Source organism: Rattus rattus, chromosome 3, assembly GCF_011064425.1.
Source record: "Rattus rattus isolate New Zealand chromosome 3, Rrattus_CSIRO_v1, whole genome shotgun sequence".
NCBI classification, from domain to species: Eukaryota; Metazoa; Chordata; class Mammalia; order Rodentia; family Muridae; genus Rattus; species Rattus rattus.
Window position 1 is genome coordinate 197,152,353 of NC_046156.1, and position 144,179 is coordinate 197,296,531.

At 45.6% G+C, this 144,179-nt stretch overlaps 3 protein-coding genes across 4 annotated transcripts in view; 2 read left to right on the top strand and 1 right to left on the bottom strand.

Moving 5' to 3' along the window:
• The window catches only part of LOC116897247 (microtubule-associated protein 1B), a 22,795-nt gene extending 19,274 nt beyond the window's left edge, over window positions 1-3,521 (top strand). Inside the window, exon 5 of the mRNA XM_032898977.1 lies at window positions 970-3,521. Within this exon, the coding sequence (XP_032754868.1) occupies window positions 970-1,125 (156 nt within the window). The 3' untranslated portion in view covers window positions 1,126-3,521. The remainder of the gene's footprint in view (window positions 1-969) is intronic.
• A 7,018-nt stretch (window positions 3,522-10,539) lies between these two features.
• On the bottom strand, window positions 10,540-79,498 carry Mrps27 (mitochondrial ribosomal protein S27). The gene is made up of 11 exons (XM_032898981.1): window positions 79,406-79,498; window positions 75,550-75,627; window positions 63,476-63,546; window positions 61,296-61,354; window positions 26,842-26,956; window positions 23,770-23,848; window positions 22,595-22,710; window positions 18,006-18,108; window positions 15,400-15,542; window positions 13,358-13,528; window positions 10,540-11,396 (listed from the first exon to the last, which is right to left on the bottom strand). Exons 1-11 carry the CDS (start codon window positions 79,476-79,478, stop codon window positions 11,157-11,159), a joined length of 1,248 nt encoding a protein of 415 aa, XP_032754872.1. The 5' UTR covers window positions 79,479-79,498; the 3' UTR covers window positions 10,540-11,156.
• Window positions 79,458-107,127, top strand: Ptcd2 (pentatricopeptide repeat domain 2). 2 transcript variants are annotated; one of them, XM_032898979.1, is made up of 10 exons: window positions 79,458-79,732; window positions 80,917-81,009; window positions 84,575-84,704; window positions 88,865-88,982; window positions 91,635-91,713; window positions 92,096-92,187; window positions 94,570-94,683; window positions 97,801-97,875; window positions 105,119-105,232; window positions 106,417-107,127. In XM_032898979.1, exons 1-10 carry the CDS (start codon window positions 79,465-79,467, stop codon window positions 106,639-106,641), a joined length of 1,308 nt encoding a protein of 435 aa, XP_032754870.1. In that variant the 5' UTR covers window positions 79,458-79,464; the 3' UTR covers window positions 106,642-107,127. The 2 variants fall into 2 exon arrangements, with proteins under 2 accessions (XP_032754870.1, XP_032754871.1); XM_032898980.1 differs by lacking the exons at window positions 79,458-79,732; window positions 80,917-81,009 and adding an exon at window positions 84,304-84,471.
• The last annotated feature ends 37,052 nt before the right edge of the window (window positions 107,128-144,179 follow it).

Genomic DNA, 144,179 nt, shown 5'->3' on the forward strand with positions numbered 1-144,179 from the left:
ACAGCTTCACTGTCAGTGGTAGTGGAGGAGAACCGCCTTACCTGAGACAGAGTCCATGCAGCAGTAAAATGACCTGAAATGAATTGCTGTCCCCCCACCCCCACCCCACCGCATGCTGAGTACTGTACGTGGGAATCGAAGTTGTCCTGAGTCCGAGGGATTCCTGCTAAGGAATTGTCTTTACTCGTTTGTGTTTGTCCGGGAGACTGAGGCTAGGAACGCGGTTACGGGTGAGGTATGTGGGAATCAAGTCTCCAGGTGAAGTTCCAGAGCAGTGCCGTGGTCTCTCAGGCTATTCCTCAGCTCCAGCCCCTCAGGGCTGGCTGTGAGCCATTCGGTGTCCATGTTCCTATTGCTCTCTGACCACTGGTTATCTGATTTGTGGCTTTGCAAACAGTCACCCAGCAGCCCATGCTCATGCCTTCATAAGCTTGCTTTCTAACGCTTCCAGAGCGTTCCGATCGGTCCTCCACTCCTGCAACCCACAGTCTCTGTTTTCAGGCCAGTGGTGGGCTTTTCTGAGGGTTCGAGCTACGATGTAAAACTTCTTGCATTAAGTATAGAGTCTCGTCCGTGTGACATTTGCCCCATGACATTGGAAACATGAGAAACGATCTGTAACCCAAACAGTTCTCAACACTACTGCGTTAAAAAGCCATCAGTGAAATTTACAGGAAAATACAAATTCCCAGGTGATTTAGATTTTAGTCTCCAACTCTTTCCCTCAATGATCCCCCCCAAAAAACCTCAAAATAAATAAAAATAAAAATAAACCTTCTAATATTTACAGCTTGGTTGTGGTTCCTGGAAAACATCCGTTGAAAACTTCATTGGCATTTTTTCGAGGGAAACAACATTCTTCTTTTTGTCCCCTTCTAGTGATCCAACAGACACCTTGTTCTGTTTTTACTCCTGACATCTATCCCTGCCACCCTTTAAACGTCTCCTTTTCTCCCCCCGCCCATGTAGGTGACTCTGATCCCAACACATGACTCTGAGGTGATGAGGGAGTGGTACCAGGAGACCCACGAGAAGCAGCAAGACCTCAACATCATGGTCTTAGCGAGCAGTAGTACAGTGGTCATGCAAGACGAGTCCTTCCCTGCATGCAAGATAGAACTGTAGAAACCGCAGCCGACCACACCGCAGGATTTGAACTGTGTTTCCAGAAATTCCTGAATTTGAAACTACCTTTTCTTAAACGTCCATTCATCTAATTACGTCACTGAACAAGGACCTGCCAGATGCTAGACAGTGTCATGGTGATGCAAATCACTGATATTTCTCAATTTTTGCCGACCGCTAAGGAAAGTAACCATATTCCCACAATAGATTTCAAGTTACTGCAAAATTACCTACCCCCGTTCATCTCTGCTGAAATACGTGGAAGCCAGGCACTCGCACACCCAACTGACTTCTGCTAGGTATTGGCATTTATCTTAGAGAGAGAAAGAGAGAGGGAAAGAGAGTCAGCGGGAGGGGAGGGAGAGCGGCGGGAGAGAGGGACAAAGAGACTGCAGGAGAGAGAGAGAGAGTGAGAGTGAGAGAGGAAGAATCAGAAAGAAAAAGAATGCAAGACGAAAAAGGTAGAGAGTTCTGATGAGATGCCCAGGGAGAAAGAGTGGGCAGGATGGGGTATAGAGAAGACACCAGCAACTGGGTCTGCGTTTTCCCAGACCACAGCGATTCATTCTGTGGTCTACACAGGTGGAGTTTTCCATTTTCACCAGAGTCATCAGAAAGAGTCAATCTCCTAAAGCTTGTTTCTAAAGAACAGGAAGGACGAAGCCTGTCACGAGGGCATGAGATTTTTCACGCCTTAATTAACCGCCTTTGCTATAAAGGCTGCCCACGGCATAATGTAGCAAGTGTAGGCTGGAGAAGCGAGTGGTTGGAGCCCCTTTCAGAACTCTCAGACTTTTCAAACACGTGAGTAGGTTGATCTAAGGCATGCTCCCAGCATTTGTCTACCCAAGTCCACATCGAGTCAACCCGCATGCAGCAACACCCAAGGCCACCCCAGTTAACTGAAGCAAATACCAAAGCAGTTGGGAGAACATATGGGAGACATTTTGCCTTAGGAAGTGACTTGAATGTACAAAGATACCCGATGCACTTATTTTTTAACGTGAGACGGCAAGTTTTTAAAACATCCGTGTAGGATTGTAGATACTCCAGGCGAAGGGGCATGCGGGGGGTGGGAAGGTACTAGAAACTCGTCTGACTGGCCCAACAGTTTAGCGCAGAGTCATGCTTGGTGAACGTCACCACTTCTGATGTACCCGTGGCCTCTCAGCCAGATAAGTTGCACCCTTCGTAGCTTCTTTAACGCTTCAAGTTTAAGACTGAAATGGCTTCTCTGATCAGAACCAGGAAAACAATGAATCTCACGGTGGAAGGGGTCCTCGGCAAGTGTACAGTGTCTGCCTTCCTTTGTCTTGCATTGACTCTTTTAATTTTTCCATTAATTCCAACACGTGGGAACACATGTACAGAAGATTTTTTTTTTAGATACATGAGAACTTTTCATAGATGAACTTTCTAACGAATGTTTTCATTTACAGAAAAATGCAAAGAAAAATTTGAAGCGATGGTCTTTTTTTTTTTTTTTTAATTATTATTTTAAGTGTTTTGTAAGACAAAAAATTGAAGTTTTTTGAGGTTCTGGCAAGATTTGAAGCCTGATATTGAAGTCGTGATGATATTTATTTAAAAACCCGTCACTACTGGAAACGGTGGTACCTCCCACCCTTTGACTCTCATACTATGAAAGTGTGAGTCCGTGCTGTTTGAGAGTGGGTAGGTGGCAGGGTAGGCTACTGTTCAGGGTATCACAGTGCTATTCCCTCCTCCTTTCAAGATTTTTCACCGTGAGGTGGAAGAGCCAAGTTCAGAAGCACCCTAGCGCCAGCTTGCTTGGGCCTTTTCTTTTCTGGAAAACATTCAGTGAAAAAAATAACAGATTGAAAACAAATGAAATCTCAGCTCCTGCGTTCACCATGTAGAGAGTTCAGACACAATGTCCGTCGCTGTCATCTACTGAACCACAAACTCGTAACGCCAGATCATGAGGAAATCTTTCGCCAAGTTTCAAACGGCAGATCCATGTACCAGGGGTTCAGAGTTGGCAAACTTCTCAGTGACAGCCGTGACAGCTCGTTCACGCTGAGTTTCCTGCAGACTCTTTAAGATCTCCGGAGTAGTGAACAATGACCTCATTTTATTTTCTATGTTAGTTATTTATTTCAAAAGTTACATTTTAGTTTACTTTTCGTCTGTGAAGTCTATGTTTCGCACTGCTGTTTACTCTGAGGGTTTAACAATATTTCTCCAGGGTCCCCTCACCGAGGACCCACGCAGTCTACTTAATGCTGTGAATCACATTTTCCAAATGTTTAATTTTTTAAAGAAAATTAATATTCTATTTTTGTTAGGTGTCTCTAGGAATGCAGCTTTTATTTATTTTCCTATTTCTTTCCAACTCGTCAAAGCGACACATTTAAAGGTACAGAAATGTCCTATATGGTGGAAGAGTCATTGAGAACGGAGTTCATTGAGTGTCAGCTCACTTGTTTCTCACTTCAGGCAAGCTGAACACACACAAGATGGCGATCTCATGGTAGCTGTTGGGTTGGTCCACACGATACACTCGAAGAGAAACAGTTTCTAGCCTTCTTGCCAAATCCAGACCTCTGGTTGACTTTTCTTTCCTAGAAGATGGAGTTACTGCCCAGTTCTACAGCTTAAATTTATTTAGCCTTTTATATTATTTTGTTTTAAAGATGCAAAGACCTTAGAAGAACCATAGCCAGCCTTCAGTTATAACCACTCGACCCCATACGTCTTATTTTTCAAAACTGTCACTGATCCACTGGCTGTGATTCCTACACAATCTGGCAGCACCCTCCTGCACCCCTGTCCTCAGTGATGGCCGTGGAGCCGAGGACACCAGGGTGAAGTACATTGGCTTTGCAGGTAGCTCCTGACCTCCCAGGCACCCCTCCTACCTGTGTGGCTGATCTGATCTTGCTTGTTCCATACATACACAATTAGTTTAGAGGTAGCCACCACGATGGACTGTGTACATTTGTGGTGAGAGCTCAAAACCGACACAGACTTCTAGAAGATTTGTGCATACAATCTTTGATCCAATTGTATAGATTGAATATTTGAGTGGAAGGCGTTTCCACCCTGTTTAAATGATGGAATTCTATTGTGCTAGCACTCCCGATCATGACCCTTTTGGTAGTATTTGTAAACAAAATTCTACAGAGACTAAATCTTAGAGATAATCCTCCATTTCAATTTTAATCAATTCTGTCCTCTTTTTTCCAAACCCCGAACCCCATGCATGCTTTCCCAGTCTTGTGATGGGACTGGACACAGTGACCGACCCCCTCGCCTCAAACACCATTTTCCATGGAATTCAAAAGAAAAAAATTTTTTTTCTTAACCTTACATATCATAGTGAATGGTTTCCCCAGTGTATATGAATGTTTTAAGTGTTTCCAATAGCTTATGACATTTAGGAGCTTTCTAATACTCGTTTTATAAATTTAATCATTTGCTAATGGAAATTTTACCACCTCCCATTTCTGTTACAAATCTTAGCTCCTGGAGCGGCACTACAATTCAGGAGTTGTTTTTTCTCACCTCCTCTGTCATTTGTCACAGGAGGTCCCTGCTTGGCAATGACATTTGTGAGTTAGGATAATGACGTCCCTTCTTTCCTTTTTTTTCCTTTCATACTTCAGATTTAGGAGAAAAAGATTCTGTTTCCACGTGAGAGGAACTGTAAGCTTTTATCACGTAACCAGCTGAACAACACACCAAAAGCAGCCTAGGGATGAGCACCGCGCTTTGGTAGCGATTAGGTTTTATTCACCTGGTATTAAAACTATTCACTATTTCAAAAAACCGGAACTTTTAAGAATTCATTTCAAAGGCAGCATCAAAAACTGAAAAGGAAGGAAAAAAAACAACAGCTAATAATCGGCTTCTCCGCACGCGTGGAGCTCCCGAGACTGGAGCCCCGGAGAAGTGGCTCTGCTCAGCCGCCCGCCCACGCCGCGGCGGTCCTTGCTTTCCCCGCATGCGCCCGCAGGCAGCGTGCAGTCCTAAGCCCGGCTGTGGAGAAGCTCACTCTCTCTCTTGTTCTGAATGGTGTTTGTGTCGGTCTGCCTCTGTGTATGGTATTATGTCTTATAATCCTGCATCACTTCCATCCTATCCAGTCATATCTAATGTAGAAAAATTAGTTTCCAGTGAAAGTAATATGTAGTGCTTTTATGATATTTGTGTGCAATATCCCCTCTTCTATTGAGGATATTTGATGTAAAGGAAAAAAAAAAAGAAAAAAGAAACTGAGTTCCACAATAAAATACAAAGTGGCAAAAGTTCACTCGTGTGTTGAGACATCTTTGGCTTCTTGGTCATTTGGACTTTGCCTCCGGGATCAGGGGGTTCATGGTGAGGTCCCCGGCTGTGGGTGATCAGTCAAGAGGGATCCTACTGGTTTTTACAATTTATGTTTGGTGTCTTTTATAGTCGAGCCAGTAGCTCCTCAGGGGAGGGACTTTGTGCCCAAAAGAAAGAGGCTTTAGAAGACGATTTTTGTAATCAAGATGACATTTGATGACTGGTGAACCACATCCTGGGGGGGTACCCACCCCAGCACACTGGAAGAACCTTCATGTGGTAGACGGCCTCTCAGGGTGTTTTTTAAGGATTAATATTTTGAACTCTGGAGATGAAGGGGGGGGGAGCAAATGCTTTTTATACCATTAGGCAATCAAAAGACAGTTTCTTTGATTCATCATTTAAATCTCATAATGGAATTTATTTCCAGATGGGTTTGATAAGAGTAAAATCCCCGTTTTCTGAACATGTCAAGGGCAGATCTGGAATCTGATGTGTGCACTCGCTCTCAACAAGCACATGGCATAAGTAATGATCTTGTTTTAAGTAAATATTTAAACGGATATTTTATTGACATGGCCTGAGAAGCATTGCTACTGTTTAAAAACAACAAAACAAAACCAAACCAAAACAACAACAAAAAAACAAAACAAAACAAACAAAAAAAAAAACAAACAAAAAAACCCTTCCTCTAGATTGCACAGGCAAAAGCATCTTGGGGCATAAGCAAAGGCCAAGTCAGAGTGGGAAAAGGTTATCTTTGAGCACAGAAGTTGCTAGACTACAAGGCAAGCTTCTAGATCTTATTCTCCTCATGGCCCTGGTTTATAAAGTGAGATTCACAATATCGTTCTCAGTGCTGAAAAGTTCACATTCACGTTACATTCTCTGCCGCTCTGATTCACTTCAGACAGGAGCAGCCTCTTCTCAGCCACACCCAGTAAGGATATCAGGTGCCCACAGAATCCCAGTGCCCTGACTCCTGTGGTCATACACCAGCATCCTCGTGGGAACTCCAGACTTGCAGCCCAATTACGCTCACTTGGAACATTCGTAGGTCATCATTGGCCCATTTCCCTGAGGAACCGTGTTCAGAAGGAGTGACATGTTCTTGCCACTGTACATTTCACATGCACATTCAGTCAGAAAAGAAAACCCAGGTTGCTCTCCCGGTTTAACCTCTACGGCTTCAGGAAGTCCCTTGGGTACCCTGTCTTCGCCAGGGGTTCTGAACTATTAATGTTTTGAACTGAGGGGCGCTTGGGGTGTGTGGTAATATACTTTCCTGTGCCCTCTGAGGTGTTTAACAGCATTCCTGGCCTCTACTCACGAGATCCCAGTAGCAGCCCCTCCCTCAGCTGAGTGTCAAAAATACCGACAAACGTTACTAAAAGTGCCCTGGAAGAAAACTATTCCCAGTGGGTCAGCATAGCCATAGGTTACCCCAGCCTTAGGTTTGTCCTATAGACAGCTGCCACCGGTGATGGCTGGGTCTCTCTCTCATAGCCAGGCCTATTTGTTGGTTGTGGTAGTAAGCTACGAGGAGGCTAGCGGTGCCACAGGCCAGTGAAGGAATGGGGTTCACACATGTTCTTGACTACTATGCCCCTTGGTAAAAGCCAAGCGTGCACTAGACTCATGGAGGGTCCCCAGCAGGACTGAGCCTGCCCTGCCCCCACTTAATTGAGCATTTCCAGTTGGTTTTCCCTCTTCCCCTGTTGCATTTCTTCCCCCTTCACCTACCTTCTCGGGGTCACTTCAACCAAGTCCTTGCCTCCCAGCCTGCTTGGGTGCGCGCATGCGCACATCCTTGCATGCATGTCCTGCCAAATCGGATCCGACTTGACTCCGGCCCTCCCTCCAGCCACTGAGGGTGGCCGCAATGTTTCGGCACTTTTCTAAGATCTCCTTTTCTTGTATGTGTGAAACGCAGCTGCAAGAGTACACGCCGCGTTCTTAGGGATCACATACAATGCTTGTAAAGGGTTTTAATACGCCACTTGGCTAGGAATAATTAATAATCATAAGCTTTTGTTGGGCGTGATGGTGCAGGCTTCTATCTTCTTCACCTTCTAGTCGTCTGCTTGGAGACAGATAAGTAGGATGCAAACACCCATCTGACAAATTCCACTCGGTCTGAATTACCTACAGAGGTTTCCTTGTGAGGAGTTCTCTTGGGAGAACGATACTGAAGAAATAAAGTTCCATAGATATGAAAAACAAAACTGTAAAAACAGGGTTTTGAGAAATATATTTGGTGGTCAGGATGCCTATGACAAACTTGTGACCTTTCTGAGAGATTCATCTGACGTCAGGATGCCCAGTGATATGATAAAGTTTTGGTGATCAAGATTCTGACTAAGTTAATTAAGACAAAACAAAAAACCAACTGTTCTCGAAAAGACCCCCTACCCTTCCCTGTGGCAAATTCTGAGAACAAATGCAAGATGTCATCCTGACCCTGCCTGACCACCCTGTTCACCCCACCCTGCCCCAAGAGACGTGCCAACTTAGCCCTTTCCCAGTGATTCTCCAAGACCAGGTACAGGGCTGGATGAGGAAAGTGACCAACTGAGCCAAGAACAGTCCCTTGAGCAGGCCAGCCAATACCTGATCAGATCGTTTGTCCTGTGTACCACCAATGAAAATAGGCCAGCTAACCCTGTTGCTGAAGTCTGCCCTCTGTAACGAATAAGTTGTGTGCTTTTCGGGTTCGGGGTTGCCTCTCCCTGCGTGGATGAGCAACCCCACATACGTGGATTAAAAACCTTATACCCTCACACTATTGCAGCAGTCACTTTGTCAGTCTGTGCTCTGTGGGTTGCACTCCTGAGGTAAGGCCACTATGGGGTCTTACAACAATACAGCCCAGTCCCCAGACTTTCAATCTTAGAGGAAATGTTCCTCGGTAAATAAAGGGCTTTCCTCTTAGTAATGGCTGGTCTCTCGATACAATAATTGAGAAGGTAAGAGGCCCTGTTTTCATGGAGTTTAAAGTCCGGTGCCACTGATGAGTTCAGGGAATTCATTCAGAATAAAATGGGGAGGGGTAAACACTCTAAGGGGTGTGGCAAACTTACCCTGAGGATGGATGGTTCATAAGAACCTAGAGAAACAAGGGTGGGGCCTTGGGCTCAATCCCACGGCAGTGGGAGCAGGGTAAGGAGGAAATCAAATGAATATTGCCTTTTTCTCAGTGGCTTCACTTGGATTATAATGGCATGCATTTCTCTGGAGCCCATAGGTGCTGTCTCAGTATTTAGGAGGTAGAGGATGGATGACCCAAAGGACACAGGCTTCTAAAACTGGTCCTCATACCCAGTAGTCCACAAAGGGCGCCATACTGCTGATAGGCAACAAAACCAACAGCACCCTGGGCTATCAGTTTGAAAGCAAAGCCAGGAGGCAGTCAGGGCTGGAGGTTTTTCAGTCAAGGTGAGAAGGAGCTGAAATCTGTTCATTTCTCAAGGCCACTGGTGATTTCTCCTAAAATCTACAACCTTGGGTTGGCCTAATGGTGCAGTGGGTAGGGTGCCTGCTGTGCAAGCATGGGACCTGAGTCACAATCTAAGACAGTAAGATCTATATCTATAACCCCAGTGGTGAGTGTGTGTGTGTGTGAGAGAGAGAGAGAGAGAAAAGGAGAGAGAGAGAGAAAGAGAGAGGAGGGAAATTCTATCACCTACACACTTGTTCCAAAAACAGAAACAAGAACAATAAACCTTAGAGCTAACAGGAGACCAAGACAGGAATAATATACCTTGCAGGTTAATGGTGCTGTTTGTAGTTAAGAAGTTTCTGCCTTACACGTGTCTGTCCGATCTGCACTGGATGCGCTTGATCACATGTGGGCGGGGTGTGCGTGAGTAGGAAGTATGCCAGGATGTATGTTTGTGCCTGGTGGGAAATGCAGTGGCCTTATGGGTATGCCTTGATCAGCCTCAGCAAGATGTGACTCCCTATTTTCTAGGAACCTGGATGGCTCTGGCCAGAGCCCATCATCTTGGCTAGTATTTAATTAAAGATTACTTCACATTTGACTCAGAAATTGTGGAATTGGTATTTGTTGTGGTAAAAAAGAAAAATGGTGGCATGAGTGCTTCCCGTGCATACCCGGGCGGTCACTCTCTTCCTGGGTCCGGCTCCACCGGGCCATTGGAACTAGCACTAATGTATCTCAGCGGCTCCACGCTGGCCCCATGGTACTCTCTGACCCGGGCGGTCCACTAACCTTTCCAGTGTGACACCTTGTCACGCTGCTTTGCTCTCACTCACAGTTCCCTTGGCCGGTTTACCACACCAGGCACACACATCCCACTTCCATGGCGGGCTCGGTGCGTCCGCCACCACACCCTCTTTACAACTCAATTAAGTTGCCACATTGAACGAACACACCACACGATAACCTCTGATTGAATTGATAGGATATAATTTCCCATCTAGACAACACAAAATCCTGTACACACCCATCCCTTAAAAATATTCATAAAACCTGTATCTGTGCGCAGAGAAGAATCTTAACATCGGCCACCATGTTCTCCCAGCTCCTCTCCTGCTTCTCCCTCTCCTTCCAAAACCTCTATTCCCACCTGTCTTCCCTCTCATCCAATGACAGGCCTCATTTTATCTTGTCTGCCTTCACCTGCACAATGACATCAACCTAGCTGTTTCTCTTGCAATTCTCAGGTTTAACACCAGCCTCTCTTATTTTCCCCTTTAATAGAAATATCTGCTCTAGAGCTGTCAGTGTGCACACGTGCATACCAGAGGCTCATTTACACATTGGACACTGGAAAATCATCTTGATGCTGCAGTCGGGGCATAAGGGTTTCACACCCAGGGCCAGGTTACCCCCAGGCATTTACATTCTGTGTTACTGTGGGTGCCTGAAATCAGAAATCCAGTGAGGCTGTGGTCTGGACACCTTCTGTGCTGGACTTCTCCCAAAGGGGAGAGGGCAGGGCATGATGGGAGTGGGATTGTGTGAGCGTGCAAGGCCAGATCACCAGGATATCTGGTTTGCACTCATGAGGGGCACTATGGACACAAGGTCTCAGGTATAAGGGTTCTTGAGGTGACCGGAGTGCCAAGGAATGCCACAAAATCACACCACACAACAGATTACGTGGGTAAGATTTATTGGGGAGGCAGGTATACAAAAGGCAGCCTCTGAGCAGGGACGGCAAGGTCATGAAGGTGCAGGCTTTACAAAGGCTTTCTATATGGTGCCCATGCACAGGGAGAATATGAAGCCGGTGTTAACAGTGGAAGTGTCACAGTTGACGGCTGGTCACGTTGTGGCCACTGGCGCTGAGTTACCGGACGCAGGCTAAAGGAGCGCCTGGTTCTGGAATTGGGTGGCTCTCGGTTTACCAACATCAGGACATGGAGCTCATTGCTCTCCATGAACATGGGCAAGGGCAGGAAACCATTCAGACACCTGTGCTGCAGACCCAATTCTTCAGCTACGGCTTCCCGTCATGCTCCCCCGATATTTCTAGTCTGTGCCCAGGACTCCACCGCGAGCCTTGACGGTCCCTGTAAGAGATGTAGCTGTGGCTTCAGCCCGACCGTTTGCCACTTTCTTAGTTCCCTGGCCCCTGGCATCTAGATGGGCACACAGTGGCTTGGACACAGCACATCCTGGTTTTCAGGCTATGCACGGCCTCCTGTAAGAGCGAGCTGGAGGCGGAGGCCGAGTCCCATCCTGGCAGAAGGCTGGGGTGGCCTGGGGCACTTCAGGCTGCATTCTCCACTGCACTCAGCGACTGGTACTCCTGCTTGGCCTTCTCCCTCTGCTCCTGTTCCCTCTGGACCAACTGCATCCGCTCCTGGTGCCACTCTTGAAGTTTCTGCTTGTAAGTGGCCAGGTCCTGGGCTTCACAGGCGGAGAGGTTTTCTTTTACAAGCTGCGTGGTCAGAGTCAGAAGACTTTCCGACTCCACTCTGTTCAACTCCTGTAGTTTGGACCGAGAGGCCTGTTGGAAGCAAAGGGAAATGAAAAGGTTAAGGAGACAGGAGGACAGTGAGAAGCAATGGAGTCATCCGCTTTAGCCATGAAATCTGCTTGCAGGAAGAGGTGCCCCTCACCTCTCCTTCAGGTGCAGCTGCCCCTTGCTGGTCTCTCCAGCTCGGCTGTTAAACCACGGATGTGAGCAGTGCACCACACCTCCCGAAATGCCCCCAGCTTGACTGAGAGTGCAAATGCACTCCCCTACTCCTGGCTGCTCCTCATGTCCAGTTCTCATTTAAGCCACAAGGCTTCCACTTAGGCCAGCTCCTAAGCAGTGAGTGAGGATGCAAACAAAATGGAGGTGGGAACTTTGAAACCCTGTCTTCTCTTTAAGTGACCTTCCTTGGTTCCTCCTTTCCACAGATGGAAATCATTTCGAGGATTCCCCACCAATGCTGAACAGCCTTCTGGAGGGCTTGAGCATTGTAGGCCTCCACCTGCTGTGCTCCGCAGGCCAGCCCTTACCTCCTGCCTGCTTACAGCTCCATCTGAGATGGCAGCCTGTTGGGTCAGTGTAGAATTCCGGAATACTAAAAGCATTAATCTATTTAAGTGCTTCAAGATGCAGATCACCAGAGAGCGACTGTTAGGGCCCCAGCTGCAGATGAGCTGTCTACATCCCCGTTCTCAACCCATGGTGACTGAGTGCACAGAAAAGATCTGGCCAGGCACAGGGGCGAGAGGAGGTCAGAGCGATGAGATCCAAGGAGCAGGCAAAGGTCTAATTATAAAAACAGACCCTAACAGATTACCTCAGACTAATGGAAATCAGGAACTGAACATGAGTTTTCTGACATAATTTCCAGGTAGTCTGAGGCCAAAGAGATAGCCATGGAATCTCAACTCTGGGGCGGCTGACTTTTGTCCAAATCCCAACTTCAGGCTCAGTGCTGTGTCATGTAAGCAGGGACTCTCCCACCCACCCAGGCCTCCTGTGAGGATAAAGGAAATGGGGGAGGGGGGGTTTGCAGCTGCTAACATAGCTAAGGTCACTGATCGCAGGCTACAAACATTCCTTTCTGTTCTTTCTTGAATCCTCAGAAAGTGTCCTGTAGAAGTAAGAGGGCTGAAGTTAGTGAAGGCACAGTTTCCATCCTCTGAGATGTAATGGACAAAAGACAGCCAAAAGTCAAAAAACAATCAAAACTGTAAAAATGTACAAAACCTCAGCACCTTAGCAGCGAGTGTGGTGATTTTTTTCTTTAAGTTTTATACACTGACAGGCAAAGTTAAGAGAAAGGGCTGTGCATTCTTAGTTTCAAATTACAGGCGAGAGGCTGAGCGTGGCTTCCTTACAGAAGTCCTGGGGAGAAGCCATGGCCTGAAATGCAATGGGCTCCTGGTCCTGCTATCAGGGAAGGTTGGCATTGCTGGTTCAGCAGGGCAGCGGTGTCATCCGACAGAAAACACTTTCTTCTTTAGTATTAAAGCGACAAGAAGCAAAGCAGAGAGCAGGATCGTGAGCGCCGGTTTGAGTGCTCAGCGCTGCCCTGGAAACCTGTCCACAGGCGGTGTCTCTAAAGGCCCTGCTGGACAGCACAAAGCTGCCAGGCAGGAGCCACAAAGGACCTGAATCCTATCTCTGCTGAAAATGTGGCTAATGTCTCACTGTTCCCATCCAGCACATTAGGTGTAGTGTAGAGACATGGCCGGCCACTTCCCACACTGGGAGGGGGTGAGGCGGGCTATTGTTAAGACAGGGCTTTATCCACCCATCAGGACGATGAGGGACCACTGGGGATGCCAGGCTGCCCCAGTGAACAGCACCGTGACTGATCAGCTCAAGCATGAAATCATAAACATTCCGCTGGTTTCCTGAAAAGCCATGGCTACGGGAAGCAGCGCAACTGCAACTCTTGGTGTGAGCTTTGAATGCCTCTGCACGTGACGGACGCAGAACAAGGCTCAATCTCCACCTCACGTCACCTGAAACCGCTCCAGGTACTGGGGCAGCCTGGACTGCTCTGGTTCCTCAGTGTCCAGCTGCTCCACCAGGTTTGCTGAGCCCAAGCCGTCTTCGCCCTCCTGGGGCTGTGTCTCTGAAGTCTGGCCGTCTGGAGACATCACCACTTTCAGGACTCCGTCCAGCACATCGAGCTATAGGGCACGAGAGTCAGAATGGCATCATCTGTTTCACACTTGACTCTGTGAAGGCCAGAGACAAAGAAACAAGGGGGACCCCCAGGACTGAGGATGACACTGAGGTAATAGCTAGGGGTTACTGAAGTGGCAGTTCATGCATTAGGTGCTAGGTTCAAGTCCTCATGCTGCACACAAAGAAAAAGGAAACAATTACCCGGACTAAGGATCACCTGTATGAGTGAATCAGCACAATGGTAAATTAGGTTTGTTTTTAATTAACCAGGTAGGAACCCAGGAATTACATCTGACAGCATTAAAGGACCACCCCAAACCCCAACACACACACACTTTCATGTCTTTCTTGTCAGTCTGGAATTAGGACAAAGGGAAAGAAAGACCATCACAGGCCACAGACAACAAAAGACTACTCTGGAAGCAAGCACACTAAAGCTGCTGCACATAGGCAGGGCCTCCCCCAGAGGAAGATCCCAGCTCACAGAGTAGCTGTGATTAGGATCAGCCTAATCCACATAAGCGGCTGGCCAGGGCCAGAGATGCACACAAGAAATTCATTTTAATGAGGGGTTTGTGTGACTTCAATAGTAAGTGACTGAAAACACGGGGTTCTTTCTGCTTGGTTCTCTTACTCATCACCTCTAGTGTGTGGTACAGCTCCCTGAACCCATGCAGGGCTGGTCAGCAGAGACGGGAAGGGAACAGTAGCAAGGCCTGCATACGCCCCAACTTGAGTAGGATCAGCCCCACAGGGTCACCACAGAGCAAAGCGCTGACAGTGCTCCAAGGGTTAACTGCTTCTGATGTTCACAGACTGGGGATACAGCACATACTTATTGACATCCCGACCACATTCCCATAAATCAGAACAGAGTGTGAAGTTGGCTGAAATGAGAGGGAAATGCATCCCAGGTGAAGGATTTGTGTATAATGTGTGTTTTCTCAGTTCCCAGCACTGAACACAGCCATCTTCGAAGGGTTCCTTGGTTATAATGACTGGGGAAGAGGCTCCACAGAAGTCAGCACAATGTGCATGGTAGGTGCTGGACTGAGTATCTCATGACTGAAATGAAGGCTGAGGGGTGAGCCACACAAAAGAGCAGCTCCAAGGCAACCTTTCGTTTTGATAAGACAGCATCTGGGCCTCTCTCTGGGTGGAGCAGCGGGAATAGGAGGGAACACGCTGACGCTGTGTCGGCTGGAAGGCCGGCTGTGTTTCCTAGTCTGAGCTCAGCCCGGTGAACTCAATGTCAAGGGGCTTAGGTGACTGAGAAATTAGCGTCTGCACAGGTGGGAGGACCATGTTTGAGACAGGCAAAAGAGACACCTTGGATGTGGACAGAGCCATGTGACACAGACTCAGCATAATGCAGGGACTATAGGACAGTCCAGTGGGAAGAAAGTAAGATGGCGTCTGCTGTGGTACCCGTTCCTGTGTGGCAAGATGAAGAGTGAGGTGTCGTGCACGTCTGCATGTGGACCTCACCTTCCTAGTCTAGGCTAGCTGGCCTCCATCTCTCTGCCTCCCACCCTGACAGTTACTGGTCTGTTACTGCACTCCTAGTGGCCTTTCACGTGGACGGGGGAGGAGATGAAGAGGTTATTTATTGATCTGAGCTTGAATTTCAAGGGAGCAGACAGCTTTCCTCTTACATAATGAGGAACGAATCAACAATAATCTTATTTTCCATTGCCTTTTTGACAGCAACACTGAAAATGTTTGTGGTTTCTTTTCATCCTTTTCAATTGAATAAAGAACAATTCTGTACAAATACAGAAAGCAGGGGAAGGAGAAAGACAATGGAAACAAATTCAAACCACCCGGCTGACCGTGTGCCGCCATTTGACTGAGTGGGGGTGGAAAAACATACCACTTCTCTACACAGCTTGACATCTTCAGGGGAGGAGGCCACCCTCTCCATCACTTGAAGGGCTCTGTCGAGGTAGCCTGGTGTCCAAATCAGAGGCATGCCGTGGTAGACAGCCCGCAGCCCACACTGCAGTTCCACCTTCCCTGTGGTCAAAGAGCAACATAGATTCCTCAGCCATGTCCCCACTGTGTCTGCAGCCTAGACAACAGCCCTCACCACACACCCTTTAAATGGAAGCTCTGTGAACTTGTTTTATGTGTTTCCTCTGGCTGGAGACTCACCAGGGCCCAGGAATCACTGGGCTGAGGAATTTGAGAGTCTGACAGAGCTGTTCCTTCAGAAGGCCGCCCTTAGGACAAAAGAAGATGATTCTACTACTTATGTTTCAAGGCCAAAACCTTGCCCAGAAAAGCAATGTCACCGCTTACCTGCTGTGTGAACCCTGTGACGATGATGACTTTCCCTACTGTGTGAGCCCTGTGACAATGTGATGACTTTCCCTACTGTGTGAGCCCTGTGACGATGATGGCTTTCCTACTGTGTGAGAGCTCTGTGACGATGATGGCTTTCCTACTGTGTGAGCCCCGTGATGATGATGACTCTCCCTACTGTGTGAGCCCTGTGACGATGATGGCTTCCCTACTGTGTGAGAGCCCCAGTGACGATGATGGCTTTCCCATACTGTGTGAACCCCAGTGACAATGTGGATGATTTTCCTACTGTGTAAGACAATGATGACTTTTCCTACTGTGTGAGCCCTGTGGACAATGATGACTTTCCCTACTGTGTGAGCCCCTGTGACGATGATGACTGACCCTTTCCCTGCCAGCCCTGTGGCGATGATGGCTTTCCTGTGTGAACCCTGTGACTTGTTTTTGAAACAATGTGACTTTTCCTGCTGTGATCCGAATGTGTTTTTCTTATGAAAAAGAAAACTGACTTGTTTTTGAAAAGTGTCAAATATCCGGTTTTCTTTATGAAAAAAAGAAAGGAAGAATAGCACCCAATCAATCAAATAAACAAACAAAACCCCCACTTGTTTGAGTGTTATCAATTCTTACATCAGAGTCCTAGCCACCTTCGAGGTCACAGGGCCTCTCAACCTGGATTACCCAAACTGCCATTCGAGCAGTGGTGGGGCAGCAGGGCCCTAGGAAGTAGAGGGGCATCTGCATGAGGGAGCAAAGTCACCTTGAGGGGCTTGGTCTTAAGTCTGCCACCTCTCGTCTTTCCTGGAAAGGAGGATTTGGGAAGCTGTAGGAGGATACCAGCAGACAAAGCTTATCAGGAGATGGCTAATTTTAGGTCTTTAAGGTGCTTGGGCTGGACAGGGTCATTCTGGGCTGCTGGCCTGAGTTGAGTGAGGCTTTGGAGCAGGGCACAGTGAAGGCAGGGCAGAGGTGGGGGGTCTGATGGCATGGCTGCCTATCACAAGGGGCCAGGCCTCCACTCATAAACAACAGGCAAGGACACTTTCTTAGCCTCGCCAGCTTTCTAATGGTCCGTGTAATTCGGCAGTCCTGAACACTGATCTGAACACAAAAGGGGGAAAAGCAAATCAGTGTCTAAAGTAGGCAGCAAATTAGCAAATGTGATTTTAAATAAGAACCACTGGTGGGGTGTGGTGTGATCACAGACCTAGGGAACAGAGAGGAGAAGACTCCAGTTTGAGGCAAGAACTTGTCTCTAAAGGCCAAAGACCACGGCTGAGGCCATAACTCAGGTGGTAAAGGGCTTGCCTAGGATCTTCAATTCAATTCACAGCCTCACACAGAACAGGAAGGCCTACAGTTCTAGTCCTGAAGAGGCGGAGGTTGGAGAATCAGTTCCAACCTCTGTTCCCTGTACAGTGAACTCAAGGTCAGCTATGGATGCCTGATACTTTGTCTCAAGCAACCAACCACCCAGCCAAAAGTCCCAAACAAACTCCCAATAAAAAATGACAACAGGACCTTCAAATCAAATGAAACAACAAAAACAGTGAACGCTCCTGTGTGAGTTTGCTAACCAGTCTGACAAACTGACATACTAGGACAAACTAAAGTCTCTCAGTAGTTTATATTAGAATCAGAATCCAAGAATCCAAACTATATTTTGTTGGCAAAGATTGGTTTCAATAGCAATACCCCTCAGAAGATGGACAGGAGCAGGGAGCAAGGAAAAGCCACTTTCATGGAGGCCTGGCTTCTGATAGAACTGGGAGAGCAGCAAAATAACACACATCTGACAAATCACGGCAGTCAGGCGGGACTGTGCACATAGTAGGGGAGATGCTGTGCACACAGTCAGGGGAGATGTGCTGTGCACAGTCAGGGGAGATGTGCTGTGCACAGTCGGGGGAGATGCTGTGCACACAGTCGGGGGAGATGCTGTGCACACAGTCGGGGGAGATGCTGTGCACACAGTCGGGGGAGATGCTGTGCACACAGTCGGGGGAGATGCTCTCCACCTGACCTGGTTGGTGGTGGCAGTTCTAGTGGGATCCCTTGACTGTCTAACTGGAAGTTCACTAGTAAATTTAAGTGAAGTTCAAATTGTATTATGAGAAAAAGGCTGTGCCACATCTCTCCTCAAAGGACAGTATGAACAAGGCTCCCCTAACTTACCGAGAAGTGCGTAGCCATACAGCTGGGAACTCAAGCCCACTGTGTTCCTTTGTTTTAGGCCTGGAAGCAATAGGGACGCACCGAAGTCTCTTTCTTCTTCCCACTGCAACAGAATACAGCAGATCACTGTCTATTAAAGCCACGGGAATTTCATGCAAAATGTGATGTTTTTAAAATGACACCAAACAGCATGGATTAATAAGCTTATGAAAATAACAAATTGTGTGGAAGTTATCCCAATCCTATAAATAAAAGGTATTCATATTTTTTAAAAAATCAGAACAGAAATGCCCTCTATATAAGTGAAGATTCCTGTGGTGGGGTCGTGAAGTGGTTTTGGTTTTCCCTGCTGTGCTTCCTATGATTTTCCACACTGTGGTAACGAGCCAGAGCCTCTTATAGTCAGAAAGAGAAGAGAATAACAGAACACTTGGACCCACACTGACTTGAGAGCGTCAAAGAGGCCCCGGGCTGCCGGCTTCACATTTATACTGCTCCAGAGGGAGAGAGAGCACTAACAACACACAGAGATAGGACACCTTCCTTCACAGGGTTAAGGTAAGTACCACCATTAAGTTGCTTTTAGATAGATTTGTGCCTCTTGAAAACAAACCAGGCAATCAGAAACACTTAGTCACTGCATCTTTCAACCTAGGGCGTAGAATTTATGTCAATAAAATTGAAGCCTTTTGAGACGTGAAAAGGAAAAAAAAAAAAAAAAGGGCAAAGCCACCACAAGCCTTGCTGGGCCTAGCATACACCAGTAACAAATGTAAATGGGACAATCCCTGGAACGCTGAGCTCAGAGAGGGTCTGAAAAGAACCCAGATAGCAGGAGCTGGAATTCTCCAATGGCAGACACAAGGAAAGAGCTGCAGGCTGTTTCCCCACGGTCTTTGCCCTAAGAAGCTAGGATGGTCTGCGGCTGCAGCTGCTGCCGGGTAGCGAGACTCCGCCTGTACTAAAGGCATAGATCTCCTGGTCTCCCTTCACGCAGCCCAGGCCCCAGTTCTTGGGATTTTCCTACAGCTTGGAAAATAGTGGCTCCCTGGACAGGAAACTCCATGCGGGCTTCCACAGCACAGAAGGAAGAGCTTCTAGTTAAGGACCCGGTCACTTCTCCGATGAAAACCATTCCAGCTTTTGTGCATGTGCTGGAAAGCAAACCTGGGGCTTTATGCCTGCTAATGTGCCCACCAGTAAACTACATCTCAAAAGGCCGACATTCGAATCTAGGAAAGATTGTGTCTCCCACCGATGGCCTGAAAAGTGGGGTCTGGTGCAGAATAAATAAGAAGTCTGGCTTATTTTTCTTACACTTACTTATTTTTCAATTTAATTTTGTTTTTGAGAAAAGTTTTCTTATGTAGTTCTGGCTTGCAACGTGCTGTGTAGACCAAGCCGGCTTCAAATATGTGTTTGTTTCTTGAGTATGGGAGTGCATGTGTGAGCACAGGTGCCTCTGTGTGTGCGAGACAGAGGTGGAGGAGAGGGAGGGAGAGGACAGTCTATGTGAGTCAGTTCCAGGAACCCGCTCAGCTCAATGGTTATGAAGCGGGGCACTCTATCCACTGAGCCTCTCACTGGTCCCCTCCCCTTTCCCCCTGAGAACACATGAGCTGCAGCATAGGTGGTACCAGGACGAAAGCTGAATGAGCGGCCAATACACAAGCAGCAGCCATTGTTCACAGGGTCTGTCTGAGATGACCCAGGTGAAAATCCAAAAACCAAAGTGTCCCAAGCTCTAAAACTGACATGACACTGCTAGCAGAGAGGGAATACCACATTACATGAGGCATTTCAGGTACACATTAGGCACAGTGCATAAGATCCACCCTGAGGGTGTGTCTCAAGTGTACAAAACACATGGGCCACGGTGTGCTTACATTTGACTCTGTCTCCAACAGATCTCACCGTGCACGTATCCCACTGTTTAAAACCCTGAACTCCAAAGCACTTCTGGTCCTAAGACCGAAGGATACTCGACTGGCAGTGTGGGCGAGGTTGGACGCCACTTCACCAAGGCTTGATGCTATGCCTTGGCTATCAACACAAAGCAAGCTTCACCTTCTGCTCCCACCTCCACCCCCACTTCTCTTCACAGGGACACCCTGAGTCACCCATACTTGCTGTCTCTTCTGTATACTTCTAAATCCCTCAGTAATCCATTCCACTCTGGTTTCCCACTGTTTCTTTACAGATATAAAATGGACCATGTGCTGATGTCATTAAATTCAATGACCTTGCCTTACTCCCCATCTTACAGCATCCTTTTTCCTAGGCCACTTTTCTTCATGGTTTGTGCAGTCCAATACATTCCAAAATTTCATTAATTATCTACTGACACAAATTCGTATGTACGGATTGACATGGTATGCTGACACACATACACACACACACACACACACACACACACACACACACACACACACACACACACGATACTGACTTCCGCTCACTTTTCTCTCTGGTTCATTTGTACACATTACTTATGGATACATCAGCTCCAAAACTGATGTATCCCTCAAAGTATCCCAAGTTTACAACACGGTCAGAGCCAAGCTAGCCATTCATTTCCTGACAAAACCCTCTTTCCCAGAGTTCCTTTTGCAAGCACACAATGCTCTCTCTTCCAGGTGAGCTGGAAACTGAGGACCTGGCAGTTGAGCCCCACCTCTCTGACTCTATCTCTTCTTCCTCTGATGGTCGCCTTCCCACTTATCCAGGGGGACGCTAGTTCCACCTCTCCAAGGCTGCTAGGCTATCCATCAGCAGCTCCTCTCAGACTCCGTGACAGTCTCCACTGGTCTGACCACAGCTAACCTGCCCTGCTCTGATCTCTGTCCCACCTTACAGTTGAGGATGGGTTCAAGATACAAATCTGATTATTATCTCCCCCCACCACCCCCTATTTAAAATTTCAGATAATTCCTCACTATTTTTAGGATGAGAGCAAAATGGCCTATGTTCTTCAACTTTACCTCACACCCCAAGGCCCCAGGCATTCTCTATGTTGTAGTGGGATTGGTTATCATGATCATGGTATCTTCCTGTCAGTCAAGTACATGTGACTTGGTCCATCACCCCTCCAGCCCATTCTCCCCTACTCACCTAGGTCTCACTATGTTGCCCCGGTAATAAGTCTCCTGTGCTGGGAACTCAAGCAATCCTGTCTCAGCCTCTCCATGAGCAGGGGTTACAGAAATGCACACTGTGCTCAGTTTGCCTCAGCACCTGTTTGCTTACCACGCTCTTTTCTGCTGGTTGGACATATGCCTTTCCTTTATAACTAGGTAACGACATCTACTGCTTAAACAGTAACTGTGGAAATGTCTCTTTAGGCATTTCCCCTTTGTAGTCATTTTAAGCTTAAAATACAAACAAAACTCTTTAAGGGCTTTTCCTGTTACAGCTGCATGCTTGTTTTGCCTACTTGCGTGCATGTGAACCGTGTGCATACCTGGGGTCTGGAGGTCAAAGCAGGTACCTGATCCCCGGACACTAGTTTTAGACTGTTGAGGCCACCATGTGGGTGCTGGGATGGGAGCCTAGGTCTCCTGCAAGGGCAACAGGCGCCATCTCTCTAGCCCCCTGTTGTGTTTTATAGCGCTAGACTGTTAAGTAGAAAGTATGTTTACTGTTAACTATGTAGTACTTGGCAACAGACTGAGTAAGTAGGCTCAATACATATTAATAGCTTCACTGTGGTGTCACGGTTGAGTGGCTACATATACTTGCTGTATCAGAGGCCACGTCACTCTGTAAGCACATCTCAGGTTTTCGGGATGTGGGCTGGACGGGATGGCATCTCAGCAGGTATCCAGACTGAGGTTTTCAGACCTGGTACTGAATTAAGGGCACATCGCAGGGCCCCGACGCCTGGCATCATGTACTAGTGCCATGGTGGTTCTGTAATGCCCCTATGCTTCCGTCTCCCTGTCTCTGTAGGTACTGTGAAGAGTAAAGGCATTGATATGCTTACAACCCAGGACGCCGGTGCAGTGGAGAGCGAGTGCTAAAGTGCTACTCCAGTATCAGTTACCACTGTTCCTCTCAGCACTGCTCTCTCAGGACAGCAGTAAGCATCAGTCAATGTCTCACCCGGAGCGCAAGCCAAAGCTTGGCAGGCTACACATTCTAGAACACAACTGGTGTGGAACAACTGCAGGAAGACCGACACACACTCAGAATGAAGCATGCTAGCGAACGGTCACAACTGGCTGCCCCCTGCCCCTTTAGCACGCCATCTGGTTCTCAGTGATCATGAATGACTCATCACTGAATTGCTGCGGGTCACCTGACCTGGCTCAAGTCTCACACTGTGTAAAAGAGGCTAGGGTTGTAGGTCAGAGTGGTAAAATGCTGCCTCAGTATGCAGAAGGACCTGGGTTCAACCCCAACATCAAAACAAAAATACCTCCCCGTCCCTAACAAATGCGCCTAAGGGCTTTTACTTGGGAAGTGTCTAGTACCATTGTCAGAAACCATAAAACAAAACACACCGAAGGCTCAGAGACAAGGTTCCCTGCCCGGCAGTCACTGCTCGGTTTTCCTCAAGCTCTCAGGCCTGGTTAGGGCAGATCACTTACCGTGAGGTCTGTCTTCTCTGCTAGGCAATGGTATAAAACATAGAGGGAGAGGAACTGGGTGGACGGCACTTCAAAGGCTTCTTGCTTCATGATCTCAAAAACCACAGACAAAGCATCTGGCAAGGACATGAAGGTGAGAATGAGGGGAAGTAGACGCAGGGAACATCACCAAATCTCCAAATGTAAACTCTTGTTCATAGGGAACATCACCAAATCTCCAAATGTAAACTCTTGTTCATAGGGAACATCACCAAATCTCCAATGTAAACTCTTGTTCATAGGGAACATCACCAAATCTCCAAATGTAAACTCTTGTTCATAGGGAACATCACCAAATCTCCAAATGTAAACTCTTGTTCATAGGGAACATCACCAAATCTCCAAGTGTAAACTCTTGTTCGTAGGGAACATCACCAAATCTCCAATGTAAACTCTTGTTCAAAGTGCAGTGCAGTGGAAACCAAGCAGAATCAGGATGTTGTAAACACGGGCTCTGGTCCTAGTTTTTCTACGAAGCAGGTCCTTGTGGAGCCATTCACACCTTCTGCACACACTGTGTGTGCACACACTGCGTGCACACTGAATCAGGAGCTTTTGCATCCGTGACGTCAAATGAACCAAAGCCCTGCACATCTCTGGCCCACAGTAAGTAGCATCTTCACAATGATCAAACAAAGTCAAACACATGTTTGCTCTGCTTACTTCAACAAGACAATGCCTATGAAAATGCCCCACACAATGTCCGTCAGCATGGGGAGACGAGGAGCACCATGGTCAACAAACAACAAATGTTTTCAACTGACTGCATGGCCTACTATGCTTACTGCATACACTCACAATTACAGAAGAGTTACACGTGAAAACTACATCAGTTTTTACTTTATTCTTTATATTCTACACTTCGGTCAGCTGGGGAAGTGGAACCGGATTGGCCTTTAATGAACTTTTCCCCTATAGTAACTTATGTACGTTGACATTTTCCATCCCAGCAGTAGAAAGGGCGATACTTAAAATTTTTGGCATAAGTGATACTAACGATGCAAACTTCTCTGACTAAAAGAGTAACATAAAGAGATGTAATTAAGAAGCGAAGAAGGAGGAAGCTGTCTGCATTTATACACTTCCACTGGGAGCTGAAAGCCCTATATTAACTGAATCGTGATCAGGCTTCTTACCTTTATAATTTTCTTTCTTTATGAAATAATCCATCAGTAAGTTGAATGTAAAGTTATCTGGAAAAATTCCATACTGAACCTGTAATAAAAGTGCAAACAGAGAAAGAAATCTTCTCTGGCTCGTCTGTAATATAGCTTATGTATTAGTCAGGGCAGCTGGCCCACTGAGTGACACTACGTAACCATCATTTCGCAGCACTGGTGGCAGTGAGACTGAGGCTGGGACTCCTGAGGTTTGGAAACTGGAACAGTTGGTGAGGGAGAGAGTTGAGTGGGGGTCTGACAGAAGACAACTGATGGGTGAAAATTACAGCAGCTCACTGTCATCATAGTTAAAACAACACAAAGAAAGAGACCGATCTGCTACCTTCACAAAGAGCTGGTCCAATGACTCTTTCCACAGGGTCTGAATGGAAATTTGAAACAGACCCTAAGAAAAAAGTATGCTCTATACAGCAAATGGTCTGACTTCTAAACGCCCAAGAAATATACCAACACTTTACGATAAACCAAGTGCCTAAGTTCTGTTTGCCTTCACATTAGGATGTCAGAATTTAAGAATAATATCTTAGAAATCAATAAGGATGCTTCGGTGTCTGCTTCAGAGCTGTGCGGAGCATTTTCATGACTGGATCTCGGAGTCTCAGGCCGCAGCATCAGAACTGGGATGGGATCGTGCAGTTTTAGTGGCTTCTGTGATTTTCATATACACTCGAGCCTGACTCCTTACTGCCTGATCATGGTTACAGTTTCACCTGAAATTCTTACTCCAGTAGGAGTAACTTCCCTCTTCCACAGTATCACCAACTACCAGAAACAACTGGAGAACTTTTGTTTTTCCCTACCTACTCCCTTGGGAAGCTCCTAAGCCTCCGTTGAGGACCCCTAAACTGACTAAGGTAGCACATGGCTCAGGGGTGTGGCCTGTGACTCTCCGAGAGCTCGACCACATCAGCTTGAATCCAAGGCAGGCAAAGCCAAAACATTTTAGAACAGCGATTCATTAGAGCTAGGAAGGGACTTTAAAATTAACTGGTCCAATCCAAGCGTGGTCCCTCGTGTCTATAATCTCTCAGAAGGCTGAAGCAGGACTGAGGTGCGCTCTAGGGATGCATAGGAAAATCCAACCTGGGGTACAGGATAAGGCTTGCAAAACAAAGACAAGAAATGAGCCAGTCCAGGATTTTCAACCTTGGTCAATGGGTCAGTGACGTCTCTAGGAAGGATGAAAAGGCACAGTGACTATTTCTATTAGAGCACATGTTATTTAGCATTCCATCCGTACTCACAGGACGCACAACATCAAGAACGAACCCTGCTATAAACTGTGGGTTCTGGGTACTAATGCTGTGTCTACCACAGATGACCCATTCCAGGAACAGGATGCTGTTCAGGCAAGGCTGTGTGTGCTGGGCAGGGGTGTGTGAGAATCTCTACACTTTCTACTCAGTGATGCTTTGAACCCCAAATGCCTAGGCCCAGAAAAAGACATACTGATTTAGAACAGTAGAGATTAAGACAGGTTGTGTGTGTGTGTGTGTGTGTGTGTGTGTGTGTGTGTGTGTGTGTACACACATCCAAGGATAGGTTGTCCTGCTCAACTTTTTACATGGGTGTTGGGGATCCAGACTCAAAACATGCTCAAGCGTTAAAAAGTCTTGGGTAAGTCTAGTGGGCAGCTCAGGTTGTAAATCACTTACACTCACTCAAGTTGGAATTAAGAAAACCAGGACACAGACAGAGAAAATTATTTGCCTGACATTCCGGGCAACTGACAGAAAGAACCTAAAGGGCTAAAAGCTGTGTTTTTTGACCCCTCATCTGGTAACATCTCTCTTAAAGGCCTGGAAGTGACAGAAAGGAGAGCCTTTGCTCTGCTTGTCTAGAACCTTCTGAATGCATCTCCATAGGGATCTTTATCTCTGCATGTAATTTCTGGAATAAAGACAAGATCTCATGTCTGTCTTCTCCTAGGCCTTCTTCCTTTTTTTCTGGAGATGGGAGCCCTGAGCCTTGACTGTCCTTCCCTGACTCAGTCCCCTTGAATACACGGTCACTGCAGACAGAGGCAGCCCATTCTGCTCCATGTGCACCCTTTTAGAGCTAGCTTAAGTGGCACTTATATCCTCCCCCGTCCTTCCAGCTGGATTCCATCATCTGAATTCCTCGTGTATGGCAGGAATTCTCTACTGTGAAGGTTACCAGTGAGCTCCTGCATTTCTGCACGGTAAGGATGAGATGCCGTTCATTTCTGTCTTCACTCCCAGAATCAGTGTGTCATCTCACACTGGCACTGTGTATGACATATGCTGACCTGATGTGAGACTAAGTTACAGATGAAAACCACTCCTCACAGGGAAGAATCAAAGATAAGTCGGTATTCTGTCTGAATTTTAATTTTAGGATCTGGTGATACTATGAACATACGATATTTTCATAAAAATATCGTTAACGTTCTTTAAAGGCTCATAACGTGTTCAGGTTGACTCTGGCAGTAGTAACACTCTACTTGTGTGCTTAGTTTGAATATACTTCCATGTCATGAAGTCAATGAAGGCTGAGTGCTGGGTGGAGTGTGACGTCGGAAGGCCCTTAACCCTAGGAGCTCACTCTGGGCTTGGGGAGAGAACTGTGGAGCTTAGGAGAAAGGACAAATTATTATCCAGGAACAGAACGACCTGGAGATGATACTCTAGCAAAAATGGCCACCGTTCACCCAAACTTTCTGAAAGGGAAACAGACAAGTAGGGCAGGGCTTGAGGATGAAGACGAAGTGAAGTGACCGCCAGCACAGCATCCCGCCATGCGTCTCGCTCACCTGTCCTCTCTTGATCACTGTGTTTGGGAAAGAAACAGCTATGGAAGTTCTTAGTTCTTATGTTTTATTTGTTGGTTAGTTTATGACTGGCTCCAGTCTACAAGCAGCAGGAGAAGGAATCTGAGGGGACACCTTCATGGGAAAGTGGTTTCTGGTGGTACTGTCACAGGTACAAACAGCAGATCACATACACACACTCAGAAAACACTCCTCGGATGAGCAAAGGTATGCAAGGCTTCGGCAGGAAAGCTCACCTTATTAACAAGTGTATACAAGGCTTTGTCTTGTGCTCCGTATTTCAGACACTGTCTAATCCACGTGTGGATGGTCCAGTCTCTCAAGTACCAGCAGTTGGGACTGTGTCGAAATCTAAATAAGACACAAGAAGAGTAACTTAATGTCTTAAATGTTAAAACTCAAACACCTTCCACCAGCGGGTCCTTCTCTTGCTTCTAGTTACTGGGTATAGTCCATGTGACCAAAAGTCACGAGTGTTGACAATTAATAAAAGTTTGAAGTTGAAACTCTTAACTGTAAGTCTGAAATGGAGAGAGAAGGCAAAATAATAAAAAAGAAAAATATAAACCTACTTACTTATTTGTGTTAAGAGAGGGCCTCTCTGTGTAGTCCTGGCTGGTCTAGACTCACAGATCCGTCCGCCTCTACCTTTCAAGTGCTGTGACTAAGGTGTGTGTCTTCACATCCAGCTTTATTAGCTATTTAACCCCCTTGCCTCAACACCTTGCTTTTGTAAGATTTATATGGAAGTGATCTGGGGAACCATGATCCAGGACATTATGTAAATACATATCTCGTTAGAGGGGATATGTGAAGCTCAAGTTGATATTCTGGGAATGAAGTCAAACAGACAAAGAAAACTAGACCAGCAAAGAAGTCTGCGGGAAGTTACGCCAGTTATTTCTTGTACATTCAGGAGCAACTGGGGTAGTACTGACTCTAGAAAACACACAGAGCTCCACTGTACCTGCTCCGTCTGTTCCCTCTTGTTCCCACAGCACCTCATGGCCTGTGACAGGCAGCCTGAGGAGGGAGCAGTCACTAGGAGGAAGGCTCCTGGGATGCTGCTCTGGCCCTAGTGCTTGCACGCGGCTGGTGCCTGGGCAGGAAGGCTCTTCTGCCTCTCTGCCAGCGTGCAGGAGACTAGACTTTCAGGGCCATGTCTAAACGGTTCCGTTTTTATTAGGACAGAGCTTCGTAATCCTGTTCTATGGGACTTATTCTACAGGACTCCTCAGTGCATGGCACTTCATGGCACATAAACGCAGAGCTCTCTCAAGACATTTGCTAACTGCTGCATACTTCTGTGCACGACTGCATTGTAACGTGTATATATGAGACTGCATTGTTAACACATGTGTATATGAGAATGCATTGTTAACGTGTATATGAGACTGCATTGTTAACACATGTGTGTATATGAGAATGCATTGTTAACACGTGTGTATATGAGACTGCTTTGTTAACGTGTGTATATATGAGATTGCATTGCTAACATGCATATATATGAGACTGCATTATTAACGTGTATATGAGACTGCATTGTTAACACATGTGTGTATATGAGACTGCTTTGTTAACGTGTGTATATATGAGATTGCATTGCTAACATGTATATATATGAGACTGCATTGTTAACGTGTGTATATGAGACTGCATTGTTAATATGTGTGTATATATGAGACTGCATTGTTAACACATGTGTGTATATGAGACTGCATTGTTAACGTGTGTGTATATGAGATCGCATTGTTAATGTGTGTATATGAGACTGCATTGTTAACGTGTGTATATGAGACTGCATTGTTAACACGTGTGTATATATGAGACTGCATTGTTAACACGTGTGTGTATGAGACTGCATTGTTAACACGTGTGTATATATGAGACTGCATTGTTAACACGTGTGTATATGAGACTGCATTGTTAATGTGTGTATGAGACTGCATGAGACTGCATTGTTAACACGTGTGTGTATGAGACTGCATTGTTAACATGTGTGTGTATATATAAAGAATAGTGCCGCTCTGCCTGGAGAATTCACAGCCTCCTTACACACATCTTTTATAACAATGGAAGGAGGTTAGACGCAGGGTTTGAGGATTTGGTGGTTTAGTCTATTTCTCATTTTAAAAGAGATTAAAACTGTCAACTATCCCTTTACCTAAGAGCTCTTTAAACCTAACCTCCCCCTTAAGCTCCTGCCTTGAACGTCTTGGATGGGCAGCTTCTTCGCTGTTGCTGGCAGACTTGATGCACTCTGTGGCTGCATTCATCACCACAGCCGGCAAGCACCTTTCCTCTTACGATCAGGCAAGCAACCGTGAGACGCTGCAGACCGACAGTAGCACCCACGCTACAGACCTTCAGAACCTAAATTAAAATTTTATTTCAAGCACCTCGCTAATAGTCCAAGGCTGAAAAAAAAGGGAAGTCTTTTCTCAAAGTCTCTTTCTTACTCTGCTTTTAGAAACCTAAGGGACACATTAATCATGACTACCTCTCATATCTCATTTAACTGACCTCTCATACATCTCACTTAATCGCAGCTACCCAGCTCTTAGGAGGTCAGTGACTTCTGTCCTGTAAGACCTCACAGTCCATATGCATCACAATTGCCTGGGACACTTTAACTAACAGCCACCAGCCCACTGCTTCACACACACACACACACACACACACACACACACACACACACACACAATGCTGCTCAAAGTGGAATTCCAGTCTTTCCCCTATAGGCAGTAAGTGAACATCTTTCTAGATCCTATCAGTTAAAACTAAAGAGAAAGAAAGAAAAGAGGATTTGTGTATAACTTCTAGACCATGAAGGAATCAACACAGTATGCCAAAAAAAAAAAAAAAAAAAAAGAAGTGTGAACGGTATGAGAGATTCCTCGGCCAATTTCACAAGCAGTTTGGTGTGGACCCTCTTTAGAACTCCAGTAAGGGACAGGGTAGCCTCTGAATGGGCGCAACCTAGATGATTCTGTGGACTGCTGGCCAGCGCGGCAGTCAGGAAAGGCAAAGAGAGAACACAAACCAACACACTGACTTCCAACCTGCCTGCAAGCACTGACTTTTGTTCTCTGCTCCACCCAGCAGACTGGCAGGTTACAGCCAGCCACTACAGGCTGCCCCTCTGCACCGGATGCCATCAGCATGGGCCACATGTCATCGGACACATCACTACCACTGAAGCAGCAGGCTGCCAGGACCCGAGAACTGCTTAAGTATAGAAACGACGAACAAGGCAGCTCAAAGAAGCCCCTGTGGCTGTGTACCTCCTGGAGGAAGGAGTCACACAAGGGATGGAAGAAGTTTGCAGTCAAGCTTTCACTCTGATTCCACAGTTAGCACCCATGGCAGAAGAGATCTCTGTCCCCAGTGCTAACTGAGGCTGCCAGAGCTTTCTAGAAGCCCGAACCATGGGCAAGCCAATAGCAGGAGCTGAGAAGCGTGCTCTCCCCCAGCCAGGTCAGGATGGAACAGCTCAGGACATTCACCTGTTTGATTGCTCACTAAGGCTGTAGCACCAGGAGGTTGGAGAGCAGAGTCACGGTTTGTCAGACAGACACGATCTAAAAGCCTGTCACCTTTGATTTCTTAGAAGGTAAGGGAAGTTACTTAAAAGAGATGGAGGGTAAAAGGAGACCAGAGACTGACTTTATAGTTATTTATGACCAATTGAATCATTTAATCAAAAACAACGAAACAGTGAGCTTTGGCTGTCCTTCCACAGCAGTCAAATGACTCGTTACCTTAGACTGACAAAGTGGTCACGCTCAGCAGTATTTAGGATCACAACCACAATTGCCGCAGGCCTCAAGCATGGTGCTGGGGCCCACAGGCCTGCAGCAGCTATCACTTGGCTACAACACAGGCTCCTGCACACGGATGAGAAAGTTTTCCACATGGTTTCCCTGATTATAGCAGCCACCAGGCAAGCCCAGGCACACACATGCTTTCCCTTTCCCAGTAGATTCTGTATCCTGTGGCAACAGGCTCTCCACATGGGAACCTTACTGAGTAAGGCAGACGGAGGAGGGGTGGTAGAAAAGGCTGCCAAGGAGAAAATTCAGCCGGTTCCATGGGCTGCAGTGTGGAGTGTGAATCAGTTCATGAAATCAAGTTTGCAGTTATCAAAAGGGTCAAGTGCTTCCTCCCACTAAAAAGCTTAGAGTGTTGTGTGACTGACGCTCTCTGATTCAGTTGCTACTGACCACGTTCTCATCCTAAAAAGGTAACTAGAAAGATAATTACTTTCTTTTCCATCCTGCAGGAAATTCTGCTTTCAGAATTGTTAATTTCAGAATTTACAATCTTTAATTCTTTCAATTATCACAAATACAAAATGGAAATATCACTATTACAGATTAAAATTCCTTTGTTGCTCGAGATCCCATATTTTATGCTTAAGGAAGTTTCAGTTAACTTCAACTTCCAATAAACATATGTTGAACCTCTATTAAATAAATGTACCATGTTTTAAAAGATGTCCTCCTACCCCATTACCAAAGGCTAATACAAAGCCTGGATTTGAACACCTACAATTTCTAGCTACCCTGGTGTGGATGAAATGTCTTTGGTTAGATATCTAGGCAGTTTTTCAGTTGGGTTCACAGAGCTGTGATCCTCAAGTTCCACTCTTTCAGTTTTACCACTGTACATTTGACAGAGGGCCCACCACAATGAAGACTCGAGCCAATCCCATGATCCAGGAAGTTCCCTCTGCGGTAAATCTTGCAGGACTTTCCGGTCATCCTAAGGCTTTTATGTAGGTCATGTCCATGGGTCCTCTTTCAAACCAGAGGTATTTATAAAAGTGCAACAGCTGGCATGGTGGCCACACCTTTAATCCCAGCACTGGAGAGGCAGAAGCAGGTGGGTCTCTGTGAGATCGAGGCCAGCCTGGTCTATATAGAGTTCAAGGACAGCCAGAGCTGTATGGAAAGACCATGCCACAAACAAATAACAAGAGCCACAATTTGTATCTGCTGGTTGGCTATCATTTTTATTTTGCCAATTTAAAAACAAAGAAACAAAACTTAAAAAAAATGACAGAGCAGTTTGCAAGCAGCTTTCTGTGTGTTCTGCAATCGTTAGCCTTCCTCCGATGGTCAGCCTGAAAGGAGGCTAAGCCAAGTTACAGAATTTAAAACATGTAGCGTCAAGTCCATGCCTGACAAAGGGACTTCTTAACTATCACGTCTGTGAGAATCGATGAGAGCCCGGCATATCACTGGGAGCAAACTGAGGTAAGACATCCAAGAAATCACTGCACGAGGAAGGCTGCTGTGGCAAGTGGGACCCCGGTCACTGTATCCTATATGGACAGACAGCACACCCATGAAATGATCATCCATCAGTAGTGGCCCTGTGTGAGGTACACGACCCAAATTCCACCCTGCTGGTCTAACGATCCCTCAAACGCTTGTCTGGCGCTCTCTCTCTCTCTCTCTCTCTCTCTCTCTCTCTCTCTCTCTCTCTCTCATGCAGGAGGTACTATGGAGACTGTTCTGTCACTGGCACACTGCTGCTACACAGGCCCACAGGTTAGCTTTATGTACCCTGGAAGCCTCAACGGGTGCTAAAAGGAGAAGGAGGAGAAGGTTTCTGACTAGGTGAGGCAGGAGGCCGAGGAAAGCTAATCCTGGAACTAATCTTTATGAAAACATACAAGTTGTGGGAACTGGCTTGGTTTAGCCAAAGCTAAGAGAATGCTTTTTGGTGTGAGTATAAAACCTACAGTGGGTTTAAAAACATACAAACATGTCCTGATGTCTTATAAAGCAAAGGGCTGCAGACAAAACTACAAAGTCATGACAGATGTGACTAAGGCAGGAAACCCACACACTGATTAGACATGGCTACGCTGGGATAACTGAGGCAGGGGAAGGGAGATAGAAGGGAAAGGAAGTCAGTAGGACGGCGAGTGGTCTGACCGGAGAGAAGTCAGGGTTTGCAGACAGTCTAGCGGGCAGCGTCTGTCTGCCACAGCGGTGGAGATGGAGCACGCTGCTTCAGATCTGATGTGGCTGCTGCGTGGGATAACAGATGTCTTCAGCCATTTCTGAGGGGGAAAAAGCTCAGCACTAATCTGGATTTCTTAAGAATTAGATTTTTTTCTCCCAAATAAAGAAGAGAGCATCCTCAGAGCTCTCAGCATCCTGACTCTTCTAGGGCGTTAACAGAGCCAAATCCCTGAGGATTTTCACTTATCTGACTGGGCTCATTTTCAGTCTCACAATCCAGTCAGAGTCAGACTATTTCTGTAGCTACCAACCTCCCTACCACCCCCTACCACTAAGTTCCCCTCCCCCAACTAAGCTCTTAGGTTCTCTCTCTCTCTTTCTCTCTCTCTCTCTCTCTCTCTCTCTCTCTCTCTCTCTCTCTCTCTCCACACACACACACACACACACACACACACACACACACACACACACACACACACACACACACTCTTAGGTACTTGAGGATGTAGCGATGGCAGTTAGGCCCACTAGAGTTCACCATGCACATACATATGCTGACATCTGTGGGCACTGTACATCTGGAAACAGCTATCTGCTGCCAGTTTTGAGTATTATCCTGCCTATAAACATTCCAAGTTGGAGGAAACACTGCCTTTCCCCTACAAAGCAGGAGGAGGTCCACCTCATGGCAGAGGAAGCATACTAACAGGAAAACCATCCGGTCTTATTTCCTCCCCTACTGTTTCCTTTGCACAATCCACAGAAGGAAGGATGACAGGATTCTGCCGGAGGGAACAGAGTTCCACAGGGATGAACCAAACAGAATGCTGGCAGAAGACATAGTTCAAGGCTTCAAAGAACCCTCTTCACAAACTTTTAATCAAAACCACTCAGATTCTCTGACACCGAACAATGCTTTAAAAGGGAAAGCTCTGGTACAAAAAGTAGAAATCACAACCAAAAGAAGTAAGTGGAAAGAAATAAACTCAGGGCTGAAATCAATAAAGCAGAAATGAACAAAACAAAACCACAAAGAATCGATGAAATAGAGAGTTGGTTTTTTTTTTTTGAGAAAAATCAATGATTGACAATTCTTATTCAAATTAGCTAAGGAGAGAGAATATCCAAATTCAAAAAAAGAAAAAAAGGGGGGGGGCATAACAACAGACACTGAAGAGAACCAGAGAACCATAAGGGTGCACATTAAAAACCTGTACTCTAACAAACTGGTAACAGAAACGGATCATTTTCTCAATATATATACCACCTACCACAATGAAATCAAAATCATATAAACAATTTAAACAGACCTACAACCCCTAGTGAAATTGAAGCAGTAATTAAGCAACAAAGTAATAAATACAAAAGCCCAGGGTCAGAAGGTTTAGTGCAGAATTCTACCAGAGACTCAGGAATGATTCAACATCTGTAAACTGGTCAATGCTATCCACCATATAAACAAACAGAAAGACAAAAACCACAGGACCATCTCATTAGATGCAGAAGTGCCTTTGACAAAATCTAACACTCCTTCATAATAAAATTCCTGGAGAAACCAGAGACATAGGGACATACCTCAACATAAGAAGGAAATTTACAGCAAGTCCACAGTCAGCATCAACTGAACTAGAGAGAAGCTCAAAGCAATTCTACCAGAATCAGGAGCAAGACAAAGTTGTTGGTGTTGGAGAGCTTGTGCATTCTAGGCAAATGCTTGTCTCTGCCCCCAACCCCACCCCAGGAATAGCCCTAATTATGGGGACACCAGAGCCTGCTAGCCGGCATCTAAAATTTAAAATGAAATGATACAGTCATGAAAACAAGTTTCCCCAAGTACATTTTAATTGATGCTCAAGTTTTGTAGGAAATAAAATGTTTCAACACTTGACTCTTCTGTTAGCAAAGCCATTAGTAAGTCCCGTTCTTTTCCAATTCCGTAATTATATAGTGTGTATATTCTGGTAGGTCTTCCCATTGCCCTCTACTGCTCTCCTACCCTCACCAGCTCCCTCCACCTGTATGGACATGTCCTTCTCTCACTTGTAGTCCATGCCCCACATAGTTCAATGAGGACCCTCTGTTTGATCCTGAGTTTAGAACTATCAGAGCTTGGGGAACTCCGCAGTGGGTATGCATCCTGTACGTGTCTCCCCCTCTCAGAATCTGCCATCACATCAGCTGTACGTGGTACGGAACCCGGGGCCCTTCACCCTCTACAGCTGGCTGTCAGGATTCCCTGGCTGCTGGGGACTCACTGCCAGTGTGCACAGTGCTATGAGCCTATGGTTCCCATATCTATGTCCTGATTAGGAAAGGGAATTTCACAACTCCCCTCCCCATCTTGAGGCTATTATACTTTCTCTGTACCCTCTTCTGCAACGTTCCCTGAGCCATGAAGTGGTTGTAGAAAAGTCCTACCTAAGGTCTAGCCTTCAGTTGTCCTTTATTTTTAGCATCTTGTGTAGCCATGGGCTTTTGTCTTTATTTCCATTTACCTCAAAGAGGGTGGTTTTTAAGACTGAGAATAGCCTTTGTCTGCTCTGACTCAGGTCTTAAATCTGTTACTGTTTTTCCTCTGTAGGTGCACTGCCGACAAGCCATCTTAATCACCCTTCTTTACTTACTTTAGTATGAAATTCCTGTTATCTGGCAATTCCCACAGCATAAATGCTTTCTAAAAATGGTCTCAGGACTGCGTGGGCACAAAGAGACTAAGAACTTTCCTGACAGCTAGCCTCTGGAACCGCAGGAAGGACTTAACCATTGTCTTTGGTGAAGCAAGTTTGCACACTGAGACTGCACGTCAGTCCAACTGGTTTCCACAGGTTTTAAGTCGCCACTTTAAAGATTCCTTAGTTCTTTACATAGAAAGGCAGGGAAATAAAGATGACTGCTATAGCTTTTGTCTTTAGCTTTTACATTTTTATTCTGATGTGTCTGTATATACCACATGCATATGTACAGGTGACCACAAAGGCCCAAAGAGCGTCAGATTTCCTGGAGCTGGAGTTACAGGCCACTGTGAGCTGTCTGCCATGTGTGCTGGGAATCAAACTCAGGTCCTCCAGAAAAGCAGCAAACGTTCCTGACAACGGAGCCATCCTTCCAGCCGCACTTTCGATCTTACACGCCTTCCACAGGCCCATCTACTGGAGGCACCTCTGAGAGGTGGTGGCACCTTTAAGGAATGATGCCACTGAAGGGGGGAATGTGAGATCCTGCCCAGCTCCTTGCTTTCGTACAAACCCCAGGCATAGGGTGAATGGCTTCACCCTACTACGTTCCCTGATATCGTCACCAGCAGCCCTGCCAGAGGCTTAAACCCAAAGGGCCCACACACGCAATAAAGACTGGAGCTCTAAAACTGTAAGCCAGAAGTAGCCTTTCTCCTTGGAAGTTTATCCCTCGTGATGGTGAAAAGCTCACTAACCCGTTTCTGGCACTGTAGGATGATGTCATTACGCAGGTGAAGGCAGGTACAAGATAGAACAAGGCCGGTCATTGGACGAGAAGGAAGGATGGGCAGGAGAAAAGTTTTAGAGAGGAGGAGACTGGAACTGAGAAGGGGGGAAGCAGCTGAGGCTGATGTTAAGATTTCTCTCTGCACATTTACAGGTTGTTATGAATATTCTTAAGGGATGGATTATACAGGGCTTTGTGTGTCTAGATGAGCAAATTATATCTTATCAATTGGATCATAGGTTATTGTGTTGTATGTTCTTTCATGTGGTGATTTAAGTTCAAGAGAGTATGTGGTGGCTGGAGACATATCTGGCATGGAAACCTGCCTTGGGAACTGGATGGGTAGAGAGATTGCTGCCAGGCTCAGAAAGAGGCCTTCGGCAGTGTGATATGGGATGGAGCAAAGCGGGTGAGAGGCTTTGCTGACTGAGATGAAGATATCTAACAGATATCTTGGGGCACCAAGGTGCCAGACCTAGTGGGGGGTAAAAGACAGCATTTATTTTTTTATAATTTTACAGCAACATTGTACTGCCAAATGGTTGGGATCTAGATGAGGCCATTTAATAGGCAAGTGTTCTGTTTAACTCTAGCCAGCTTCCATATCAAAATCAAACATTTAAAACACTAAAAACAGTCTTAAGAATGAATGTAAAGGGGCTGGAGAGATGGCTCAGTGGTTAAGAGCACTGACTGCTCTTCCAGAGGTCCTGAGTTCAGCCACATGGTGGCTCACAACCATCTGTAATGGGATCTGGTGCCCTCTTCTGGTGTGTCTGAAGACAGCGACAGTGTACTCACATACACAAAATACATAAATCTTAAGAATGAATGTAAACGTTATGTCATGGGAAGGACAGAGAGCACATACAACTAACTCCTTCTGGCTCTATAACAGCCACAGAAAGACCGACTACAAACTCTGAATACGGATGAGTGGTTTCTTAGTGATGAACCAAGTATAAAAGCCTGAGCTCACCGTCTGCACAGACGCCATGCTTCAGGAGAATAAAAGCTCTGAGCTGGCCCAGGACTAGGGAATGAACAATCTAAAGACATCTTTACTGCCTGGGAAAGCAAGTGTCAGGAGAGCCACTCCCTGTGACTGCAGGCGGCCTTCCAAGGCCTGTGCTGTGCGGGGATGAGTCACCAGGGATGGAGCGGGAACAGCCTGGCAAAATCTACTCCTTCCTCACTGTTCTAAGCCCTCCCCCTCTTTTACTTTGTGTTTAAAGGCTTTGATGGGTAACAGTTAAATAGACTCCAGAAAGGCTTAAGCAGAGCAAGAAGAACAACTTGGGGACAAAATACCATGGCAGGAGAGTCTGTGAACTGCAGACCCTGGGGTATGTCCTACGTCCATCCTGAAGACCACACTTTGCAGGTGAGAACAGGAGAAGGCAAACACCTTTCTTCCTAGTTTCCAGCACCATCAGCTCACACAGACGAGTCACTGAGCAGGGAGGGATGGAGCTTTTCTGCAGAAGTGTGTGAAGTGGCACTTAGGGCATGACTGTAGGAAAGCTGGCCAGGTATATGCATCTGCCAAAGGGAATGCAGTGCTCTGCGAACTGGTACCAACGGGAGGGGCTTATTTGGTTTCCGGCTGGCCTTCTAAAATGTTTAATTAAGTAAAAACTGAGGGCAAAACAGAAGAGAATTCAGGTTCTGGACCTACTTAGAATTACTTGGTGCAGCTTGCTGGAGCATTTGGTGAGGCAAGCTAGCCTTCTCTCTTGTGGACGTGATCACTCAGCAGCCACCATGCTTACACTGGGACTGCGTGAGCCGAGGGGGCTCTGGATTCTATGTGAGTTTACTGTAGGTGTGCACAGTAGTGCCAGGAGCCCTCAGAAGGAAACAAACCCAACCGTTCTCTCCTTTTCCTGAGAATCTTTGACTCTCTGAGGTATTAGAGACGTGACTGAAACACAGCCCACCTTCCTCACGCACGGTTTCACTCTTACGACCCTGAAATGTGTCCTCTGCAGTTACTCTGTCAGACAGAGAAGTAGACCAGGACAGGGTAGGGAACCAGTAAACTGGCTCAGACATATGGGAGGATCGAGACTCTCTCCCAGGGAAAAGCAAACGGCATGGCCCAGGAGCTTGCTAGCAAGATGCTGCTGTGTCTGATGGGAACAGGCCCTGACTCAGTAGCTGGCCCAAGTCATTTCTCCTGAGAATTAGTTTTGTCATCTTAAAGCAGAAGAGACAATGCTATAATCATCGGGTTATATGAAAGTCAAGAGAGAACTAGACATGTGTCTGACAGCTGGAACCAGTGTATGGAGTTCAATATGCACACATCCAAGCCTACATCGACCTGACCAGGTACCTGATGGCTTTATGTCTGGTGCTGCTGATCAAAATCCTTAGCAATGCCAAGTCCACCAGTCAGCCAGCCCCCGCCACTGCAGTGACGAGACATATCTGGCCCAGTCTGCTTATGAGGGGAAGTTTAGTTGGGCTCATGGCTCTGGAGGACCCAGTTCACACTGTGCACTGAGTCTCTGATGAGGCAGCACATTCTGGTGGGACTGCTGTGTGATGGTTCGTGTTTCCTGACAACAGGGTCTGGGCACACCTGAGGGACCGTCTCCATTGTGTTAACTGAGATGGGAAGACCCACCCGCCATGCATGCCGGCTTTCTCTGCCTGGGATCCTGGACTACCCAAGTGGAAAGGGGGAACTGAGCAGCGCAAACACTCGTCATCGTCGTCCTCCTCCTCTTCTTGATTCTCGTTTTATTTTCTGTGTATGATTATTTTGACTGCATGTGTGAATATGTACTATATGCATGCCTAGTGCCCAGGGAGGCCAGAAGGAGGAGCTGGATTCCCTGGAAATGGAATCGTGGACATTTAGAGTCTGGGAACTAAATCCAGGTCCCAGCAAGTGCTTTTAACTCCTGAGCTGCTCCTCTCAGCTTCTTGACTCTCACCTGGGACTGTAACTGTGACAATGAACTCCCTTCCTCCTTGGTGGCTTTAAAAGAGCACTTTTATCACAACAAAAGGGACACCACTCAAATCCAAGTGAGGAAGGAAGAGAACACAGAGTACTGACTAGGACATCTACACTTTTCGCTTTTAATAATGGTGCTGAGCAGTAAACCCAGGACTCACAACACTCACTCTAGTAACCCAGCTCCTGACCCCCTCTGCTGGTGCCTCCTACATGGAAAGGACCTTGCTAGACCCCACCTGTTAAAGGAACGCAGCACCTTCCTAGACCACCCTGAGGACCAAGCTTTTACATAGGAACTTTGCACGACGTTCATCCAAACCACAGCACCAAGGACTATGGCATAACTGCTCACGGTAGTAAAGAAGTTAAGATGTAAGACATGGCATTATCTAGAGTTGGTTCCTACTAGTTCAGGAAATTGACCAAGATTGTTAATCTATAAAACGAGGGTGCAAGTTATAACTACTCAATATAGTAGAGCTCTTGACTGGTAATGAAGATTACGGAGACAATGCCACCTTACAAGGTGGGCACCATGCCTGCTGCAAGCATTTTCAGACACCCCAAGCAGAGCAGCAAACAGTAGCGATGCTCAATAGGTCACTGAATAAAACGTGAGCTCTTCAGAGTATTTCCAGCCACACCTGCGCATGCTCAGTGCACATGTGCAACAAGCACCTGGCTGCCACTAGCCAACGTGAGGGCACAGGGTAAGGAGGACAGCATTGGCAAACCCTCATTCCTCCAAAGGCGCTCAGTCTGAGTGAAGCCAAGGGCAGAAGCTTTTCAGTCGCAAAGGCTCACACACCCAGAACAGGTAGGTGCCATTTAGGCTGATCACTGGTAGCAAGGTTTCTGATTTATTTATGACAGAAGAGTTAAAGAGGAGAAGGGAGTCAGGCTGGGGTGACCCAATAGGGAGCATTCCTTTTCTCTGGACTTATTTCCACAATCTACCTCTTTTAGAGATACAACTGCGATACTTAGAAAGCTATGTAACACTGCAATCATTTACTCACTCATTTACTTTTTGAAAGTGTTGCTATATAACTCAGGCTGGCCCGATGCTCACTATGTAGCCTTGAACTTTACAGATCATCAGCCCAAGTTCTGAGATTTTAGGTTTAAGCCAAAATGCCTAGCACAATTTAAAATGGTAAAATATTAGGAGAAATTCATAGGACTTGTTCCCATACATACACACATATGTACATATTCATCCTAAGTGTTTTATCTATATTGGAAGGTCCAAGAAGAAGGAATGACTCCTACAAGACTAAAAAAACAACAGGAGGAACCTTTACTTAACAAGAAAGCCCAGAACACCCGTGGGCAACTTCTCACGGATGGCTGCACAACCTCAAGATCAGGGGTGCTGTGGCTTTACACGGCAGATATAAACCGCGCATGTGCACTCGTGTGTGTGTGTGTGTGTGTGTGTGTGTGTGTGTGTGTGTGTGTGTGAGAGAGAGAGACAGACAGACAGACAGACACAGTCACAGGTGGGAGAGAAGGAAGGAGCACTAAGAGAGGAAGAGGACACGCACAAGGGCAACCAGCGAGGGAAGGAAAGTTGTCCTTAGGTAATACCTCAAGGCTGACAGAAAGAGAGGCCTTCCCGAGCCTGCAATGATGTGAGCAGACGCCGGGCAGAGGACATGAGAATTTAGAGAATTCAGAAGCAACCAGAACCAGGAGCAAGAATCACGGTCCTTATTCCATGAAACTATGGTGAGTAATAGCATCTGCTTCCTCTAGGAAATCTGACCAAATCAAATTGTTCGTTCCTTGCGAAGCCACATGGGATGTGACATTAGACACAAGCCATGCCATTAGGTACTTTTATTTTGTAACAATTCAAGGAATTAAAATGTCTCCAAGGGTTGGATCACTTCTGCTTTAGTGACTTTAGGTCATTCAAATCTGAGTAAGGACTGCTGTTAGAAACCTCTAAGTCCTGCTTCTGGCTACCACCGTGCTTTTCTTTAGAGAAGAGCCTGCTGCCAAGAAACACACATGTCATTTTCTTTCACTGAACTGAAGTAAAATGCAAAATTTAGTTGCCCCAGTCAAAGCTTACCTGTCACGTCTAAAATGTGACAACAGAAATGACTACAGTCTGAGAGCATACCCAGGGCAGTGCTGGGGAGGCTGACACAGGAGTCACCCCAGCCCAGGGTCCGGGTCAGACTGGGTAACATAGAGATCACCTCGTTAAACAACACAAAGAGATAGTCAGATGAACTAAGAGCCTAGTTTAAGACAGCATTAACCGGCCCTAATGGGGTACTCGTCACATCTGGTCAGTGCTGCACACCCAGGTCACACAGAACCTGTTTTCCATAGGCACTCAAACCAATCACCCACAGATACTACGTTCAGTAACACAACCAACATGTCACCGGCTTTAACTTGTACATCGCTGTACTCACGTCTTCTTAAAGACTACTTATGAAACAGCCTTTTATAAGTAAGCATACTATGCCCATTTTACAGATGAGGAGTCTCAAGACTAAAATGTTCCCAAGGTCATATAGTCAACATGAAACACGGCAGAATTCAAACTCTGAGAGTAGGACTCTGGAGCTCTCAACTGTGAATTTGTCTGGTGCTAAATCAAGTTAGGAGACTGGAGCGGGGTAAGGATGACGACAGTTTCTATCAGCACTCTACTAACCCCTGGGGCTTTGTCATGCCACAGCCAGACCAACGGTTTATCCTACGGTTAGATTCTAATTAAATTCACTCTATACAAAGGGACATTTGGTTAGAGAATGTGAATGGTTATTTCTGAGGTTGAAAATAACATCATGTACATTGAATAATAAAGAATGAAGTCACTGTCTTGTTTTACTCCTGGTTCTAGAATACAGTATCATCAATAGGCTTGTGAGCAAGGCACCTCAGTGCTAAAGTTTCCATTACGATGATTCACTGTAACAATCAAGTATCACAATGAATCTTTACCCTAAGGATGCCACAGGTGTGCTTATTGGCACCGGCCTAACCCTGTATACATTTGCAACAGTAGTGTGCTTCCTGACAGGTTTGTATATACAGTCATACAAAAGAAAATGCTAAGAAATGGAGTAACAGTGCCATAAAATTAAGAACAGGTGCAGCTACTTCACAATGTAAATCCTTACAGGTATTAATAAAAGGATAAACGAAATCCAAGGAAGGGATGACGGGGGAAGAATGCAGGCTGACTCAACTGTAAAACGTCCTGTAGTTGAAAAGAGGAGGCCTGGGGAATACTCTTCACATTACCCACGGAGTGCTTTCTGCAGAAACACATGAGCCAGACAGAGAAGCAGCAGGATGACTCATGGAAACCAGGAAATTACTGTGTGATCTGATTTTAGTCGCTTGCCCAAGTGAGCTTTGAGACAATGGGCCTGCTATTCTCACATTTCATTGGAGCCTCTCTGCTGACTGTTATCAGATTTTCAGAATAAGATGAACCAAGTGCAGGGCTCCCCCAGCCTAACGCACTTCTGTTTGACCACGACCGCCATCTGTGCAGAGCCCTCACTGCTCTTTGTAAGGATGGGATTTAAGAAAGCCCTGGGATGACTTCCTGAACAAAAGGAATGTAAAAGTAAATACAGTGTCCGTGAGGACCACATGAGGCCCCAGCCCTGAGGAGCCATTGGCACCAAATGGCTGCTGGGGGAGGGGGTGACCACATCTAGAACTCAAAACATTCAATGTACACCCCAACAATGGCAATTAAAGTTAGTGGGTTATATAGTGAGAAGAAAAGGCCTCCAACAAGGAGGGTGCTTGAAGGGCTTGGGGCGGGGCACACTGTTTCTCTCTGTTATCTGTCATGTTAGGTACATGCATGAAATCGTCAAACACTAATAAATGAGCATGAAGAAAGGAAGGAAGGAAGGAGGGAGGGAGGGAGGGAGGGAGGGAGGGAGGGAGGGAGGAAGGACGGACGGACTGCTTGTTGGCTGTTCCGCACAGTGCACTGCCAAGGATGCTGTGTAACATGTTCATTTGCTTTTGAAGGAACAAAGGGATCAGTGCAGTGGGCGCCCTGTCCTGAGCCAGAAGAGAATCTCCCTCAGGTGCCAGAGACGCCTGAGCCCTTAGCTTTGATGCCCACACACACTTTGTTTTCAGTGCTGAGAATTAAATTTAGGGCCGGCGTAGGAGTTAAGTGCTCTGCTACTTCAGAGCCGTACCTCCACCTTTTTGTATTATTTTCATGTTTTTTAGTGGAATCTTCATAGCTCTGTATACATCAATCTTATTACAGATAGATTTGTATCTTTGACAAAATCTGTGAAATGAGGTTAAATGTGGTGACCTTGAGGAGACTAAGCCTCTATCAAAAGTCCTGCCTTGTGAGGTCCACAGATGCTCGGATTATCATTCTCCCTGTGTTACATAAACCACCAGCCACTGTAGGCTCTCGTAGCTATAATCCCGAATCACGTGACTCTGGCCTACAATAGCCCTACTGCTCCCATGGGATGTCAGGGACATGGGTTTTATGGAAATTCTGCTTCAGAACATTTCATATTCCAAGCTGTGGTGGGGATAAATGAGAGCTAAATTTGTATGCCTTTGTTTTCCTTGTTCAGGATGGGCTGGGGCAAGGCAGAAAGGAAGAAAACAAAGGTTTCTAAAATGACTGACTTGGTTGAAAGGTTTCCTTGGTTAAAGATTTCCTCTCAAACTGGAGCTCAACAGTTTTCCCCCTTGTCTGCTCGAGACAGAGTTTCTCTGTAGCCCTGGCTGGTCTGGAACTCACTTTCTAGATCCAGGTGGCCTCAAACTCAAGCCATCTGCCTCCCAAGGGCTGGAAGTGAAAGTGTATACTACCATACCTGGCCTGGAGCTCAACTCTAAATCCCACAGTGTTTGAGGAACATGGGGTCTAATGGAAGGCTCAGGTCAGCAGGGCACGGCCTCATCAAGGAACTAACAGCACCATGAAGACAGCATGTCGTGGGCCCTTCTGTTCTCATGCCCTGTGAGGAGCATAGTTTCCTGACATAAGTCTAATAATTTTATGTAAATTTAATCATTACACACAAAATATAGACGTAAAAACCACTGGGTCGGGGTTGGGGATTTAGCTCAGTGGTAGAGCGCTTGCCTAGCAAGCGCAAGGCCCTGGGTTCGTCCCCAGCTCCAAAAAAAAAAAAAAAAAAAAAAAAACCACTGGGTCCATCCAGAGCTAGTACAACACTGCTCTCCTAACCAGTTATTTAGTTATGGTGTTCCTGGTTCTTTATTATGTAAACAAAACTACAGTTAATTTTCTTGAGTTATGCATCTATTTCTTGTAGGACAAATTCTTTCTAAAAACCACCAACTTAAGCCAGTAGGTGTACTGGGGTAGAGGAATAGCTACCTCTATGAGGACAAAACTGTAACGTTCAAGTCTTTACCATTACGCTCTTTACTCACGTGTTCACCAGCAAGGCTGAACCTACTTCATACTCTTTTGGCTACTGGCTTTTCTTTAGAATTGCCTTTTCTGTTCTTTTTCCCCCCACTGCAATGTTTACATTCCTATGATTAATAGTTTGACCTATTTCTTAAGATTATTAATGGAAAACCAATATCATAATTAAGTAGTTTTTCATTTTTCTTATTATTTGACCTAGCTGTAAATCATTTTGCTACACATGAATTTATAATTCCTAGGACAAACCAAGTTCTTACTAAGGTTATTTTTGACATTCTCACCATGTTCAAAAAGACCAAGCTTCTAGATTCTAAAGATTATTTTCCTGTTGTATTTTCATACCCTGGATGATTTCACTTGTTAAATCTAAGTCTTTGGTCCATGAGTAAGCCATGCTGGAGGATGCGAGACTGCCTTCAAGGTCCTGGTCACCACACACCTCCTGAGTCACACTTCCTGCCCTTCCGACATCAGCCTCCCGTTTCCTTGCTGCTTTATTGCTTCTTCCCAGCTACAGACCTGAACCTTCGAGATTATCGCATTTCTGCTTTAGCTGCCGTGGTTGGGTGGAAGCTGTACAGCACGGAACACAGGGGAGGGCTCACCACTGCTACACGGAACACAGAGGGGAGGGCCCGCCACTGCTACACGGAACACAGAGGGGAGGGCCTGCCACTGTTACACCCACACACAGCTTATTTATCCATCTTTATTTCTGTGCTAAAAATGCACTGAGTAAAATGAGTACTGGTTGAAAACGGGAGTCAAACCATTACATAATGAAAGTTCGCCAGGTAAACGCATTTGAACTAATGGTGAAGTAGTCATTCAGAATGTTCGAAGTAATTAGGTCACTCAAAATATGCATGAAATGCTGGGCTGTTTCCAGGACAACGAAATGCCAAGTTTCACGCTATTTTCTGCTATAATTAACTAAATAATCTACACTTAAGTGGCATCTTGCATATGTTCCTAAAAACCACTCCACTGGTGTGGTAATGCTGATCAAAAAGCGACTGAGACGCAAACAAAACAAAAACCCACCAACAGCTGAGTGCACCAGGGCTGTACTGCATCTCTGTACTATGTTATAGCAAGAACCGTATTTTTTTGTATTTATTTTTTTTTATTATTATTAACTTGAGTCTTTCTTATATACATTTCGAGTGTTATTCCTTTCCGGTTTCCGGGCAAACATCCCCTCCCCTCCCCTTCCTTATGGGTGTTCCCCCCCAACCCTCCCCCATTGCTGCCCTCTCCCCAACAGTCTAGTTCACTGGGGTTCAGTCTTAGCAGGACCCAGGGCTTCCCTTCCACTGGTGCTCTTACTAGGATATTCATTGCTACCTATGAGGTCAGAGTCCAGGGTCAGTCCATGTATAGTCTTTGGGTAGTGGCTTAGTCCCTGGAAGCTCTGGTTGCTTGGCATTGTTGTACATATGGGGTCTCGAGCTCCTTCAAGCTCTTCCAGTTCTTTCTCTGATTCCTTCAATGGGGTCCTGTTCTCAGTTCAGTGGTTTCCTGCTGGCATACGCCTCTGTATTTGCTGTATTCTGGCTGTAAGAACCGTATTTTTAAAACTGTTTCCTGCGTGTGTTTATTTATATGGGTGTGCAGCCATGTATGCAGACATACCACAGTGTGTGGAAGCCAGGGGCAACTTGAAGTCAGTTTTCTCCTTCTACCATTGGGGGCTGAACTCAAGCCCTAGGTTTAGTGGCAAGTGCTTTACCCACTGAGCCATCATGCTGGTTTAAGAACAGGAGTTTAATGGAAAACCAAGAACTGAACTACTGGGCAGTTGATTGTTGACAGTCTAGCATCTGAGTTTTAAATGGTGATGTAATACAATGTACCATATAAGCAACATCCAGACCATGAAGACGAACACTCCTGGATACCACCATCCACTTCCTTCCTGCCCCATCGGCTGCCCACTAACCCACTTTCCGCTACAGCCTGAAGACGAGTAGAGCAAACTGTGCTAGGCCAGCGCTGGCTCTGGTTGCCACACTGAGTACTCAGCACAGCACAGGGCAGGCTCTAAGGTGGAAGTGCAAGGCTGGCACGAGCCTTAGGGACAGCAATGAAGTCTCCCTGCTCCTGGAGCCCCGGACACTGAGCTACAGGAAGACCCTCTCAGGGCTGAAGGGCCGACTCCTCTAGGAAGCATCTTCTGACTGTCTCCTATGGCCCTCTTTTACATTTACAAAGTAAGTTTTAACAGAGCATATTGCTAAGTGGGGGAGAGTAGTTCTCAGTACTGGGGCACAGCACTACCAAAAATCCAAAATGCATCCGTGACCTAATCACAAGTCTCAAGCCGTAAAGCTCCTGGAAGAAAACAAAAGACAGGCTCAGTCTTCTTAACATGTGGTTTAGCGATGGAGTCTTAGACATGATGTCTCACGAAGTTATAAAATAACTGGGTAGTGATATTCATCTGTCCGTCTACGATTAGGAATTGCAAATCCAGGAAATCATTAGTCTGACTTCTAAAATCTGTGTCCTAAGTAGACAGAAGGGTGGTTGTTAGAGAAAAAGAATCAACATTATGAGTTCAAACAGATCTCCTTCCTTGTTTAATGAGACAAGATCTACTATGCAGCACTGTACACCAGTGCTCTCAGTAGACCAGTCTGTCCTTGACCTCAGGGATGCACTTGCCTCTGTCTTCTGAATACTGAGATTAAAACTGTATATTACGCCATCCCAATACATTGGTTAATGATCTTACTTTTTATTATCTTTGAAGGTGCTATAAATAAAACATATACAAATGGTAGAAACGAAATCAGAAAATTGTTTGGGGCTTGGCCTAAGATGACATCCCACCAAGGGCAGAGAAAAAAGAGAGGGAAAAGCAACTGGCTCCAAAGAGCCAGATACAAAGGCAGATATGCCCATTGCCTCTTAGTCCTCGAAACACCCACCCGCTCCCTGTCTGAACAGTTCTAAGCCTGTGAGGAAGAGGGGCAACACAGACACTCCCTACGGTTTTCAAGATATGGTATTCACATGGCTCCCCTGCACCTAACTGAGACAAGGAACCTAAGAGCAACACCCCTGGAGCTTGTACTCAGTGTAAACGAAGATCTCCACAGACCTGTGTTTCCCCCAGGAACTATGAATCTACAGCTGGTTCAGTTCATAACTATAGGCAGAAGTGACAAGAGACCTGTACTGAACTGGGGCCGGGAACATGCACAGGGAACCAGAAATGTGCTACCACTGGGTTCCTGAGTCTTCTCTCACCCTAGCAAATGTGCTGGCTTCATGGCTGAGGAGTCTCCATGTCTCCCCAAGTGGAGCTCAGAGCTCTAGAGACAGCCCACAGAGAACACAGTTCCTCTGTACTTGGACAGACATTACCCTTTTCAGAGCATTTCCATGTGCAGGGGAGAGTAGTTTCTACAGCTTTCTCTATTTACTTTAAAGACGAAGAAGCTGAGATCAGCAAGGATTAAGCAGCCTGACAAGACTCAGACTGTTTATGTTGGGGGAACCACACAGATCTTTGGGTTCCAGCCCAGGGCTTACTGCTAACCACACCATCGCCCTGGATTGATATTCTATACTTCACTATGTAATTTATTTGAAAATGCACCCCCAAATTATCCTCATTTGCTCATTAAATGAGTTCAAACAATGTATGAACAGAGGAAAACAACATGTATTCAATCAGAATTTTAAATATTAATTGGCTTATAAATTCATTCGATCATTCAGTCAAACAAACATTTACTGAAGATCAGCTATGTTCCAGTGCAGGGAATACAAAGTCACTATGACAGAATCATGCTCAACATGTGAACCATAGCTGGCTGTTCTCCAGAGATACAATACATTCTGTCCACAGGGAAAGGGTCAGATTTATTGCTGCCAAAGATGAAGATATCCAAACAAATAAAAGAGACTCTGTACTATCTTACCATAATAAGATATCAAGATTCTGAGAAATAAATTGCTCCAATGTTGCTTTCCAAATAAGTATCTAGGGACCGCAAACTACCACAAAATACTTGGCTAGAAAGATCCGAGAGTGGAACCCAAATGATTATTATCTACAAAGAAAGGTAACACTAACAAATGAAAGCCAAGAGAAGGTGGGTGGAGGGTGAGGGTGGAGGACACGGCATTAGAATGACCTCAGCAATTCCCACCTCAGTAATCATGCATGTTAAGATCAGCCAGCCCTAAGACGCCGGCCTTGGCTTCACATCTATGCTCTGTCCAGAGGTGAACGCTAACTTAACGTCGTGGCAGGAAAGGAGGTTGTCTCCAAAGTCTTTCAGTCAACTCCTTTGAATGAAACCTAGGTGTCATAAATATGATAAACTGACAGCACTATTATCAGAATACAGCCTTAACTTGAAAGTCATCCTCTATTAAAACATCTTCCAAAAGTCCAGAGGTTTATAGACCTCTACTGACACGTGAAAACAAACCCAGGCTATTTCTGCCTCTCTTTAAAAAGATACTGTTCTCTTTGTACCATGGGTGTTCCTGATAGCTAGGAGTGTTTTGACACCACTACAGAAAGTGACATAACACGCCAGAAATACTGAGTGTGCTTTCAGAGCAGCGCACTGCTGAGGCGATGTAAAGCTAACCTGACCGAGATCTGTGGAGCTGGCAGTGTTCTTACAAGACTGGATGATATGGAAACAAACGTTCCTTGGAGGCTTAGAGGAAGAACCAAAAGAATCCGGGATAAGGTCGTTGGTCAGTCTCTAGCTGTTTGGACAGGTTTCTGTCTTTATCTCCTTCATCTACAAAACAGGGGGATATGTAATGCCCCCTCTTGGGATCTGCAGGCTCTTCTATGAGAGGAGGAAAATGAGGACAAGGATTTGATTATGATTATTATCATCAGAAAACCCTACAGGCTATCTGAGGTTTGTGGCCACATCTCTGAGGAGTTCAGCTACATCTACGTCTCTCCACTGGGAAGAGAATGCATGAACTACACATCAAACAAAGCATTTGGAAAATACATCTGAGAGCCAATGAGGCTGTTAAACATGCTCCACGAGAGAAGTTGAGCAATGGTACAGCCAGGACTGCAGACTGTTTCCTATGTCAAAGCACAGCATGGATCATGGACTGTTCAATAAATGACTGGGGGTGGGGGCGTATGTTTTATGCATATAAGATTATATATAAGCATAAATCTATATCTCATAATTAATGCAATTCCACACGTATCACATACACATGTTAAAAATCACATATACATGTTAAAAACAAAAGCATACATTAATTGGGGGTTAATTTACTAGGCTGAAAAATATCAGTCTTGTATAAAAACAACAAGAAATGAGAAAATGCCACTTAATTCAAAGCTATTCCATAAAGATTACAAGGGCCCAATAAACTAGAAAACCCAAAACAACAAAAACTTCAGTAACCCAGCAAAATTCTGAAAAGGTAAAAGTTCGTAGGAATACTAAAGGGATATTAAGGAAAATTAATTACTAAATATAAGCCAATCTCTCTAACACTGAGCAAGACAAAATAAGATATTAATAAGCCATGGATCTATTAAAAATACTAAATTGTAATTTAAATTAAAAATCCAATTCCAGATGACTTCACTGGTGAATGCTACCAAATATTGAATGAATAATATGTTTTATAGAAACTTTGAGAAAACAAAGACGGGAATATCTCTGATATATTTTGTAACATTACATACCCTTGATTGTCAAGACCAACAGCTATGAGTGAAACAAACAAATCCAGTCGCAGATACTGTTAGTAAATAGGTACAGCCTTACCTTCCCAAGCTCAAGCCTACCTGACAGTCCACAGACTGATCTCCTGCAGGGCAGCACTGCAGGCTCTCCTATTTGCTGCCTTATTTCTGTATTGTTCCAGTTTTAGTATATGTGCTGCCTGACGATCGTGCTCATCTTACCTCAACAATCGTAAGTGGGCTGTAAATCTCGCTTGTCTTCCGAGTGTTAGTTTTCTAGAGTGTTTAAGATTTCACACATTGGAATTGCCCGCCTTCAATCTCCCATCACGTTCACGGCACATGGCCACCGTCATATCTCTGGTATTGCCGTTTACTTCCGGATAGAAGTATGGTGTGCTTTTCTCACCTGGACTACTGCTCTACCTTAAAAAGGAAACCTGCTCTGTGAGCATTTCTTCATCTAACCCACCATCCAAGCAGCAGGGATGACCTCGCCTGTCCCTCCCATGGACACGCAAAGCATCTCACGTTTGGTCGGTGTGTGTAGATGTCCGTCTGGCTCCTCTGTCCTGTCTGTGTGCCTGCGTCACACTGTGTGCTGGCACATCACCCAGCATGGCATCCTAACAAGCCCTGTGGTCCATCGGGCAGACCATCCCACCAGTTTTCTAAGTTATAGTCATTCCTGGCCATTGATTCTTTCACGTGAGCCTACGGTTATCTTCTTAGGTTCTCAAATAATATTGCAAAAATTGCATTAACTTTATAGATGAAACCTGAATTAACTAAATAGATCCACTTAAAATAGATATAATAAAAAGATTGCCAGAAACATTAAAAGACAGACTTTTTTTCCTTTATAAGTTAAAGGCATTAGTCACCTTTTCCTATTTTTAAGATATGGAAAGTGTCTGTTTCATCCTAACCCTGAAGGCCACAGTAGACCAGCCGACCTTCCATGTAACCATGGGCTCTGTAAGCAGGCTACTCAGCGTCTCCATCAGGGAAAGGGGAGTGCTGAGAAGAACCGACAGCTTCAGCTACCCGAGCTGCTGCTGCTTGCTCTACCATCAGAGGAGATGCACAGGTTCTCTCAGCTGTTGAATGCCTGCGGCCCAGACCCCTCGGCGATATCTCTTCTGTGCTTTGATTACCTACCTACTCAGTACCATCTGGCCAAGGCTGGGCTTGGGGCAGGTTTTTTCCTACTTGGGAATCAGCTCACACCCCTCCCCCGCAGACAGGATGCAGATGACTCTCTGCTGCCCCCTACTGGTCCACTAAGGCTGCTATAAAGCTTAGCAACTTGTAGTTCACTATCTATATGGCCGTCATGTCTTTTAGGATCAGGATGCTTCCCCCAAATGGGACGTCCTTTCCCTCTGGGTATTGAGCTCTCTTCATAAGCACCTATCTGTCTCTCCCATTTCTGAATCCTGACAAGGCCTGAACTATTGATGCCCAATCCTCAAATCTGGCAAAGATCACTGGGGAATAATGGGTTTAAAAACAAAAATCTGATGTAAAACACAACTTCCTTGAAAGAAAAGTGAAGAGAAAAATGTCCTTGTCTTCAAGGACAAAGCATGACTAGTCTTTAGCTAAATCTGAGTAACCATTCACCTTCTCTGCTCGAAGACCTGCAGCAGCTTTTGCACGAGCCTCCACACCCCCACCTACCAAGACAAGGGTACTGCTTTATTAACAATTTTATTAGTGAAGGAGGAGGGGTGGAGGGGGTGACAGTGTTACTCACGCTATTTATATGTTAACTACGTTAGCATATGCCACACCTGACTCTCAAGGCCTAGCACGCTGACCTCAGAGATCATGATTAAACCGACCTTTAAAACTACTTCTTAAGTAAAGAAAAATCTATTTCTGATGAGTTGATAAGTAGCTAAAATATAATTTTAAGGAAGGGTCAGAAATTACATTAAAAGTGAGGGCAAGTAGAGATGAGGCCAAACAGGGAACAGGAAACAGGCAGAGACAGATAGCACAGGGCACTCTCAGGTCAGGAGGCCACTATGGCTGTGCTCTGAGAACACCGTATATATGTATGAGACAAGATACCTTTCATTACCTGCCATTAACTCAGCAAGCCGAGTACGGGGATAATCTCATTTTGACATGCTTCCCGAACCTTTCCTCTATTAGCAATGAAGACTAATGCCCGCCTGGAGCATCCCCTCAGGGAGGCACCATCACCCCCAACCCCAGTATGGACCATGAAGCCGTGTATTTCCCTCACAGGCTGCTTAGTCTAGCATCCAAAGACTCGGCTTTAAGTTCCAAGCTCACCTAGGAAATGGGGATGCTGTCTTAAAACCAGCATTGATATTTAAAGGAACAGAATAGGCCTCAGAAAAACACTGCCTGGTTAAAACAAAGATAAAGAGAAATCTATCATGAAAATCACAGCAGTTATGATCAATGAAGAGAATTCACAAAGGTCCTAAGTGTCCACTTCCCTACACACAGAACATCTGGAAATACTTACGAATTTATTTGCTCTCGGCCTCAAAAATCATGATGCAACCAACTGCAATGCCTGCTCCCGCCCACACACCTCCCCGAAGCCTCTGCTCATCTGTCCACTCTCACATCACAGCAGCTGCTAGGAGCTCGCTGCAAACTCTCACACCGATACCGACAGAAGCAGAAGGGTTTAATCTGCTTCTGCATCCCACAGGCTTGGTCCAGGGATGCTGACTGTGTTACAGTCATGAAAACAGCCAACAGAAAGAGCTGTTGGCCGCAGGACTGTACTGTAGGAAACAGAACTCAGAGGCCATCTTCTGACACAGGCCTTACTTGTAAAAGGGTCACTCTTAAAAGGTTTTGGCAGCTAGCTATGTTAGAACAGATTTACTTTGGCCCCTTTCTTTCCCATTTATATGCAAGTCATCAAAAATGTGTTTTATGAGTCTTTCAGAGACAGAAGATATAAAGGTAGATATTGGTTAGTAACCAGCTGTCTAGAAAGTAAGCAGGGATCACTCCAGCTGTTTATGACTAAAAACCCCGACAGATCGGAAGCCCCACTCTTTCTGTGATCTAGTCTTATATCTACTGCTATTTTGTTTGTTAATCATGGCAGAACTGACTGAAACGCTAATAATACCATTTAAGAGAGCAGTGTTTCTGAGAAGCTAAGCAGACCAGGCCCTTGTGCTCACAAAGCCTGAGGCTCTGAGCTCAATGAGAAGGCCAGGTATTCCTCCGGGCAGCTGCTATCTACAGTCAGCTTAACAGGCTGCACGCCACATCAAACTAGAGCTTAAACTGGCCCTACCACTCTGCTGCCAAGGTCTGTAAGCACCTACCCTACCCTACACAAGAGGACAGGCTGTTGTGCCGCTGTTGATCTGTCATAATTTAAGTACTCATCCCGTCTCTGTTCTGGTTTCTACTGAGACTGCTCTAAAGAGACCTGGCACAGGCAGATACGCTGGCCTACTTGCTTCCTAAGTCAGGTCTCTATCATGGCTCCTAGTACCTGACTCGCTCACCACAGACTTTACAGATGTCACTTCGATTTCACGTCATTCTAAAGCTGACAAGCCTCAGAGGCCAGCTCCACTCCAGCACGCCAGGAAGACCGCATGGCATGCTTGGCAACTGTGCCTCCTCCACAGCTCTGCGGCCAGCTCTCCTCTAACCATCAAGTATGGTCAGTAGACAGAAGACCGCAACTTAGAACACACTATTCCACAAAAAGGCGAAAAGTGTCTGGCCCCTTCCTGCCTCCTGACTGACTTCCAAGGCCGCACTTCAGCCATGTCCCAGTCTTTTTCCCATTGGCCAAGGCTTCATTTCCAACACTCTATGCTTTCAACTTTCCATTAACTCGGCTGATTTATTCTCCCCTCCTGTGTATAATCTATTTCTCTCTCCATTCCTACCGCTGATTACCACACGTCAGACTTTAACAGTGCAGGGAGGGAAAATTAATTCCCTCCTACCTTTAGCCATTTAAATTAAAAAAATGGTTACTAATCTTCATGGAATAACTTTGTTAAAATACACATTTCTCAAGAGTCTACTAATGATAATTACCTTGTGGGTCATTAAAAAAGTTCTTCTTGACAATGAAATACACACAACATAAAATTCAAAAGTCCAAGACAGAATTCAATGAAAAATTACCCTGGAGTATTATTTTCTGAAAGAAAGCACTGTTAACAGCTTTTGTATGACCGTGCTTATCACTCAGAGGCATCCTATGTACATGGTCATAGTACGTACACACACACACACACACACACACACACACACACACACACACACACACACACGTGTCACAAACCATGCACACATGCCACACAGACTGTTACTGTCACCTAGTAATCCTGTAACTTACTCCATAGAAAATAAAAACATACAAGCATTCCTCATTCCTCTTAACATTGTGCAATCTTTTCTCCCTCTGTGTAGCAGCCTGACCCCCCAGTTGTCCTCACAGGGCCCTCTCGCTGATGGCGGGCCCCACAAAGTCAGTTCCAACCTCAACTTTACCAGTCAAGTTCTACCTTTTTATGCATATTTGTGGATGGCAACACTAATCCCTCTTTCCTTTTACCCCAAACATATTTTAAAACACAAACCTTGTTATATAAACATAGTGAACTTACCTATTACCTGTGGGATTTGCCTGGACTTTGAACAGCTCCACATACGTACTCATCCTTAAAAACCTGCAGTCTTTTTGATTTGTCATGATTATACCACAGTTTCAGTGAATTAGAAAATGCTCTTCTACCTCCTATCGGCTTTAGAACTTCCTGTATCCACAGAGCTGATTTACCTTATGGACCCAGTAGTTGGTATCTGTCCTCGTGTATTTTCATTTTAAACCTTGTCAGAGTAGTTGTTTCAACAGAAAAAGAACAGCTAATTAACAAAATTAATCTTTCTCTCCATGTTCCCTATATTCACCCCCTTTCCTTTTTATCTAAATATATACTAGACATTCAGTACCTACTGATTTGTTTACTCCTAGTTCCTCCACATTAAGAGTTCATACCAGACATGGTGGCACACCCTTTTAACTGTAGCACTAGGGAGGCACAGGTAGGTGGATCTCTGCAAGTGTGATACCAGCCTGGATTACATAGTGCACCAGGACAGCCAACAACCAACCAAACAAACAAACAAACAAAGAACATCTGTGTGGGCTGGAGAGATGGCTCAGCGGTTAAGAGCACCGGCCGTTCCTGCAGAGGATGAAGGTTTGGATCACGGCATCCACATGACAGCTCACAGGCATCAACAACTCCAGACTGTTTAAGGAACAGTTCTCTTTAACACTAACGAAAGGACCTCTGTGGGCACCAGGCACACCCTCAGTACACATACATCCACACATACACGCAGGCACATACACAGCACGAGTACACAGAATGCATCTTAAACCACATGGAGATGTGAATGTGTGCACACATGCAGCTACACACAAGATGAAAGGGGCCTAATCTGACAGAAGAACTTTGATAGCAGAGCCAGGCTAGAGTATCCATATTATCTAGTGAAAAGACATTAAAAACTATGGCCATGAAGACAATACAGCTGTAAACCAAATAAAGCAAAACAGAGATCAACAGAACAAAAAGTCACATGAAAATTATTACCAAGAGGTTCGGGGCAATGTGAAAGGAGTTTTGTGCTTGGATAAAATTAGGGGTTTTAATGAAAAAGCAAAAACCAAACAAAAAAACAAGCATTTGAGCCTTATCTTCTACTCTGTTTAAAAACCAACAAAACCTTAAAAACAATGCAATCAAGTAAACAAACAAAAAACCCTCAATTACTTACAGATATAACTCTAGAACCTAAATTTACAAAATTCTCAGGTAAAATAGCAGAGGAAATTACCTATGGTGTTCAGTTGGCAGAGATGTTTTAGAAGACACCAAGAACAACAAATCCAGGAAGAACTGGCGTTTGATCAAAGGTAAAACCTTACTTTGGAAAATACAGTAAGTGAACGAAAACACAAGACTAAGAAAAAGTTTTCAAATTCAGTAAAAAGAAAACGGCCACCAAAACAGGGCAGAAAACTTGAACATTTTGTCAATGGAGGAATCATCAGGCAGTTACAGATTTAAATCAAAATCAAAACACACTAGTTCAGCTTAATCTGTCAGCTGAAATGCAGAGGAATGAGATTCTGCTAGGATTATAAAGTGAGCTGAGTACTTTGTAAAACAACTATCAAGTTCTTAAAAAGTTAAATATACATCAGGGCTGGAGAGATGGCTCAGTGGTTAAGAGCACTGATTGCTCTTTCAGAGGTCCTGAGTTCAAATCCCAGCAACCACATGACCATCTATAATGTGATCTGATGCCCTCTTCTGGTGTGTCTGAAGACAGCTACAGTGTCTACATAAAATAAATCTTTTTTTTTTTTTTTTTTTTTAAAAAAAAAAACGTTAAACATGTATCTTCTATATGTTCCAGCCATTCTACTACAAATTTACCCTAGAGAAACAAAGGACACCACACAAAGATGGACACACAGGCATTCTTAATAGCTGGACTGCTATGGCTGCTAGCACAGGAGCCCCTATGGGTGCTGAGTCATCTCCCCAGTGTAATAAAGATGGCAACCACCTCAGAGCCCCTGGGAGTGGTAAGCTATAGCTAGCAAAGTATAGGCTTTATTCCTGTCACCAGCTCCAGGCTAAAAGACCAGAGGGAAGAAGGGCAGGCTCTAGAGCAGTGGAGGCCGATGCTCTGTTCTCCTCGCCAAGCCCTTTGGGGAGGCGTGAGCCACGCTTGCCCGTTTGCTGCTGTCTGTACAGAAATCTGACTACAGTCGAGCGTCTCTGTGGGCTTGTGGTGAGGCTCAACAAGTAAAGACAACCACAGCACAGCAGTGTAAGAGCTGCTGTTCCGGAAAGTGTTTAAGGAGCTGCTTCTAAAAACACTCTAGAACTACTGGTCGCCCTTGGACCGCTAGGCTTAAAGAAAAGTGTGAATTTCATAGAGACCAATATGTTAGCAGAAAAACTTAAGACAGCTGAATGACAGTCTAAGACCTCAAGAAGTTATTCCTGAGCAAACCTGCCTGCAGCTCACTGCTAAGGAACCCGGACTCCCCCTCTCCCCCAGGCACAAACACCCCACAGCACCACCTTCCACGGAGCCACTGCAGCACTCACGCTCACTGAGAAATGAAGCTATTCTGGGCCTTCGGCAGCCTGCCAGCCTGGAGACCTGGAGACACGCAGGCTGCCATCTGTCCCTTCCCAGCTGCTCCTGACCTGTCATCCGTCTCCACCCAGGGACTCCTGCTATCTGCCAGGTCAGCTAAGCAACTGATGAAGGATGCTTGGGGCCATGGTACGTAGTCTTCCTCTCTCATTACTGGGTGACAACAAGGGTCCAATTCTAAGAAAAAGATCCACTCCTGGGCTCTGCAGCCTTTCTAGAGTGACAACAGATTCAACATTCGCCGTGCTTTTGTTTCCAGAAACCACAGCCACTTTAGAACTGTAAAATCCTCAGTAGAAAATGTATGGCCAGAGATTCCTGTCACCCTTCAGGAATAACCCGCCATGCTCTGATCACTGACGCTATGAGAGTAACAGGAACAAGTTTCATATTACTGCCACAGTCCCCCAAGTGATGCAGAAGTCGAAATAAGCTTTTAAAACTGCAATTTGCAAAACCCTCACTACAGAGGTCACCAGAAGGGAGGGCAGCAACCAGAGCTGCTCGCCATTAGCGTAGCCTCCACCGCGAACACGGGAACCGCTCAAGCTCACGATCATCGCTCCGACTCCTAAAAATGGAGCCACATTAGCCTCCATGTTCTCCTGTCTAAGTGTGGACAGCAAGCGCAGAGGGGGTGTGTGTCCAGCTCAGAATCTGACTAGCAGGCCAGGAAGGGTGATCTCCAAAATGGAAGGCGTGTTCACTGTATGAGACTTTATGGACAGTCACCATAAAATAATGCTGACCCCAGGCGGGCAGGGCTCCAAAGGAGATGAAGACACTGCAGTTCTCAGAATGAGCGGTGAACAGTCCACAGACTGCCGACATTCCAGGCACCTCCTCCTACCTGTAATCCCAACCTCCCCCTCATACCGCAGCACTCTGTATCATACTCTCCCCAGAATCCTCCTCCCATAGTTCCCTTAGGAGCTGCCACACCCCAGCCTGGTCCCTCACAATGGTCTTGCTCTGGGCGACCCCATGCCAGCTTCCGCTTCGGCCTGGAGTGTGTGGCTCCCCTGCTCAGGACAGGCAGCACCTTGCCCTCTCACACTTGCTCACTGCTCAGGCAATCTCTATCTTAGACTCTGTCTAAGCTACACAGCTAATGCTTCTGAACCCTGGTGGTGACTGTAAAAGCAGAAAGTCTTTGCCCTCTCAAAAGGCAGCAAAACAGTAAGTCAGTAACAAAAACCCTCTGCCCAGAAGAGAAAATATTTGTAGCTTAGTTATTTTAAAAATTAGCAGAGAGTAAGAAAGTTCTTAAAACAGAAGAATAAATGTCCTTCCTTCCACTGACCTCTGACTGGCCTTTGTGTCAGCTGCTGTTGGCTGACTGCCCTGCGTCACGGTCTTCACCTGCTGGAGCCGTGGCTCCTGCCTCACCTCACCACACACCAGGCGCTGATGATGCCAAAATAAAGCAGAAAAGTCCCCACTCGCCCCACCCCAGCTCTATTCTCCAGAGGGGAGGGCTAAGGGGCCTGAAGAATCTTCTTACACCTCTCAGCTCGGGAGACTCACTGTATCTAACCTTTCATTTGGAAGACAGACACTTGCCACATACTTTTCTTCCTTTACAGGGCAAACTAGAATAAGGAAAGAAAATGTCTGCATTAAAGAAATCAAAGACAGGGCTTCAGAAGGGCTGTGGAAGGAAGCAGGAGAACCAGGCAAAAGAGCCCGTGGCTCACAAGGCCTCATAGGAGGTCCTGCAGCTTTTGTATTCTACATCCTGAGCTCTCTGAAGGTGGGCCTGTGGACCCCGTCTCCAAGCTGGGTTTTCACAACTGAAACCAATTACACTGAAAGACAAGTATAAGACACTAAGAAGTTCCGGATGAGGCAGCATGGCTGCATCTCAGTACAGCAGACCCAGGACAAGAGCAGTCTAACTACCGACTGTAGTGAGCGCAGTTGTAAGGAAACTGTTACAAATGAAAAAAAAAAATCAATGATTTAATTGGTGCGAACAACAAATGCTGCAAATAGTGCGGGCATCTGTCATCTATATGCATAACAGAATAGACGCTAAGCACCACTGAGATGCTAACGGTGAGTTTTAGGCTTGCCCAACTTGCAGATCTCCAAAAACGTTCTGGCAGACTACAACAGAGAAAGCAGATAGAGGCTTGGCTTCTCAGCAGAAGCAAAGGGCCTGTGGCAGCACAGCTGGACCTCTCCCTCTCTGGTCCTCCTTTCCCTCAGCCATACCCCAGGCTTCTACAGGCCTGAAGATGGCTCCCAGATTAAGAAGCTTGAAGAGCCTGTGTGCACTCCCAAGCCTACTCCCCAGATCCAAACCCAAACCATACCCACGGGTCTGTCTCAGGTCCTCTCACTGTGTCAGTGTTTCTTTAAAACGCTTTATTCAGCTGAAGCTTCAGTTACAACAGTCACAGTTGGTGCTTTGAGCATGCCCTGGTTCCCAAGTGCTGACTGACTCAGCTTTTAAACTTCCCACTGACTGAGTCACCTTTATCCTTACTTTTTGAATTTTCCCTTCAGATGTAGAATATTACAGTTTTCAGATTTCTGTCAATGGGACTGACTGCCTTAAACACCTGCGGTTTACTGTGGTACCTAAAGCATTCCTTTTCTTTCATGTTTCCTTTTCTATCATAAGCAGTGGATCCCAGTGTGGCCGGCTCCCAGAGAGTAGTGCACAGCCCATGTATGTCTGTTGTCCCTTTTGCTACCTCAGTAGCAGCCTTCCTGTAAAGATCCCTGGTACTGTGAGTTACTGGAGTGTCCATGCTTTCCTAACCATGACATCTGGAGATTTCAATTGTGCCCTGGGGTGAGATGAGAAGGTGCTGTGTGCCACAAGTCCTGAGAACTGCTGGAGCTTAAAACTGCTGCCCGTGCCCAGACCCACAGCACAAAGTCCATCAGTTAAAATATGGTGGTGGCTACAGGTTGTGACAGGGAAGGACGTAAGCCTATGCCACTGCAGCAGTAAGGGTTACTCTAAGTCAGTGGTTCTCAACCTTCCTAATGGAGCTCCTCATGTTGTGGTGACCCCCAACCATAAAATTATTTTCATTGGTACTTTACAACTTTAAATCTGCTGTTAGGAATTGTAATGTAAATGTCTGTGTTTTCCATGGTCTTAGGTAACCCCATGACAGGGTCATTTGACCCCAAAAGGTTGGAGATGGAACTGCTCAGGGAGTAAGAAATGCCGCAGGCAGGACAGCCAGGAGCTGTAGGCCAAGATTAAGAAGTTGCTCGATATTCCTTCATGGAAGACTGTGCTTTTAATGTCACTCTGAGGTCAAAAGTCACTCCATAAGGATGTCAGCCACAGTAACCGCAGGAGGCCTAGCTAGTGGAAGCTTCTCAGGGGACCAGGCCTCTGGTGTCCCAGCTTAACCCCTGATTTCAGTTACTCGAGAGAAACTCCACAAGTAAAGCTTGTAACTTTTCATTTTTACAAACCGTTTCTGAGGCCTTATCCTCTCAGGCTGGGAAGCTTTGTCATTTAGACAATGGGAGAAGATTATCACTAGCCTTGCTTACATAGCTTACCCAGACTCTTAAGATACAAAAGTATCTATAAAGTCATGAAAATGTTTTTAAAAAGTCAGAAAACAGCTCATTCTGATAATGAAAAGAGAATTTTAAAAAAGATATCTTAAGAGCATTTGTTCTGACTACAGCAAATCACAGTGGCTTGGAGTTAAGAGTCTTATGCATGGTCTACATGGAAAGAGAAGACACAAATACATGTGTCTTCTGTTTATGATCTGGACTACATGCAACTGGCTTCATCCTACACGCACTCGTACATACGTACACACACACACACACACTCATGCATTTGTATGTGTGCGCATACACACTTCTCAATACTACAAAAGGAGGAAAAAAAAACCAAACCCAGGTGTTGAAAGTGAGTGTGAAACCAGAGGCGACGGGAAGCTTACTTGTAAAGATAGTACTCGGCAGAGTCTATATCTTCTCGAGATGAAATGTTGTCCACAAACTAAAGGAGAAAAAAAATTCTTGGTTGAATACAAATTATGCCACATGCCTGGTCCAGCTCATGCGTGCTCTTGACCAGACATGCACTCTTCTTACTGGAGTGCTGCTGCTATGCTCTCTCCTGAAAACCCTTCACACTAGTGAAAACGAGACACACCACAGCTCCTCTTCCACATATTTCTGTATTTGGTCCAAACCAAACAACAACCAAGCGCCCATTTAAACCCAAACCTTGTCATACAGACGGAGCTTCTCACAGTACTGTTCGCCTCTGTCTTCCTCTTTCCTCTCCATCCTGTGCTCCAAATACATGGAACACGAGGTGGAGATGGTGGAGATCCATTTTTAAAACAAATATAATTCACTTTCACTTTACGTTCATTAGTGTTTGGACTGCACATGTGAGGGTGTCAGAAGCCCTGGAACTGGAGTCAGGGACAGGTGTGAGCCACCACGTGGATACTGGGAATTGAACCCAGGTCCCTGCAAGAGCAGCCAGTGCTCTTCACCACTGAGCCAGCTCTCCAGCCCTGAAATGGCGGAGAATCTTAACTCTGGAACAATGCTGTTCAGAACATTAAAATCTATGCGTCGGGATTCCGTTTGTAGCTGTTTTCACTCTGATTTTAGTGTCGATGCGGAGCAAGCGTTTTAGGACTGAGGTTCCTTCAAGCTATAACTTTTCTGCGTCCTGGGGCTGGGGATGCAGCTCACTGGTGGAGAGTGCCTAACCAACCTTCACGAGGCTCCAGGTTCAATCTCCAGCACTTGAAAAGACAAACGGCAGAAACTCTAAGTCTGTTCTTTACCTATGATCTAAAGGAGCCGGAAATACTCCCCAAGGGTGGATTCTGCTCTCAGGTGGAAGATCTCAAGTCGGAAGACAGAATAAGAGACTAGGTGTGCTGTGAGTATAACAAAAACCTCATGAAGAGAGAGAAGGGAGAGAAAAGGGAGACTTTCTAAAAATAACCAAGCCCGGTGGGTTTGACTAGAAATCCATTAACGGGCAGATAACATGAGGTGCAAACACCGGCCCTGAGCCTGAGAAACAGCTCTCCTGATAGCACGCTCTGCAGAAACAGATGGCACGGGCCCCCCGGGACTGAGCTGCTCCATCTGGATCAACAGCTACAGGCTTCTGTCCCGAGGAGGAAGGTTCAGGTTGGAACATGCTCACAAAAGCTCTTAAAGTTCCAAGTGTTGTCTAAATGAAAATCAGGTATCTCAGCCCACGGGGTGGGGGAATCACACTGAAAACAAAGGCCTCTCAATCTTCTCCACTATGAGATACAAGTCCCCAAGTCTAAGGAGTGACAGCCGAACTGTTTCTATACTTAGAGGACAAAGGGCACAGGGAAAGGATCAGGGATGAAAGGAAAGATTCTTTCTGTCCCTTTGTCTAGATTTAGTAGCTCCCGACTGAAGGATCCCGCTCACTTCTGTACAAGATGTTTCCAAGACCTCACTACCTCTGAGGGAGACACGGCCACCCTCCAACTGGAAACGGGAAACAGAAGAACACTGCTGCCCAGTATCTGACCTGGTCTTGTCTTGATGGTGATCTCAGGTGGACTCTGATGTCCCAGCCTTTCTACCTACAAGCTATGTGCATCTGCAAAGTTGCCCCATCAACTGCGCCTTACAAATACCACACACGTCTCACAGCTCCTGTGGAGATGAACATACATGATGTGTGGCGAGAAACTAGAAGAGTGGCTGCCATGGGGGCGCCCTGTGGTGGTTCCCACCGACCACTGCTCACGTTGCTGGCCTGACAGTCAGTTCCCCGACCCACCTTCCAGAGGCAGTCAGTTCACCGCTAGCACGCGCTCTTCCCCAGGGTTAACCGTCTACTGAAAGAACGGTCACTGCTGTTCCACTGAAGGAAACACAGAATAATGACCCTGAGGAAAAGAACTCATCAGTGATAGCTAACCTGAGTCTGGTGTATTTGCTTCCTTGCATTTCAGACACTAGATCACAGACTATCTACTGGTAATTATAAAAACACACTACACTGTGCAAAGTTATCTCCCACGTGACTACTATTTCTACAACACAGCTGTCTACACAGTCTTGATTGCTTCCTTCTTTGAAAGTAGGTTTAAAATGGTCTTACCCGAGATATTGATAAAGAACTAACAGGCAACTTCCTTTCATATGCTTTGTCCATTAAGGATGCAAGATCAGCTGTGAAGACAAAGGAGAAAGAACTCTGTTAAATATAAAAAACAGACTGGACTCCTGCCAGATGGCCGAGAACATTACAAAGTCAGTATGGACACAGATGCTCACTCCTGCTCTTTTTCAGACACTGAGGACACAGTTTTCAGTAACTGGTTGAACTAGGTTATAATAATTTAAAAAGTACAAATTTAGCTCTTAAAAAAAATGGATCGATAAGGTTCCTCTGTAAGGAAACACAAAGCATGAGGTCTGTCATTCTGTAGGAAAAGGAACCAGGTGAGAGGCAAGCCCAGGGAGCTGTCACCACCTCTTATCCCTAGCAGTGTACACCAGTCACATATGGTAGCCACGCCAAAGGTTTATAATGGTCATTTACCAAGAGACTCTCCTGTATTTGCTAACTAAAGCAGAAAAGCCCCTGCCTCTCCTTCCTGATTAGGAGTCTCCACCGCCCAGGTGTTGGCTCCCCTCAACAGACCACCCTTAGGACACTTGGAATGGGTGACGTCGCTCTCATCACGGACCCTAAACTCGCCTTGGCTTCAGGTGACGCACACTCCGAACGGCTTGTCACATCACCTCACTGTTTCTCAAGTGAACAGTACTTTCTCCCCGCACTCTCAGCTCATGACTGTAGCCCATTTTGATGGAGGGATAATTAAGAGAGCACTATCCTTGTATCAAATCTACCAGGCCAGTGCTAACTCTGTCCTCATTTGATCTCTCCATCTAGAGATCCTTGAGGAAATATTCATCTGCTCATCCGCACCCCACCATTTCTCAGGCTCCGTTAGGATTGTCTTTTCTTTCTGTCTCTTGACCCTGGAATGCCCAACTCTCAGTAGTGGAGTCTGCTATGGCTTCAGGCCTGGGTTAAGGTGCTACGTGATAGAGTCCCTTTCACAGCTCTAGTCTCACGGTCGGTCTGCGTACAGACATCTACCCCGATTCTGGCCTCTGACTCCAGACCTGCATTTCCAGTCTATCTCCATTTGTGTGTTCAATAGGCTTTTCAGCTGCATGTCCTCTAAACTCTTCAAGTGTCCTCTCCCTACCAGTCCAAAGAGACGGCTGGCTGGCCGAGAAAGCAGGAGTTATCTTTCATCCCACCGTTTTTCATACTACATAACCGGTCAGCAACAGCTATAGGCTCCAGATTTGAATATATACATATTTATTTCATCAACTCCATTGCTAGGCTTCTAATCTCTTATTTCTTGACCACGTTTTAATAACTATTAAAGGGTCTAGAGGATAGCTCAGTTGGTAAAGTGTTTGCCAAGCAAGCATGAAGTTTGATCATCAGCACACATGTAAAAAGCCAGTCATGGTGGCATGAGTTAATGATCCCACTGCTGAGCAGGCCACGTGCTAACTCGCTGAGCACCAGACCAGTGAGCACCCTTCTCTCAAAACAAACTTGAAACATGAAAAAAACTTGAGGCTATCCTCTTGCCTACACCCACACATGCACAAGTGTGCACATGCAGCCAGCATCATGCACGCAAACATACATGTAATTACCTTACCCTCAGAATTGAGGTTCTGTCAAGCAAGCAGACTGAGGGAGGCTTTTAAACATAGTTCAGATCCTGTTACTCCCTTTCTGAACCAAAGTATTTTCTATTAACCACAAATACCCATATGAGATGGTCCCTCCTGCCCTTACAGTAGAAGTGTCAGGGAAGAACTGAATTCACCGACCTACACTCAGTTTACAGGACAGTTCTGTGAAAAGCACTCTGGAAATATCTAGAGGCGGGAATCAAAGGAAGAAAGGAATAAATGGGTACACCTCTCAGGCTTTCTTACTGTAACGTAAGTAGCAAATCCTGAGACATCCAGAGACACTCAACTGACACCTGTTCACTGGCAACTTCTTATTGCGCAGTTAACTATTTATCTTCCTGCCTCAGGGACATGGTCCCTATGACTTAGAGCAAGCAATCGTGGAAAAGCAACTTGGCAGAACTCCTAAAGCATGACTTGTTATAAATGGCCTTTATTAATGACTATCTTAAAAATATTGAAACAGGTGATTACAGCATCTGTAAAACCCACAAACAGATCCTTAAAACCCTTCCCTATCAGGGATCAATAATACTGTCCAGTGCACTTGCTCATAATTAGATACTCATGTTACCAAGTCTATAATTAGGACCATTCTTATGGGAATGATCAATATGAAGAATCACCTCCTTTTATTCAAAATTTACACACACATACATAAAGAGCCAGGATCAGGAGCTACTGGCCTAGTTAAAATGGCCTGCAAGGCTCTTTTCCGTGTCCTTTTCACAAGTACGCACAGCGCCTCGCCATCACAGGACTGAGACAGCTCGCTGACTACCGCTAAGCATGGTAACCAGATTCTGTCTGAATCTTCACACCAAAGCATCTTTTTTTTTTTTTTTTTTTTTTTTTTTTTTCTTTTTTTTTTTTTTCCGGAGCTGGGGACCGAACCCAGGGCCTTGCGCTTCCTAGGTAAGCGCTCTACCGCTGAGCTAAATCCCCAGCCCCTCACCAAAGCATCTTTGGTGATTGGAACTGGCCTGGGCTTCTAAGAGGACAGCAGCTGCAGAACCCCCGTCTGATGAATAACATTTACATACTGCACCTCAGAGAGGTTTGCTGCAAACACACCACCTGACCAATCACCCCACATCACGGAGCTGCTGTGATGAATGAGGCAGAAAACAGGGAAGGGCGGGAGGGCCAGGAAAACAGGGCAGCTGCAGCATATGGAGGGCCAGCGCCACAGGCTCCTGGATGGTGGCTTCCACAGCCAAAGTCACACTTCATGCTTTAGTGAGGGGCCAACAGATGCCCAAGTTCTGTTCAATGGGCTGTGCCAAAGACGCTGTTGTGGAAGGTTCTCTGCTCCCCAGGACACTCACTGAAGCTGACGGCTGTGGAGGACAACAAATACTACGGGGAAAATGGACCTGAAATGCGAACTCTTCACTTAGCAGAATTTCCCACTACACGATGTGGAAATATATTTGGAAGATGAAACACGGGATAGTATTAAAGCGTTCTTGTCTGAAAACAGCAACAGCACGGAGGCCCTAAGGACTTTTTATAATGATGGAGTGAGCTCCCACGGGTTTAAGACTGTGGATTTCTAGGCCTGCCACCCAGAGTAAGGGTCATATTCTCTGGCTCTGTAGGGAACCAGGGCCTCCAACAGACCCAGCAGCTGATGGTGCAGCCAGTGGAGAAAAAGGTGTGCTGCTTAAGAACAACCATGCGGAGAAGGAGGCAAGGTCTGGGCGTGGTGTCTAAGCCCACAGACAATACAAAGAAATGCTATTTCTGGAATGTGATGAACTATATTGCTTTAATGACTCTTTTTACCTTAAAAATAAAACTGAGCTTTGAAGAAGGTAAATACAATTGCCGGGGCCACAAGGGCACTCACACTTGCAGAACTTGAGGGAATAACTACAGGGTTAGTCGCCCCAGGCAATCAGCGAGCTGCTGTGCAGGGACCTTTGGTTTGCGTAACTGGTGGTCAGAGAAAACTCAGGGCTCTGTAAGAGGGGAAGCTGCTTAGGAGGCTCTGGGGTTCAGTCAGGTTGGTGCTGCTGGCGTAAGGAGAAGCTGGAACAAGGACCAATGTTCTTGAGGATCCCACACAAGTGGCCTCTGGTGCCCCTGCAGCCCTGACGCGGGCACGCCTGCTTGGTGATCCCAAGTATGCCAGGGTAAGCATTTTATTCAAAGAGGTGCTCCTCTACACAAAACCTAGGAATGGCAAACTGGACCGCAAGAAGCACGCGAATCCCCTCCTGGGGGCCGGGGTGTGGGGCAGAAAGGAGCACGGGTATTAAAGGACTAGAGTCACTGCCTTTGCGGGTCACCAGACTATGACAAGTACAGTCATACACAGCTCCACATTTGTCAAAACTTATTAAACTGTATGCTTTAGGCATGGTTTGTTTTTATGTAAATACTGCAACAAAACTCAAAAGCAAGGGAAGGTGGGACAGAACAGGAGATAAAAACAGGCATACGTCCGTATTCCTAGCACCTGGAGTCTGAAGCAAGAAGAACCACAAGTTTCAGGCCAGCCTATGCTGCAAGTCATCAGTCTGTCTCAAAAAGCAAGCAAGCAAGCAGCAGTGAGTTAAAAAGGTTAGACGTAAGTGAGAACTAGGGAACTAAAAACCAGGCAGAAGTGAAATTACACAGAAAGCAAGGAAGTAGTATGAGAAGGGCGACACTAAGAGACACTGAAAACAGAATGACTTCTGAGAGAAATTTAATTTCCAAGAGTACCAAGAGAATGAGGTGAGGTGACATGTAATAGAAAAACACATGCACGTGCACACGCATGCACACACGGCCTGTGAACGTGTATGGGGGCCACAGGTACTGTGCACGTGTCTGGGGCTCGCCAATTACAGTGAACTTGCTCTCGGTGACACCCGGGGGTCTGTGTGTTTCTTCCTCCCCGGTGTTGGCAATCCAGGCAGGCACCATCACACCTGGATCTTTTTTAAAAAAAGATTAATTTTCTGTGTAGTGTTTTACTTGCATGGTCACATAGCCATATGTACACCATGTGCTTGCAGTACCTGATGTCAGAAGAGGGTGTCAGGTCCTGTGAGAGTTACAGGTGGCTGCTGGGAACCAAACCCACCAGCAAGAGCAGCCAATGCTCCTAGGCAGTCATCTCTGCAGCCCTGCTCTGCCCCACCACCCACCCGACTCCCTCAGGGCTGGGGATCATCCTTTCTTTCCGGCCCCGCCCTGTCCCCGCCCACTCCCCCATCTGGCTTCATTGGGTGCTGGGGGATCAACCTTGGGTCCCTGGGCTTTCTCAGCAAGCACTTTACCAAACCAGCTGTCTCCTGAGAGCGTTTCAGAATTAATAATAAAAGAGAGTCTTCTGCACATATAAGCCCAACAAATAGATTCTGTGTCATTGTGAAATGGGAGAATGGGGTCACCTTAAAAACAGCTAGGGGGAAAAATAGGAGCTATTTACCAAGGAAAACCAAACCAAAACTTCTAAACAAATCAAGGACCTTAACTCTACCAGAAGAGGGTTTTTGTTTGGCTTGGTTTGGTTTGAGCATAGCATCGAAAGGCAGAAATAGAACTGGATGAGCGAAGGGACAGGATGAACACTAGCAGGCAGTGTTTACACTTAGACAGGGGACAGAGTAGAGACAAGGAATGCAAACAGTATTGCAGCAGTGCTAAGGAAGTCTTCAGAGGTCCAGTTTAGTAGCTGCTGTTCAGAGATGACTTGAGATGTAAGAACTGAGAGTAAATAAAGGGGCCCAGAGAGCGGCTTAAATACAATGTTTTGAAAGATAAAGCTTTAGTATTGGACAATAGCATAGTGTATCACTTTTTCTTTGTGTGCCTCTGTGTGTGTGTGTGTGTGTGTGTGTGTGTGTGTGTGTGTGTGTGTGCTATTCTAAAGGATAAAGTGGTAAGTGTTAGAATTTAAGTTAAGTAATTACCTTAGAAGAAGGACAATAATCTTAAAAAAAAAAAAAAAACAAAAACAGAAATAGAGGATCTAACTTCCACACCAGTGGGACGGGGTAATGTAAAACCCATTCCCTTCTAGCTGAAGCAGGAGAAGGGGAGAGGAGCCTCTCTGCAGTCAGGTGACTGAGCGGCTTTCCCACACCGCCAGCAGGCTCCCACCTGTTCCAGAGCATACTTCCCTGTCAACTAAGACAGATGCCCTGAGGCATACAGCAGGTAGGAGCTGGGACTCCACAAACTCACTCACCTAAACTCAAAACTGTCTAGGCAGGAGGTGTGCGCCCATCATAGGAACATGCTGCTCAAGAAAGTGTCTCACTGTATCTAAGGGAATTTAACTCCCCAAATAGCACACTCTCAGAGAGCCCTCCAGGCTGCATTCCATCACCACCTGCTACTGTTTTGTGGAAAATGATTGCTCAGCGAGGCAGGAATAAAGTCCACTGTAACATTCCACTTTGAATTAAAACTGGAAAAGCCCGTTTGCCTTCTGCACGGACTCTCCAGTGTTCTACCACCCCAGGGCCTGGAGAGACCACTTAGGTAGAGATGACTGCACTATACATTTCCTCGGGCAGGAGGCTGAGACAGGGATGGAGGGGGTGTGGGGGTTGGGGGAGGATGTGGGGGGATCCAGGCCTTGAGCTCTCCACCCATACTCAACTGCAGCTGGTGTTTTCTGAAACTTGACCTTGGGTTTGTTCCTGCAGCCTTTTCCTCCACTCAGCTCCGTGTTGTAACATATCATCTCTCTTAAGCCATTAAGTAACAAGCAGCCAAAATCAAGTACCCAGAAACTACTACCTGGCTCTTTGGTCAAGGGCTAAAGCTGCAGTAACCACGGAAAAGGACAACAGTCGGCCCGTGAGACAAATGGTGGGCTGAGCCCTCCTAGATCTGTAGGAAAAACTATGAGGCTCTGGGCCGTGTGGACTCTAGAGTCGGGCTGTGAGGACCTCCTAACAATCTTGATTCTTCCAACCCATGACAACAAAAATAAAAGCAAAAACAACATTAATAACAAGGGATAAGACTAACCACAAACAAAATGACCAAAAATAAGTCCAACTAGACCACCAACCATGGAAAAAACAATAACAACAAATAAAATAAGCCCCGAACCCAATCACATTTTTTTTACAGCTAGGACAGATGGGAAACTAGACACATTCAGCACCAGCAGAACGATGAAATCTGCAAATCAAGAGTGTGAGACGCTCTACAAAAGGTGAGTTTTCACAAGCGGGACATGTGAGTGTGTCATGCAGGATGTGACATGTAAGTCCTCTGTGAGTGAAGAACGCATGTTTAACACATGATGAAATGGGAACATGCAGTGTTTAAGGATGCCATTATAGTTCTCTTTAAAAATCGACTTTGAAGGTACATATCAAAATACATATAAAATGACTGGGTGGCAGCAATCTGATAGAGGGGTACAGCATATAGATGAACTCGAACTAATACTGTTGAATCTGGTTTACTCCCATGTTTCTACAATTTTTTTTTTATTAAAGAGTCAAGAGAAAGCACAACTGTATCTGTGTGATTCAGTTGGTTCCTTGTTCAATTAGAGCATTAAAAATATGTTTATAAGAATATCAGAAATCGGTCAGGTGTGGTGGTGCACACACTCAATCCCAGTGCTTGGGAGGCAGAGGTAGGTGGATCTCTGAGTTCAAGGTCCTCCCGACTACCAAGGCTTACAAGGTGAGACCTGGTCCCTCCCAAAAAAACAAAAACAAACAAACAAACAAAAAACAGTAACAGAAGCTGATTATTTCATATACCTTTATATACAACAATGGCTTTAAAAATGTCTTATCTTTTTTAATTATAACACACACACACACACATACACACACACACACACACACACACAAAGCGCGCACGCAGGATCTGCTTCAAAACAGTCCAAAGGATTAGGAAGGGGAGCAGACATAAGCTGATAACAGCCGAAAGCAGATGGCGGATGCTGGGGATTCTTTACAGCATTGTCTACTTTCCTGTTTTACACTTTCTCGTGTAAAGTGCTAAACTGCTTTTAGAAAGCAGCCTCTGGTGTTGCAAATCAGAATTTCGGGTGTCTCTGAAGAAAGTCAGTCTCCAGAGCGGGAAGGATGCTCCAGCCTCCTATGCAGGTGTGCTCACTTTGTGATAATTCACTGCATAGGATCTGCCTTTCTGAATGCACAAGACAATGCAACAAGTAGCTTTTAAGAAAATAGAGGCAGCATTTTAATGCTCAAGGATCCTAGGCACCCCTGAAACAGCCCTCTCCGGGGATGGCGGGCGGAGCCAAGAACGCCACACCCGCAGCGGCGCCAATGAGGGCCACAGGAGCAAATGCCTCATATCGGCCCTCCTCCCTCCTCCAATCAGCGAACCCGACCCGAGCACCTCACAGCACTCCCAGAGCGATGTCCAATCACCGCGCTCCACATGAGCGCACGCTCTCCCGCGCCTCAGCACAGACGGAAGGGCGTTTCTCGCAAGGACCACACTGCCATCTACTGCCTGACCTGCAGAAATGCAGGAAAGGAGCACCTGGAGCCCTGCTCAGAATCAGAGCTCAACCCTAGCAAACTCAAGCAGTCATGCTATACAGAAAAATGTGCATCTATGAACCAGAGGCGGTAGCAGTTACACAATGGGAAAAACGTACAGCCTCCGAAGGCTCCGTTTTCTTCCAGGCAGTCTGAATTCCAAACTTTACTTCACATCAAATATACAGAGAGACATACAGAGGGACCCAGGGACTCATCCATTCCGCATATTTCTAGGATGAATGTTTAGGAACTAGGCAGACATCAATCATCCCTAACTTATAACTATAGACATGGACAGTGGTAACATCCGGACACAAACTCAGTTGCCAGCCTTGGGTGCAGAATCCACATCATGCTACTGAGGGAAGGCACAAGACAAGCTACAGAGTAGGAAAACAGTTCTGACTGGAGGCAGAGGGGCAGCAATGACTGGTAATTTACTCAAGCACTGGTCTCAACAGGAAAGAGACAATTGGCTCCCTGTGATATTTATGTGTAACAGATTATCATCGTACTTTTTGGCAAACTTATTCATGTGACCAGGACAAAGACCTTTAGGTTTGTGCCCATATATCTAAATGACCTAACTGTACCTAACACACAGACACAAACAGTGGCTGGCCCCATTTCCTCATCTTTCCTCCATACCTAGGGAAAATGTTTAACCATAAGCTTTCCCAGAATGCATCACTCCTTTATTTATAGTTCCATAGCACTGTGGATTAATTCACATATGGCACATGAGAACGATCTTTGCTATATAGCTATTTGAAGCCACATTAGAATTATCCGAGTGCATGGCTTCTAAGAGAAGAATAACTGAATTCAGAGGACATCTTAACGTATGCATAGATTATTTTTAACTTTCACGATGACCAGAGAGCTGGTACTTTCTAGATAGAAGATATTGTATAACATGCAATGGTATGACTCCCCACAAAACCCTGCCTCTGTTGGGAACCGAGCTCTAACCATAGAAAGGAGACCACAGCAAAGCCAGGGAAAACCCCGTGCAGTTGAATGGGAATTTGAGCTATTGGGTAAGAATCAATGACATCTAATGCCTACCTCCTGTTTCTAATACCACTCACAAGCATTCTCAAGGAAGGGCTGAGTCCAGGCTAGGGAAGGGAAGGTACTAAGCCTAGAACACACTGTTAAGTAAGAAGGAAGCAAGTGGTGAGAAAGAGGACATGGAAAATAAACTGGGAAAATATATTGGCCAGGCAGCATGGGACACTAGACTCCAAATAATGACAGCAATGAACCAGTGGGGAAAATCCCAGCAATCAACAACCGTCAACACAAAGTATGACCACAGATACATGAGAAGGAAACAGGAAAGGAAGCGAGGTCTGCGGCCTAAGGGGAACACACTGGTGCCAACTAGTAAATAGGCAGGGCAAGTAGGAGATGGAGAATCACCACTCTGCAACCTTTAGGTGTAGACTGACTCAGGCATGGACGGAAAGAAAATCTACGGGAAGACTTGAGATGCAGCAGGACACCATCGTTAAGTTAAAGGTCTCCCTGCCAGTCAAGAACACCCGCCAGTGTTGCCGCTGAGAACTCATGTGACCAGGACATGGAGCTGATGTGTGTAGGGGAGGTGGAGAGTCACCAGCTGTGTCCGCATCAGACACCCAGACAGGATCACATCGCCACAGAGTAGTGTGCATGGGAAGCAAAACTGCAACTGAACCATAGAGAACGGTGAGAAAGGCCTGAGGAATAAAAAAGGGTAAGGAATAATTTCAAATTAAGAACACTTGACTTAGGGGTTGAGGATTTAGCTCAGTGGTAGAGCGCTTGCCTAGGAAGCGCAAGGCCCTGGGTTCGGTCCCCAGCTCCGAAAAAAAAGATCCAAAAAAAAGAACACTTGACTTAAATGCAACATGAACCCAGAATGCATCCTGTATTAGAGGAGGAAAAAAATCTGATAAGGGACATTTTGAAGTCAAGTGACAAAAAGCAAGAAAAAAAGCATTAACGAATGAACTCAATAAATGTGCTGTGGGAGATGACGAGTGTGCATACTGAAGAATTTGAGACTGAAGGCTAGGATGGGTGAAACAGTATCTCAGGTAAAAAACAGCATGTGCACACCTCTCTGACAGGGCGTGCACACACACACACACACACACACACACACACACACACACACACACACACTAGAATGAGAAAACAAAAACATCAAAATGAAAACAAAAGTGAATATGGGCGAAAGGTAGAGGAGCTCGATAATTTTTTGTAGGTTGAAAAGTCCTTCTAGGGGCTAGGGTATGGGCCAGTGAGTAAGAGTGAAAATCTGAGTGTGAGTCCCCAGTCCCCACATCTAAAGTCCAGAATGGTTGTGTGCAGGCCTACAGCCCACTCCTGGGGGGTCGAGGTGCTGAGCTTGCCTGGATTTGTTGGTGCCAGCTCCCCTCCACATTCAGCGAGAGACTCTTTACTACTTTCAAACCTGCTTCTAATTCATGGAACTAATTTCGTTTTAACACATGAACACAAAGCACTTTCATACTTAAAAATAAGCTAGATATTTTTCATTAAATTGACTATAAAAATTGACTATAAGTGGACATTTGAGTTATTTAGAACTTTATCAAAAACTGTCCATTTTTAAAGTAAAAATGTCACTCTAGGGATACCTGTGATGTCTGGTTTCCCTAGTAGAGTACATCTGTGCCCATACCCATTGTCCTGTGGGTCAGGGCTGTACATAGAAAATGAGAGAGTGTAGTGACTTCTGAATCCTCAGTGATGCCTAAATATTTCATTACATTTCAGAGTACTACTATAAACCAAACTGCTTCATTTTAAAGTGTTACATTTAGAAAATGTATTACCTTTGAATTTAATCTCCAGACGGTATAAAGTATTGATTTAAAGGCTGCGAGAGTCAGGCTTTAAGTTCCCTATGGAGGGCTTGATCACACATCCTCAGAACCTGCCTAGCTCTGCTTTGGCCGCCCCTGGCCACACACCCCATCCAGAGCTGCTGGCCAAGTCCTCAACTCACATTCTCAAAGGAGACCATGTTCTGAAGCATCCTAAAGGTGGCCAAACTAAAGGCTACATCTGTGCTCTTCTAGAAGAGTCCATCGCAGGGGAGGGCTTTGTTCTTATCTAACACAACACGGAGAAACTGAGGAGTTGAGCACACGAAGGTGGGTGGTAGGAGGTGCTGGGTCAGCACAGGTAGTCATGCGCACAGCGACAGTCTCAGCCCTTCGCCCACCTATTTACTCCGCACTGTCGCCACTGCTTGCACATTTGGAAAATGTGCCTGTAGGGTCAGCAATTTCTTTTAGGCCTTGGTAATTTATACAAGAAAGGCTGCTTGCAACCTGTGAACTGTGAAACAGGAACAAGGGAAGCAGAGGGTTCTGTGAGCTTCCTGCTCTCTATCCTTTCGTGGTTTCCATGACACTGCAAATTTGCTTCCAAATCTGTCACCTGGCAATGACACTATAAAACAGAGACAAGCTGCATGGAAACTACAGTGCAGTGAGCAAAACGCAAGAACGGGCTGTTTACACAGCCTCAGCAGTGCAACACCAAGGCGGACAACAAAGACGGTTTCAGGACGCAGGGAACAGGGAGGTGATCTTCCATATGTGGACAGAACTCTGTTTAAGACTTAAAATGTACTTCTTTAAGCCACATCATCGTAGAGGTATCTTTTTTTTTTTAAAGATTTATTTTATTTATATGAATACACTGTAGCTATCTCAGGATACAGCAGAAGAGGGCATCAGATTCCCTTACAGATGGCTGTGAGCCACCATGTGGTTGCTGGGAACTGAACTCAGGACCTCTGGGAGAGCAGTCAGTGCTCTTAACCACTGAGCCATCCCTCCAGCCCCTCACAGAGATATCTCATGCATGCGTCATGTGAGTGTATGATACGAGGTAGGCACCACACACAGTGCATGGCAGAACCTACCCAGGTGGCATTGCTCCTTCTCTCTGGCTTCCCACTGGCGGCTGTCCACGTATGCTGCGGAGAGCAGGCATCTTTTACCTGAGGGAGAGAGAATCAGATCAGCAGGCCTGTTTCGCAGATCTTCTTTACTGACTACGACTTCCGTTGTATTTGCAACTATCAACTCATGCATTTTTAAAATTCAAGCATGATACTATAATGACTACCATACATTTCACAGCAAAACACAGAAAAGTCTAAAAGACCCCATGACAGTTTCACAGGTGAACATGCTGGTCCTTCTCATCTTTTAAACTGAAAGTCATTTATACTATCAAGTTACAGCCCCACTTTTCGGTTCTAAAGTCCTTCTGAGATCCCAAATAGCCTGTCAAACTATGCTGTCATTGACTCGATGTGTTATGGTTATCAATCCTGAAAACATTTCCATTTGACTTGGATTAGCATATTTATCGGTATTTTGTATAAAGCAAAGGGCAGTATATACCAAGACTTGGTATGTCATTGTAATGGAATGCTATTTAGCAATTTAAGAATAAGAATCCTGAAAACATTATGTTAGGTAGAAGATACCAGCCGCAAATTATGTCCCACTTACACAAAGCATCAGAATAGGGAAATCTGAAGAGAGGAAGTAGGCCACATGTCACCTAGAACTGGGAATGGGGATTGAGGGGGTGAGAGTGACTGGCAACAAGAGATACAGAGTGTGATAAAACATACTATGAGTTGGTTGTAAAGATGCTTGCACAATGCTGAGAATCGCACAACTGTGTACTTTCAGTGAGTGAGTGGTACTGCTTACGAATTCTTTACCAAGCGAAGGGAAAGAACTCCAAAATACAAGGCAGACACCCAGCAAAAATAACAGACCACACAAGGAGTACAACCTGAGTTCTACCTCAGTGAACAGTGACTGGAGATGAGGCCTAGCTTTGACTTCTAGCCTCTACATACATGCACACATGCGAGCATGTGCATGCAAGCATGTATATGTATGCATGCACATGCACATACTCAACACACACATATACACACATGCATACACACACATGCATGCATACACACAGACACACACACACACACGCATAGGCACACACACACTTTTTTAAAGTAAAATAAAATAATAACTCATCTTTCTAGAAAGATCAAAGGTTTTTCCAGTACTGAGTATGAACTGAGTTTCTGTACGACTATGTTACAACCAAAGAATTTCTGTGGCCAGAGCAAAAGATGGAAGGAGACGGACCAGAAACAAAGTGGAAGATCTCTTTTTTTTTTTCTTTTCTTTTTTTGGGAGCTGGGGACCGAACCCAGGGCCTTGCACTTGCTAGGCAAGCGCTCTACCACTGAGCTAAATGCGCAGCCCCCGGAAGATCTCTTAAACTTTAGTTATATGTAGGAATCTCATTAAAATGCAGAAAGACTCTCAGCAGGCCTACAGCGCAGACAGAACTCGGCTTATCTGACAAGTAACCCAAGTAACCGGGCAACAACAAAGTACTCAAACCATATCTGCATGAGTAAGAGACTGACTTCAGACTCACAGGCTTGGGTCTCAGCTTGCCCAATCCCTCTCCACACACTAATATCTGCTTAGTCAGGCCGGAGTGTCTGTAAGTTCAAGGCCAACCTGCTCTATACAGTTTCTAGCCAACCAGTCCTACATAGTGAGAGCCTGCCTCTAAAACTAGAGTGTTTAAAATGTTTCCCAAGATTACCCTTGGAGCAACAATATTCTCTAAACTAAGTATCTTCAGTAAAAGGAATGTTTCTCCTTGGAATTCTGTAGTACTTTGAAGGATCCAGAACTTCAAATTTGGTGGAAAACATAATTGTTCCTACAGCCTTATATATTTTCTTGTTATTTTAGGCTTTTTGTTTCAGTTTTTTGGAAACAGAGTTTCTCTCTGTAGCCCTGGCTGTTCTGTAACTCCCCCATAGACCAGGGTGGCCTTGAACTCAGATCCGCCTGCCTATGCCTCTGCCTCTTGAGTGTTGGAATTAAAGGCACGTACCACCACATCTGGCTCTACTTGTGCCTTTAATCAAACGTCTCCAAGCATTTTGTTGGTTTGTTTTGTTTTTAAAATAAGGAAATGTGATTGTGGAAATAGATGAGTTTTAGCAGCACAATTTAACTTTTAGCCGTTGTGTTGCCAGTAATAAATGCTATGGAAAACTGGGCAAATCGCACAACATCTCTGAATCTTTCACATACACAGAATGAAGGAATACCGCCTATCAGCACGGTAGTTATGGTCTCACTAATGTCTCACTGTCTTCTAATTATGCTACCCAGTGGCTTCCTTCCTCTGTCCTTTCCATGTCTTTTTGTCATTGCTCTCGGTTCATTTTTCTTCCATCCTTTTGATAATTTTAGCTGTATTCTTTTCATAGAGGACTATTCAGAAGTCTCAAAGTGTTGCATATACTGACTGATCTGCCATGAATTTGTACAAGCTGTGTACTTAAGTCAAGGTATTTATACACATACTCAAATCTGTCCTATGTACGTATAGTGCCTTCCTATAGCCTCCATCTATGGTCTCATGCAGTGTCCAAAAAACTTTCTGTAGAAATGAAAATGCTATATTCTAAGTTGTTCAGGACAAAATCCACCAACTACGTAGATCCACTGAACACATAAAACACCAACTGCCAGTAAAAAAGTCTTAGTTTTTAATCTTATTTTATCTTCAACTTAAATTTAAATAGCTACGAGTACTAGCAGCTACCATATTGGAATAGCTTACCATATGTTTACCAGTTTAAACTGAAACCAAACTGCCATGTTGCTCTATGTAATTTCCACTTCTTTGTTAGCATGGTTGTCCCAACCATTATCAACCAACTTCTCTCCTTCATCTACTAGCATGGGTCTTATTAGACTTCAAAGAATTTACTATCAATCACAATTAAATATGCTAAGTAGCTCTACAAAGCATTCTTACTTTAGTGCCAAATATTGTTCCTATCAATTTGTCAAATGCACGAAATGCAACATTCTTAAACAGGTAGTTCAAACCCTTTATCTTTAGAAAACTCTTGAGGCCAACCATGAAGTTTTTAAATGGTAGGAGTGTGAGCAAGTGTGTATTGCTTTTCTTTTTGTAACTGGTGTTAAGGGGAGTCTGATTGAAAATAAGCAGCACTGGAAACATCTAAGTGTGGTTAGTTCATTTCACTCCTGTAATCTAGCACATCTTCAAGGGCTATGAGGTTGTAACCTCGACAAACTAGGCTTTTCTAAATACTTTAAAATATTTCCCACCGTTAGGTGGGAGGCTTTGCGTGATGTGCGATTCAGCTAAGACATCAAAGTCCTCTACTTGTCTATCTACTAGTGGAAAACTGTAACAACAACAAAAGTCAGGTAGAAGTTGTGACCAAGGTCACTAGGTAAAGTGAGGCTAGTATTGAAAAATTCTTTCACGAGATGAAGACCAAGGGTTCGGACTATCAAGTACGAAGCAGTGAGGAAAAACTTTTGCCTGATGACCCTCCAAAGAAATCTCAGGGGAAGAAAACTGTCTACCCCCATGAGTGAATATATTCGGGTTTTTCATGATCCCTACAAAGTCTACTAGTTTAACACATTAAACTTACAAGACATACGCAGAGCCTCATGCCACAGCCGCCTTCAACTTTTCAAAAGTTTGGATTGGCGGGTACTAGCCTTAAAGGAGATGAGTTATTTTTCCTTTCTGCGCTAACCAATACCCTACATGGCTTCTCTAGCAACCGGATCCCAGAAGCATTTATGATCTTCTTGGAAGCCATCGCTCCCTTCATTCAATAAACAGCGTGATGAGAGGCCTAATGGAGCTACTGCTCCAAGGCAGCAGCCACCAACCTGCCAAGGAAAGGCGAGACGCGGATATTCCCCGAGCCAGGAGCATCCCACACCGCACCATGGGGGCCGCCATCTTGGAGCGTACCAAATGGACCGCCGCCCCGGGGGTCAGGCACAGAGAAGGCGGGACAGAGCCCGCCTCCGCCGGAAGTGGACGGACCACCTTGGGCGGTCCCCCCTGGCCGGGGTCCCGCAGTTGGTGCAGCCCGGCCCGGAACAATATGGCTACGGTATTTCGGCCCTTGGAACACCTGCGGGTACCGCATCGTTCGCTGCATCCCGGGGTGACAGGCTCAGGCTCCGCCTGCTGCCGCTGCACTCTCGGAGGTACCCGCGGCCACACGCCTGAAAGGAGGGAGGGTGGAAGCGAAGGGGGCGGCTCTCTCTTTGGAGAAGGCTCCTGCGCCCTTTCCCTTTAGTAGCATGCGTGAGCAGCCAGGTTTCCTTGGGTCTGTGAATCCCTCTGCTCGGTGCCGGAAAAGCAGAGGACAGCTAGGGTCTGGACTCGCAAAGGTCCAAGTTGCTCTTTGAGAACATTTCTTAACTCGTTGTGTTTCCTTTTCTGCAAAGTTTTGGTACGGAGTTTAAGACATGGGAACCCAAGCCGTGCAGCTTCCATTCTAAAAGACTCGAGGAAGGTGTCCTCATCCCCCAAATTATTCCTTACCGCCTTTCTGAAAATATTAAACACATGACCGCTATTGACAATAAAATTATTTAACGTTCTAGTGTGATATATATGTATCTATATATACACACATTTATCTATATACATGTATATGCACACAGACACACACACATTTAACTTCATTCAGCACCCAGTGACAGAGGTACCCTTTTTCATTTACAGAATAGGAAGTAGACTAGGTTGTCACTTGCCCAAGGTCACAGGGAGCTGGCAGCTGCAGTATTTAAACTAAAGACCTGGGTCTGACAGTTTCACAGGACTGCCTTTTTATAAAAAAAAAACAATTATTTTTGTTACTACTTTATGGTATCAGATCTCAGTGCATGCACGGTTCATCTCTTTTTATCTCATGCACAGCCAACAAACCATGCAGAAGAAGGATACATTCCAGACTTGCTAAGCTGTGCTCAGTGACTTCTGACATAAGGCTACCGATCTGAAAGGCTATGTTCAGTGCAGAAGTTTTAAAACTGGAAGTCACAATGTAGCTTTTCCCAGTATCTCATGCTTCTCCCAAAATAAACCAAGTGGAAGTCTGTGTGTGTGTGTGTGTGTGTGTGTGTGTGTGTGTGTGTGTGTGTGTGTGTGTGTCTGTGCACTGCTAGCCCCTGACTAGATGGCAAATGGAACCACTTGTGCTTCATATGTCACCTTGTCAGCCAGTCTTCACACCCCATCAATCCCTACCTACTTTCAAATGTAAGACTTGCATTCAGTCGTTGACTGGAGATGCTCGTTTCTCCACCAGGGATACTATAATTCTTATTTGCTAGCAGGGGGAAAAGCAATCAAAATGACTTTATTTTCTTTTTCTAATTTTTAGCTAAAAGATACCTACTCACAGATAACATTGTGAAATTAAAGGAATTTCAACATAAAAAGATGGTTATTGCATATAACCTCCCTGGCACCAAAGGTAATATTATGTTTCATCAATTCTCTCATTGTTATTCATATTTCTTCTTTGTCTCTATTCATTTTTCTCAAGACCTATCTCATAGAGAAAAAAGAGAGTGACCATTTGCTTAGTTTCCTAGTCTACCCTTCCTCTCATACTCTGCTACTTAAAGTCTATAGCTCTTCTCTAGACTCTGGGAGCCCTGTCCCCCAGGATCCCAGGGAAATAGTGAAGTTAGCCCTGTGGCCAGTCATCTAGATCTGTGCCGCTCAGAATATAATCTGAGGACCAGCATCAGCATCAACTGGGAGATCGACAGAGATAGAATTGGAAAGACAGCAGATTTGAATAGACTACATCATTCAAGAATCCAAGTGACTGACTTTCAAATGTTGATTAACCCTTGGTGAAACACAGACCTGTGTGATATATTTGTAGGCCAATGAGACCATGGTGTGGCATTTTTCACATTATAGACTCTGGCATTTACTTTGAAAAACCCACTGTGTTTAGGGTGCATAAAGCAGTCAAACTTAGCAAACTTGGTATTTGGTAAGGCTGATGGCATTTGTGGGTCATTATTACTGTTTTGTTTTTCCTGCCTTTGAGAGATCCTTTAGGAGTTAAGAGTGCTTGCTGCTGTTTCCAGAGAACCTGAGTTTGGTTCCTAGCACTCACCTTGAGTGGCTTGCAACTGCCTAGAATGATCTAGCTTCAACTCATCTGGTGCCCTCTTCTGGTCTTCAATGGCAGAAATGTGTACAAAACCTGTGTGCAGGTGTGCATGTGTGCATATAATTAAAATATTTAAAATATTTAAAAAACACTAAAAATGTAAGGACACCAGTTCCTTAGGCTTCAGTCCCTTTAGTATCTTAGCAGTCTTGCTGCATTCATTCCCTCTGTCCTGCAGGTAGGGTTTATATTTATAACTTCCAACTCCTTCATAAGCATATCTAAGACTTTCTCTGGCTTTTAAAAGACCTTGTCTGTTGCTGCTGACCTAAAACAGTTTCACATATGTACATGACACACTGGCCACTCTGACCCTCCACCTCCCAGCGTCCCCTCCCAAACCCTCCTCTTACATTCATGGCTGTTCAGCTTGTCTCGTGACCCTCTGAAATAATTGAGTTCTTTAGATACACGCCCAGCACTCCTTCCTCTCGCTGTCAGATACTGCTGAACAGCTGACTAACATCTCACGCTTCCAATGCTCCCACCCTGGTCCTTCTCACTGATCTTCAGGGACAAGCCCCAGCAGTCGGGGAGAATGCTTGTATCTCCATGAATACACTTGTTGTTGTAAAATTATGAAAAATAAAAGGCTGTCTTTTAGCCCCACTAGGTCTGGCACCACATTGCCCAGATAGATCTGATAGATATCACCCGCTCTGCTCCATCCCATATCACGCTGCCAAAGGCCTCTCTCTGAGCCTGGCCTCATTCTATCTTGTACCTGCCTCACCTGTGACCCCACATACACTCAATGTGGATTCACCGAAGGTTTTTCATTTTTATTTCTCTTATATATATTTTTAAAGATGTATTTATTTTTACTTTATGTATGTAGGTGTTTTGCTTGCACGTATATACTATGTGTTTGCAGTGAGACCAAAAGAGTGCACTGAGTCCTCTGGAGTTAGAGGGAATTGTCAGCTGCCATGTAGACCCTGGACACTGAGCCCGAGTCGTCTGCAGCAGTAACAAGTGCTCTCAACCCTCAGCCATCTCCAGTCCCCAGGTTGTCTTTGTATCTTGGGTGATTTGGGGGCTGTCTGAGGTTTGCTTTGGAAGGACTCTGTGCTGTTGTCATGTCTAACTGTCACGGACTTCATAAAGCTGTGACAGCTGTGGACATGTTCCAAGATGCAATTTCGAGAGTCAGTATGGTCTACTGCATTGTCAGACTGATATTTGTACACTGCTGATGCCATTCTGTCATTTTAGGAAGGCACAGTGCCATCCTTTTATGTGCCACGCTTTGTACAGACTTCTCCATCACTATGTTCACTGATATTCTTCCACTTCCAGGAAACTTTTTATCTGTCCTGCTTATGGTAACAGCAGATGTCAAAATGCCACTCTTCTTACCCTGTTGCCATGGTTCACATGCTATTGCTACAAAATAACCTGTCTCCCTAGGTAGACTTTAAACTCTTAGGGAGGAGCCTTGCCATGTGAGAGACACATCCCTCTTGACTGTGAAGATACTTGCAAGTCAAACTATTTAAGTCCTAATTTACATTTTTAAAATGTTTTAGATTCACTGGGTAAACGATTAAGAGGTGCAGGATGCGAAATCGTCGTTTTAAAATCTTCTAAATGAGAAGTTGCTTAGAAATCTCTAAAATTGTACTGCTTAGTTCACACAGGGCTAGGATGGAAATGAGGTTGCTAATGCCGTTACGTAACGGCAGTGACGATGTGGCAGGCCCCTTGTCAGATGCTCTCCGTCCATACCCTCATGTAATCCCGTGGGTGTAGGCATCATAGTCCTGGCTTGGTGCATGAGGAACGATGTCTCACAGACAAGGGTCTTTCCAGAGCATGTAAGTGGCAGGACCTAGGTCTGCCCAGGTCCTTGTGTCTGCAAAACCATCACCTGGTTCTGAGAAGGAAGCTTGAAAGATCCAATGCCTTGGCCACTAACCATATAGGAATTTTCTCAGACGCCAAGAACGGAGTGACTCCACTCTTGTTCTTATGTTGCAAGTGTGCATCAACAGCATTCTTTCAAAGCTCTAGGCTTGTAACAAATCCCAGACAGCTCCTGCACTGAGAGTAACCTTGACTTTGGCTTCCTGCATTGTGTCTCACAGCAGTATTGAGCAAAGTGTGTTCCCATAGAACCACCGCCTTACACATTCCCATCGGTGCAAAGACATCATAGATAGAGCGGACCTAAAAATGACTCTGTAGCTAATGAGTGTTTAGAGAACCGGGATTGTTGTCGTTTGTGGTGGATTTTGTCTCCGTTTGTGTTTTCTTTCTCTTTTTAAAACATTTTCTCTGCTCATCATATAGCCGTGTGGTTCCTTTCTTACAGCATAGTAAAGACAGGCCATGAGGATCGAAGAGGAGAAGCTGAATCAAGGGCAAGAACAGGAAATTATCCTAATCACGATGTCTGGCTAAACCCGTCATGGATTTGCATTTTCCTGTTTCCCTTCTTGATATCCGACTCATCGCGAGTGTGAGGGCCTGGCCACACTATCTTCTCACGAGTCACCTGAACTTTGGTTTATTAGGGCTGGACTAGTGCTCGTTTACACTTGAGTGTGCTCGTTTACACTTGAGTGTGCTCGAGTATCACCCAAACGGTGCCAGAGGCACTGCTCCCCTCTCAGTTTGTGTTGTCTGCAGACGGGTGGAATGTGGCCCAGAACTGTGTGTGACACGGTGTGTCTTACAGACCTTTGTCACACCCACTTCTCTAGCGGGAAGCCAATGAGGGAAGCCATGACACAAATGCCCTTGGTACCTCTTTGCTGTGCGCTATGGCTGGGCTTCCTCTCCCTGAGGTCAGCCTCCTTACAGTCCCCACCCTTCCTGACCGCCGCCACCCTGTGCTTTCTTCCAGAAATCTATTTCAGAAACATGGAGGAGAAGTTGACCCAGAACAAACTCATCCTGAGGGAGGAGCTGAAAACGCTGCTGCACTTGTGCCAGTCCTCAGAAGACGTGCGACTGGCCAAAGCCGTCATTTACAGGTGAGGCGCTCCCTGAGAACCCTGGGGCTCTCACCTCTCACCCCGCCCTTCCCAGAGCAGTTGCCTCTACACAGATGACTTCCAGATAGCCTACCCTAACGCCCGCCTTCAACTGTGGGCGTTGATCCTTACCCGGGGGCCAAGCATAGAACAGCACCTCATAACCTGCCAACATGGCGGCCAGTCCCTCCAGTTACCCACCCCCTAGCCCCTCAGCGTGCACTAGGGATGCTCTGGCAGTTGCCAGTCACACCGACAGGTATTTTTGGAGCCTCTTCGCTTGGATAGGTTACAGTCCATTGCTTCCTCTCCCTGGGACCAGTGGCCTCCTCACCCTCCTTCCTCCTGCCTTCTGCCTACTACATCTTCTTAGGTTTTACTGCAGACTCCTTTGTCAGAAGGGGAGTACTAAACAGTCCAAGAAGATTCCCTTAGATTTCTGTCACCTCTGCGCTTCTCCGTGTGGTCTCCCCCTTTCTTCCTCTAGTACCCCACTGTTAGCATGGTGTATGCGGCACAAGCCCACACAAAGCCGGAGGCTGCCGAGCCTTGGGGCGGCACCACAAACAGCTCAGTGTCTCCTAGCTAAGGTGATTTGTCTGGCCATACCACAGTTGGATGTGGGGAACTGGATGCACTGCTGGACAGTTGGGGCAGCACGCACATGTGGGGAGGACTGGGAATGACGGGAAGTCTCTTCAAAGCTTGTTACTGTAATTATTTAAAAATGGGTAACCTTCTATATCTCGAGCTAGCATTGGCACCCATAGAGCCACAAGGGACTTTGGGGTATCTTTATCTCAGCGGCTCCACGCTGCCCCCAAGTACTCTCAGACCCAGGCAGTCTGAAAGCTGTTCCAGCGTGGCACCTTGCCATGCCGGTCCCTAGAGTTAGTTCGGCACCGGAGGGCCATACGGAACTAACCATGATTTACCTCTGGTTAGTATCTCTCCTGGCGGCTCTCTGCTAGCCTCGACCTCTCTGGCTCTAGCTACCTGGTAAAATCAGGGCTCTAGAAGTCCAGCAGCGGCTGGCCTATCACAGCTCCCTGCTATGGACTCTGCTCACACTCCCAACAGCCGCACCTTGGTAGTTAAGGCATAAACTCCCAACTACCTGGTGAAATTATGACTCTATAAGCTGTAACTCAACAATCAGATTCATATGTTAAATTCTCAGTCTACAATACATCCACACAATAAACTCACAACCAACTGATAAGGATATAAATTGCCCACCTACATAAGATAAATTTACCTATAGAAACCCATCCCTTAAACATTCATAACTCCCTAGGGCCATTCAAGACCACCCTGATCTGGGTTGTTTCTCTTCGTCTCCATCTTGATTCTCCTCTCCTTCCCCTTCTCTCCAGCCTTATAAAAGCTTTGTCCCCGCCTTACTTTTTACTGTCCCATCATGGCCTTGACTTAACTTGTGCCAGCCCTCACCTGTATATAGACATCAGCCTACAAAAGCTCATCTGAATAGTTACAGATTTTCACGGATTTTTATGCAAATATTTTATGGTTTTGATGAGTTTTCATCACCACACCGAGCTCCTTTTAATTCTGATTACTGTATAAAAGATAGTATCCCATAAATAAATACAACATATGTTAGTCTTATTATTTAAATGTAAGGAATCATAATGAGTGGCACTAGATTATTCTACTACATATTAGATATTTTAATCAACTGGTCCCTGTTGTTAGACATCTAAATTACTTGTAGCTTTTCTTTAACACAACTAACGTCATGGTGAATAACTCTAGAAAGCTTACATACTGTTTGTTTTTGTTTTGGGTCAAGGAGTACATTTGTTTTTCATAACTATAACAAAAACACCCAAGACAGTCTGATTATGAAGAAAGAAGATTATTTTTTGATTCACGGTTTTGGATAGTCTAGGGCATGACACTGGCATCAGTTTGGCTCTCCTGAAGGTTCTTGGCTGTCTCACAATGTCTCACATCTCAATATAGGAGGCCCCAAATCTGAGTGGGACAGACTCGGGCTTTTATAATCACTCCTCTAGGACTTGAGGGGGGCATATGAAAAATACCGTTTTGAGAGCATTTTTTAGTTGATCTGAGGACATCCCATTAGACCACACTGAACAACAAACTTGCAACAGAGACCTTTGGGAAACAAACCAAATTCAAGCTGTGACAAGACTACCAGTAAGCCAGCAGGTCTGTCTTTGCCTTGTTATTTGAGGCCCTCTGGTTATTTTCCCCTTGTTTTCCTTATTATTACCCTAAAGCCAGCAGATACCTGTAAGAATAACACAACAGGATAAACAGCATAAAAATTCCGAACATTCTTTCTGCTTTTATATTCGCCAACACGCCCAAAGTGACTCCGGTCCTTGACTGACACTCACAGCACAACCCCATTGCTTTCCTTTGCCTCGTTCGTGAGCAGCTGGGCAGGGTGAAAGGTCCAGCCAACCTGTTGGCTGTCTTCCTGAAGCCCACAGCCGGCAGCCAGGAGGGGAGGGCCTGGGTGGAACAGAGGCTCATCCTTACTGAGCCACAGTGGGGTAGCAGCTTCATCTCCTCATAACCTTGCTTCAGCGCTGTCCACTTTATGGGGATTTTAGACGCTCCCTTTCATTGGTGTGGTGTTAACTTCATTTTGAACGTGGACATCAAACCAGGGGAACTTTGGCTTTCTGTTTTTAATCTGGCATGAGTTCCTCGTTTACTGAAATACTTTTAGATTTTAAGGATGCCTCACATTGTATAATAGCTAACATGAAATCATTGGGTCATGTGCCGAGCAAACCTTATCCAGTTCTCACACAACTATGGAGTTCCTGTGTCCACAGGTGAGGAACTGAAGCTCCAGACGGTTAATTGACTTTCTTACAGTCATATAGTCTATAAACAGAAGAGCTGGATTTAACCATCTCGCAGAAGCAGTCCAAAGTCCTCTCTTGTCTTTAATAACTCAGTTCTCAGGTCCTATAAGGGGGCAGGGCCCGTATTCACCATCACAGTGTTTGGCACTGCGTGTGCTTACAACAGCCCAGCCCAGTGCCACCTCAGCTCCCATGTTGTCTCAGCAGAGGGAGAAATGTTTTCTAGCAAAGTCTATGTTAAAGTCATTTACATCCTGGAAATCTGACCTGCGTGTGACCATGAAGTGCTCCCCATGTCACCAGAGTGTCCTCGTAGGTGCCTACAGCAGCGATGGCTGCTTACTGGAAGTAGGTTTGTGCTGGTCAGTGTCCAGTACCTGTAGAACTTATGCCACATAGTACGATGTCACTGCCGTTAAAATCTCTTCCCAGGACTTACATTTCCAAAAGGGCATTTAATTTGTTTACCTAACAGCCATGGGCATTTGCCAGAACTTAGAAAAGCAGGGGCTGGTGTAAGTTACAGGTAGGTGCCTTGTTGGTTTTGTGTGACACAAACCTCCCAGCTCTCCTCCTCTGTTCTATGGTGGGGCCCATTCTGAGAGCCCTGCTGCTTGTAGGCACTCCTAGCCCAGCAGGGAGTTGCTTAGTCTAGGGGATGGCCACAGTGGTGTGTACTTCACTGTCTTATTTCTCAGAGCGCGTTAGAGTTGGCCTCTAACAAAACTTCGTTTCAGTGCCCATTATATTAAACTCTGCAGTTCCTGGTTTTATTCAAATCCCATTTCTCCCAAACTGGGAGTTCCTTATTCTTTATTGTGCTCCCAGCATCTCGTAGAGTGCACATTATAGTCTGTGTCTGTATCTGTATCTGTCAGAGTGCACACTATGGTCTGTGGGTATGGTCTGTCCTTGTGGGTATGTGTGATATATATCGTGTGTGTGTGTGTGTGTGTGTGTGTGTGTGTGTGTGTGTGTGTGTGTGTGTGTGTGTTCATGTGCATGTGAGGGTGCATACCCATGGCTAGAGATGACAATCAACTGTCTTCCTCAGTTGCCCTAAGCCTTGTTTTTTTGAGACTAGGTTTCACCAAACCTGGAGCTCAGTGACTGGCTACACTGGCTGTCCTTACGCCGAGATTCCTGACCGCATCCCAGACATTGGGGTTCCAGATGTATGAGCCTGACTTTTACGTGGGTGCTGGGAGTCCAAACTTGGGTTTTTCTGCTTGCTGGTTCAGATCTTCTCATCCCCGTGTCTGTTTTTGCTAATAGACTAATCCTGATTACCAGGTACCATACAGAAAACAGAAATTTCACGTTGGGAGAGTATAAGTTCGGACCCGTTTTCATGAGGCTGTGCTACGAGTTGGACCTTGAGGACTCTGCAATGGAGCTCATCAGAGACAAGGTGATTGTTTTCCGGTTCCTTCCCCTGCTGATGCGATCTGGTGTTCTCGGTGCTGTTAGAAAAGACATCTTTTTCATTACATATTTTTTCTAGGTAAGACCTTTAGGTCGAGTAAAGAAGCTCTCTGCTTTTCAAACGCTTCTTTCGCGTTAGCTCACAAGGAGACTTAGAGGTGTCTGCGGAGGCACAGCACAGTCCAGAAGTTCATAGCTACCTTGGATGTGTGTGGCTACCTAGGACTGTGCCCTGTCTTGGGACTTACGACGAGCCATTCATTTCCTCTCCTGCACGTGCACGCTCTCTTGTTTTCAGGAGATTTTGACTAAAGGCTGCATCTATAAGTGGCCAAGTTTTAAAATGCTTTTATATATTCTGGTTTTCTTTTTCTAAATCAAAACAATTTTGCACAGCAGTATGATAACTCAGTGGATAAGGCTACTTCCCACGTAAGCCTGAGGCCTTAAGTTCAAGCTGTGGAACCCAAGTAAATGTGGAGGGGAGAAGCTAGTCCACACAGTTGTCCTCTGACCTCCATGTGTGCACCATTTGCACACATGCACACAATAGTAATAAATACATTTTATAAACATTTTTAGTTGCTTACCAAATATTTACTATGTCATCACCCTTTCCCATAAAAATGTTGTTGTTGTTGTTGTTATTATCATTTGCAGACCAACCAGTCATCAGATGTGACTATTTTTTCTATATTACAGAGGGTGAGACTGAATTAGAAACATTATAAATTCATCCATGGCCAGAGACGCTGTCAACTTGGGCTGGTGCCCACGTGTACAGTTTAGCACGTTTAGGAAGTATGGAGTGAACAGGCCTGGTGCTACTCCCTCCTCTCTTTCACGTACTGTGTTCTGTACTGTTGGAATAATCCCTAGGGTTTTTATCTGACACAGGTAGCCCAGGCTGCTCTCTAATTTGCAATCCTCCTGCCTCGGCCTTCTGAGTGGGGTGACTCGGATAATGTACCATCACACCTAGCACTAGAGCTGCCCTTCTTTAAGAACACCACGCATTAGGAAGGTGGAGTAATGTATTAGCAAGTGGAGAAAAGGTAATTTAAGACCAGTTTCAACATCTGCTCTTGCTGGCTTCTACTTTAAACAAAAGAAAAGAAAAAAAGTGTTTGAAGGGAACCTGGGTTTGCTCCCCAGAACCCATATTTTAGAAAAGTTCAGCACAGTGGTATGTACTTACAGTCACAATACCAGAGAAGTGGCGACCTGGATTCTTGGGGCGCGTTGGCCAACCAGCCTAGCCTTGTGTGTTTCAAGCTAGTGAGAGACAAAAGAAATAACAGCAGTAAACGGTCATGTCCAAGGTTGTTCTCTGACTGTACATACCCATACATACATGCACACACAATTACGTGCTAGTGTGTGTGTATTAAAACCTGGAAAGTAAACTATGTCTTTAATATTTTAAATAAATAATGTTACAACTAAAAGAAAATTAAAATTTTCATCATTATAAGTCAAAGTTTTGCTTATGACAGTAAAACCAAAATGCAAGTAATTTTTTAAGCCTCAAATATGGAAACTCCATGTGTAAGGGGGTCTGCTGTAGAGAAGAGTGAACTGAGTAAGCGAGGCCTTGCCTAACTGACCCTGCTTCTGTGACAGTGTTTTCTCCGTCCACTGTCTCTTACTCCTGTCCCTGTTCTGGTCATTGTCACCATCGTCCCAGTGGTGACTGAGACTCTGGCTTTATTTTTCTCACTCCTCTTACTCCCGCTCACCGTCTCCCCGACTCTACCTAAGCTCTCCCAGACTAAAACCTGGCCAGCATTTGGAGCAGCCTTTCATGTCTTCTCATCCCTTAGTCTCAGCAGCAAGGATCTACACTGCAGGCTGTCAAAAAAGAATAAAGGAAACGACATTTGAATATCATGGCAAAGCAATGTGGTGTGAGAGAATTGAACGGTTATAAACCACGGTGGTAGTGGCAACATAACTCTTTAAAAATTATGGCGGGAGTAGGTCTTAGGTTTCTTAAGTGATTCTTGAGTGATAAATGTTACCTGATTTAGCTATTCTGTTACATGTGTATTTTAAAACCAATTGTAAGTACAGAGATGGGTTTGTTACTAAGATGAATAAAAGTTAAAACTAATGTTGTGAACCACTGTTTCAGTAGGCTATTTTCAAAAGTGACTAACTGTGTTACCTGCCTGTGACCCCTACAGTTCCCTGACCAATTCGCTGCTCCTATTTGACACTACTAGTCAGTGCCAGGTTCATGGCCACCGGCCTGATTCTTCACTACTCGTGAACCAAGAGTTTCCGTGCTTCTTGTCTTGTGTATCCATTCCCATAGCTATAACACTCCTCATCAGTTAAGCTTTAAGACGATCTTCTGTATACCAGACTACTAGGGAATTCAGGAAGCTACAAAATAAAACTTGTAGAAGTAAGATACAGGCCCCTCACTGTAAGTAGCTCGTGCCTTTACTCCAGCACAGGGGAAGCAACGGCAGGTGGGTTTCTATGAGTTCGAGGCCATCCAGTGATCTACATAATGGGTTACAGGACAGCCAGTGCTACCTAGTGAGACCTGGTCTCAAAAAACTGATACAGTATGTGGCATCCACGTAACAGTTTAAACTTTTGACCAAACTGTATTGTCTCTCTTCTCCAGCATCTACAAGGTTTCTTCGTAGACTCCACGTCATTCAATATTTTGATGGATATGTTATTTACCAAAGGCAAATATGAAAGTAAGTATTACATCCAGTCTGATGTTGTGGGAAAACTCTACTGGAGTAGCAGCTGGGGTGGGAAGGGCCGTAGATGTGACCCTTAGATTCCTGTCGAGGAGCCCCACTGTGACCTCACTCCTTAAGTTTGAAAACATCTCGCTGTATGTGGTGGCTGAAGTGAGCCACCCCAGATTACCTGAAACCTTGACAGATTTTCTATGCATTCTTCCTGCATGATCTGATGATTTAATTTAACATTCAGATAAGCGCTATTTGACTTTGAGGAAGGCCTTTCATCACGCTAAGATCTGCTCTTTGCTAGGTGGTGCTGAACTGATTAGAAGTCTGGGGCCTGCCAGTTGGTGCCTTTAACTGCTGGCTGCTTCTTTCCTCCATACAGGTGCGCTGCAAGTGCTGATTGAAATGAAAAACCAAGATGTGAAGTTCAGCAAAGACACCTATGTCCTCGCTTTTGCAATCTGCTACAAACTGGTAAGACTTCCCCTAACTCTCAGGGCACTGGGAATTGAGGAGTATCTGAGAGTGTATTCATTCATTCATTCATTCTTCCTTCCTCCCTCCCTCCTTCTCTTCTCTTCTCCTTTCTTCTCTTCTCTTTTTTCTTTCTTTCTTTCTTTCTTTCTTTCTTTCTTTCTTTCTTTCTTTCTCTGGTTCCTTTAAAGCTTATTTTCCATCTGGAAACAAATATTTTGATTTTAAATATCCACTTTTAGAAAATTCAAGTCAGCCTTGTCAGACATTTTTATCATGGGACGAACAACCGTCTTTTGCACTTTGGCAAGATGTAGATGGTGAAAGCGAGACAACTTCCTGCTGAGTTCTAGATTCCCCGGAAGGGTAGACTATACTATATCCGCCTTCCTGTTGCCCTCTGGAAATCATCCCCTCCTTCTGGGGTAATGATACATGCGATTGCTCATGTATTCTCTTTGTGGTTATTATCATTCTGTGTATGGGTGTTTCACATGTATGCATATCTGTGCACCACATGCATGCCTGGTGCCTGTGGAAGCCAGAAGAAGGTATTGACTTTCTGAAACTAGACTTGCAGATAGTTAAGAGCCATCATGTACGTGCTGGGAATTGAACCCCTGTCCTCTACAAGAGCAGTCAGTGCTCTTAGCCACTTAGCCATCTCTAAGCTGTGCTACCACATAATCTCGATTTGTTTTTATAGGCTGTTTTAAACCCTTAACCCATTCTTAGCTACAGTTAGACTTGGTCTGACTTGGTCCAAAGGCTGTAGTTTACTGACCTCAGGATGAGGTAATCCTTCCCAGTCATACAACACCAGAACATGGGTCATTCCAAATGGCAAGCCTGCTCAGGCATGCTTCCCTGGGTGCATGAAGAATAGAGAACTTAGTTCTGCTTCTTAAGAAGGGCCAGAGGATGCTCTTACTGTGTTGTATCCAAGAAGAACTTGTTTCATGAAGTGGAGACAAGTTGGGAAACAGAGTTGCTGAGATTTCCAGTCACCCCTGGCAACTGCCTCACATAAAATTCAGACTTTGTTTGGAGGATTGAGTCTTGAGTCTCACAGAGGTAGGACTGGTGCTGCCATTGTAAACCACCACTGTGGTGGCCCAGGGGGTGGGGCTAGATTTACATCACAGACGGTGCATCACTGAGAGGGAGGTTGGTACCACAGTTTTCCGATTTAAAAATGAGGCTTTCTTTTTTAGATACAGCTACTTTATGTGTGGGGGTGTGTTGCCTACACGTAAATACGTGCACCATGTGTGTGCTGGTGCTGACAGAGGCCAGAAGAGGGCATCAGATTCCCTGAAACTGGAGTTACAGGCAGCTGTGAGCCACCATGTGGGTGCTGGGAACTGAACCCAGGCCCTCTATAAGAGCAGCCAGTGAGTCGTCTCTTAATCCCCTTGAATTTTTTCTTTATTTTCTTTAGCTTCTACTTTTATGGGGTCATTTTATGACCTATGTTAGATTAGTATTAATATTTTCAAGTGTTTAACTTATCTGGAGATTTTCAAGTTGGCAATCCCCTAAAGGAAGTCCCCCGTGTTACAGAGCATTACAGTGCTAGTTGACTGCATTGTGGGGCTTATGCCTAGAAACTAGCCCACTACTAAACAAAGAAACTGCGTGTGTATGAGTGGAAACTGGTCTGCAGTGGAGATAGGCAAGCTGAAGAGTTGAGCGCCTACCATACAGATAGCCTAGTTTATTTGCAAACAGTCTCCGTATAGTTTAATTTCCTTTCTTTTTGAAATTATAATGGAGAGATGGCATAGAGGTTAGGAGCACTGACCGCTCTTCCGCTCTTCAGATGAACTTCCTAAGTTCAACTCCCAACAACCACATGGTGGCTCACAACCATCTGTAATGGGATCCGATGCCCTCTTCTGATGTGTCTGAAGACAGCTACTGTGTACTCATAAAAATAAAGTAAATCTTTCTTAAAAAATAATAATTATATCCTCTCTTCTTCCTTTCCTCCTGCTAAGCCCTCTGATATACTCCCTTTTGCTCTCTTTCAAATTCATAGCTTTTTTTTTCAACCAACTGTTGTTCCGTGTATATGTGTATACATGTGTATTCCTCAGTACAACCTGCTCATTGTGTGTAGTGCTACCTGTATGCGTGTTTTCAGGGCTGACCATTTGTTATCTGATACCCATTGGTGTGCCCTTCCCTGGGGAAGACTCTTTGTCCCACTCCGAGTGTCCCTTAGTTGCCTGTAGGGTTGAGGCCTGCAGTCTTTCCCCAGTGCACACTGTCATGTCTGCTGAGTGGACTTTTTCATGAGATCTGAGACACCGAGTGCTGTCAGTCATCAGTCCACCTGAGGGTTCATGGCACTGACTGAGCAATCCAATCTTCTCACAGAACAGCCCGGAATCACTTAAAATCTGTACTACCTTAAGAGAAGAAGCCCTAATAAAGGGAGACGTTATCTCCAGGAGAGCATCCTGTTTTGCAGTGGCGTTAGCTCTGAATCAGGTAAGGCCTGGGGGGGCGAGGAGATAGCAGCAGGTGGGCAGTGGGCAGGACATTATTGCTTTCTTTTGTTCCTGGTTCATTTTCCCCTCCTAACTGTATTGTAAAGAAGTCCCATAACAAAAGCAGTGCCTTCTTTGCCACAGCAGTTTGCAGCCATACCTGTGTCTGTAAATAGCGCTTTCACTTTTAACTGAAGGCCCAGCATGCATTTCCACTTAGCATGGGTGGGACCAACATCTTAGGAAGAATCATAGAAGGAAGCTGCAGTCAGTAAAGATACCACATGCTTCCCGCGTGGCGTCCTTAGAGAGCATTTTAAATCAGTTCTCTCCAAAGTGCGGATGAGTAAGGATCCCTAGGTCAATCCTTGTCAGTTAGGTAGTTCCGCCTGCTATATTTAGCTGAAGCCTTAGCTTTCCCTTAGACTGTCATCCCCTCATTGACAATCGAAGCAACCAAGGCCCAGAAAGATGGTAAAGTCTCTGAGATTGATCTCCGTGAAGTACACAGTGCTGGAACACCTGCTGTCTTGAAGAGCCCACTTCTGAGATGATCACCTCTGCTATGCGGAAAATAAAAGTCTTATGACACCAAGTTGTAACCAAGCTAGGTCATTTACCTAGCCAGTAAGGCTGGGGAGCACTTACTTAAACTAATTAGAATAGGTACTTAGGACTTCGAGGGTGATCGTTTCCTTAATGCTGGGGAAGGCTTATAAGGATGCACTCGGGCACCAACTGGGCATGGTCACTTCTGGCCAGGGACGTCTTTTCATGTCTTCCTACTCTGCCAGGGCCTGAGGGACAGGGACTGAAGTCTTGTGTGAGACACATGTCCCAGTCTTTTCGTAGCTCTTTGCTCTTAGGAAGCCGAAGCCATCCCAGTGGGAACTCCCATGGAGCCTTCTGTCATCATGACTAAGTTGAGCACTGTGCAGGACTCTCCATGGTCATAGTTGTCACTTTGCCTTCTCTGGTAGCATCACCGCCTTAGCTTTTGTTTCTGTTTTTGATCGCATTTACGTGGGTGCGCTAATACCTTTTCAATCGTCTTACTCGGAAGTCTTTCTCGTTTTGATTTAGGTGTATCTTTCAAGTCTTGCAGAACTTCAGCTTGACTTTAGGACACGAGTCTTTCCCGAGATGCTTATATTCACATGACATGCGTGATCTTAGTGGGTTTTTTATTTTTATAACAAAGTATTTTCTAGCATGTGGTTTTCATTGGTTTGCTACTGCTCTACCAGTTACTCTTCAAATGACGTCAGAATTTATGAATGAAGCCATTGAACAAGTGCTTGAAGAAGGACAGTATTTTGTGCCATTTCTCTGAAAGGGAGTACAGGGTTTGCTGTACGAAGTTTGCTGGATCGTAGATAACTGGGTGCCAGCCTGGGAGGCAACTTGGTGGGGAGGCTCTCTCTCCTGTCCCCTGTATTTCCTTACTACTCTGCCTCATTAACTCTAAGGCCCCGAGGAACCTTGCGTTGGGGGAACTTACCTTTATCTTGAACTTCGGCGAGCTGCGTGGAAACGCTGCTATGAAGGTGGCTTTTGTAGCACAGCCTCAGCTTGCCTGGGATTTCTGTTTCAGGTCTTCCCGTCCCCTGTCCTCTCTGCTGGCCACTCCAAAAGCATGTCGTCACTTAGTTTTCTCAGTCTAATTCCTGTGACAACAGCTACTGATGGTGAGGTTGACGTGCTCTCTCTCTCTTCATCTCCCTCATGAATGTTAGTGGCTATGGCACCTTTAGTAGTGTCCGTTTTTCTTGTAGATATGCCCAGTTTATTGGCTTTAAGGAGGAAATAGGGGAGGAGATAGACCCTGTGCTCTCAAATCAGGTCCTTACGTTCCTTTTGTGTAGATCCCTTCCTTTCCAGTCCTGCTCTCTCGCTCTTCCGTAGGACCAGCTGTGGTTCACTGCTGTTACCATGGTGTGCTGTTCTCCCAGTGCTCTCTGCTTTGCCCGCAGCGTGCCTTCTGTTGAGTTCTTTAAACGAACTATAGTACCTCAGTTCTTGGCGGTTTAAGTTGCTTTATTGCAGTTTTGCTGGGCTTAACATTTTGAGATAGCACTTGCTCTTCTTGAGTTTTTGTTTGTTTTTTTAAGCCCTGGCCTTCTGTTCCACATCTTGCCCCACTGCTGTGGAGAAGTCTGCTTGATATCATTTCTACAGCTGACAGACGTGAGCTTGTTCTTGTTCCTCATTTTGTCTTCTGTCTCCATGAACAGTCTCACCCTGGAGTCTCCTCCACTAATCATCCTCTCTGTTTTGTTGTGTCCTTTCCCTCTCTTAGTTTTAAAACTCTTTTTTATGCAGTTCTTACACTCTTTCTCTTTTGCTTACTCATCACTCAGAACCACGAATCCTTTTAGAAACCATTGGCAAGGAATCATGCCAGTGTAGATGGGCAGGCCTTCCCTTGTAGAACAGCTCTGTGTTGTAATCCGCCATCCTGCTGATGTGCGCTCACACTTGTTTTCCTGTTGCATGGCAACAGCCTTCTCTCTGCCACATCCTGCAGATACAGCTTAGCCATGAACCCGCTCCTCCTCCCATCTGTCCCTCCAGATTTGCCCCTTACAAGTTGCAAAGTTCCAGTCACCACAGGCAGGCACTTAGGCCGTGGACTTTAGGTTGTGCTGGTGAAGAACCTCCTAGAAACTAGAATGTGGAGGCCCTCTCTATACCACGTAGGACCTCTGCCTGCTTCTTCCTCCACCTTGCTGGGTGCCATCTCCAAGGATTCTGGAGTGTGCCATTTCTTCAGGGATTAGAAGCCTCACTGCTCTCATTATACCAATGATGAAGTTTCCTTTGTCTCTCATTGTAGGTCTTTTCTTCAGAGCTGGCTAGGAGGAGAAGGGAGAATGCCAGTCTAATGCCTCCATCTTAAAACCTAGGCTCAGAGACACTGCTAAAATGTAGGATGCTATGTCGTGGGGTTAAACCCTTCACATAGTGTTTGTTTAGTTTTGGTCGTTACAAAAATTCCATTGTTGGCTTAAAACCCTGAGGCTCCACGCATAGGAGCATCCTGCTTGCTCTGTGTGGCCTGCAGGAGAACAGAATGACGGTGCATGCTTTGGAGTATGACTTTTGTCTCTCCTTCCAGAACCAGTTGGAAAAAGCTATGTCCATTTTTTCTCAAATCATGAATCCAGAAAGCATAACGTGTACCAACTTAAATGTAAGTGATCTCCTTACAGTTTAAAGTGAGTTGAAATGTGGTAAAATGTCTACTGTTTTTGTCTGTGTGCAGCGTCCTGATTGCCCAGTGTCATTCAGTTCAGAACAATAGTCATTTACCAAGCTCCATTCTGGGAAGAACCATTCCTGTGAGAGAAGTCATCACCACCACAGGGCTTCCAGGAGTTTATGAAGGGGGGTGTGTGCGTGCGTGTGTGTGTGTTCCACATGTAAGACATGTGTGAGAAGGCTGTAGATTAAGAAGGCATGGCTGAACCTACAAGGCTCTTTCCCAGGCCTTGGGTGAAGCCTGTGGTGCTAATCACATCGTTTCTGTGGTAGCAGCTAACTCCTGGTGTGCCTGTGACTGTCAGCTGACAGCTTGCTGTGCAGTCAGTATACACTGAGCAGACAGTGTCTATTTAATTCCTGTCACATTGTCAGTCTGCTGAGGGATCTCCACCCTGTGACTTACCTGGGCTTCTGTGACACCTGTGTGGGGCCTTGTGTGGGTCTCTAAGGGGCTGTACTCATTCAGCAAAGACGTGAAACATTCAAGCTGAAAATGAAGAATTTCTCCCAGAACACTGGGAGCAAAGCCTGTCAACGCCTCTCATTTTAGAGCAGAGAATCAACTGAGGCCTTTTGAGCCAGCGGAAATAAGAACTGCTTTGCGGGGTTGGGGATTTAGCTCAGTGGTAGGCTTGCCTAGGAAGCAAGGCCCTGGGTTCGGTCCCCAGCTCCGATAAAAAGAAAAAAAAAAAAAAAAAAAAAAAAAGAACTGCTTTGCCCATCCTCCACCCAGCCAGCCCATCCTCCACCCAGCCAGCCCACCCTCCACCCAGCCAGCCCATTTGAGTCCTTGCCTGAGTATGAGTACATGTGTGCTGTGTGGAGTTGTGAAAGACAAGCTCCCAACTTTTTCTCAGGTTTATTTATTGTATGTGTGAGTATTTGGCCTGCATGTACCTATGTGCACCGTGTCATGCCCACTGCCTCTAGCGGTCAGCCAGCAGGGCGTGGTTCAGTGTGAACCCCCGCAGGTCTCCTTTACCCTCTCAGCTTCCCGGGTCTCGTCTTTAGCTCTGCAGCCCAGCTGTGTCCTTGCTGCACTTGCCTGCCTCTGGGCACCCACTGCATGATTGGACCTAGCACGTCACACTTGGGCTTACATATCTCTATTCCCCAAAAGTGCATTCTTCAGCCTAGTCCCTGGATTCTTTTAGAAGACCACAGATCTTGAGAGTTGGGAACTTGAAGAGTTGGAGAAGGCTCAGTGATTCAGAACACTTGTAGCTCTATCGTGGGCTCCACGTTTGACTCCTAGTATTCACATGGTAGCTCCAGTTCTAGGGGATCCGATGTCCTCTTCTGACCTCTGTTTCCAAGTTCTCAGAGTTAGGTAGACTGCAGAGCCAGGGTGTTATACAGACAGCAGACTATAAAGCCCAGGGTCTCCCACCTCCCCAGAAAGGTGAGACCTGTGAAACTAGGAAGGCTGTGTCTGTTAGCCAGGCCTGGGACTCCCTCACCATTCTTGACAGTTGTGGAAAGGTCACAGGACTGACTAGCATGACCCACTACAGCGGCCCATTCTGTGGGTCTCAGTGGCCCGTTCTGTGGGTCTCAGGGGCCTGTTCTGTGGGTCTCAGTGGCTGTTCATAACTGTCCCTTGCAGTGGTTAGTAACTGACTTTTCACAACAAGACAGTGTTTTGGTGGGAATGCACCTTAAGCCTGCTGAGAGGGGGAAGAAATGTTGTCTTAGTTAAGGTTTTACTGCTGTGAATGAAACCTTAACCAAGACAACTCTTATAAAGGACAACGTTTAATTGGGGCTGGCTTACCGGTTCAGAGGTTCAGTCCATTTTCATCAAGGCAGGAACATGGCAGCATCTAGGCAGGCATGGTGCAGGAGGAGCTGAGAGTTCTACATCTTCATCTGAAGGCTAGGATGAGGGTCTTAAAGCCCACACCCACAGTGACACACCTACTTCAACAAGGCCACACCTTCTAATAGTGCCACTCCCTGGGCTGAGCATATACAAACTATAACATTGTATTCCCTAGCCCCCATAGGGTTATTCAAACATGACTGTATGGGGGCCATACCTAAACATAGCATAATGCAAAATACATTTAGTCCAACTTCAAAAGTTCCATTGTCTATAGCTGTTTCAACAATGTTAAAAGTTCAAAGTCTCTTCTGAGGTCCATCCAATCACTTAAGTGTAATCCCCAAAGCAAGACAGGCAACCAGCTGGGCAGACTCCAAACTCTGCATCTCCATGTCTGACGTCAAAGCGGTCTTCAGAGGTGGAGACCTCCTTTTTCGTCTTTGTTGACTACAACAGACTTCTTTCTCCTGGACTGGTTTGACTCCCTGTTAGCAGCTTTCCTCAGCAGATAGCCCATGGCTCTGGCATCTCAAACATCTTGGTCTCCAAGGCAACTTCAACATTCCAACTTCTTGTTCCAATGTCTGAGATCCATACATAATCTTCTGGGCTCCTCCAAAGGGCTGGCATCACTTCCTAGCTCTGCCCTCTGCAGCACTTTTAAGCTCAAGTTGATCCACTCCACTGCTGCTGCTGTTCTTGGTGGTCATCCTGTGATATCTCCAATATACCAGGGTCTTCCATTGCCACCAGGCTTTACCAATAGCCTATCACAGGCTCTCTTCATGGTGCCAAGCCTCAGCTCCTGTGCATGACCCCTTCAGTCCTGGGCCATCAACTGCAACTGAGGCTGCACCGTCACCAATGGCCTTCCCTGGCCTCTCACATTGCCAAGCCTCAGCTGCCATTTATGACCCCTTCATGCCTTAAAAACCAGTACCACCTGGGTGGTTCTTTCACATTACTGAGTCCAGCTGCAGCACGAGGTACCTACCACCTTGGCATCTCTGGAGCACAGTTTCTTTGTGCTCTCAGGAAACACTTCCCTGAAGATTTCACCTCAGTGATACTGGTCTCTCTTAATCACTAATTTCTTAGCTCCAATTAACCAGCATCAAGTGTCCCAGTCATCCCTTCTATTCTGGTCTCTAAAGCCAGAGCCACATAGGCAAAGTTGCAGAGTTCTGCTGCTTGCTGGGGCTAGAATATGGCCCCTTGTTCTATTATATTATCATCAGCTTTCTGTTTTCCAACTCCTTCACTGCCTAAGCTGGCTGTCCTGGAACTTGTTCTGTAGACTGACTTTGAACTCAGAGGTCTGCATGCCTGTCTCCTAAGCACTGGGATTTAAAGGTGTGGTCCACCAAGCCTGTATTTAAGTTTTTCTTCACCTAGAACTTGAACTCAGAGATCTGCTTGCCTTTGCCTCCTGGAATTAAAGGCTTGTACTTCCATACCTGGATCTAAATTTAGCTGGGTGGAATCTTACCACAAGGTCATTTCTCCCTCAATTCAATTTAATATCCTTGAACACAGGGTTCAGCTCCATTTCACTTCCTGGTGCCCCTTTAATACCTGAACCATATATTTTATATTTCCCCTTTCTCAGTTTGCTATGTTTGTTTAAAATGCTCTTCATGAGACTTAACCAGAGAACGAAGTCTATGATGGGCGTTTCTGAGACTTCCTTTGTCAATGCAATCTTCACCTCAGGCAGACTCTGCAGACAGGGGTAAAAAGTAGCAATATTCTTCACCAAAATACCACAGAAACAGTCTCTAGACCACATTCTGAAGTTCTCCACTGAAACCTCTTGGGCCAGGTCTGCACAGTTCAAATTACTCTCAGTAGCAAAGTCTTCCACATTCCTACTTGGATGGCCCATTGAGACCCATTTAAAGCATTCCACCACTTTCCAAATCCAAAGTCCCAAAATCCACATTCTCCAAACAAAACCACGATCAGGCCTATCACAGCAATACCCCAGTCCCTGGTATCAACTTCTGTCTTTACTTAGGGTTTTACTGCTGTGAACAGACACCATGACCAAGGCAACTCTTATAAGGACAACACTTAATTGGTGCTGGCTTACAGGTTCAGAGGTTCAGTCCATTATCATCAAGGCAGGAACATGGCAGCATCCAGGCAGGCATGGTGCAGGAGGAGCTGAGAGTTCTACATCTTCATCTGAAGGCTGCTAGCAGAATCCTGGCTTCCTGGCAGCTAGGATGAGGGTATTAAAACCCACACTCACAGTGACACACCTACTCCAACAGGGCCACACTTTCTAATATGCCCCTCCCTGGGCCGAGCATGTACAAACCATCACAAATGTCTCCTGGGATAGAGTATGGAGCTCCTGCAAAGCAGCGCCTGTCCTCTGCTGAGGAGAAAGCCAGCACATGAGTGGTTAAGGACCACACATAAGGAACCTTGAATTAATGTAGAACTCGATCCTCTTCGTGAATGTAGTCAAGGAATTATCTACTATCAGGAAACGGTATTAAAATGGTTTTACTCTTTAAGGAATTCCACTTAATTCCAAGATGTCCAATCTGAATTCCTCATGCTGCATTATATAGGGCTGCTTCACCGTCCTGGGGTGATGAAAGAGACAGTTCGCCTTCTCAGAGGAGGCTTTCAGATCCTGGGTCTTCTGTTAGATCACACTCTTATGAATGTCACCTCCTTGGAATCTGTAAACAGTTTGCTAGCCTGACAAAGGCTGATAGATGGGGGTTTTCTTTTGCTTGGTCTGTTTTAAAAATCAGTGTTTGTACTGGCTAGTTTTGTGTGTCAACTTGACATAAGCTGGAGTTACCACAGAAAAAGAAGTCTCAGTTGTGGAAATGCTTCTTTGAGACCCAGCTGTAAGGCATTTTCTCAATTAGTGACCAAGGCGGGAGGATCCAGACCATTCCAGGTGGTGCTATACCTGGGCTGGTGGTCTTGGGTTCTATAAGAAAGCAAGCTGAGCAAGCCAGGGGAACAAGCCAGTAAGTAACATCCCTCCATGGCCTCTGCATCAGCTCCTGCTCCCTGACCTGCTTGAGTTCCAGTCCTGTCTTCCTTTGGTGATGAAACAGCAACATGGAAGTGTAAGCTAAATAAACCCTTTCCTCCCCAACTTGTGCAGGAATAGAAACCCTGACTAAGACAGTGTTTGTTAAAATTAAAACCTTTTGCTGCAATGAATTAGAATTCAAACTTACATAACCCACCCACCCCCAACTTAATTTTCTTTCTATCTGAATTGCTTCTGCTGCCTCTATGACCCAGAGGACCTGGTTCCTTACTTTCCCAGCCGGTACTTGCCAGGTATTGTATTCATTTAGCCTATGATCTCATCAAGACACACTCATGTTGACTCTACCCTGTCTGTCAGTCTCAAGAAAACCACAGGCCTTCTCAGCCGTGCCACCTGACGTCACAGGATGAGTTCCCACTACAGCTATATCTGGAAGCAGGGGAGGCCAGGGCAGGGCACTCTGTGATTGCGTTTGAATTCCTATCATTTCTCCAGAAATCTGTCATGGCTCTAAGTAGAGACTCATGTGGAAGACAGTTTACCTTGCAGAGGTTCTGACAAGGGGCTAGCTCGCCCACTGGACTCCTGTAAGTGCTAAGACAGGGCAGTCTTTCAATGCTGTGAAGTTCTTAGGGACCAAAATAACCCCTCACCTGGTGAGCTGCTTGGCTTGAGGTTTTTTTCCTGTCTCTCAGGAGTCTGTTTATTGGCAGCTTGACCCTTAGTGTGGTGGAAGTGAGTTAGGAGACCTGTAAGAGGCAGTGCCTACCGGAGGCTCCCTCGTTATGCGAGGAGCAGATGGCAGTTAATGGTGTCTGGAAGAGGCAGAGGCATTTTTCTTGAGGAAATGTAGTAAGCTACCTGTGACATAGTAAATAACCCATGCATTGAATGCCTAATTAAACTCGGGGTGGGCTGGGTGTTATTTTTTAAAAAGATGAGAAAATAGGAGGGGTGTGTTGGGAAGAGGAAGTGTCCCAGAGGGAGTGGGAATAAGGAAAGGGAATGGAAGGCCGTGCGTGGCCAAAATTCATGATATACACATGTGAGATTGTTTAGAGGGTGGCCCTGGGGTCACAGGTTGTGCTCTCAGGCGGGAGGAAGCATAGCCAGCCGCCCCCCCCCCTGCTTCCCTCTTTGAGATGTGATCCCTGCTTCCATGCCGATTTCTCATTGCCATCTGCCCTGGTATGACTTGAGTTCAAGCACCCTCCCGAGCTGAGCTCAGGCTAGCCCCATGCCCTGCAGCTCCAGAACTTCCAGTTAGTGAGCTTCTTCCCTTCCTGAGTGTCGGTTTTGTTACGACAGTGAAAATGCCAACATCCCAGCAAACAGAAAGGGCGGAAGTGGGTGGATCAAAATAGCTGGTTTAGGATGGAGGGGAACACTGCCTCGCATAGGGACCACATCAGTCATATAATGAAGTATGGTATATTTCCATGATTAATTGCTATGCATTTATTCAGCATGGTATTTTTCCAATTATTTCTTGTGCTATACAAGATTATTTCATAGATGACAAAGGAAAGATCCAGTTTTACAGAAAATACATTTTCAAGATACATCAAATTATAAATAGTGATTAACATTGGTTGATGGATTCTCAGTTATTCTAATTTTTAAAACCTTGTCTCTGTGTCTCAAATTGTCCTAGCGAGTACTGATAATTAGAGGGGCAATGAGCCTTGCACTTCCGTGTGCTGTGAGTGCCAGGCTAATGGGAAGTCGTTAACACGGACATCTTGAAAACTTGTTTGGCACCTAGTTTTGAAGGGTCTTTAATGGGTGCGGTGCAAACAAGCTTCACTGAGACTTCAGCCAGGGTTTAAAGTTGGGCCTCTTGAGAGAGAGAGAGAGAGAGAGAGAGTGTGTGTGTGTGTGTGTGTGTGTGTGTGTGTGTGTGTGTGTGTGTTTCTTTTTGTGGAATTCAGGAATCAAACCCAGGCTGGTGTGTCAAGCACCTCTGATGTGTGAGCCACCTCACTAGTCCCAGCACAGCGATGTCATTAGCTGTAAGAAAGTACACTTTGGCTGGAGAGCGTACATGCAAAGCATTTAAAAAGCATATATATATATATATATATATATATATATATATATATATATATATATATACTCACACACACACATACACACACACATGCATATACACACACGCATACATATACACACATACACACACACACACATATACACACACGCATACAGCGCATACATACATATGCTAATGGACTGGGGCATGGTATTTGAAGGGGTGCCTGTCAGCTCAGGCTTACCTCAGCATTGGATGCCAGCTCAGTCTTGTCTTTTTCTGTTCAGATCTTAATCCACATCCAGTCGAATATGTTGGAAAGCCTGTTAAAGATCTTACAGGATGCTCTTGATCCAAATTTATCGAAATTTGTAAGAAGACACACGTTCTCAGAGGAAGTGGTAAGTCTGTCGGCGCTGCAGGTGGCACTGAAGGCAAGAGCGCAGTTCAGGGGCTCACCTGGTGTCCCGGCCCCGAGGCCAGCTGTGCAGCAAGAGGTCAGACACAGCAGTCTCTGTGGTTTCAAGACTTGCATGCATTAACACAATGACTGTTTCCTCCTGGGATAATGTGGCTTCTAGAATTCTCAGTTTTCTTCTCTCTCCCTGCACTATTCTGTAGGTGCCTTCCCTTCTCTGAATAATGACTTCACACTTTTACAGTTTTCTCTAAGTGTCCTGTACCTTCCCCTTGCTCCCACTCTCAGTTAACCCTTGCTTCCTTTGGTAGGAGGAAATAGAAGCAAACTGAAGAAAGTGACTAGTACACCATCAGCCATTCTGATTTTGAGCTGACCCACTTTCCAGGGTTAGTGATGGACCTGTGGCCATTATCAAGAGCTCTGGTCTGGCCCCTGCTCTATGTCTTAGACTGTATGGCCAGTGATCTCCTTGGCATGCCCACCCCCAGTGTTTCACCTCCAGAATAGAAGTCCAGATTGTCCATCCGATTTTGGATCTCCCTCTCCTCCCCATTGCAGTAAACCTCATTGTCCATGGTCACATTTCTAAGACCCAAGTTAGGAGGGTGACACCGACCCCTTCCTTCAGCTCCTTAGAGTGAGTCCTTCACTGTAACCCACAGTGTGGCCCACATACAGTCACCTCTCCATCTTTCCTGTGCTTCTCCCAGTACAAATCACCACTTGTTCCCTGGGCTATGATGGGGCCTCTGGAATTGTCTCCACGTCCCCCCACCCTTTGTCCTCTGTGCAGCTTGTTAAGTCTCAGTCAGACCATGGCCCTCGCCATCCCTTTGACTTTTAGGGTAGACTCCAAACATCTTTCCGTGGACTACGTGTAAAGCCTGTATACTCTGCCCCACCCACACTCTTACTGTACTTTGTGAATTGCGCTGTCATCTGACCTCCCCCAGTTGTGTCTCCTTGTAAAGCATGTGCTACTTGAGTTGCCTCCGTAAGGTAAAATAATATGGCTTGCGTGGCTTTACTGAGGACCGGCTCTTCTAGTGAGTCATGCCTGTATGCCTTGGTGTTTATGTATTTGCTATACATTTCTACATGTCTATTTCTGCTTCTAAGAGGATAGGAAGACCTCATTGTAATGCAGTATAACTCTCTTTCCAGCTGGCCAAAACGAGAGAAAAATTGAAGGGCCGTCCTACACTCATAGCCAGATTTGATGAGGTCTATGGGAAGCTGCACATAAACGGTCAAATCACCATTTACACTTTGGATGCTCTGCTCTGTCATGTCCCCCGGGACAAGAGATCTAACACATTGCTGTTAAAGAAGAGGGCTGTCAGCCATCGGACCTTACAACCTCTCAGCCGGTCCCTCCTGACGGAGTAACTGTTTTCCATCTCCCTGGCGTGAGGAGCTGCTCCCTCACGTGAATTCGTGGCTTCTCCAAGCAGCCATCTTACTTCAGTGGCGCTGTGCTGACACTTGGTCTCCCTAAGACCCCTGAGTGATGCTGTGCTGAGCAGAGAAATATGTCGCTCGAGCAGGGGAAGCTCCACAGAAAGGCAGCCACCACGTGTCAGACACTCCAAAGTAAGGCTCACAGCCACTCCTGTGGCTCAGCAGCGTGGACTCAGAAGTACCACATAGGAATTTCAACCTTACTGACCCTTCACGGCAGAGGGGAGTTTGGGGAGAGGCATCCTGATGAGCTCGGGAGATCTGGAACCCTCGTCTGCCGTCTCTGGAAATGGCCAAGGCCTGTCTCAGGCCTGCTGTCATCTGTCTGTGAAGTAATGCTGCCTCTGTGTGCGTTTCCAGTCGCGGGCCAGGAGAGTCGGACTTTCTCTGACATAATAAAGGTACCCGCACAGACTTGGGTTGTGTTTCTTTTCTCAGCACGTGAACAAAGCCAGAATTTAGCCTTCAGGACTGATAAGTGTGCTACATTTAAAATGATTATCGCCATTGTCATTGGCAAGCCAAAAATGCCAGTTGAAAACCATGGAACACTTAGCCTTGTACTTAAAACCATAAACACTCGGGCCTGTGTGTCACCATGTCTGCTGCACACTGGGCCTGTGTGTCACCGTGTCTGCTGTACCCTTCTCTTTTGAGTGCTTTATTGTTGTTACTCTATTACCAGTTATTGTAAACTTTCCCAGCAGCACGTCCAGTTCTGTGACAGTGTAAGACCCAGCCCTGAATTGTGCATTTGTGCTCATTTACAGAAGGCACCAGGAGCCATCTTACCGATTCTTACTTCAGAGGGCCAGACAGGTGTGGAACCCACGTGTGCTGCACACTTGTACTTGAGGCCATTGTTTTTCTCAGACAAGAATTGTCCATAGAATCAGAAATCGTAGAATTAGAGTCTCCCGAGTCTCTTAATTCCCTCATCTTTCGGGTTGAAGAAATGACTTAATCAAACTAGCAGAACTAATTTGGGATAGAACGCTAGATTCCTGTTCTGATATCCTTCCCACTGTGAACTATTATTATATATAATAAATATATATTTATATTTTATAAAATACTTTAAACATATAAACACACATTTATATATAATACATAAAAACGTATATGCAATATTTATAAAGTATATATATACTATAGAGATAGACACAGAGATATCTCTTCTGAGGCTAAAGCCGTTTCTCCTAAGATATTTCCAGAATATTGAGGACTCCCAAGGTTTACTGGCTGGCTGTTGTCAGTTTGCTCACTGGGTAGGTGGGGCTAATAGCCAGCGCACAGGCTGACAGCAAGAGAGCTCACAGTGAGGGTAAAGCAGGCGGTGAACCTGGCACTCAGTAAGGGCTGTGCCTCGCACTGTATAACCGTAACTAGCAGGTGGCACTTAAAGTATTCCCACCTCGCTGAAGAATTCCGTGAATAAGTGAGGCCTTCTTCTAGCTCTGAAAATCCCAAAATGTCAGAAGGATTTTGCCTGTGTTCTATAAAGCATTAGACAGCCTCATTTAAAAAAAAAAAAAACAAAGCAACAATGACAAAAATTGTCTTCCTAGAAAGTGATGGTTTCTGTGGGTGTCTGGTGTTCCGTAAACAACAGCAAAAGTTAGCTTCTCTACCTGCAGAGCCTTAGAGAATAGACCAGGCTCCCTGCCCCCAACTTACCGTGTGTAAATGGCTCTGATGTGTTGAATAAATATGGCACTCGTTAGGCCACAGCCGTTCATTAACAAAAACAAAAATGGAAAAAAAAACACAAACAACTTTGTGAACAATAAGCACCAACCTTCCTAACCCCTGCTTCCCTGTGGGGAGGCAGCTGACCTCGGCTGATGGAAACCAGCCATCATTACCTGTGGTACTGCCTCAGTACCGGGGTAACCAATACACTATTAAAGGGGGACACTCACTTCCTGAAATGTATTAGTTACTGTTGTTACTTTTTAATCTTATGGACATTGGTGTTTTGCCTTCCTGTGTGAGGGAGTCAGATTCCCTGGAACAGGATTTACAGACAATTGTGAGCTGCCATGTGGGAACTGGGAATTGAACCTGGGTCCTCTGGAAGAGAAGCCAGGGCGCTTAACCACTGAGATATCTCTCCAGCCCCATTAATTACTTTTTTTTTTTTTTAAAGAGTGCTTCTTTGATCTAGAGAAGTGGTTCTCAACTTGTGGGTTGCAATGTTGAGTCAAATGCCCCTTTCACAGCATTGCATATCAGATATTTACATTATGATTCATAAACAGAAGCAAAATTACAGTTACGATGTATCAACAAAAATAACTTTATGGTTGGGGGACACCACGACATGAAGGGCTGTATTAAAGGGTTGAGGTACTAGGAAGGTTGAGAACCTCTGTTCTTGGGCATTTGAGTGACAGGGTTTGGGTGACAACAGAAGCAGGGCCACTTATGCCAGAGTTCTTTTTTTTTTTTTCTTTTTTAAAAATGACCCAACACATAGCCAGGGTGACTGTTTCTCAGCCTCCTGCAGAGCAGTTGAATATATATCTCACTGAACCTTCAGGAAAACCCTCTGAGATAGTATTACCCCACTTGCTCAGAGGAAAGATTGAAGTTCATAGATTGGATCCCAGGGAGTGGAAGCCAACGGTATTTAAAAGGGGCTATTGGGAAGCACCTTTGGTAAACATGTTTGTAGTCACATGTCTGTATTGCCTCTGTGTGTGTGTGTGTGTGTGTGTGTGTGTGTGTGTGTGTGTGTGTGTGTGTCTGCGTGTGTCTGTGCCTATTTTGTGTGTCAGTGTTTTGCATGTGTGTGTGTGGGGTGTCTGTTTTATGTGTCTGTGTTTTGTGTGTTTGTGTGAGTCTCTGTTTTGTATGTTTATATACCTTTATTCCTGGGGTGTTCTTTTCCAGCCTACAGCAGCAGAACTTAGATGAGACAGCAGAGGGCGCTCAGAGTCTCCTTTTTTAGGGTACCAGTTTTCAAAAATGTCTTCCATTTCTGGAACTCAAGAGAGAGCAGAGATTCACGCCGAGGCTACACGGGTAAAGTACCCATGCACCTTACAGATGCAGAAAACATCTTGGTACACACAAAACCACTAGATGACTCACTAGAGCATTAGTGTATTTAGGTCTGCCCAACTCGAAGAATTGTTCCGAGGTCACGTTTCAATTCCGGGAAAGTTACGTACTGAGTCTTCACAGAGTACCAATTACAATGATGTTGGGATGCCAGTGAAACACACCCCTGCCAGAGACCAGAACACCAGGCAGAAGCAAAGGTACAAAGACTATAGCTCGAGGCCTTACTGAGAAATCAACAAGCGATTCTCAAAATCCTCCAGTATGCTGAGTCCTCCAGGAAACTCTGAAACTGAATATGGAGGCGAATCTCTGAAGGAGCAGTCTGTAGGACAGCCATCTTCAGGCTGCAGACATCTTGGGGACAGAGCTATGGTGGACTTTTTCTGCACGCACTCAGACCAGGAGTGAAGGCTTTGCTATTCCACTGAGCCTAGCCTGGAAGGCTTTGGTCCCTGACATGGCTGTGTTCACATCGAGCAACACGTACTTACCCAGGACTTTGGTCCCTCAAGACTTTCCCCATTCTCCACAATCTCTATATATGTATTTAAAAATCATGTTTGATGGCTACCTGTCCCAGATCCAATAGAAATCTGACGTTAAATCTGAAGACCAGAATTCTGTTTGTGTATGATGTGAAGTGAGCTTTTTGTAGGCTTTTATATTTAGGAGTTAAAAGGTGAGAAAGAAAGCATAAAGCCTACTGCAGTGTTTATAAAGAGAAGGTGACTTCTTGGGCTCATGACCTCTTGTCACTCATTGTCAATACAATAAAGCTTACTTCCACGAGATCTGGCTTTTCAGGGCGTGGGGTAGGAGGTGGTCTTTCTTTATAACTAGTCTGCACTGAAGATCCTCCTGCCTTAGCCTGCCCAGTGTTAGGACTATACATGTGTGCCACAATGCTTGACCAAGCTCTTCCTTGACAAAGGAACAAGTTAAAATCAGCATCTCCTAGGGTAGATAGCAGCCCTAGGCTACCACACCTCCTGTCATGACCTGAGGCATGCTGGGAATGTTCTGCCCTTAGCTTGTAGCAGGACTTTGAAGGCTATAGAACCTGAGGAGGGGTGGCCTGTCTGGAAGATAGGTCATTAGGGCCAGGCCCTTGAGGGTTAACCTGACCCCGACTCCCATCTACACTCCCCATTCCAATGCCATGTGAAGAGCAGAGCTACCGCACTGTGCCTTCCCCGCCAGGATGGACTTCAATCTCTTTGAAGCCATGAGCTAGAGTAAATCCTTCCTTCCTGAAGCTGCTTCTGCCAGACATTTTACCAAAGGAACAGAAGAGGAACATCTGTCCCTTCATGTCCCATGGCCTGGCCTTTGCCACTTGCCTGGAACCCACAGTGAACTCAGTGAGCCATAGGTGTATCCCAGAGATGCAAAATGTATATATAGCGAGTACTCGGGTCTCTGCTTATTTGTCTTTTATTTATTTTGAGACTGTGTCTTGCTGTGTAGCCCATACCAGCTAGCAACCCTCTTCTGCAGCCCATGACCCTCCTGCTCATTCATGACCCTCTTGCCTCAAGCCTTTTATAGGTCTCTCTTCTCCAAACATTTCAGTGAAAACCTGACCTTCAGGTTTTCAGCCTTCTAATTCCACTGAAATCCTCTTGTGCAGAACCTTTGTAGAGCTGTGAAGAATGGGATCCAAAAGAGACGGCACGCTGCTACCCTCATAGTGCCAATTTTCTCCACGGTGGTAGGTCTAAATCGACAGGTCTTTGAGCTGTGGGGTCATTGAACACAAGGCAGTCTAAAGCAGACCAGGTACACCAGCTTTCTCTTTCATGTCAGTTGAATGAGGACTTTGAATTCTTCTGTTCCTGAATTCTGCTTCCTCTTTCCCCTCTCTCTGTCTTCCCGTCATTCTGATAATGTCTCTTCCTTTGGGGTTGTGTTGTGACAGTTTTTGCCTCCCCGTTTCTCATCCTCTTGACTCATCACAGAGAGGCCAGCTCACCAGGATGATTAGTAGAAATGCACGGTCTGCTTCAGTCGTGTGTTTTCCCTTGCCAGCCCTATTAGAAAGAAGAACTGGATAGATCAAGATGAGAGAAGTGACATCCTGAGAAAACACCTTCCTCTCCAGCTGCCACGGGGCCACATGCTGTGGACGGTAGGTAGCAAAGCCACCTGGAACTGCCAGGTTATTCTCAACACTGTCTCACAGGCCCAGCATCTCACGCAGCCTTTGAAATGCGTTATGTCTCTCAGAGGAGGACATAGGCAAGAATAGCTAACCTCTGTTTTTATTGCAACCTGTGGCATATTTTTATTTTCCAAGTTCGTTCCACAGAGAATATTTAGCAAGCATTTCTTTCGCCTGGAAATCACACCAAGAACAAATGAAAAACAGTAAAATGTGTCTGCTAGTTTGACATTTCCATGCCCGATGCTCATGTCCCTTAAAATTACCCCGGACCTTGGTTCAGTGCCCCACTCTGGGGTGCGCCTGACATCTCAGAACTCCCATGATGCTCAGCACACCCAAACTCAGACCGTCTGATTGCTTTTGTCCTTATAAACAACAGTCGACCTAATCAATAGTACTGTATCTGATGGTGAGGAATTTTCATTTTTAAACTGATCCAACTTGTTCTTAGAGTTGAGGACGCTCCACCACACTCTGGCAGGAAGTGAAGGGCATGCACCTGTGGCTAGGGTGACTCCAGAGCTAATGAAGACATAACTAATGGAAAGAACAAAGTCCTATACCAACTATGACTCAGTGGGCCCCACTCCGCTGCCAGGAATCTCTTATTCTTTCCAGAGCAGCAGTCTCCCACGGCACATTGGGAAATGGGAAGACATGGGTGTTGTGGAATGCTGTCCTCTGGTCATGCCCTTTGATGTCTCAAAATTAGACCCCAGTAATTACACACAAAATCAGGCACACTAACATTCCCTGACAACGGAAGTGGGCCAACATATATCTCCAATAGGCCCATGAGTGGCGTAGAAGCTGGTCAAGAGGTCCCCACCTCTCCCTGAGCATCTGTTATAGGTAAGTCATTGGTGGTGTCCAACTGTAAGCTGGCCATGTTCCCATAGGTACCTCCTTACCCTTGTTCACATAATCCCAGTTTCACTGGTTCAGCGAGCTAGTATACCTGGAATGAGTAGGCATTTGCTCACATCTCCCCACAGAAAAGCCCACAGCACATGGGGCCACAGTACACTTGTCTAGGGTGGTTTGAGAAGCACTGTCACGACCAAATACTGTGATTGAATGATAACAACAAAAACCCCTGTCAGCCTTTCCTCTTAGTTACACTATACATCTAAAACAACAAAGGGCTAGAACAACTAATGGAGAGACAGCGCCGGCCCTGACTCACTTCCATCAGTTCCAGCAGCTGCTGTCACTGTAACAACAGTAGCACGTTGTGACACATGGCTTTCCTACTCCCACTCTTGGCCTCAGAGCTGGAGAAGCTCACCATGCCTGCAAATGTGTGGACGTGCTTTCCTGGCAACCAGAAGTTTCACAAAGAATAAAAATGAAAACCACCATGACCACTGTAAGGTTCCTTTTCATGGGGTTTCTATATGTGGGAGAGACACCTCTGTTCCTAGCAGCTGAAAGTCTCAGGAATCGGCTGATACTTTTCTTGGGGTTGGGAGGGGGGCAGGGTACCCATAAGATAAAATCGCTTTCCATCTTTCCTCAGATACTAATTTGGAACCCCTGAAGTCTCATTATAGGACAACAGTTTCTACCCCACATACACAAAGCACCAGAGAGTGTCAGGAATGCCATTCAGTTTAAGTAACCATGGCAGCCCTAAAGGCTGTAGGTGTACAACTATGCAGTGAATCTCCCAACCTCGGGCATTTGGCAGAGAGGAGTTGGGGAGGCTGAGAGGCAAGGCTATGCCTAAAAGATAATGCAGCCTTCTTAGTCACCCAAACCCACGGTGTAGACCACAGGGGTTGTGAACTACCATCCTGTCCTCTCTTGTTTGATAGAGAATGTCTTAATTAGGGTTTTTATTGATGTGATAAAATACCATGACCAAAAGCAAATTAGGAAAGAAAGGATTTCTTGGTTTAGCTCCACCAAGTGGAGTAGAATGAGTCCTTGCTCTGAGCAGGCAGCCACAGTGCTCTGGCAAGCAGTATCTGAGAGCACCAGGGTCATGGGAGTTGTTCGAAAAGGGGCTTGGATGATTCATGAGACTTGAAAAATCCGGATATTCATCTTTCTGTCTCCCCTCCCCTCGTAGTTATTTAAAATTTTCAAGCAAATAGATTTTCATTGAAAGGCAACCATCTATCTATCTGTCTGTCTGTCTGTCTGTCTATCTATCTATCTATCTATCTATCTATCTATCTATTTTCTGTGGAGTGCCTCAGGTTCAACACAAGACACTTTGTGTTAGGTTTGTGTGATGGCTTATCCTATCACTTGGGCCCACATGAATCTTCGTTGTGAGAGACCATGCTGTGTATTGGTCATGTAGAGACATCCCTGGTCTGTACCCACCAAATGTTAGTAGCATCCCTTAGATATGGCTAATAGTGTCTTCAGACATTGTCATATATCACACGGGGGAGCGATATCACCCTGGGCAGAGAGCCATTACTGTAGAGAGTGCCATCGAAACATAGACACTGGCCACCTGCGGGTGGAGTTACTATTCAATGCTGACTAGGGATTGTGGGGAGCCTGAAGTGGAGGGTCTTCTACTTCCATGCCTGCCTTTCGCTCTTGAACAAAACCAGCTTGTTCCCTTCCACCCCCACATGATCATCCAACACAACCATGACAACTAGCCAATGAATTTGAAGAACAAACTATACCTACTTCACTTGGTGACCCATGCACCATTTCTTCTTAGGACTCGTAGGGTCTGCGTTATACTGAGATACGCTATCTTAACTACACATCGGAACAGTAGAGTACTACCCTTCAGTTAAAAGGAGCTAGCTATTATTAAACACAAAATCATGTAGGACTCTCAGAGGCATGAGAGAGGGGAAAGAAAGGCAGTCTTAGAAGATACACACTCTTTGATTCCATTCCTGGAACTGCCCAGAAAAGACAAGACCAATCTGAGGTTGGATTATAAGAGGCTGGGAGAGATAGCATGGAATAACATGACTATGTTCTGGGTCAGAACTGCCAGGCATCCTGACTGTATTGTTGGTTGCATGAGTTCACACATGTGTAGAATTCAGCGACATACTAGAAATTAATTTTACTATATTTTCATTGATGGACACCTCCCCACGGAGTCTTTGAAGAGGATGAGTGTTGAGTGTCTTCTACTAGACACAGCAGATCATCTAAACTCACAGTTGCAGCCGTAGGCTGGAACTGCAGCGCTCGTGGAAAGGGAAGAGAGCTGAGCCTCTGGGACTAGACGGAGAGTCTTGGTTTCCTTGCTTCAATTCCTCTTCTGCTTTCTGTAGAACAAGGTGATCATTCACTTCTCAATCCAGGGTTACTAAGTTTCACCCTAGAATCGTCTTGGCCTCCTTGCCCAGAAAGAGAAAATGTTTCCAGAACTTGGAGGTCACTGGGACGGTTTGGCTAATGTCCTTTGGGGTATGTCCAAAGTCTCTGCACCTCGTCTGATGGTCCTGTGGCGGTGGGAGGTGCTTGTGGGTGTGGTAAAGAAGAGCCTGTAGGAACATGTGACCGGCCTTTCTACTCTGGGCAGACAAGGAGAATAGCATAACGGGATGACAGCAGCTCGACTCTGAAGGAGAGCAATATCCTGTGTGCATTGTCAGACAGACCCTGGCATCGGATTTGCAAGCGCAGTGACCCATATATCTGGGGACTTGCCTCCTGCACTACTTATCTAGTCCGTTACCTGCTCTAATGCCAATGAGAACACTGGCGGGGCTGCATAAGAGGAGCAATCGTCTCTCCCTGGCGTTCGCCCACATACGTCATTTTAGAGTAACACTACTCCCCTCCCTCCCCTGCACACATACGTGAGAGCACTGTTTACAAGAAAACCATTGTTCGTTTGCTTATGCAATAACTGTAACAAATCATAGCGCCATCAAATCTGAAAAGAATATGCCTAGCTTCACAGAGAACAAAGTGAGTGACAAAATGAACACCTCTCCCATGTGGTCTTTGAAGAGGATGAGGGGCTTTGAGTAATTCTACAAGACACAGCCGTGACATGTTGCCCGCCCCACTATGGCTGTCTTTAAAGAGCTACACAAAGCATGAGCAATGTCACAATTGCAAATGGTGTGCTTCTTTCTCTTTTCCCATGTCCTGAGACATTTTCAGTAGCATAATTTCAGAGGGACAGCTGAAGTGTCTCTGAACTCCTCAGAGGTAGTCAGGTACATCAGCACCTCAGGAGCTGTTGGTCCATTTCCCCCACTTTCTGAGTGTATACTTCTGAGGTAAAAAGTGAAGCTCCTCTGCGCTCTCCTCTGTGAGTGGGTTAAGGAGCTAAGGCACACAGAGGTGTAATGGTCCTACGGCTACAAACCATCTCAGAAGGAACGCTCTGAACTCAGTAGAACTTACTTCGTATGCTTTGCTGTGCCCGATGCCAATAACCAGCCTTCTCCCCGCATCCCACAATAGCAGGGGAGATTGTTTAACCTCATTACAAAAGCCATAGCCATAGTATGTGTACAGAGAGGAGTGGAGGAAAGCCAGACCCTTCTGACCACGAAGCCCACATTTCCATTCAGCCAGTTGTGGTAAAGTACCACTTTGCTTCATCAAACAGCTAGGAGGTGCAGATGGGAGATTTCTATGTGCTTGGTGAATCTGGTGGAACTCCCTAATCCTGCCCTGGCCTGTTTGTGATGCGAATAAGGGATGAAGGATTTTTGGGGGCGGGGGGGGGCTCACAGTTTCTAAGGGATCACTTTGCATTTGCTTGGCCCCATGCATTTGAACAGAATGCGTCTTCCACTGTGATGGCAGAAGGGCATGGCAAAGGATTGTCTTCACTACAGAGAGAGAAGACCCAGTGACCTACTTCCTGTAGCTGGGTTCCGGTCTTTGAAATTTCCAGAACTTCCCAACGCAGCAGCAGCAGCAGCTAAGGACCAAGTATCCAACACATGAGTCCATGGGAGATATCCCCTACTTAAGCCAAAATGGTAACTGTAACATGTACGGTGATTGACAAAAACCTTATCTCCCACCTTCCGGCAGATTGTAGCTCTTTGTGGAAGATGGCTTTCAGGACAGTCAACAATGACTTTTATCTCCTGGCACCCATATCTGTGGGTAGTTCCCTCTTAACACCAATTAGGGCTGACCTTGACCAATATGAGGAATTCCAGAGTGTGGTTTCTGGGACAAGAAGCTAAAACTTATCTAAGCTCCTGTCTTACTCTCTCTTAGTAGTCCATGATATGGCGTAGTCAGATGTCATGATGCTTCAGCAGTCCCATAGAGGATTCCATGAGGCTAGGCTTCCTCCCCACAGCCAGTATCAAGTCACTATTCTAAACAGCACGTGAGTTCTCCATGCTGGAGGCCGACCCTCCAGTCCTGGTTTAGTTTGCGATCTTGACTCACACATCAGCCAGTCCTCAACTTCTGACCTACAAAACTGTAGGAGATAGATATTTATGGTTGTCTTAACCAGATAATTTTGATAGAAACTTGTTCCAAAGCTAGAATGAATAGGTTATTCTGAATGGTTAGATGGCTCTCAGTAAAGAGATGTGTCTTGCTTACGTTCTGGCCTTTGACTGGTTTTAGGCCACAGAAGCTATGGGATGAGAGAGTTGGCTGACCAAATTAGGACTTTCCTATTCTTGGATGTGTAGCAGTAACTGAAGTAGATATTTGCAGCCACAGACCCTTCTGGTTCCTTACCGGACACAAGGATGATGAGAAGAGTGTCTTAGTGTCTGTTAGCCACAGCAAACAAACTTTCCAGGACAAACATCAAATCATGTCTTTTGTTGCTATGTAATTGCGGCGGGCATGTGGGTAATTCCTCCGCATGATAGGGCAATTCTGATCCCAACAGCTTATGCTGGAGTGCCCCTGTGTCCCCCAACCACACAACAGCTTTCAGAGTTCGCAGACTAATGTGTTTGAGCTCACCATCCTAAATCTTTCACATCCCCAAACGAGTGGAAATGGTGGTGTTTTCACAGGAGCCAATGTTTGAGCAGCAATTCACAGGAAACCTTGTCTGTGGGTACTGCACACCCCGTACTGATACTCAAAACTTGGTGGATGGGCACAAAGGATCTGGGCCCTGAGTCCCCACAGGGTTGTATTTCTGTAACAAAAACCATGTCTCCTCCTTTCCCCCACTGACCTCTGCTATCTCCTCCTCCCAGCCCTACCCATCCACCTCTGTCTGCTACTCCTTCTAGAGTTTTCTAGTCCTCAACAATTGCTTTCATTCTTGACTGCTGTCCCCAGTCATCCTCGGTCCCTGCCTTATTCCTGTCAGAGCTAGAAAGTTTCGACCCTGGCCCCCATCTCAAAAAATTTCAGTTTTTGCAGATTAACCTTGAATTCTCTGAACCCTGAGTAACCAGAGATTTTTACAGCCCTTTGACATAGTCATCACATAGGCATCCACAAGTTCCCTGGAATGAGACATATCTCTTTGTTGTGCTCAAAGATACCCCATTTGCTATGAAAAAATGAGTGTCTCAGTTTGGGCACTGTAAACTGTGTCCCTTCACTGCTCTAGTGAGAGAATTCCATGCTCCCTGAGGGCTCCTCCTCCTGTGAGATTGGCACAGACCTCCTCTCTTTGTTCAAGAACCTCAAACTTCCTACTGCTTACTTTTCACCCCAAGGAGTTTAAACAACAACAACAACCCTTAGTTCTGCTGTGACTGGTCTGCCCTGGATTTTAAAGTTCTAAGACGCACAAATGCATACAGGAGACCCTACCTGAACCTCCCTGGGTTTGAACTAGTTACCACTAGCACAATACAGAGAGTTTACTCTGACCAAGTCTGTTCTGTTCTCTGTTTTTATTTCCTATAATTCCTACCTAAAACTCCACCAAGTCTCGCTATGACAGGGCCAAGAAAAAGACATGGTGACCTTAATCGTCAGGTTACTCCAGTCATCAGGACTGAGGCATTATTGACAGGTTAACAACAGGTCCTCATGCACACAACACTGGAGCACTTTGACTTGCTAGTCAAGCATTTGCATCCACATGGTCCTTAGACATGTGTCCTTTATAAATCCATGTATATACAGTCTAATGGCCCAGGCTTTGATCATTGGGGATGCTAGGTGTTGATTTTAAAACTGGGTTGAAGAAGTTCTGGGTAATTTGTATCCTCGGAGTCTTTAAATGGCATTGGATATTTTAACCACTCACCCCTACTTCACTCAGGGTTCTGTTATCACAGCCATTGAGCTCGTTTGAAAAGGTTCTCTAGTGCTTGCTTTTAAGCACAGTGGCGTGCACACCAAGGCTAGTGGCATACGCACGAAGGCAAGCGGCAAGCGGCTTACACACTGAGACTAGCCGATTCACACTTCTCTTTCAACGTTGCTACTGTTTCATCAGATGGGGGTTGACTTGTACACAAAAAATAACCGCCAACCCCCCCCATGGCCTTGTCAAAGTTACAAGTTGGGTTCATTAAAATACGTCAAGGAAGAAAGGCTCCAAATTTTGCCTACAACAAAAAGGCACATGAGTCTGTCACCATTTTGATTTACTAGCTTTGCAGCTACATGATTACTGACCTCCTCAGGGGTCTCAAGATTAAAAATCCTTCATCCTCTCACCAAGAAAGCTGACAGACTCCCCCGCAAACTTCAGAGGTATTCCCCGGTGACAGAACTATGTACTTCAAAGGCAGTACTGTTTGTGTTCTTGGTGCACCATACCCAAACCACACGAACAGCCTCCGTGGCTGCGGAATGCACATAGAAAAATGAAATTTGCTTATTTGGCTCATCCTCCCCCAAATCCACAAGCAGCGTGGCCGCTGCTGCGACAGTCTTACCATTCCTTGGTCATTTTACTCTGGAAAGAAAAAGGAGAAGTAGAAGGTAGAGTCCTAGGAACTTCTCCTTTATCTTAACCATCTCTCTTCTCACACTCGAGCGACAGGAACAGAGAGCAGGGATGGAAATGGTGTGATTGATACAGATACAAGATCGCATTCGTGGTTAAGACTTTCAGGGGAAATTTAGACCACAGCCTTGGCTTCTCAGTACTTGCTACCCTTCAGAGTAGTTCTGTTTTTAAAAATCAAAACTCGATTTCGGGGGGCTGGGGAGATGACTCAGTAGGTAAAGTGCTTGTCTGTGAGCACTAGGAGGACCTGGATTTGATCCCCAGATCCCAGGGAAGAAAACTGGGAGTCGGGGTCCTTGTTTGTAATCCCAGTGCTGGGAGGCAGAATCAGGCAGGCTCATTAGCCCTCAACTCAGCCAGCTTGGTGAGTTTATGGCTAGTGAGAGACTATCAGAAAAACAAGGTGGATCTTGTTCTAAGGAATACATAGCCCTAGATGACCTCTGACTTCCACGAACACATGTATACACACACCAGTACACATATGTGCGTGTGCATATGCACACACATACACATACACATACACACACACACACACACACACACACACACACACACACACTACATGCTCCCCTAAATCACAATTTTAGAAGCTTCTGGCAGGATTTATTACAAGAAATTACAATTATTTCTGATTGTTGTTGTTCTTTTTCTCAAGACATGTTCATTATGTAGCCCTGGCTGTCCTGGAACTCACTCTGTAGACAAGGCTGGCCTTGAACTCAGAGATCTGCCTGCTTATGCCTACAGAGTGCTAGGATTAAGGGTAGGCACTACCACCATTTCTAATTACCAGCATTTCTCTTAATTAAAAGAGATGCTGTGTAACAGAGTTCTGCCTCTAACACAGAGAATTGACAATTCCAAGCTCATGAGTGTCACAGAGAAGAAACTTGAAGAGGCTTGGAACAGTCTTGGGAGTGTGAGACCAATTGTGAATTGTTCTCTGAGATTCGAAGAACCTCTCAAAGACTCCATCCAGCAGCTTACTGAACCATGCAAAGACCCAAAGCCAAACACTGGACAGAGCTTGGGACTCTTGTGGAATAATTGGGGGAAGACTGAGGGACTTGGAGGAGATAGGAACTCCACAGGAAGACCAACAGAGTCAACAGTCCTGGACCCTTGGGGGCTCCCAGAGGCTGAACCCCCAACCAAAGAGCAAGCACAGACAGCACCTATGCCCTCCACACTTATGTAGCAGATGTGCAGCTTAACCTTCAACTGGAGCGGGGGCTGTCCCTAAATCTGTTGCCAGCCTGTGGATCCCATTTCCCTAACTGAGCAGCCTTGTCTGGCATCAGCGGAAGCGGATACAGCTAGTCCTGCAGTGTCTTGATGTAGAAGGGTGGAGTGATACTCGGGAAGGCCTGCCCTTCTTCTCAGAGGAAAAAGGAAAGGGAGAATGGGAGGAGGACCTGGGTGGGGGGAATGAGTAGGAGGTGGGGGACTTTAACTGGGCTTTAAAGTGAATAAATAAATTAATAAAAAATAAAAAAGGTCATCTAGAGTTGCATGCCTAAATCACCTTTAGTTTTTCCTAGTCCACTCTGTGTGACACCTGTCTCCAGACTAATCTTTTAATCCAAACAGCTGCCTCAGAAACATCATTTGTGCCTTGTCTTCTGTGACTGCCCATGGCCTCCAAACACGTCAGTGACACTTTAGCCTATCCTTTCTATTGTGCAAAATCTGGCTGCCACGGATGTGTACTCACTCAATCTCTCTGGGCCCTCACTGAGAATCTGGTCCATTGGTGGCCACTGTTTGTTCATCTCTACACCCTGACCTGATACACTCAACATGTGGGGGGGGGGCTGGGATATTTTCTTTCTTCTTGGCTGTCCAGTCTTAAGAGTCAATGCACAGAATGGGATTGGGAGTCGGGCAGATCTAAGCCCATTTCCGGCTTTTCTCCCTACCCTTTGCAAGTTGCAACCTAATCATTTTCCTCGTTAGTGCAACGAGACTCTCACACCAGACTGATGCTTAGTGAGCATGAAACCCCTCTTCTGTTTCTCAATAACTTCCTTGTATCCTCTTAAGATCCTAAGCCAACAAGCCTCTATCAGGGCCCTTAGGACAGTTTGTATGTGAGTATAAAGTTCTGGTATAGTACTGAAAGACCTCTAGGAAAGATGCCATCAAGGGGTGGCCCAGTTAGGAAGTCACCAGACCTTGGCCAAAGCTCAGAGGCCAGCATACATGGATCCACTCCCTTCCAGAATCAGGCTGAAATTTCAGCGTGAGGGGGTAGAAGCCAATATAGATTCTTGGAAAAGTGCCAACGGCCTCACAGATGGGAGCAGTGTTGCTGGAACTCACAGTTAAATAAAGAGTTTCTGAATAACATATTTGTATAAATCAGGAGGAATTCCCCCCCCAAATACCAATTAAGAAATTCAGTTCCAGAAGATTAAAACAAAACAAACAAATGCTTTGGACATAAAATGTCTCTGCTCCTTTTAAAGAAATTACCTCATCAGTAAAGCCTTAATTTACTGTGTGATAGGAACCATCTTTGACTGGTGTTAAGGTAGGCACTTGACCAACAGGCAGCCAAAGAGTATCTGTGACATATGAGCTGTTGAAAACAGTGGCGGGAGCCAATCGGATTCCTGTCCTTCAAAAGCGGGAATAAGGAAACAAAAAGGAATGGGCCCTTAGAAACAGGCCTAGAAATGGACTGTGCCACGATATTGTGAAATACATACTTGTTCTCCAGCCTTGCTTCCTGGTATACAGCTCCTAAGAGCCTGCAATCTTCAAAGTGATGCCTTTTGAATGTCAGTGAGATTGGCTCGCAGCTTCTAGCAAGCTTCAAGATGAAGATTAGTCATGGATCATACCAAGACAGGGTTGGTGCTTTGGGATGCTCAACTCCCATTCCCCAACCCCCAAACTTGGTGGAGTGAAGGTGGGGAGGGCTGACAGTTATCTTGATCACCAAAGGCCAAGCTATATAATAAAGCTTCCCTTAAAACCCCAACCAAAAAGGAATGAATTTTAGAGTTTCTAGATAGCCCAACATGTAGAGAGTCCTGAAGGCTGGTTGCCAGGAGAGGCCCAGTGGTCCTTCTCAGCTTATCCTATGTGTCCTTATCCTATGTATCCTATAGTCCTTATCCTATGTGTCTCCATTCTGCATCCTCCAGGGTACCTTTTACAATTCAAACAGTGAACATCAATGTTTCTCTGGGTTCTATAAGCCACCATTAGTCAAGTTCAATGCTGATTTACAGCCAATCGAAAGTGCAGTGCTAACAACGTAAGAGTTTAAAACTGGCATCTAAACCTGGTAGGGGTAGGAGTGGGGGTGGGAGTGCGGGTGAGGGTGCTGTCTCACAGGGCTTTAGCCTGGAGTCTGATGGCGTGTTCCAGTAGACATCGTCAGGACTGAGCTGGTACGGGCCTCCGTGCTGATTGCTTGGTTGGTTGCAAGGCAATGAACGCCCCATGCCCTTACACATTTGATTAGAGCAGAGGTCTGTGTTGTGGAAGCATAGTAGGGGAAACAGTTTGGCTTGTCCTGTATCCTTATAGGTGCACAGTCGGGGATAAGACAAGGGAAACCTGTGCAAAGCCATAATCCAAGAAGTTCAGAAACCTCTAACAGGCAGCCTCAACCAGGTAGTAGAGAGAGGAAATTGAACCCAAGCAGCAGGGGACACAAGAAACCATGAGAAAGAGACAGATAGTGGGTCCTGCATTTGACCAGTTCCTTAAGCCCTGAAACTGAGGGTTGGGGATTTAGCTCAGTGATAGAGCGCTTGCCTAGCAAGCGCAAGGCCCTGGGTTTGATCTCCAGCTCCGAAAAAAAGAAAAGAAAAGAAAAGAAAAAAAAAAAAAAGCCCTGAAACTGTCTCAGTTCCTAAGGCAAAAGCCCCCGACTCCAGCAAAGTTACATCAGTGACCTCCACAAACCCAGCTGTGATGGCGGAGAAGCAGAGATACTTTAGTGCTAGGAAAATACAGTGTAACTACTTTGAGAATAATGTATAGGATCACAGAAATCACAAGCCCTCTAGCCCCAAAGGCATACCTTTTTAGTAACTCAAAGTGACGCCACTTTAAAGGACAAACTAACACTTTCTCGGTGATACAGGGAGCAGGGAGCGTCCTTTTATTTTACCTCCATGGACACTTAGAGATGTTTCCAACCATCCCTGGGGGTGAGATTCCAAGAGAGCTAGAAAGAGCCTGCCTTAGCAATAAGGTAACAGACCACAGAGCCCTGTGATTGGCATGCCCCTTTGATGCCTATGGCCCCAAACAAATAATTTAGACTCCCCGAGAATCAGTTTGTCCTTCGAAATGGCTGTGATTTAAGTGTCCGTGTGTTAGAAGCTTGGTTCTTAGCACGGTGAAGTTAAGAGCCTACTTTAAAAAGGAGGGCCTAGGGAAGGTGCACAGGTAACTGCTGGCATGTCATCAGGGGTGATTACCGTAGCTCTCCTGAGACCCCAAGTCACCTCTAGAAAAAGCAAGCTCTTTGTATGTCCTCCTTGCCCTCTGTTCTCACCGTGTGGTTCCTCTCACCTTTTTTCCTATCCTTGTAAGACAATCTACAATGAGGGGATCAGTTGGGAGTGCCCTCCCCGGAGTTAGCTGTTTGGACTTTTAGCCTTCGAAATTCTGAGCTAAAGAAACCTTAATTTTTTATAAAGTATTCAGCTTCGGGTGTTTTATTATAGGGACTTTGACTAGTGCAGTCACTTCTGGGAAAAACAAACAAACAAATTTCTAAGGAAAGTTCTTCCAATTAGATTAGAAAAGGAGGCAGCCCAGAAAGAGAAAGACTGAGTCAGAGTCAGGGATCTTTGGTTTGAGCTGTGTCACTCGATCTGGCACAGCAGGCACTGGCACGGCAGGCACAGCCGCTCCCTTACCTATGGGATTAACTCATGGAGCAAGGAGTTTGGTTTATTCTTGTCACAGGAACATTTCCATTACAAATTTTGTGATTCTTAAGACCTCTGTATGCCTCTCAGTCTATGAGTTCAATGGCCCTTTACATGTCCTTAGTATTCTGTGTATATATGGAAATGTCACAATAACACCTTTTTCATTTACAAAAACTTAGTATGTGCTGAGAGAAAAGCTTTGCCGCCCAACCCCATGTGTGGTGTTTCCTTCTCTGTGGGGGAGGAGCCATCTGGTCTTTCTTCATGCCCACTTTCCCCCTCAACACCCTTCCTACGTTTCTACCTTCAGGAGCATAGAATGGCTTTTCCTTTGATAAATATGAATAAAATTAGCATATGTGCAAAAGTCTGACCCTGTCTTTATTGCAGGCAGGTTCGCTTGCAGAAAGTGAAATTTTTTTCTCGAATCCCAAAGTCAGGTTTCCTTCATGGTCAGCGTCTTCTTCTCCCTCACCTGCCATTAAGTCCAGGCCCTATACCGTGAGCCATCTTTATCAGAGATAGGAGTGCCTATTGTGGCTTTCCAGCTGCTCTCATTTAGTCACACAACCTCTGGTTGTTCACCGAAGCTAATGCCCCTTCTCCCGGCACTAGGGATTAGCCATCCTGGTTGGTCTGGGACCAAGGGCTTTGCTGGGATGAAGATGGTGTCACATGAGGTCAGACCCACATGCACCAACATGGGAGGTCACTCTCGTTAGCACAGAGGAAGAAGATAACATCTCTGTTTCCCTTGTAGATGGATGAAACCAGATGACTGAGGTCTATCCAATGGGATGTGGGTAGAAGCAAGGTTCTGTAAGGCCCCCTCTTCTTCTTCCCTGCCCACGTCCCCCTCACTCACATGCCTGAACATTGAAATCTCTAAGGTGGTAGAGCCATGTATTGACAGGAGCCCAAGTCCCTGTATCCCCTGAGGAAGAAAGCCTCCAGACCTGTCTCAGATATGATGAGAAGAGTGACTGAAGCCTGAATTGCATTAAGCCCATCGCCACATTAGCTGGGTATGAGTGGAACAGTCAGTGAGCTGCTCTGAACCTCCGTTGTTACAACAGGGATGCTGTAAGGATGGACTCAAGCTATGAAGGTAGAGCTTAGCAGAGAGCCTGCCACTGGCAAGCACCCAATAACTGCCAGAGGGCACTTACTAATGTAACGGGAGTGGGCTATAGTACCCTTGCGCTGCCTTTCCCTCAGATTTAGCTCTTGGAAGGCTGAGGTATGTCCTGAGGCTTTGTAGAGAGTCAGCGGTCCATGCCAGCATCGGGGTAGTGCAGCAGCAAGGTTTATAATGAGCCTCTGTCTTAACTGGCCTTCCATTCTGTCTGCAACAGTCAGGACTTTTTCTCTTTCAAAACCAGAACTGTTTGACCAAGATAAAATGTGTCTAGTAGTAGTTTGTGGCTTGAGTTTTTGTATTTAAACCCAAGTCCCTATAAAACAATTATAACTCTAGTTTTGACTAAATTTCCACAAGCATATAAATAAACCTTGTTATTAAAAAGGAAAAACTTAAGCTCCGGTGGTTTATATAAGGGAAAGGGCATAGTTATGCAAAGAGTTTAAGAGAAGGTTAAAATGCTCACCCTATTTATTTCTGTCTCAAATAAAGTAGTAAGGTCAACATGATGTGTTCAGGGTGTGATTTGGGAGAAAGGAGTGAGCTTTCTACATCCTGCCCTAAAACTATATCTGAATCTTTCCCCCATCATAAAAATTGGCCGCATATCCCTCAAATTGGTGGACAGTCCACTGCATCCCTATTTCTCAATGTCCACTGGTTTCTGTATGTTAGTTGATCAGAATACTATTTGTATTGAAAACTAGCTTGTGATAACTTGCCCTGGGGACAGGGTACACCTTCTAAGCTGGCCCTAAGCCTGCCTCCACAGGAAGTTGTGATATGCTGGGATGGGCAGTCAGTCGACAACTGTGGGGATGCTAAGTGTGAAGAAAGAGAAGAGGAAGAGGTTGTGGAGAACAGAGAGCACCTCTCCTGTAGGCTAGTGAGGAGGCGTCTCTAAGGAGAACTTGAAGCAGAAGAAGTGAGTCCAGTGAAGAGCCCTAGAAATTAAGTCTCAGGCAGGGGGTGGAGGGAGAGCATGGCAAAGTGCCAAGGCAGGGTGAGCCTGGGACGTAGCAGCTGAAGTATAGGGGCAGTGCCAAGTCCAGGAGGTGGGTGTTAGGGGCTGGGGAGGTGGCCCATAGTGGGAAGATAACAGGTTCAGGGGGAAGTTTAGGATTGGGTCTGATTTACATTCTTAAGTTTATGTGGAGAATATGGATATAGTGGGACCCAATGAAAGCAGGAGACAATCAGGAAACAATGTAGCGGGCCAGAGAAAGAAAGGCAGAGGTGGCTTCACGGAGCTGGGGGCAGCAGAGCTCTCTGGAGGAAAGGTGGGCCAAATCTAGATATACATTAATAAAAAGTCTTGTAGTTAGACCATCATTTTCCAAATCTGAGAAGCAGGAATTTTCGGGGCCACGTTGTTTCCAGGAAACACACTTACTGTAGGATGATAAACAAAGACTGTATCTCCCAGGGATGTGCAGACGGGACAAGCGTTTTCCACTGACTCACCACCACATCTGGGCAGAAGACAGGGCCTACCCTAACCCTAAACATAGGAACTCTGAGGCACAGAGCCATTGTCCTGTCAGGAAAATTAGCAGTCTCGGTCACATGACAATAGACTTGTTTGTGGATAGTTGTCTTTAAGCATAGCAGCAGGAAGTGGAAGGAAATTAACATTCTCAGGGTTTTCTTACTAACTTCCTCCTCAGGCATTGGAGGCAGGGGAAAGGTTCTCTCCCAGAGATGTATCAGGTTGTGTGGGGAGGGTGCAGTGAATGAAGCTTACATGGCTATGCCATTAGTGTTTTAAAGCAGCCACTGCTGAAGGATATATTTTCAAAGGAGACTAAAATAATGCCTGTTAGGGGAGAAAACTTATTTTAGTAGTTAAAACCTATTAGTAAATCACTATCCCAGGCTTTCCAAGATGGTTAAAATAGGTGTGGTTAAGTTATTAAACGGATGCTGATTTAAGACATTCAAACATTTAGAAGTATACAGTCAGAAAGTTAATGTCCTTCCCTATTCATCTGACTCTGCCTCCCACTCAAGGTAAATGCTTCTGTGTGCCACTGAAATTACTCCAGATTCTTTTCCAGCAATGGTCAAATGGCATTTAATTTTAAAAAATGTGGATTACTGGGGTCGTATTGTTCTACAAGTGGCTTTAGAGCGTGGTCATTGTTCTATGTCAGTAATTAAGAAACTACTCTATGCTTTTTAATGAAATGATTAGAGCTTTGGACTTACTTTATCATTCATGATCCCATTGGTAAACACAGAGAAAGTTACCTTCAAACGCCCACAGTGTCCATGTAACAGAATTCGCTATTGTAGGTTATTGTCGGAGTCCTCTAAAAAGAATGACGAACCCTTGCAGGAGTCTGTCTCAGCCTGGTGTCTCCCCTATGATCCAGGGAGTGTGCTGGTCCCCTGGGGAAGGAAAGGACATTGCGAGGAGGAAGAAGCTTTCTGTGGAGAACATAATGGAAGGAAAAGAGACAGGAAAGTGGCAACCCACAGGGGAAGAGGCAAGAATGAGGGAGTGGAACATTTAACAGGAGGCACCTCTCTCTCATTGGAGGAAGTGACAGGGGCATGGGGCGCTCAGAGTTCCAAGGAATTCATGAGTTCATGGAGCTCATTTTTTTTCCCCTCAAGGGTAATTTGTTGCCAAAATAAAATTTAAAGGCCAAGCCAGAAAGTTTCTAAATAGGAAGGACATTGCAAATGGTGAATAAGTCCTAGTAATGGACTCAGACCAGAGTTAAAAGGCGTGTTGCAAAGAAGTGGGCCGGGCTGGGCCAGGCTGGTTTTCCACAGTCAGACTCTGAGGCGCAGGTGCATTCTACTTCCAAATCTTAGGCGGCTGTCTTCAGCTGGGAGAGCTTAATTTGCATCTGTAATCCTGTATGAAAAGAATCTGAAAGTAGTTGTTTTCATTTTAGTAAAGGAGAGACTGGAATCGATACTTAGGGCAAATTCATCAGACCCATATGCCGCGCAGAGCCCAGGGAAGGCCTGTGCAGAACAGACAATTGTGGAAATAGGCTGAGAATGAGATGTAGTTTCTTTCCAAGTAAAGGAACCCGAGCAGGAAGATACTATCCGTTTGCCACCACTTGTGGGCTTTTGTTGTTGTGTTGGGTCTTTTTGTTTTGTTTTGTATTCTGTGTTTTGTTTGTTTGGGTTTCGTTTTGTGTTGTTGTTTGTTTTTTTGGTTTGTTTGTCTTTCCCCTACTTCAGCTCTTTTCCGAGGTGGATGATTCTCATTACCAAAATAGCCCAGTTCTAAGCTGGCCACATGATGTCTGGGTGGCACTAGGGCGGCTGACAAACATTCCTGACCTGCTACCAACATGAAACCAGAGTCAGTTAATGCCCTCTTTGTGGGAGGAAGCCTATCCATCCAGGTAATTAAGAAGACCCAGACTCTGGTGACAAAGGTTGGCCCCAATAAAATTAAAATATGTGTTCTCTTCTTAGCACTTAGCTTTTAATCTTTTAATTGAATGAACAAAGTGGAGCCGTTCCTTTGAGTTAAAGAGTTAGCATTTCAAACAGATCTGCCTGGGAAATATTAGAGCCTGGAGACATTGCCTAACGCTGTCAGATTAAAACGGGGCCCTGATGGAAGACGACACATACTTCAAAGTCTGTCCGTAGACTCAGTTGCTCCGTCGTTAGGCGAGGGTAAAAGATGTCAGGCACAAAACAGCGACGGAGTTTCAACACTAGCAACACTAATTATCATTGCTCATAAATGAATAAACATATTGCAAACTGAGGTGGGCTCACAGGTTTAAATAGCAATCAATAAGGTAAAGACAGAGGCCCTGCAGAGGTGAGACTGTAAAGGCCTTGAACATGTTTAATTTAAACTCTATAAAATGTGTCCATTGCAAATGTCCAATAATCTTTTTAAAATTTATTTTTGTTTATATGTATTCAAGTATGCCTGTGTATATGTGCATGTGTCTGTGTGGGTGTATGTGCACATGTGTCTATGTACATATGCATATGTTCCTGTGTACATATACATGTGCCTGTGTGTATGTACACATGTGCCTGTGTATATGGATACATGTGTTATGTATATATGCATATGTTCCTGTGTATATATACATGTGCCTGTGTGTATGTGCACATGTGTCTGTGTGTATGTGCACATGTGTCTGTGTGTATGTGCACATGTGCCTGTGTGTATATGCACATGTGTCTGTGTGTATGTGCACATGTGTCTGTGTGTATGTGCACATGTGCCTGTGTGTATATGCGCATGTGTGTGTAGGTACCTGAGGATACCAGACAAGGGTGTTAGATTCCTTGAAGGTGGAGTTACAGGTGGTTGTGACTGATCAGATGTGAGTGTTAAGATCTCAATTCAAGCCCTCTAGAAGAGCAGCAAGCACTATTAACCACGGAACCATCTCTCCAGCCCTTCGATTATTTTATTTTTTAAGACAATGTCTTACTACATAGTCCTGGCTACCCTGGAGCTCCCTACGTTAGCTAGGCCAGCCTTGAACTCACAGAATGAGCCTCTGCCTCCCGAGGTCTAGGATTAAAGGTGTGCAGCACCAAGTCCAGCCACCTCAATTACTTTGGATAAATAGCAGGGTCATGCAATGGGCAGCACAGCCTGGCTTTAGAACTTTTCCTCACCTCTAAAAATGGCCTCCCCTCTTTGATAGTAAATCTGTTTGATCCTTAGCTCCAGGCAATTCCTAACCTAGTATCTGTCTCTATAGATGTAAATAGAATAGAATGCCCAGCGGCCTCCTCTGTGACCTGGCTTTTCTCAGTTAGCATCATGGGTGGCTATTAGTAAAACCACAGTGAGCGCTGCAGACAAGTCCTTGTACTGCAGCTTACTGCTGCTCCTCTGAGGCACTTACTTCAAAAGGGCTGGGGTGTGTTAGTCTGTTTTTAAACTCTCAAGCTGTTTCCCACGTGTCTTACCATGTTTCATCCCCGCTGATGAGGTCTGAACGTGGTCATTTTTCCAAGTCTGGTTCAACACGTGTTTTGGCTTTAGCCATGCTGGTGGGAATGAGGAACGTAACTAGTGGACTGAGGGATGACTCAGTGGTTAGCAGCATCTGCTGCTCTCGCAGAGGACCAGGTTCCGTTCCCAGCACCCACATGGTGGGTCACAACCATCCATAACTCCAGCTCCAGGGGATCAGACGTCCTCTTCTGACCCTCACAGGCTTGCAGGCAACGCGCAAATCTACAAGCAGGCAAAACACTCATGCACTCAGAAATAAAGTATACGTTTTTAAAGAAATAGCCGTGCCTTTAACTTGCATTTTCCCAAGGTGCATGTACTTAGGCTTATCCCCGTATCTTATCTAGTGAGATATTTATTTAGATCTGTTGACCACCTTTTGATTAGATTAGTTTTCTTATTGTTGAGCTATGAGTTCTTCATATGGTATGGAAACCAGCCCCTTATTAGATGTATACTTTTCTCCCAGTGGATAAATGTTCCTTTTTCTTAGGAGAATCTCTTAAAATTCAAAAGTCTTCTAAAATGACTGCTGCTTTATGGTTGTGCTCTGGCTGTGGTCAGTTCCCCTCTGCTTCTCCCCTGAGCTGTGGTCTGAAAGCACTCATTCTCCTGCCTTCTTTACTTTGTCACCAAAGCTGTTCCAAAGGATTTTGCTGAAGGAAAACGGTGACAAACCGTTCAGATGGTCACCGTAAAAGGATTCACTTTGGATAGAGGACTGGGGGAGCTAAAACACAGCACAGAATTGATTATGAGAGGAACGCGACACCAAACATAAACTTGAATGGATCGCAACAAGGTGAAAATGTAGGAAAGAAGGGCATGGCTAACTAAGGTCCAGCGTCATTGGTTTCTTTCTGGGGATGACTGGAAAAACACCAGAAGCCGTTTGAACGGCCTCGAGTACAAGATGGCCTACAGAGAAGCAATCTCCTCGCCTTGACTCTCTCATCCTTCCTCCCCCTCCCCCGCAGGGGTGTGGCATGAGTATGGTTTGTAAATCATAAAAAAGGGAGGAAAACGTGAAGTTTGGTATTATATACAGAAAATAGTGACGTAAGGAAACATCTCCAGTGAGTAATGGTAAAGAACGAGGTTTATCTGGCTGCACATGGTTCTGGAAGTGCAAGGTGAGGAGGCGACATTGAATGCTGGCTTCTCGTTTCCAGTGTCCCAAGACGACGCAGCTCCACGTGTTTTTCCTTCTGCTTATAAAGCCACCAAGACTTGATCGCCACTCAACGAACGCACTTAATCACAGTCTTTTCCCAGAAGCCCCATTTTGAAACATCACAGTGAGGTTTAAGTTTCCACCTTCTTAATGCTTCACAGCAGGGATTGAAGCCTTACACACCATTGTTGGGTGACACTGAAACCATACCTGTGGTATGAGAAATATCTCTCACATGTCCATCTATCCCGACACTTCTCTCTTAGTTGCCCACACTAGCCGGGATGGTTATGGAGCCTTTGGAAGATGGAGCCCTGATGGAGTAAGACTTTCGCTGTTAGCCTGGCCCCACTTCCTGTTCTCTCTCATCCTGTGTGTGGATCAAAGTGTGGTCAGCCAGTTTTCTGCTCCCGGGGCCGTGCTTGCCCTGACTGCGGCTCTGCCTTCCCTGACATTACAGGCTCTCTCCCTCAGGAACTATAGGCTAAAACGAAAACGTAGAAGATAAGAATGCTGAGAGAAATGTGGACAGTAGAGTCTTGGTCTGTGGGTTTCAGAGGGGAAACCCTCTGTGCGGGTACTCTTATGTCAGCTTGTCATACAAACTAGAGGAGGAAACCTCCTTTGATAAAATGTGTCCTCCGTTGTAAGATCCAGTGGTAAGGCATTTTCTTAATTAGTGATCGATGTGGGAGGGCAAAGCCCAGGGTAGGTGGTGCTGTCCCTGGACTGGCGGTCCTGGGTTCTGTAAGAAAGCAGTCTGAGCAAGCCAGGGGAAGCAAGCCAGTAAGCAGCACCCCTCTATGGCCTCTGTATCAGCTCCTGCCTCCAGGTTCCTTGTTCTGACTTCCTTCAACAATGAACAGTGCTAAGCCAAATAACCTTTTCCTCCCCAACTTGCTCTTTGGTCATTTTATTTCATCACAACAATAGAAGCCCTAACTAAGACACCCTTTATCATAAACAGAGCTGTAGGACTCTCTGTGATAATTTGACAAAAAGAAATAGGGCTGTATTTTGTCATCTCTGGAGAACTTGTGTGAGGCTGAATTTAAAAGCATTGGGCTAATTTCTTTGTCAGAGGAAATGTCAATACACTTGAGCCTGTGGGGTGGTAGTTACTGATAGCGCTTCTCTGTTTATATGAAAAAGTGCAACAAGTGGGCAGGGGAAAATGTGCCATCTGGGACAGTAAGGAGCACAGGAAGCTTGGGGTTGCAGACGTCCCAAGAGCAAGACATCACCAAGACAGGCCTCGAACTTGTGAACAGAGAGCCCACCGGTTTTTCTGCTCTTAGAAAGCAGCAGCCCGGGGATGTTGTCCATCAGCTCCAGCTTACAGATGCTACTGCTACCGCCCTGGCTGCGACCTGAGAGACAGGGTCTATCCCAACATGGCAACCAAACGTGACAGAGCCGTTCGTACAGTCCTGGCTCCAGAGACATGAAAGATGCAGGGTTGAGGAGGCCACGGGCTCTTTCTCCACTGCGTTGGAGACCAGGTAACACGCAGCAGGGTTGGGCCTCTGCGAGGAAGCCTCAAAAGGTCACAGAATGAAGCTGTGAAGGTGAAGCCTGGATTGCGGCAGAGAGCTCAAGATGTTAGAGATAGCGAAGCCAAGCCAAGGGGAGCTGTACAGAGCCCAAGAGAGACACGAGTATTGTAGGCAGCCAAGCTGGAGTGGCAGGGTCCGCTATGACCTGTGAAACTGAGTCCCTGTGGGTTCTCTGTTCGCAAGTTCGCATGGAGCTACAAACGCGCTACAGCCATCTAAGCTTATCCCCGTCTGGCTTACAAATAAGTGAGACTCAGATTCTCGTTATTTTCTTTGGATTTGACAGTTACTGGGGGGGTCACCCCAATCTACTTTCCTACCTGCTGGCCTGGCTATTTCCCTAGTGATGCGCCCCAATTACTCGCTGTTTCTCCTGACCACAAGCTCATTTCCCCTAATGGTGGCTTCTTCCTCTCCTCTCATTCCTCCTCCTTCTCTCGAGGTCTCTTCTCACAACCGGTTAACTCAAAACTCACCAACCTCTCATCCCTCCAGTAATCGGCTGTTGCCAATCGTATTTAACCAGAAGTTTTAAATTAAGGAACAAGGTTTGCACAACAAAAGCTTGTAAATGTGAGAATTCACTCAGAGGCTTAGATCTTTGGGTACAGAATTTAGCTTTATAATGCATAGCAACGGGCCGAACCTCCACATAAATAATTTAGAAATTGCCCATTGTGCTTCCAGCAGTATGCCCTTATACATACATACATACATACATACATACACATACATACACACGCATATATATACATGCACATACACATACTCATATACATAGTCATTACATATTCACATGCATATTCATATACAATCACATACATGTTCACATATATACACACATACACACATACATATGTATACATGTATGTGTGTATGTATGTATATATTTAAACAGGGTGCCAGACCTGCCTTGAATCTCAGAAGAAACTTTGGACTTTTGGACTTTTGAACAGTTAAAGCTTAGGGGCTCTCCGAGTTCAGACGGAATGTATTTTGCATCATAAAATCTCAGTGAGCCGACAGAGGCCAAGGGCAGGATGTGGTTTGAATGAGAAACGCCCCCTCGAGGCTTGTTTGTTTGAAATGTTATACCAGGTGAGCAGAGCTGTTTGGAAAAGCTGTGGGAACTTTAGGCAGTAGCGCTTGCTGGAGGAGGTCTGTCACTATGCGTTGGCTTTGAGTTGTTCATGGCTTGTCCCCACTTCCTGTTAGCTCTTTCTCTGTTTCCTGTGAGTGGATAAAAATGTGATCAACCAGTCCTGTCACCAAACTCTCCCTGTCTGTGGCTCTTTCTCTCCCTCCATGATGGACTTATCGATCCCTCAATCCCTCCGGAACCACAAGCCAGAATGAACCCTTTTTCTTCCCTTTGCTGTTTTTGGTCAGAGTATGTTATCAGAGCAGGATGTGTAGAATTGGCATATTTTCTGATTCTATCCCCAGCTGCCTAAATTATCCCAGGACACATGAGTTCAAAATCTTGCTTCTTTCCCTTTAAAATGAAGCAGTAATTCACTTTACGGTGGACCAGATTGGGAACAGGAGTGGAGATGGGCTTCTGAATGTATCAAGAACGCAGCAGATGCACCCCACAGATTCAGAAAAATTTTGTGCCAGAGTGCCTGCAGGTGGAGTTACCGTGTGCTGGCATCTGGTTCCAGAAGCCTGGTGAGAAAATCAATGACCTAGTGGAAAAAAAAAAAAAAAAGAAAAAAAGCTTTGCTACTGCCTACCAGCTCCGAGGACCCTGGCACCGAGTGATGCAGGGAGTGTCCGGTAGGGGGCGCTCTGGAGGAGGAAGCGTGGTTTTGCCCCTATCTTAAATTTAGCTAGATTGAGAGATGAATGCAAAGTAGAAGCGTTCAGTTTATATTTGGGGATTATAATTAAGAAAGAAAAAACAGGGAGATTTGTATTAGTTAAATGAAGGCACTGGCGGGACCACCGGAGACTCCTTTTTGTTCATGATTCCGCCACGAGAGGGGTTTCATTGTACAACTCTACTCACTGGGAGAACGTCTGAAAAAGACTGGAGGGTGGCTAATGAAATACAACGTTGTCCATTCGAGGTTGCCCAAGGCACACTTAGGAGAGAAAGCATTTTGAACGATGTAAAATGACAGGAATAAAGAACTCCCAGCTGAAGACACTGCCAGTGTTTTAAGAACTCCTACTACATTTTTGTTGTTGTTGTTGTTGTTTGGATTTTTTTTTTTTTGAGACAGAGTCTTTCTTTGTAATCCTAGTTCTGGAACTTGCTGTGTAAAGCAGGCTGGTGTCGACTTTCAGAGATCTATCTGCTTCTGCTTCCTGAGTACTGGGACTAAAGGTATGTATCATACCCACCTCACATTAAAAAATATTAAAGACAAGATTCATTATGAAGATAGATTCTGTTTTCACAGAAACCCAGTTGTAAAAACAGACAAACAAACAGAAACCCAATAAAAAGCTGCACGGGGTGGATAACTTTGGATGGCCACATTAGACACAGCAGTGAAGCGTCGAAGGCTTTGAAATCTGAAAGTGGCTTACAGGAATTGGTAAGTGGACTGGGAGGCAGGTCACTTAACCTGGGCTGACATCTGAGCTTAGAGCAATACCATGGCCCACACCTGTTAGGATTAAATAAATGCCATTCAAAGAGTATTTCTAGAGACTAGAAGCTACCTTTCCAACTCTCTAGGCTTACAAATCTAATTGTTTCCCCCCACCAGCTTAGACCCAGCAGGCAGATTTATTTGTGGCATACATCATGGCTGTCAATGAGTTTAAAAAATGCACACTTCAATCCTTGCCCGTGCTCGCGTATTAAAAAGCAGCTATTAAAATCTTAGGCATCCGTGCCTGTGCTGAATCCTCCCGTTCCATCTCTTACACCCACAGTGCTCATCCTAGAAGATAGGCCTGTAGATGACAGTAGATGAGGTCAACCCATCCACTGGCCTCTGGTTTCCTGTGATGACCCTGACATTCCCACACGTTAGTGAGAGGTACAGCCAAAGAACTCTAATTAAATCCATCAGCCTTCAATGAGGACAGGAGTATGGCTTGGGGTGGGGTGTGTGTGTGTGTGTGTGTGTGTGTGTGTGTGTGTGACTACAATAGCATCATTTACAGGTTTTGAAAATGTTTTACTTGTATGAGGAGGGGATGGCAAAGTGGAATTTTCATTAGGGTTTCATCAGCATAACTGCCCATTTGGTTTTTTGTTTGTTTTAAGATTTATTTATAGGGTTGGGGATTTAGCTCAGTGGTAGAGTGCTTGCCTAGCAAGCACAAGGCCCTGGGTTCAGTCCCCAGCTCCGAAAAAAAAGAAAAGAAAAAAAAAAGATTTATTTATTTTATTTATTTGAGTATACTGTAGCTGTCCTCAGACACACTAGAAGAAGGCACCTGATCCCATTACAGATGGTTGTGAGCCACCATGTGGTTGCTGGGATTTGAACTCAGGACCTCTGGAAGAGCAGTCAGTGCTCTTAAACACTGAGCCATCTCTCCAGCACCTATTTGCTTCCTTTTGAAGATGGAGTTTCTCGTGATGTTGCCAAAGCTAGTCTCAATCTTGTGGTCTTTCTGCCTCAGCCTCCTGGGTTCTGGAATTTTAAATGTGAATCACCACGCCCAGGTCAAAGTAACATAACTTATCTTATTTCATAAGAATTTAAATTATTTCTGTACTCATCTTCCAAATGGTAATGGTCACAGGACACACATATATACACACAAGAGAGACAGAGACAGACAGAGAGACAGAGAGAGACAGACTATATCTTGCCCAACTAAAATGAGGAGAAAGGAATAGCATCTAAATAAACCGGATCTGACATGGGAATGGATACTCGCAAAAACAGGAAGAAGAAAGGAAAGGAGGTATGGTGGGAAAAATAAAGCAGAGGAAATGCACCCACAGAGAGGAATTCGACTCACTGGGGGGAACCTAAGAAGAGATTCAGTATTACCAAGTTTTAAGAATTGAAACTTCCAGAGAGAAGTAGAGACGCGTGTGGTTCACATCACATGGGACTGTGAGGGCTTCTGCAGGACATGATAGGGTCTCCTGCGGCTGGCAGTGGGATGACGCTCATTGCTGGGTACTCAATTTTAACCACAGCGGGTACCTTCTATCTATCCAGCGCTGGAAAGGAAACAGTGGGATGGGCTGAAAGCAATTGGTAACAAGGAGCTATCAGGCAGACAAGGAAAGGTCCTGGGAACAAGGCTGATACACGATACATTGTAGTTTAATAGTTGCAGGGGGTGATTATGTTTACAGGCATGGCTAAGAAAGACCGAGGTGTTCATCAAGTTCTGCACACAGGGAATTTTTAGTGTTTGGATTTATGAGTACAACTCTTCACAAGTTGTATCTTCTGAGGAGATTTACAACTAGTGCTCCTTCAGATTTCTTCCTCCAGACAACCAAAGCTAAAAGCACTCTAGAACCCATCTAGTCCTGGGATTGGAGCCCTACCTGCATTTGCATGAGAAAAAGAAGACGCCAGAACCCTGCTTAGCTTTCACAGGATTAATTATGGGCTGCAGCCCATTTAGGAAAGACAGAGAAATCTTCTTTAAGGGGAAGTGGGAAAAAAATGAGGAACAAAATGCAAGAAAGAGGTAGAGGAGGGATGTTCATGTTGGCTAACTTTGTGTTATTGGTTTCTCGGTGTGGTTTAAAAAAAAAAAAAAAGCAATAGACAGTGAGTGAACAGAAGAGATAACAGAGGGAAGACTGGCTCCTAGATATTTAACTCCCACTGCTGACACATGGGTTTTAGTCAGGCTTGGAGATGTCTCAGTCAGTATGGTACCACATGCATTCAGCCCTGAGTTCAGATCCCCACAACCCCTGTAAAAGCTGGACCTGGCAGTGTAAGCAGTAACCCCAGTGGAGCTTGGGGACATGGAACACCAGCAAACCTCGAGGCCTGCCGGCCAGCCAGCCTGGCTGAGTCCGTGAGCTCCCCGTCCCGTGACGGACCCTGTTTCAAAAAAATAAATGGAGAATAATCAAGGAAAGACATCTGATGTTGACCTCCGTGCCCTACATGCTTGCATGCAGATATACACATCTATCTGCAAGCACACATACTAAGAATTGTGTACACCATACACACACAATAAATACAACACGAACGCGCCACTCCCACCAAACCAAACCAGAACAAACACCAAACCGAACGAATGCTGCTATACATTGGAAAATCGCCTTTCTTGGGTTAGGTGACCTAAATTTAGGGAGGCTGCTATCCAAGAACTTCCAAATAACCAAAGGGAGACCGGAAGCATGTTGAAGAGGGTATTTTAATGAAAGCAGACTACAGGAAGACACCAGCTAGCTTTGCATGAAGCAGGAGGGCAGGTGAACTAGGAAAACAGCAAAGAACCAACTGCCCTTGCTCAGGCTTTTACTGACCTGGGCACGGTCTGTCCACGGATGTGCAATCCTTGAATGCCAAAATTTTGCTCTAGGAAGAAATAATTAACCACACTCTATCGTTTTAGTTTTAACTTTGCTGTTGGCTAATGACCTTTCTGTGTAGCTCCAAAATGGGATGGGTGTCAGAGCAAGTCCAACCCATTTGCTCCTCTGCATCTGCGGTTAAGCTTGTGGTAGCGCCAGGAAGGAATCATTACATCTACCTTGCAATGTCAGTTGACCCTTCAGCTTTGAGCCAGCTGCTGATTGTCTCTCAGCTCACAGGTACAGGCCCCGGGCTGCTCTCCCGGTGAGGACGTGTTGTTGAATGCTTAGTGGCTGAAACTTTGGGCTGCCCCATGAGAGTCGTCCTCCTTTCTGCCGCCCCAGAACTTTCCAACACTAGGTTTTTTTCTATTGCCCCCATTTAAGTATATGAACTAAGGAGCTGGGTATCTGAGAGGATAGAAGCTATCTGTATTGTTTTCTCTGAGTTCTTTTACAGAACACTTTCCTCAATAAAAAAGTATTTCAACGCCAGGTTAAAACTTCGCTTTGCAAAGTGGTAAGCCAGCCTTTCCCTCTAGTTATCCATTACAAATGGATGCTCACCGAGGGGCAGCAAACAGCAGGAATTCAGAGCAAGCATTCCTCACATGAGCAGATAGAGGCCAGTGAATAGGGATGCACACTCTGACGTGCTGGGAAAAATGAGCGGCTTCCTTGCAGTCCTCAGTGGCTTAAATGTACCTAGACTATAAATGGTGAAGACCAGTTTGGCCCCGGTAGGGCCCAAAGCATGCTCCCTCTCCCTCACTTTAGTTTTCCAGTTATTTCGGTGGAGGCTGGCCTTGAACTCCTGAACTCAAGGGATCTTCTCCTCCAAGCCCCATGAGTAGCTAGGATGGCAGGTACAGGCCACCAAATGGGCCTTTTTGGTGCATCTTACATGATTTAAAAATAAAAGGACCCACTTGCCTTTCAGCCCTTTGAACACCGAGAGCCCTTGCCAGGGTTCTATCTGATCTGGCCGTGAGGGGCAACAAGACCACAGAAACCCCCAGCAGTCTGATTGCTAGGCCAAGGGGAGGTGAGAAGCGAGGCAGCTGTGGCTGTGGCCATCTCCTACGCTCCTCAGTTCCTTCCTCCTCATCCTGCCCCGCCCGTCTTCTCTTCTCACTGTCTTGGAATTCTCTTCCTTTGTCTGCTCTGCTGGCCCCAACTCCTCTTCTCTCATCTTCCTAACCCTAAGCTGTAGCTGACCTTGGGCTGTTCTCTCTTCTCCTCCCAGGCCCTGTTCTTAGGTGCAGCCACTTTCATTCAGATTCCCCCTCCCCCCCTCCAGACTACAATGCTTGACCCCCCAGGACCACTATTATGAGTGTTTCCACTCTGCATTGTAATTGACAAATCTCCTCTCCCATTCCTCCTCTCTCTCTCTCTCCTCTCTCTCTCTCTCTCTCTCTCTCTCTCTCTCACACACACACACACACACACACACACACACACACACGGGGGGCTGGGACAGTCCTTGTCTTCCAGTGTTATATACACAGCAGAGAAATCTCTGTGCATGGCCCCAGGGTGGTGCAGAGCCCCTGTGATGAGGGCTCTGTCAGTATTTCCTGAATGAAAGGACGGAGTGGCTGCTTGAATCAGCCATTCACATTTAGCCATCGCATGCCAGTTGTTTGTACCTTTTGTCCTACATGTGTCTCCCTTATTTACGACATGCGTCAGATTGGTTTGAGTCTAGACGGAGTTGAAGTTCAGAATGCTGTAGAGCAAATTACTGCCGGTCTACCACTAACCAAAACTCATAGCAACAGAGAAAGCCCTGGCTCACTTCTTGTCGTGCATTACTGACCGAGAATTCCAATGGCAGATGTGGTCTCGGTTGGCGGGGAAACAGCACGCGTTCAGAGACAGCTTATAAAACCGGCTTTGTTCTTCCCCAGGAGGCAAGCTGTGCTTTGGTTGCCAAATGATTCACTAGTCCTCCGTCCTCCCGGAACACTCACTCCCCACTGGAGACACTCACAGCACAGGGAGAGCAATGTCCTGCGATTCCCATTTCCGTGATCTTAGGCGTTTTCCCAGAGGCACCTCTGTGCCCTTCACCAGCCTCTCAAACTTGGGCTTCACCTCAGCTCTTCAGTTAGACTTCAGAAACTGGTTTTAATGTCTCTGATTTGACTTAATCACAGTCTGTGAGCACCACGAACTAGCATGTGTTCACAATGTAAAAACAGTCCATTTTTATAGTTATTAGTTCCTCCAAGAAGCCCTTTCTATCCAATTCCAAGGCTCAGTCCAACTTGGAGAAGGAGGGCAAAGTGTGGTTTAGAACCTGGTATATTTCAGTCTAGTATGGGCAGCCCCATTCAAGCTCCCTTTCCTAAGCACCAGATTGTGTTTCTGAGCTTAGCGGTCACAGCCCCAGGGAGGCTTGTTGTAAATTCTAGGCATGCCAACATCAAGGAAAGTGTTCTGTCTCAAGCTGGGCGTAGAAGAGAGAAGCACCATCCCTTTAATAGGCAGTGGGGTTTCCAGTTCAATGCTCAGTTTTAGCTCACGTGATTTTGTCCTCACTGCTTCATGGGTCCAAATGTCCAGTTGTTGAACTCTATGCCAGCTTAAGGATTAATTTTTCCCTTGGCTGGTTTCAGTACATTTGACCACAGGTTATATTTCTCACTCAATCATCCCTTACTCAAAATAAAATTAAAAAAGAAAACTCCATGAAAGCCTGAGGGACACTCTTAGATATATGCTAAGAAAATTTTCAAGAAGCAAATACAGTTCTGGGGTGGGAAGGGCAGAGACAGCATCAGATTAAGTCGTGCATTACTTGATTAAATATGGCACTTAGAGGGCAAGCCTAAGAAACACAATTATACCGGATGCTTTGTTTATGATGGGGAGCCATGTGGCTGGCTACTAAGTATTTTGTTTTATTAATTTCAACCTCTGCTTTTCAATTACAGATCCTCGTTTTGGATTTGTCAAAAGCTGAAAGGGGGAGGTGTGTAACTTGCAATTAAATTATTTCCTTTTATAGTATAAATAACCCAACTGGTAGCATGTTGGCTGATGGCCAATCCTACTTACGAAGACGCGAGCCAAGATTCGCTCTTTCCTGGGTTAAGATTTTTCCAGAACCCTGTTTAGGAGCAACTCCTGGCTTCTTCCCTTATAAAGCCTGGAGCTTTACAGGAAAGAAGGGAAAAAGGAAAACCCGTCTGTCAGCAGGATCGCAAAATGTTCCATTCCAGAAAGCCAACTGGCACCCGGTTGGCCATTCAGAGTGGAAAGGCCTTGAGACACCTGGATCAGGTGCACCCTTCCAGAGCTGACAGTCCAGGCATCACGTACTCAGCCTCTACCAACCACCTCCCAAATTCCTCGGCAAATTGCCCTCCAGGCACAGTCAGGTGGTGCCAAGAAGAGCTTTTGACGCAAAAATATCCACTCCACTTTCCTGGCTCTCAAGCCCAAAACACCACCATTAAGTATTTCCGTATTCATATGGCAGAGTCAAATTCACAAGCCAGAGGCGTGGGACCCTGCTTTGCAATTGTGGCAAGTCGAGTATCCCTTTCTCGTGTGTAAGATCTGATTTATGATGTCATTCCTCAGGTCACTGTGAGGATGAAGGGTGATGCCAGTGACGCCCAAGCTCTGTCGAACATTATTTTGTGGGTTTGTTAATGTTGTTAATTATTAGGTTCTCACCAGATGACAGTGTAGAACAGCTTCTTTCGTAAGTGCAAAAAGGCGTTGATACTCGAGTAATTGTTCTTGTCGGGGGACTCCTAGAACGATCAGCATTCCGAGTGGCAAGTGGCTCATCTCATCCATGTAACAGAATACCTGTCGTATTTATGAAGAAGAGAAACTAACTCTGGAAGTTTTGGAGGATTGGGAGGGTTTCCATCTGGTGAAGGCTCTGTGCAGAGGCCAAGACAACAGAAGGCATCAGTGAGACAGAGGAAGCTTAGCAGAGGCCATTCCTTCTTCTTACAAAGCCATTCTCCTCACAACCATCATTTCAATAATTCAAAAGAGATTATCAATCCATTCACGAGGATGTTGCCAGTCACCTTCAGTAGATCCAGCTCTTCAAATACCTTTAACATATGGCTTCGGGGGTTAAGGTTCTGAAGGACCCTAGTTCTTACTGAAGTCTAAGAGCTATTAAAAGGCTTGGCCTGACAGAAAGTAGGTAGGTTATAGGGACCTTAGGGATTTTTGCCAGCTTTACACCCACTGCCTTAGGTCAAGATTAAGCCAAGTACCAGCTTCCCGCCTTGGGTCAAGTCTAGGGCAAGTTCTATTCTCCACCCACAGTTCTCAGGAGAAGCAGGGATATTCTTGAAAATCCGAAGAATATACTGACATAGTCACCTGACCCTCTGGTCCCAGATAGAGTTCGAATGCATGTCATATGCTTGCTAGCCAATAGATTCAGAGGTCAATATGTTTAGCCAATAAGTTTAAACTGTAACCTTGCTGATGCAACCTGTATCCCTAAAAAGTAAAAAAGCTGCCTGTTATAGCCATTCCAGGTTGCCTTCCAGTCACTCGCCGTGAGGGGCTAACTGAAGGTTGACCCGGACGCACCGGAAAATAAACCTCTTGTGTTTGCATCAAACTCCTTGTCTCACTTGGGAGTCTCCTGGTAGTTAAGACTCAGTTCGAGCCTTACAGTTCCACCATGTGAAATTGGAGGAGAAACATCCAGACTGTAGCAGAGATCATGGCTCACCAGAAAAGAGTGTCGGGCTAAAGGAACAGCCCATACCCTTGGTACTGTTGCTAATTGCATGAAGTAGGTGCCCATGCCCCCGTTTTACAGTTGAGGAGACTGAAAATGAGGCTGAGGGCAGTTGAGTCTGGCTCAGCATCATTGGTTGATGAAGCTCACAAGTGTCAAGATTAGCTGTGAACCCCGTTTCACAAATGAGGGACCCAAATACCCAAGCTCTTTCCATTTCTTAGAATTCATTTGTTGATAAAACATACAGACTTTCTGGTTTTAAAAAAATTGTACTTATGTGTATGGGTATTTTTCCAGCGTGCATGTATGTGCACCACGTATATGCCTGGATGAGGAGGTAAGCAAAGGATCCCCTGGAACTGGAACTATGGATGGTTGTGTGTCAATGTGTGGGTGCTGGGAATCGAACCCTGGTCCTCTGCA

Excerpts from the sequence above, each read along its gene's own strand:
- Ptcd2 (XM_032898979.1), top strand. The coding sequence starts at position 79,465 with ATGGGGGCCGCCATCTTGGAGCGTACCAAATGGACCGCCGCCCCGGGG. Across the intron at positions 91,714-92,095 it reads TACCAAAGGCAAATATGAAA|GTGCGCTGCAAGTGCTGATT; the intron begins GTAAGTATTACA and ends TCCTCCATACAG. Across the intron at positions 105,233-106,416 it reads ACACGTTCTCAGAGGAAGTG|CTGGCCAAAACGAGAGAAAA; the intron begins GTAAGTCTGTCG and ends CTCTCTTTCCAG.
- Mrps27 (XM_032898981.1), bottom strand. The coding sequence starts at position 79,478 with ATGGCGGCCCCCATGGTGCGGTGTGGGATGCTCCTGGCTCGGGGAATA. Across the intron at positions 23,849-26,841 it reads TGTATACACTTGTTAATAAG|GTTCAGTATGGAATTTTTCC; the intron begins GTGAGCTTTCCT and ends CTTTTATTACAG. Across the intron at positions 15,543-18,005 it reads GTATGGCTACGCACTTCTCG|GGAAGGTGGAACTGCAGTGT; the intron begins GTAAGTTAGGGG and ends CTTTGACCACAG.